At 44.8% G+C, this 142,282-nt stretch overlaps 1 protein-coding gene and 3 pseudogenes across 1 annotated transcript; all 4 read left to right on the top strand.

Moving 5' to 3' along the window:
• The first annotated feature begins 7,561 nt into the window (after positions 1–7,561).
• On the top strand, positions 7,562–8,530 carry LOC101387247 (sialic acid-binding Ig-like lectin 8). Its single transcript, XM_004439138.1, has 2 exons — positions 7,562–8,009; positions 8,211–8,530. Exons 1-2 carry the CDS (start codon positions 7,562–7,564, stop codon positions 8,528–8,530), a joined length of 768 nt encoding a protein of 255 aa, XP_004439195.1.
• Positions 8,531–23,393: 14,863 nt separating this feature from the next.
• LOC101409097 (myeloid cell surface antigen CD33-like) lies at positions 23,394–48,168 on the top strand (annotated as a pseudogene).
• A 3,084-nt stretch (positions 48,169–51,252) lies between these two features.
• Positions 51,253–66,183, top strand: LOC101408588 (sialic acid-binding Ig-like lectin 9; annotated as a pseudogene).
• Positions 66,184–97,830: 31,647 nt separating this feature from the next.
• LOC147912795 (sialic acid-binding Ig-like lectin 5) lies at positions 97,831–130,923 on the top strand (annotated as a pseudogene).
• Positions 130,924–142,282: the final 11,359 nt, after the last annotated feature.

Raw genomic sequence — 142,282 nt, forward strand, 5'->3', positions numbered from 1 at the left:
GGGATGGCTCCAGTTTAGGTAATTTCTATGGATTGATCTGAAAGTTTACTGATTCTTTCCTCAGTTTTGTCAAAAGTCTATTGAGTCTGTCAAAGGCGCTCTTCTTTTCTGTTATCATATTTAAAAAATTTTTACCATTTCCATTTATCTCTTTCTTATAATTTCTGTTTAAATTCTCCATATGATCATGACTTTTGCTCACTTTTTTCACTAGACCTTTTAACCATAATAATTATAGTTACATTCATGTTCCTGTCTGATAGTTCCAACATCTTTGTCATATTGGAATCTGTTGCTGTTGCTTGTTTTGTCTCTTGAAAGTTGGTTGCTATTTCTATTTGTGTGCATTTCATAACTTTTTATTGAATGTTAGACACCATGTGTAGAAAAGCAGAGACTGAGGGTAACAGAATTCATGCCTGGAAATAGGCTTGCCTCTTGTTTTGTTGGGGTGTTAATGTGCAGTTTGAACCAATCCCCTCATAATTGAGCTGGACTTTGGTTTTGTGGTTGGTGTAGTTACCTTCAGTCAGCAGAGTTTCAAATTCCTCTAGTGTTACTTACGATTATGGCTGGGTGGTAGAGGGGTTTTTCAATGTTTTTTTTTTTTTTCCACCTTTAGCTTTTGTCTTCCCACTGACCCTGTTTCTCAGAGAGGTTCTCTCTCCATGTTCTTGCCCCAGTAGATAGATTGTAGTACCAATCATTATCTAGACAGTGTTATTTTGTTGTAAAGGACCAAGAAGAGCGAAGAAATCATAAAAAAGAGAGAAGTTTTGGTATATTCATACCACAAGATATCAAGAACTATTATAAAAGCACAGTAATTAAGGTCACGTGAGACTGTTACTAGGATAGACCAATAGAACAGAGTAGAACATTCAGAACCAAACTTACACATATATAATTGCATGATTTATGACAAGAGCTATACTTCAACACAGTGGGGAAAATACTTTCTATGAATAGTGCTGGATCCATTGGATATGCATATGGGAAAAAATGAATCGTAACACCTATATAACACAATACATGAAAATCCACTACTAATGGTTTGGATACCAAAATATAAATAGTGAAAATTTAGATACTTTGGTAGAAAACCATATGTAAATTCTTGGGGCTATGCATAAATTTCTTAAATAAGGCAAACATTTGCTAATAATAAAGGAAAAGATTGATAAACTTGACTACATTAGAATTAAGAAACTCTTTATAAAACATGCAATGAAGAGGATATTTCCAATAAAAATATCCAGAAAAGGACTTGTTTGCAGAATATTTAAGTATCTGCTAAAAATTGATAAGATAAAGTTCGACAACCAAATAGAAAAATGGACAAATGACTTAAGCCCTTCACAAAAGAAGATATCCAAATTCCCCATAGGTATATGAGTTTCTCAATCACATTCGTCATAAAGGAAACGCAAATTAATCTCACAATGAAATTCCACTTATATTCAGGTTGGTTAAAATGAAAAAACAAAAGGGTCTGCCTGGTGGCGTAGCAGTTAAGTTCACATGATCCACTTCGGCAGTCCAGGGTTCACAGTTTGGATCCAGGGCGTGGACAGATGCACCGCTTGTCAAGCCATGCTGTGGCAGTGTCCCATATAAAATAGAGGAAGATGGGCACAGATGTTAGCCCAGGGCCAATTTTCCTCATCAAAAAGAAGAGGATTGGCAACAGATGTTAGCTCAGGACTAATCTTCCTCACAAAAAAAAAAAAAATGAAAAGAAAAGAAAAAACAAGAAAATGACTGGAACTACAAGTATTACCCAGAATTGAAACCACTGGGACTCTCATATACTCACAATTGGAATGTAAATTTTATAACCATTTTGGAAAACTGTTTGACAAACCTACTAAAACTGAATATGTACATAACCTATTACTGATAAATGCCACTCTAAGAAACATACCCAACAAAAGTGCATATACATACCATAAGACATGTGTATACTAGCACTCTTCATAATAGATCCAGACTAGAAATAACCCAAACAACCCTCAAAACTAGATGGGTTATAGAGCATATGGTATATACACACAATGGAATTCTTTCAGCAGTGAGAATGAATGAACTGCTGATGTGTGGGTAACTCTCACAAAAAAAGGTTGAGCATAAGAAACCAGACACAAAAGAACACATACTAGAAGATCTCAATTACATAAAAATCAAAAACAAATAAAACTAATCAATAATGACAGAAGTCATTACGGTGGTCACTTTTTTTTTTTTTTTGTAGGGGGTAGTAACTAAGAAAGGAGGTTGGTGATGCATCTTGATCTAGGTGGTTGTTCCAGGAATGCCATCACTATGAAAATTGACCAAGCATATCCTTATAATCTTAACTACTTTCTCTATGTATGTTTTCCTTCAATGTCTTTGCTTTAAATACAACATAAGAGGATATGTAACATAAATATATGCTAATTATATTTAAAATTTAGATGATATAGAAAAATTATAAGAAAAATATAATTTACTGAAACTACCTTAAGAAGAAATAAGAACCCAAAAATCTCTGTGTCCATAAAGGATTGATTCAGTGGGAAACATTGTTTTCCAGGGGAAAAACTATTCATTGGCAAGTTCTTCTGAATGTGTAAGAAAAATAGTTCCAATTTTTCATAAACCTTTCCGAGTATGAAAGTCACATCAGCCAGTATGATTTTTGGAAGTCTTTTGCTTTCTCTAGACCTATATTGAGTTCTGCATAGTAGGGAAGTGGTAATGGCTGATGTCCAAGAACCTCCGCATCTCTGGCAGCTGTGGGTCTGAAGTTGAACTTATGTGCACAGTTACTATCCTGATCAAAGTCACTGGCTTCCTGTTGCAGTTTACTCCTGTTTTTCCAAAATCATTCTTTTTATATTAAGGGATCCTAGTGACCAGACTGTCCCAGGGCAAATGCCTAGCGTTTATGGTTCAAGAGATATTTCTGCTCCTGATAGTGATGCTACAGTCCATGCTGTAGGAAGACAAGTGGACCAGGACCCAGAGGGGTCCAGGGTGGGGAATGTAGGGTGGAGTCTGAGACTCTGTTTCTCCAGGGGCTTTGTCTCGGGGTCCAGAACATGACTTTAAGGTGCAGGAGCTGGTGATAGTATAAGAAGGATTGTGTGTCCTTGTGCCCTGCACCATTTCCTATCCCAAGTATTACTGGAAGAATTCTGACCCAGCTCATGTCCACTAGTGCCAGGATGGGGCCACTCCCAGACAGGATCCCCCAGTGGCTACAAACAACCTCTTTTAAGAAGCACAGGAGAAGATCCAGGGATGATTATATGACCTTGGTGATCTCCAGACCTATAAATGCTCCCTGAGTGTCAGAGATGTACATAATGGGGACATGTGGGCTCACTTCTTTTGAGTCAAGAGAGGTTATTATATGAAATACAGTTACAAAAATAAGAAGCTGTTCCTGAGTGTGAGGGTTACGGTAAGTTCCAGAAAAGAAGCTTTTTCTCCTCATTCAAGGACTTGGGGGGCATCAAGGACCCCAGGAGGCTCTGGCACTGAGAGCGCCCCTCCAGAAACTGAGGTCAGCCCTTTGTTCTTCCCTAGGTTTGTCTTAAACACATGATATCTGCGTCCCAGGGATTCTGGAATCCTGTTACCCTGGAAATCAGGCCTGCACCACTTTTTGTTCTATTCAGGTCCTCAAAGGATTGGATACATAACTCATAAAACTAACAATAAAACTGGCCTGCAAAGCCAATGTTCAGCATTTACACACAGACAGACAGACGCACAGCTGGGCATTGGGAATTCCGAGTACTGAGACAGGCCGTTTCCTGCCCTTTGCACTCGGGAAGATGGGGCTTCCGTGAACAGGCAAATGGCCCTAGTTGTCAGGTCAAATAGATCCTGGGTCTTGTCTTAGTAGGAGAGAAATACAACAGATGCTTTTTTTTCTGGGATCTTTTGCATGTCACTGTAAATATATCTCTAGCCACCTGTGTCCATCTGTGTCACGAATACATGTACCAAGGCTTGATGGTCCTTGTCCCCTGAAGTCCAGCCAGTGGCTTTCCCCAACACCCTCCTTGCCTCCCGGCAGTCAAGCAGCTGTTATGTCCTCCCAGGGAAGTGAGCCAATGGGTCATCCATGATGTGCAAGAGCTGCAGTAACACCTGCCCCTCCACTGACCCTCAGAGCCTTGTGGCTGCTGCTTCAAATTCTCCCTTATCTTGTGGCCAACTTTAACCTGGAAGCAAATAGGGAAGAGGATTCTGGGAAATGTAGTTCCAGCCTGGCAAAGCCTCCACAGTTATCTTCACAGAAGATCTCAAATCAACGTTTGAAAGTCATCCTTTAAATAGTATCTGGAAAAATTCGTCAAGCAAGTAGACATCCAATTCTCCCTTTTCCCCATTAGCTATAATTTGTGTGGGATATTGTTTCATTTATCTCTTGCTGCACATCAAACCACCCTAAAACCCAGTGGCCCAAACATTTATTCTATCTCATCATTATGCAAATTGACCAGAACACAGCGGGACAGTTTCACTCCTAATTTTGGGGGGTTCTTCCAGGCAGTCATGTTCGGATGGTGTTGGTGACCGGGGCTGGACATCTGACTCCTCGGCGTTCCTCTACGTAGCATTTCTATTTCTCTCCATCAGAGTTCCCTGGATTGCTTACACAGATGCCCAGAAATCCATGAAGCAGGAGTGGAAGCTGCCAGGCCTTCTTAATATCTGAACCATTTAAGACTCAGAACATCTTGTTCTCCACATTCTATTGGTAAAAGCAGTCATGGGCCCAACCCATGTTCAAGAGGAGCAGGTAATAATAACAAACTCTATCTTGTAACACGAGAAGTGCCATGTTTGTATAAAGGAGGGGCAGGATTGCTTGGGGTTGTTTTTGGAGACTAGTTCCCAAAGCTACTCACCTGTCTGAGTATCATCTGCCTCCTCTGTCTGATGAAGGAGATCACCCCTCTCTGTCAGGGATGTTGGGGAAATGAAAGTGGAACAGATATGTAAAGGGGCAGTCCAGAGCCTTCACCTACTCAGCCCTTGGACCAGTGACAACAGCCTGGTATTGCTCACAGGACATTTCTGAGAGTGGACAGGACAAGGAGGAGATGCAGAGGTCTTCCCCCTCCCTAAGTCCTTCCTCCCAGATAGGATTGAGCCCTCCATAGAGCATCTACCATCTTGATCATCCTGACTCCAGACATTTAGTCCATGTGCTGTGTGATCAGGCCCCTCCACAGAGGTGCAGACATCTCCAAAGTCAGCACTCAGTTCTGATTCAGAACCATGGACAGCACACTTGCCCTTTCCCAGGGGGATCCTCAAGGGCCAAGTAAGTCCTGGACAGAGAGACAGCCCCCGATGGGCAAAGGCCTGACTCCTGCTGGAGGATGGTGGAGTTGATCACAAACAGAGCACAGAACTTGGTAGCTGGGGTAGGATCTCCAGCACAGTGGGGAAGTGAGTGGAACAGAAAACATAATACCTAAGAGTCCAGGAATTTCCAGGGTACTAGGATCACCTGTGGAATTCACATCCCTTGTGACTGACTGAGAGTCTCTACCATGTCTACTTGGCCCATTCCTCCCTGAGACTCATCTTCCAGTCCAGAAGAGCAAGAGCCCCACCCACCACAAGTGTGCTGCCCCCATCACAGCCACCTACCCTATCACACTGGAATTGTCAGATGACCTGTCTGTCTCCCAACCAGATGTTGCTCTCCTCAAATACAAGAGCTAGATCTGCCATATTCACCCCTTTACTGGAAACCTGAAGGCACAGTGTACATGTGTGTCGAATGAATGAATGAATGAATGAATGAGTGAATGAAATCTCCTCTTTCATCCCTTGGGAAGAGTTGGTATTCTCCCCTCTCAAATTAAGATGAGCTTCCAGTCTCCCAGCCCGACGAATCCTGGGAAGACAAAGATGGATGAAGTGGATTCCAGTGTAGACAATGGTATATGAGACAAAGCACCTGTGTGGTTCGGGTAATTCACTTGCACACTCTGGACCTCAGTGTCTTCTGCAAATTGGAGAAGTAGGGCTAGATGTCCCACAGCTCTGATGGCCTGTGGATATTAAGTTCCTCTTTTGCACACAGTTGTATTCTTGGTAGATTCTGCATGCCTGTCCTTCCCATTCTTCTGCTTTTCTTTGAAAATTGGATATCATGGGAAACAGACTGGGCATGGCCAAGCCCTTCTGACCACAGATGCTGCATCTATCCCTGCAGGGAGAGAGGGAGTGGCTAGCACAGGTGGGTCAGCAGGAGGATGGGGTGCAGGATGAGATTCCAGCTGAAAATGCAGGAAATGGTGATGATGTGGGAGTGCCTATGCATGCTCAATCCATACACTTCCCTTCCCTATGATCACAGCACTAACTCGACTCTGGGTTTTGGGTATTAGTTCTTGAAAGGAGATAATATGGGATTGGCAGGTTCATGAAGTTGAACAGAAGAAAACAGACTGTAATTTTTCTATGTATACGAAGTCTTAAAAAAAAACACGTGCAAACCTATAGTATTAAAAGAAGCATGATTGATGATAAAACTACAGAGAAAAGCAACAAATCAATTGGCATTACAGTGAGGCTGGGGCTCCCTGGGGGAGTGGGGTGTGGGGATAGAGAGCAGGACCAAGGGGGAGGTCCTGGGTGACCCCAAAGTTCTGTTTCTTGGAGGGTGTTCATTATGCCATGAGTCACTGAGCTGTTCTTGTGGCGGCACTTCTCTGTATGTGTCTTTTTTCCTCAAAACAATGTTTCAGGAAAACCCACATGGGTCTGAGGAAGCACCACCTCCCAGGACTCCCACCACTTCCTCCCAGTCCCCACCACACAGTTGAAAATAACCTCCTGTGAATTCAGGTGTACGTCTCTTCTCTCACGAAATCCTCACCCCTCAGGGGTGGACGACCCCCAGGCTGGTGTTCCTCCCTGTGTGTCTTCTGCATGTGTCTCCATGTCTTCATGTCACAGGTAGCTCAAGGTGCTGGGACAAGTCTTGTTCCCTGCTGGACGGTGACTCTCAGGGCAAGGTTCAGGGCTGCTGTGTGACCTCCTGAGCAGAGGGGTTATGCCCACCAAATGGATGCTGAGGGAGTGAGGACAGTCAGCCTCCCTCATCTCCTGGGTCCCTGAGTCCCTTCTCTGGCTGAACGGACGTCCACAGACATCTACAGCCTGAGAATCAGTAGGTTTGACCAGAAGGGATGTATTTCACTTTGCAGAAAATGACTCTCCAAGGGGAAGGGCATTGACAGGGAGACAAGAGATGGGGCTCTGGACATGCATGGGATTTGAAATTGGGTAAAGCACTCACCTTTCCTGGCCAGGGTACCCAGGAGTGGACACAGTAGCGGGTGAATGGTTGACTGACTCCAAGGGCTGTCCCAGCCCCGACAGTTTCTGAGTCTGAAGTTCCTCCTCTGAGGAGGGTCATTGTTGTGACCTCACCCTCATCTTCCTGTTGGAGCCTCCTCTAAATCTGCAACTTTTAATTCCTGAGAGTCAACCCTGAGAAACAGACTTTCCTTGGTGGAACTTGGGACTGCCCACCCCAGACATGCTTCTGCTGATGCTGCTGCCGGCCCTGCTCTGGTGGAGGGAGGGGGCTGAGGGCCAGAGGGAGCCCTGGAAAAATTACAAGGATTACCAACTGCAAGTGCAGAGGTTGGTTACGGTGCAGGAGGGTCTGTGTGTGCGGGTGCCCTGCTCCTTCTTCTACCCCCAGGACGGCTGGAATGACTCTACTCCAGTTCATGGCTACTGGTTCCGGGAAGGGGCTGATGTATTCAAGGATGCTCCAGTGGCAACAAATAACCCAGATAGAAAAGTGCAGGAGGAGACCCAGGGCCGATTCTACCTCTTCGGGGATCCCTGGACCTACAACTGCTCCCTCGACATCAGAGATGCCAGGAAGAGGGACAACAGAAAATACTTTTTTAAAGTGGAGAGGGGAAATACTGTGAGATATTCTTACATACGTAACCAGCTATCTGTACCTGTGACAGGTAAGGGCCTGGCTCCTGGAGTCATCACAGGGATTGGACATGGGGGCAGAGCTGGGATGGGACTCTCCCTCCTGGGAGAGGGTTTGTGAGTATGTTGTGTCAGGGCTCAGAGGGTGGAGCTGGACAAAGCCTGAGACTTCTCTCAGGACCACACCTCAGACTCTCCCTCCTGATTCCTGTGTCTCCCCCTCTTCTCACCAGCCCTGACCCACACACCTGACATCCTCATCCCGGGGACCCCGGAGTCTGGCTGCCCCAGGAATGTGACCTGCTCTGTGCCCTGGGCCTGTGAGCGGGGCACGCCCCCCATCTTCTCCTGGACATCAGCTGCCCTCACCTCCCTGGGTCCAAGGACCCACCTCTCCTCAGTGCTCACCCTCACCCCACAGCCCCAGGACCACCGCACCAACCTCACCTGTCAGGTGACGTTCCCTGCAGCTGGTGTGACCGTGGAAAGAACCATCCAGCTAAATGTCACCTGTGAGTGCTGGGCCAGGATTCCTGGGTCCCTGAGTGTGTGACAAGGCAAGAGAGCCAGGCTGGGGATGCTTCATGCTTTTGTCTGGGGTTCTGGCTGAGTAGGGGACCTAGAAGGACACAAGTCCTGTCCCTCTTGTTTTTCTGTGGATTTTGAGGGTGGGAGGAGAATGCCTACACTCCTCTCACCCCATCCCTCCCTCTGACTGAAAGGGAAATCCACTGTTCTCATCCTAGGTGCTCCAGAGAACCCAGCAATCGGTGTCTGTCTAGGGGATGACACAGGCAGGAAGGAGTTCCCTCCTGGGCTATAGGAAGCAGTGTCTCTTCCAGCTCATATCAGGGCCGGGTCCCTGCCAAACGCTGGACTCATCCTGGTGATCAGAGATCCCTTCTGAATGGACCCAGTGGTCCCCACCCCATCTTCAGCCCACATGGACTCTGTGAGCAGCTGTCCCCATTGTCCCTTCACTCCCCTCAGACTTCTCCACCCCTCCTTGTCTCCACAAGGAGAACAGGGCAACATTCACAGTACAGCCCACCTCTCAAGGCCAATTAACAGCCATCTCCTGACGATTCCTCCCACCTTGTCTTTTTATTTTTCCCTAATACCTTGTAATTTACATATTTTTGGACTGGCAGTATATTTTCACATGGCCAAAAATTCAAATACACTGCAGAGTCTGTCCTCAGATGCCCAGTCCCCTCCTGGGAAGTGACCAGTGTCCATAGGCTGCTCTGAGCCTTGGCTTGTTCACCTAAAGTTTCTCAGGGGTCATTTGATGTCAGAAGTACAGACCGTCTTCATTCTTCTCTGTGACGGTAGAGTATTCTATGGCCTGGATGGATTCTGATTCTGTACACATCTTCTACTAATGGAAAATCATGGCATTAAGTTTATTTTACCAGTAGAAATGCTGCAATCTGTAATCTTGTATCTGCTTTCACACGTTTGTGTATATTTATGACTGTGGGATAAGTTCCTAAAAGGAAAATCACTGGATCACTTGTTCTTCTATATTGAGAAACATGGCCAAGCTGCTCTCCATCAAGGGTGGACAAGTGTACCTTCCCAATATTGAGGGCTGAAAGTGTGTGTTTTCAGCAATCCAGTGTGGGGTGAACTCTTGTGATCTTTTCCAGTAGCAGATGAAAATCGGTATCTCCATGCAGTTTTTTAAATTTATATGCATTATTTTATTATGAGGAAAAAGTCATGAAAAATAAAATCACTATCTGAGCCATTTTCAAGTGTACAATAGGTGGCGTTTAGTACCTTCACAATATTGTGCAACAATCACCACTGTCTAATTCCATCCATCAACATTTTCATCACCCCCAAGAGAAACCCTGTGCCCATGAATCAGTCACTCTCCACACTCCCCTCCCCCAGCCCCTGCAACCACTAATCTGCTTTCTGTCTCTATGGATTTGCCTATTGTGGACATTTTGTGTAAGTGGAATCATACAAAACGTGGCCTTTTGTGTCTTGTTGCTTTCACTTCATAAAACGTTTTCAAGGTTGATCCACGTAGCATGTATCAGTAATTCTTTCTTCTTTGTTTGAGTAATATTCCATTGTATGGATGTGCCATATTTTGTTCATCCATTGATTAGTTGATGGACACGTGGATTGTTTCCACATTTTGCCTATTGTGAATAATGCTGCTATGAACATTGGTGTAAATGATTTTGTTCAAACCTGTGTCTTCAGTTGTCTGGGGCGTATGCCAAGGAGTGGAATTGTTGGGTCGAATAGTCATTTCTACGTTTAAGTTTTTGAGGAAATGCCGGACTGTTTTCCACAGTGGCAGCTCCAATTTACATTCCTACCGGCGATGTACGAGGGTTCCAATTTCTCCACATCCTTGCCAACCTTGTTTTCCTTTTTGTTAAAAAAAAAAAAAAACAATTATAGCCTACTAGTGGATGTGAAGAGCCAGCCCTGGTGGTCTAGTCGTTAAGATTCGGCACTCTCACCACCACAGCCTGGGTTCATTTCCCAGTCATGGAATCACACCACCCACCTGTCATTGTTGTACTGTGGTGGCTGTGTTTTGCTGATGCTGAAACCTCTGCTGCCGGTATTTCAAATACCAGCAGGGTCCCCATGGTGGACAGGTTTCAGCGGAGCTTCGTGTCTAGACAGACTAGGAAGAAGGACCTGGCCACCCACTTCTGAAAAACTTGTTCATGAAAACCTTTAGAATGTTAGCAGAACGTTGTCTGATATAGTATAGAAAAGGGAGAGGATGGTGCAAAAAGACTGGGCAGGGTTCTCTCTGTAGCTCACAGGGTTTCTAGGAGTCAGAATTGACTCCAGGGCACTAACAATAGGTGGGTGTGAAGGGGTATTTCATCGTGGTTTTGATTTGCAATTCTGTAATGACTAATGATGTTAATTTTTTTATGGACTTATTGTCGTTTGTATATCTTCTTTGGAGAATGTTTTTTTCAAATCCTTGGCCCATTCTTTAATTGAATTGTTTGTCGTTTTGTTGTTGAGTTGTAAAAGTTCTTTATATGTGCTTGATACTACACTCTTATCACATCTATGATTTGCAAACATTTTCTCCCATAAAATGGGTTGGCTTTTCACTTTGTTGATGGTGTCAATTGATGAACAAAAGTTTGTCATTTTCAAGAAATCCAACTTATATAAATTTTTCTGTGTTCACCTGCTGGAAGGTCAGAACATGGGGTGGGGTGAGGCCCCAAAACAGGTGGTCATGCATCCAGTGATGGAGGAAGGCCTGGAGACCCAACGTCCAGGGTCCTATTAGGAAACAAAGGACGCAGGACTGGGGAGGAGCAGGTGAATCCTTATCTCACTTTCCAACAGGGAGGTCAGGGCTCATGGCAGGGGTGGTTCTGGTGGCCATCGGGGAAGTGGCTCTGAAGACCCTGCTCCTCCTCCTCTGTCTCATCTTCCTCTTGTGAGTATTGTTCCCTGGGGAAGGGCAGGTGTGGGGAGGGCAGGGGGGACCTGACCAAGTCCAAGAACCAGTGCTGAAGGGTCCTGAAAGGGCCAAGGGGTGGGGCAGGCAAAAGGCTGATGGGGGCAGGGGGAGGAGAGAGGATCCGCACCTGCAGCCCTCACACCCTCCCACCGAGTGTCCAGGTGGGGAGATACCTGTGTGCTGAAGATGGTCTGTGGGACCAGATCCGCCCTCTCCCACCTCAGTCACCCCTCCAGCCTCTGTACAGGGAACAGGAAGGTTGAGTGTGCCGCCCGCTGCACTGTGATCTCACCAGACTGAAAGTCCCTGGTCTCTTCTCTCAGAATGAGGTCCCGCAGGAGGAAGGAAGAGAGGCCCACAGGGGGCATGGAGGATGCAATCATTATCCCAGGGAAATCCCTCAAGTGAGTGATGTGGGTGTCTAACCACCAAATATCCTTGCACCTCTCCCAGAACAGCCCCAGGATTGCTCTGCTCAGCATGCCAAAGTTGAGCTGTCGCCTTCCTCCCCAAACCCACTTCTCTGTTCAGTTCCCCATCACACTAAAAACACCATGGCCCCATCTCTAAGACCAAAATTGTATTGTAGCTCTCCTTTTTTGACCTCCCTCCCTTCTTTCTGATCCAATAAATCATGAAGTCTTGCCCATCCTTCCTCCTAATCAGAGCTTATATTGCTGCCCGTCTCCTGCCCATCCTGACCCTGATCATCCCTGCCCCCTCCTCTCTTCCCTGGGTCTCTAAACCCACCTCACCTCCTGCCTTCATCTCTCTCCTCAACACAGGCATCAAGACTGTGTTTCCAGAGGCCATCATCATCCATGTCCTGTACAGTGTGAACAGCTACATGTCCTCTCCACGGCCAGAGCCCGAGTTACAAACACCACAGGCTGGATTTGAAGACTTTGTGTGGTCTGTCCCCTGCTGGACCCTCTCTCCAGATCCCTCCCTCTCCCTGCAAATGGCAACGTCTCCACCCCCAGCCAGGCCAAGGCCTCTGTGACTCCGAGATTGTGGATGTGCAGTTCCTTCTCCTGAAATGCCCTTCCCTCCCCATTCCTTCCTCACCAAGTCCTGCTCATCCCTCAGGCTTAGTCTTAAATGTCACCCAGTGTGTGTGTGTGCAGGTGCACTCGCAAGTGTGTGTAATTCTTGTATTTCTGAGCAGAGTGACAGTCAGTCATTTATTTATAGACAGTGAGCAAGTATTTTTGAAGACCTACTATGTGCCAACATTATTGTAGGTGCCAGGCTTGCATCAGAGAACATAGCATCCAAAATCTCTGTCATCAAGAAACTGTCATTCTGGAGACAAGAAGGATAGAAATCAAAAGAAATAAATAAGGAATAACTTTCAAGCATGTTGGATGGTAATGTGTGCTTGGAGAAAAATCATGGAGGGAAAGGAGCACATGACATATTGGGGACAGTTTTCTACATCTGAGAGTATGAGGAGTGATATTGGAGCAAAGACTTAACATGGTAAGAGGGCGCATTCTGCGTTTCCCTGAGACAAAATTATCCAGGAAAAGGGAAGAGAGAGGACAGCGAGTGGAGCAGTCTGAGGCAGAAGCATGCCTGGTGTGTTGGGGAAACAGGAGGGAGAAGTCTGACAGCAGAGGGAGGCACAGGGAGGGGAGGAGCTGGGAGGATGGTGCAGACCCTGTGCTGGTGCAGAGCTTGTGAGGCCGTGCAGGAAATGCAAGAATCTGGATGCCTTGGAGAATACGACTGAACTTTCATTTTCACAGGAGCCCCATGGCTGCTCTGTTCAGAAAAGGCCAGAGTGGGTCCACAGAGCAACACAGAGATTGGGAAGGGACTCCTGAATTCTCCAGGCAGGAGGTGATAGCGACTTGAACCAGGGAGATGGTGGGGGAGAGTGAGGGTTTGTGTTTAGATGTATTATGAAGATGGAACTAGCAGGGTTTTCTAATGGACGTGGGGAGTGAGGAGAGAGAGGAGAAAGGATGATGCCCAAATGTTTCCCCTGATGAACTGGAGGGATGGAGTTGTGTTCCATGGAAGACGTCAGAGAGAAGGGTTTGGAAGGGGGATGTTCATTCTGAGAAGCCACTTGATATCCAACTGGGGATGTCAGCAAAAGAGGTGGATACGAATACCTGTAGGTCAGGAGAGGGGTTCAGGCTGGAGGTGTGAGGATGTAGAGCCATGTAAGTGATGACAACAAGTGAGCCAAAAGGGGGCTGACAGCACACAGAGAAAAGAAGGACACAAGGAAACACGTTTGTCCTTGGTAATCTCCACACAACAGGTTTAATGGAGAGGTGGAAAAGGGGCGCAGACTTGGTTGGAGCAAGTTCAGGAGAGAGTTGGAAGAGCAGAGATGGAAAGAGAAGGTGCAGACAACACTTGGAGGAATATAGCTGCAAAAAGGAGATGAGGAGTGGGTCTGTGAAGGATGGCTTTTCTCCACTATTCTCTGCAATCTCCTTTGAGACAGCATCTCTCTGATTTCCCACCTTTATTAGCTCTTGGGAAACTGTCACATATGACCACACACTTGGTGTATTAAAACACGAGGAATATATTGCCTCATAGTTCAGGAGGCCAGAAATCCATGGAGGGGAGGAAAAATATTTTCCATCTGTCCTTGTAAGTTCTTGGCTGAGATCTCTCTAATACAAGACAGATCAGACAGGAAACACAGACAGAGATATTTAATGTAAGTTTAATGTGGCATAGAAGCCTTACTAAGGAAATGAAGACGTGAATTATTGCCTAAACCTGAGTATTTTCCTGGTAGATTTGAGACAAAATGGAAAATCATGCAGAGATATGATAGGACAAAGAGTGTAACTAAGTGTAGGAAACTGGGAGAAACTCAACAAGGCCTGTTTCTTCAGATTCCTCTCTGTGTCCCTTGATCTTGGGAGATAAGATGCTCCTTTCCTCTGGGTACAGGGAGGGCGCCTCTCAGTGAGGGTTTATGAGCTGCTTCAGGAGAAGGTCAGAAAATCCTTCCTGCACGTATTGTTTCTCAAATTCCTCCAGCTTCAACTATTCAATATGCAAAGGTGGCACATCTTGGGGTAACGTGTCCTGAACCCCATCATCCAGTATCAGGTATGCTGGGCAGAAATCAAGTTGTTGGTAGGTCACACTCCCTCAGAGGCTGGAGGAGAGAATGCATCTCTTACTTCTCCCAGATGATTGTGCTGCCAGGATTCCTTGACTTGTGGCGACATCACTCTGTCTCTGTGGTCACATTGCTCATCCTCCTCTTCGTGTAGAACATCACCCTCTGCTTCTCTATTATAAGGACACTTGTGACTAGATTTAGGGACCAATACAGATAATTTAGGATCACCTACAGGTCAAGGTCCTTACCTTAGTCACATCTGGAAAGACCTTTTTCCCTTATAAGGTACCATTACAGTTTTCAGGCACTAAGACCCGAGTGTCTTTGGGTGTACCCAAAGTACCACAGACTGAGTGGCCTATACAATAGAAATTTATTTCCTTACAGTTCTGGAGACTAGAAGTCTAAGATCAAGGTGTCAGTGGGGTTAGTTCCTTCTGACAGCTCTCTGCTTGGCTTGCAGATGGACATCTTCACCCTGTGTCTTCACGTGATCTTCCCTCCGTATGTGTCTGTGTCCCAATCGCCTCTTATAATCACACCGGTTCTATTGGATTAGAGCTCATCCCAACAGCCTCATTTTAATTTAATCACGTTTTTAAAGGTCCTGACTGGGGATTAGGACTTCAATATACGAATTTTGTGGAGGAATGAAATTCAGTCCATAACGTTCCCCAGTAACTCAACCGTTTTTATTTCACTTCCCAATACACACACCTTCTACCAACCTTCACCTTAGCTTCCTGATGAGTAAGGAAGGATTGAGAGGAGAAGGAATTCTGAGATGCCCTCTCTTTCCCCTTCCTTCTATGTCATCATTTTCTGCATGAGTGGTTGGCCAATGCAGGGAAGTGACACGATAAGAAGGGATTTGATAGGATTCCTTGGTTGTTTATGTTTCTTGGAATGTCATTGCCTTCCTTCTGCAATCAAAACAAGTTCTGGTTCGAACAGAAAGTGTGGCCTTCCTTGGGGTCTTCAGCACCCCCACTGTCTCAGTCTTGTACAGAACACACTTACCTGCATTCACGTTGAATCTCGCCAAATCCCCACATTGTGGTCCCACCAGAATCCTGCACATGGGCCATCTTGGAAGTTATATACGAATGGAGCGGGAAAGAACAGGCGTCCGTGGTGGTGACAGGGGCCGCCCCCCCACCAGCTGTTTGTCTGTGTGAGCCTTTCAGAGCCCCGAGGATGGTGACTATGCACTGAGCAATCTGTGTATATGCTGCTCTCTCAAGTTAACACTCAACTTATTAAATGTATCCACCCTAAAACCTAGTTATTCTAAAACTTTAAAGTTCAATTTACAAATCCTGTATAGATCGAACAAACTTTAATACTCATAGGTGGATCAAACGAATGTGGACAGAATAAAAATTCTTTTAAAAACTCACTGACATTTAACAAACACGGTTAACAAAATTCCTGCAAACATTTTAAATTGCATTGATGGATTTAAAAAAAAAAAAAACACTTTGCAAAATATTTGCAGGTACTTAAATTACTCGATAAATCTAGTTAATTAAACATATCAATAGAGGGACTCGAGTTCTTTTAAACATCCTGATATTGTTTACTAACTTAATAAGACTCTCTCATGCCACTTGACATAAAGGTACAATTCACAAATGGCTGGTTCAGTTGCATGTTTTAAATTGTATTCATAAAGTAAATTGTGTCTCTAAAATGCCAAGTTGTGCTCATCACCAGTATTAGTTTCCTATTGCTGCTGTGACGAGTTCCCACACACTTCAGTGGCTTAAAACAACATGCATTTATTATTTTTCAGTTCTAGAAACCAGAAGCCTGAAATGGGTCTTATGAGGCTAAAATCAAGGTTTCAGCAGAGCTTGTGTCCTTATTACTAAGGGAAAAGGGGGAATGGACAACCCCAGGAGACCAGCAACCTCTGCCACAGAGAGCATCTGGTTGGGTCTACTTGGCAATGTTCAACATGGAGCATCCTTATAAGATAGAGCTTTGTGCCATGTCACTGCAGAAAAACGTCCCTCCCTTGTATCCAGACTGTCCATGGCCAATGATGCCTGGTCCAATCAATCAGGACCAATATGGCAGAACTGGTTTCACTCAGAGCCCGTGGCATGAATCTGAGCATTAATGTGATGAGACTCTTGTGAGGACCCTGCCCTCAGGAGGTGACTGCAGGCTCGGAACACACCTCAGGCTTCAGAGACTCACTCTCAAGCAGACCCCAGAGCTGGACCCGCCCCTTCCATCCTGGGTCCCCTATAACTTGGAACATTTCATCTGAAACCCTGTCTCTTTAGTCAGGAGTGGTGGGCTTCCTACATCGTCAGCCCTTGAAGAGCCATAAACTGAGAAGTCTGACAAGTGATGGGGAACAGATGCCCTCCAGAAAGACATGTCAATACCAGGTGTAGCACCCCTTAGCCGGCCCCAGTGCTCACCTGGGGCAGGTGGCAGCCTGGGGAGCAGTCTCAAGGAGCCCAGCTTTGTACCTTCTTATCAAGAGAGCAAAACGTCACAGCCCCTCCCAGGACAAGGTTCTGCCCAGTGCAGCCAGAGGAGACACTAATAAACACCCAATCCTCCATGTTTATCAGGCCTGGAGACCACAGGAATGTTAACTTGGGATCTTTGTGACGCCCCATCCTTATGGCCCTGTCTGGGCATACCCCACCGCCCCAAGTGCATCAGGCCACCAGGGAGAGCCATGAAGTTGTTAAACGCAGCAACATTTATCTTGGTCTACATCCTCATGGGGGTGTGGTAAGAAATGTATAGAGAGGGTAAGAGGCAGGAGCCCCATCACCTCCCCGAGAAGAAGGGAGTGGAACCAGAAAGTAATAATATTAGCATTAATGTTGTCAGTGATAACATTAATAATAATAACTGTTTCCTATTTATCATCCCCGTGTAGTGAGACTGTAAATCGTGAGATAGATTGGTCTCTGAGTCGGAGCCAGGGTCGGAGCCAGGCATCAGGAAGCAGATGGTGGTGAAAGAGGATGGACTGAAGGAGACAGATTGAGGGAGGAGACTGGTGCCGTGATCCCGGTATCTCTCTGGGCGAGCAGCAGAGGGTGCCCTAACCAGGGCCGGGAATGTTGAGATAGATGCACAACCGCCAGGGGGCGCCATGGGGCAGTGGGAGGTGCACAGACTCCAGTTTCTGAAGGAAAATTTCCTGATCTCTGTGGGCCTCGTGTCTTCACCTGCAAAGTGAACATCACAGCTCCCACATTTATGAATCTGAGAACGAAAACCAAGCTGAATAAAATCGGCAACAACAACACACACAAAAAAGCAAGGAGAGAGATGGTCCTTCCATCATAAGAACCCTGGAATCCAGCCGCATCTTAAGCCAGATCAAATTAGGTCCTGAACACAAAAAGGGACACAGGAGGCAGAGAGATATACAACAGGAGCCCAGACCTGGTGGACAAGCCTATACATACTCCAATCCACGTTTTGTCCCTCAGTGTATATATATATTTTTTTTTCTTTGTGAGCTTGGGGTTTTGGAGTATATAGTGAAAACAGATGCTCCAGAGACAGGAAGATGAGATTCAGATCCTGGCTCCAGCATGAGCTGGATCTGCTCTTTAAAGTGAGGTTATGAGCTGATGACAACTTAACTCCAGTCGCGTACAAAAACTCTACACCTTCCTCGTCTGACACTTTATGTTCTTGATGTCACGGTTTACACGTTTTTATATTGTGTTTCCATTAACAAATTGCTGTATCGATAGTTATTCTTAACACTTTTGTCTTTTAACTTTTATACTAAGGTTAAAAGTGATTTACACACCACGACAGTGTTACAGTATTCTCTACCTGTCGCTATATTTAATTTTTCCAGTGAGATTTATATTTCCATATGCTTTCATGTTGCTGTTTAACATCCTTTCAACCTGAAGAACTCTCTTAAGCATTTCTTGTAAGGCATTATACTAAGTGGACTAAGCCAGTCACAGAAGGACAAATACTTCATGATTTTTTTAAATGAAGTATCTAAAATAGTCAAATCCATAGAAGCAGAGAATAGAGGGGTCGCTGCCAGGGGCTGGAGGGAGGGGGATGGGGAGTTGTTGTTCAATGGGTATAAAGTTTCAGTTTTATGCAAAATGAATAAGTTGTAGAGATCTGCTGTACAACATAGTGCCTGTAGTTGACAATACTGTATTATGCACTTAAAACATTCATTGAGAAGGTAGATCTCATGTTAAGTTTTCTTACAACAAAAACAAATAAACAAAAAATGAAAAAACATGGAGGTGCAGGGAAATTTTGAGAGGTTATGGGTGTGTTTCTTACCTTGATTGTGGTCATGGAATTATTGGTGTTTGCATATGTCCAAACTCGTCAAATTGTATACACTAAATATGTGCTGTTCATCATATATCAATTATACCTTAGAAGGCTGTTCAAAAAAACAGAGAAAATGAGATCACATCTGTGAAGCTCATCATTACACTCGTACAATGGAAGATCATTACTGCCAAACTCAGTGGGTCCTCAAAAGGCTCAAAGGATCTATTGTCGGTAAAGCATTTAGAATAGCAGTTAATTGACATTAAATGCTTCACTCAATTAGCTGGACTGTTTCTGGCTAATCACACAAGTCTCAGATGAGCTTTCACCTGATTCCAATAGCTGTTTAGTTCAGGAGGACAAGAAATTGAAGAGTGTTTACTGCCATCTGGTGGCCAAAGCCTGAATTTCTGCCTCTGCAGATTCCCACAGGAAGGTGGTCTCCACGGTCAAGAACACTCACTCATCCTCTTCTGGTGTGCTGAGGTTTCACAGTAGGGTCTGTGTTGGCTTCCTCCTCATTGGATGGGAGGTTGATAAAAAGTAGCATTCCAGGACCCTCTGCAGAGACTGAAGGGCTTTTTGTTGCACTACACAGGAGATTTTGTAGCAAAACCTTACTGCACAGTGGTACAAACCATTTCCTGCATTGGTACCAAGCACACATTGCTCTTCCAACCACAGAACAGACATGACTGCATTCTGCTTGATGTCAGCCTGCTGTGGACGCACACGTTCAGGCTGCTCATGTCATGGACTAGGTGACTCGAGAAACTCAAAGGTGGATTTGGAAGCAATTAACTGTTTTTCCAAGTTGTTTCTTTTCCTTTGTATGTTAAGGAGATGTAACCAGCAGCCATCCTGAAACTGACCAAGCCTCCCCACAACAGCTATGCCCATGACCTTTGCCTTATTTTTAATGCAAAGATCTCTCCAGGAGGAGCCTAGGCCTCATTATGTGGAAGCATGTTCTCCAACTGAGCCTGTGCAAGCCAATACCCACCTCTCTGTTTTGAGTATTCATTCCCCAACCGAAATAAAAATACCTGCTTCTCTTTGTTCAGGGACGCCATGACTTTGGAAATGATTTCTTATGGTCTCTTATTTGCTGCAAATACACTTTACTTTGTGAGACAACTTCCATTGGTGTAGAGTCTTATTTAACTCACCAGGAGGTGAGCCCACTTGGTTCGGTAACAGTCGGAGCATGTGTAAAGCAAGAGAAACAGCCACACATGTGAGCCTTGACTGGAGGAGGTGCTGCCCGAAGCAAAAGCATGCATAAGAAAAAGACTGACGTGGGGTTTTTCACTGTGAATTAGGAGACTTTGAAACAGGCTTCATCCATTTATTCAATCATTCATTCATGGAGAGCTGTACTGAGTACATGTTCTGTGCCTAGCCCTGCCCTTGTGACTACTGGCCACAGAGACAAGCCTGGTCAGGATGCTCCAGTGGCCATGACCTCCCTAGACCAGATACTGCAGGTTGAGACTCAGAGACGATTCCACCTCCTCGGGGACCCTAGGAACAGAACCGTGCTTTGAGCATCATCCACACCAGGATGATGGAGAATGGGAAGAATTTCCTTCCGGTAGAAAGAGGAAATGCAGAATATAATTACTTCTGTGGCTTGCTTGCTTTGAAGGTGACAGATATGGAACTGCTTATGGACAGGAAGAGGATGGAATGTGGGGACCCCAGGGAACCTGAATGCTATGGACTGAATTGTATCCCCCTCAAAATCTTATGTTGAAATCTTAATGCCCAATGTTGATTGTGTTCGGACACAGGGCTTTTCAGAGATAAATGAGATTAAATGAAGTCATAAGGATGGAGTCCTAAGATTGGTGGCTTTATGAGAAGAGGAAGATAAAGATCTCTCTCTCTCTCGCTCCCCACATGTATGCAAATAGGAAAGGCCATGTGAGGACACAGGGAGAAGGCCTCCGTCTACAAGCCAGGAAGCGGGATCTCACCAGGAACCAAATCTGCTGACACCTTGTTCTTGGACTTCCCATCCTCCAGAAGTGTGAGAAATAAATTTCTGCTGTTTAAGCCACCCAGTCAATGACATTTTGTTACAGAAGCCGGAGCTGACAAGTTCCCTGTCAGCCTGTGGAATTACTCAAACAAGCTCATCAAATCCTCTTGCAGGATGCAGAGGTCCCCGCTCCCTCTTGTTGCTACAGAGCCTGCCTCCCACAGAACTGCTTGTTCACTCTGTTCCTGAGTGCAGCCTCATGGGCCTGCATGGTGTGGTGTCCTCCTTCCCTGGGCAGTGAGTCTATGTGACTAGTGAACAGCTGTTGATCCCATTTGCTCAGCCATGCCCATAACCCTCGGGTAGGACTCCCCCCTCACCCATGGGGTGAATAAGAGATGATCAATGCGTCCTGGAAGGCCATGCTCAGAGCCACTCCCAGCCCTAATATCCTCTCGGGTCCTGGAGCTGTCCTAGCTAAGGGCTAGAGACAGAGAGGATTCACCCGGTGGGCTCCCAGGTCTCTCTGCCTCTGTGTGCAGAGTGGGTTTCAGGAAGCTGGTCTCTGGGATGCTCCTGCTCGGCAGATATGAGAGAGGATGGTGGACGGGATGACCTGCAGCTCAGCTGGGATGAGACCCAACAGCTCACTTGTATTGTCAGGTTCAGCTTCAGGGATGCCCAGGGACTTGGACCAGCTCTGTCCTGCTGTTGCCAGGATGGGGGTGTCTGTGGGGCTTGTCCTGGGAATCCTGGGTCCTAGAGGTGAGGGGGCCTTGAGGGAAGGACCAGGGCCTGTCTGGGTTGTGGCTGGGGCACAGGGCCCCTGGGGATGAGAGACATGGGGAAGGGCGACATGGGGCATGAACAGGGCAGGACAGCAGCAGCTAAAGGTCCCCTTGTCTGTGCAGCCTCTGCTGACCCCTCCACAGGGAGGTTTTGAACACTCCCTGCACTGACCCCGTGACAGCCCAGCCGGGCAGGACTGGGGGCTCCCTGAGGTCAGAGTCTGTTCACCTCCCAGCCCAGCCCCAGCACGGGGCTGGGCTCACAAGCGGTGTCCAGTGAAGGCTGGTGGAATAATCCAGCTGGTCTCCCCATGTGGCAGGTCAGAGACCTGGTGGCATGTAGGGAGGTGCAGCCTCTGGAAGACGTCTAGGGGTCTGCACTGCCTGGAGCCCCCACCATCAGAGGGTGCAACGTGGCCGGCAGGGATGTCAGGTGATAACGTGGCAGGGCAGGAGAAAGGGAGGTGAGAAAGGAGGCAAGACCCAGAGGCCAGCTGAGGGCACCGAGAAGTGCCACATGTCACAGGAGCAGAGAGAACGCAGGGGAGGTGAGAAGAGCCCCTCCCCTGCTCTACCCCACAGTGATTCTGCCTCCTCATGGACCCTGGGCCCACAGCAGGGTCCTATAGCTGAGACTCTTCCTTCTTGTCCCCTGAGAGTCCAGGCCGTGTCCAGTCTGCTCACTCATGCCCAAGAGCAGCCGGCCCACAGAGCCTGCAGCCCCATAGCCCAGCTTGTGTTTCCATCCTCACGGCCTCTGCCTGGCAGGTGCTGTAGATCGTCCATCTCTCACTGGGAAGGGGAGCATCTCAAGGGCATGAATGAGGTCTGCTGTGTCTCCTCTGCCTCCAGCCCCAACACAGGGCTCACTCTGTGTTTGTTGAGTGAATGAGTGAGTGAGTGAATGAATGAGTGAATGGCTACCTCGTACACTTCACCTAAGACCCTTACTCGTCCTTTATACCCCAGACACCCACACAGACCCTCCACCATCCCACACCTGGAAGAACTGACTGCCTCTGGGGTCTAGACCCCAGTTTCTTAACCTCGGCCCCACTGACCATTGGGACTGGATGATTCTTGGTTGTTGGGGGCTGTCCTGTGCCTCGTAGGATGTTTAGATGCATCCCTGGCCTCTACCCACTAAATGCCAGTCCTACAGTCCTCTCAAGCCTTGAAAATCAAGTGTACCCAGACATTTCCAAATGTCCCCTGCAGGGGTGGGTATGGACAGGGCACAACACTCCTTGTTATGAACCAGAGGTCTAGACAACTCGGTGACTCTCTAGGGCTGGGCCAGGAAGTGGCCACTTCCCCAGCTGAGAGGTACCAACAGCACTTCAGCCTGGGCAGGAGGACTCAGAACACCCACACATTCATCTCTCATGCTATGGAGGTCTCAGAGGCCCCTGTTGCCCCCTCACAGGCCAGGATAGACCTCCACCAAGGTCCGGAGGCCTGGTGGGCGGGACCAATGTCCCTGGTCCAGGTTCTGGTGCTGCAGGGAGGCCCTCGAGATGGGGGCAGGACACAAGGTCTGCTCCTTGTCTGGTCCCCTCTGGGTGGGTCTCAGGGTCTCTGGGCCGTGCGGTGTCCACCTCTTCTGTGCAGAGGGGAGGCGATCTCCAGCCTGCAGTTCCTCTTCTGTGAAAGGCTGAGGTCAGGTGCTCCTCCCCATCTTTCTGTGGGTCTCCCCATGGCCTCCACTCCACTCATCTTCCTTTTCTCTTTCAGACACAGGACAGATGCCCAGAGCCCTCCATCTCAGAGATGCTGCAGCTGCTGCTGCCCCTGCTGTGGGCTGGTGAGTGTGGCGAGGAGAGGGGGAGGGGGTGGGGTGGGGCTGCAGCTGACCCTCATTTCCCCACAGGGTCCCTGGCTCAGGATGGGAGATTCTGGCTGTGAGTGCAGGGGTCTGTGACAGTGCAAGATGGCCTGTGCATCCACGTTCCCTGCATCTTCCCCTACATCCAGAATGGCTGGACTGAGTCTACTCCAGCTCATGGCTACTGGTTCCGGGAAGGGGCAAATCCATACCAGGATGTTTCTGTGGCCACAAACAACCCGGATTGTAAAGTGCAGGAGGAGACCCAGGGCCGAATCCACCTCCTTGGGGACCTCCGAACCTACAACTGCTCCCTGGACATCAGAGACGCCAGAAAGAGGGACAACAGAAGATACTTTTCTCAGGTGGAGAAAAGAAATATTGCAAGATATTCTTACACAGAAAACCAGCTCTCCATGAGTGTGCGATAAGGCTCTGGCTTGAGGAGACGCTACGGGAGAAGGCCACGGGGGCCCCAGGCAGGGCTGGGATGGACTCCCTTCCTGTAAGTGGTTTTGGGGTACAGTGTGTTGAGGCTCAGAGGGAGGGGCTGGACTAAAGTTTGAGGCTTCTATCAGGGTCTGTACCTCAGACCCTCTTTCCTGATCCCCATGTTTCCCCATCTCCTCACCAGCCCTGACCCACACAGCTGACATCCTCATCCCAGGGACCTTGGAGCCCAGCCACCCAGCTGCCTCAGGAACCTGACCTGTTCTTTGCTCTGGGGGGCACACCCCCCATCTTCTTCTGGACGTCAGATGCCCTCATCTCCCTGGGCCCCAGGGCTCATCTCTCCTCAGTGCTTACCCTCACCCCACGGCCCGAGGACCACGGCACCAACCTCCCTTGTCAGGCGAAGTTCCCTGCAGCTGGTGTGATAGTGGAGAGGACCATTCAGCTCAACATCACCTGTGAGTGCTGGGCCATGACACCTGGGTCCCTGAGGGTGTGAAAGGCAGAGGAACAGGCTAGGGATGCTTGGCACTTTTTTTCTTGGGACTTGGCTGAATACGGGACCTAGAAGGACAGAAGTCCTGTCCCTCCTGCATTTCTGTGGCTCCTAGGGGTGGAGGATGCCTATATTTCTCTCCCCACATCCCTTGCTCTCGCGAAAAGGGGAATGCCCTCTTCTCATCCCAGGTGCTCCAGAGAACTCAACAATTCTGTGTCTGTCTAGGGGACAGCACAGGTAGGAAGAGACCCCTCCTGGGCTGTAGGGAGCAGGGCCTCTTCCAGCTCAGGGCAGGGCCAGGGTCCCTACCTCACCCTGGACACACCCTGTTGACCAGAGACCCCCTTGTGGCTGAACCCAGTGTTCCCTCCCTTTCTCAGCCCCCATGGCCTCTGTGAGCAGCTGTCTGCATCAGCCCCTGACTCCCCTCAGACTTCTCCACCCGCCGCCTCAGCTCCACAAGGAGAACAGGGCAACATTCACAGGGCAGAGCCAAACTCTCAAGATCCATTATCACTAGTCTCCTGACAACTACTGCAGCCTTGAGCTTTTATTTTCCCCAACAATTGTTTATTTAAGTACTTCTGAACAGATAATTTATTCACATGGTCAAATATTCCAAATGCACAGCAGAGTCTGTCCTCAGATGCCCAGTCCCCTCCCAAGAAGTGACCAGTGTCCATATGCTGCTCTGAGCCTTGGTTTGTTCACTTAAAGTGTCTCAGGGGTCCTTTGACATCAATAGTACAGACTGTCCTCATTATCCTCTGTGACTTTGCAGTATTCCATGGCCTGGGTGGATTCTGCTTTTACGTGCATCTTCTACTAACGGAAAAATCATGGTGTAAGTTTATTCTACCAACAGAAATGATGCAATCAACAATCTTGTATCTGCTTTCACACGTGTGTTTGTATTTGTGACTGTGGGATAAATTCCTAAAAACAAAATAGCTGGATTATATGTTCTTTCTATATTGAGAAATATGGCCAAGTTGTTCTCCACTGAGAGTGAACAAGTCGCTTTCCCAGCATTGAGGGCTGAAGGTGTGTGTTTTCAGCAACCCAGTATGGGGTGAAACCTTTGATTTTTGCTAGTAGTAGGTGAAAATCGGTATCTCCATATAGTTTTTTAAAAATCTGTATGCATTATTTTATTATTGATAAAAAATTCACATAAAACTTAATCAATATTTGAGCCATTTCCAAGTGTACAGTAGGTGGCTTTTAGTACATTCACAATGTTGTGCAACCATCACCACCGTCTAATTCCACCCATCCAACATTTTCATCACCCCAAAGAGAAACCCTGTGCCCAGGAAGCAGTCACTCTCCATACTCCCCTCCCCCAGCCCCTGCAACCCCTAAGCTGCTTTGTGTCTCTATGGATTTGCCTGTTCTGGACATTTCATGTAAGTGGCATCAAACAAAATGTGGCCATTTGGGTCTGGCTTCTTTCACTTAACAAAACGTTTTCAAGGTTGATCCATATAGCATGTATGAGTAATTCCCTCTTTTTTATGAATAATATTCCATTGTATGGATGTAACACATTTTGTTCATCCATTGATCACTTGATGGACATTTGATTTTGTTTCCACATTTTGGCTATTGTGAACAATGCTGCTATAAATATTGGTGTACACACTTTTGTTTGAACATATGTTTTCAGTTTTCTGGGGTATATACCAAGGAGTAAAATTCCTCTGTCAAATGGTAGTTTCTATATTAAACTTTCTGAGGAAATGTCAGACTGCTTTCTATAGTGGCAACTTCATTTTACATTCCTACCAGCAATGTACGAAGGTTCCAATTTCTTTATATCCTTGCCGACGTTGTTATTTTTCTTTAAAAAAATATGTATGTATAGCCTACTAGTGGATGTGAAGAGCCAGCCCTGGTGGTCTAGTGGTTAAGACTTGGAGCTCTCCTCGCTGCCACCCAGGTTCATTTTTTGGTCAGGGGGACCACACCACCCATCTTTCAGTTGTCACACTGTGGTGGCTGCATGTTGCTGTGATGCTGAAAGATCTGTCACAGTATTTCAAATACCAACAGTGTCACCCATGATGGGTAGGTTTCAGAGGAGCTTCCAGAATAACACAGACTAGGAAGAAGGACCTGGTCACCCGCTTCCAAGAAACTTGACAGTGAAAACATTATGAATAGTAGCAGAGCATTGTCTGTTATAGTGCTGGAAGATGAGATGATGGCACCAAACACCAGGGAGGTTTTGACTTGCATTTATGTAATGACTAATATGACGATTGATGTTAATTTCTTCATGAACTTATTGGCCGTTTGTATATCTTCTTTGTAGAATTCTTTTCAAGTCCTTCGCCTATTATTTAATTGGTGGTTTGTCTTTTTGCTGTTGAGTTGTAAAAGTTATTTATATATATATATATGTGCTGGATACTATACTCTTATCAGATCTATGATGCCATTGACCTGAACAACTTGAAAAGGTTAAAATGGTAGTTTTCTCACGTATGTTTTACCATAATAATTTTTAAAAATCACCCTAATGTTTCTCTTGCCCGGTCAGATGTGGTGTTTGAAAAGATGTTGCTAAGACTGATGTCGAAGAGCGTACTGCCTATGTTTTCTTCTAGAACTTTCACAGTTTCAGGTCTTACATTCAAGTCTTTAATCCATTTGGAGTTAATTTTTGTGTATGGTGTAAGGTAAGAGTCTACTTTCATTTTTTTGCATATGGCTATCCAGTTTTCCCAACACCATTTGTTGAAGAGACTTTCTTTTCCCCATTGTATGTTCTTGGCTCCTTTGTCAAAGATTAGCTGTCCATAGATGTGTGGGTTTATTTCTGGGCTTTCGATTCTATTCCAAGGGACGAATGGATAAAAAAGCTGTGGTATATATACACAATGGAATACTACTCAGCCATAAGAAACGATGAAATCCAGCCATTTGTGACAACATGGATGGACATTGAGGGCATGATGCAAAGTGAAATAAGTCAGAGGGAGAAGGTCAAATACCGTATGATTTCCTTCATTAAGTAGTAGATAATAACAACAATAAACAAACACATAGGGACAGAGATTGGATTGGTGGTTACCAGAGGGGAGGGGGGGAGGGAGGAGGGTGAAAGGGATAATTGGGTACATGTGTGTGGTGATGGGTTGTAATTAGTATTTTGGTGGTGAACATGATGTAATCTATGCAGAAATAGAAGTACAATGATGTACACCTGAAATTTTTACAATGTTATAAACCAATGTTACTGCAATAAACAAAAAATTTAAAAAAAAAAAAATAAAAAAATAAAAAAAAAAAAAAAAAAAATCACCCTAAGATTTAATCAGCCACTTCACCAAAGACAAAAAATAGATGACAAATAAGCACATGGAAACATGCTCAACATCACTTGTCATTAGGAAGTTACAGACTAAAACCAGGATGAGATATACATCTATTAAAATAACTAAAAAAATAGAGAAAAAGAAAAAGAAAAAAAGAAATCCTGATAATAGCAAATGCTAGTGAGGGTGTGAAGTAGCCAGAACTCACACATGCTGCTGGTGGGAACACCACTAGTCCAGCCATTTTGAGGAACAGTTTGGAAATTTCATATGAAGTTAAACATACGCTTATCATAGGACTGAGCCATATGACTCCTAGGTGTTTACTCAAGAGAAATAAAAATGTGTGTTCCCTCCAAAACTGCATGTGAATCTTTATAGCAGCTTTATTCAGTCACTCAGAAACAACTCAAATGTTCTTCAGCCGGTAACTGTATACAAAGTCAGGTACATTGAAACAATGGAGCACCAGCCAGCAAATAAAAAGACAAAATTATTGATACACGCACCTAATAACATGGAAAGCCCTCAAATGCATTATGCAGGTGAATGAAGTCAGATCCGGAAGACCACGTTTTATCTGATTCCATTCCTACAACATTCTTTAAACAGCAAAAGAAGAGGGATGGAAAAGAGATCAGCATTTTTTCAGAGGTTATGGGTGGAGGGAGGATTTGGCTCCCCAGGGGCAGCATGAGGGAATGTCTTGGGTAATGCCTTTCTTTGGTATCTTGACTGTGGTTGTGGTTACATCTGTCAAACCTCATAGAATTTTATATAATAAAAAGTGAATCTCACTGTAGCTAAATTTAAAATAAATTGAAAAACACAGTGAAATAACACTACATTCCCACTAGAATCATTAAAATTTAAAAGACTGATAACACCAAGTGGTAAAGATGGTGTGAAGCATTAGAATTCTGGCACTTTACAGACAGGAGTGTAAAGGTTAAAACCATTCTGGACAACAATTTGGCAATTGCTACTAAAGTTAAAGATGTGGTTACTCCTTGATCTAACAAGTCTACTCCCTATGTGTACTCATGAGGGTGAAGATATGTCCATAAAAACACTTATTCCTTAATATTTATTGCCAAAATGGAAAAATCTCAAATATCTGTCGATATATGAATAAATAAAAGATTACAGTACAGTCACATAACAGAATACTACTCAGTAATCAGATGTTATGAACTACAGAAATGTGCAACTTGATCCACTTCAAAACCCTATGCTGAGTGAGAGAATCTAGACACAAATGAATACATTTCTAGGAAATTCTTCAATAGACAAAATTAATTCAAAGATAGAGAGTATATCAGAGGTTACCTGAGGTGGAGGTGGGAGTGATGAGCTGAAAAGAGGTGTGGGAAAACCTTTTGGGGTAGTGGAAACGTTCTATATCCTGATTGTGGAGCTCACAACTGGGATGTACACATTTCTCAAATGTCATAGAAATGTACATTTCAAATGGGTGCATTTTATTTTATGTAAATTATAGAGTTCATTATGGAAAAACAATGAGCACTCACAGAACTTTCCAGTCCATGAACATAGTATAACTTTCTTGACTGTGAAACCAATTGCGTTGGGGTTTCCATTATATGCCACATTCTCACTTTTTTAATAACCTAGAACTAGTATTATTTTACTTATTGAAGGCGGAATTGATTATATATCAAATGAGGGTGTAAAATATTTCTCTGTTATTAAGGTTGAAGGAATAGTTATCTAGATACTACTGTATTTGAAAGATTTTACAAATCGAGGGTGACAAAAACTATTATGTCACATGTATCAAGGATTTCCCAGAGACATATGACACAGAGTGAGATGCAAAACCACATGAGCTGAACCTAAAAATTTAATTGTAGCTGTATTTTCCACTCATGTTTTCTAGAAATATTATGCCTTGTGAGCAACCTGTAACAGTAAGAAGATGGTTTACATGATAGGAAATGCTGATCTATATGATGAGGACCTAAAACAATTCACTTCAGTCCACACAAACACTGAATATCAGCATTCAGGGAAAAGAACTTTCCTCTGCTCTGGCTCCTAGAACATGTGCTCTCCCTTTAGTTTTACATGAAGATGCTGCGTGGTTTTTTATTTTGTAGATGCCATTGTAACTTCATGAATCAGCATACAATAAGTAAAAAAGAAAATCCTATACTTATTTTTTAGAAAATACCCAGTATGTTTCCAGGACACAGAGCAAACTCACCAGTGACTGCAGCTCTAGAGCCTGACAGTACTGAGTGTTTGGGGAGGAAGTGACACCACTGGGTGGGGAGCATCTCACAGACATGGACAAGGTTGGTCGTCTCCGTTCTTGTCTCCAGCCTCTTCAACAGAGAGATGCTCACCAAGTGTTTGGGGAATGAATGAATGAATGAATGGCTGCTTCCCTCACTTCACCTAGGATCCCTTCTTTTCTTCTGCCCCAGAAGCTCACACAGACCCTAAAGTATCCTACACCTGGCAGGGCCAACCACGCGGGCTCTAGATGAGGCCATGACCATCCAGGGTCAGGCAGGAGCTGATCAATTCCGTGAGGAATTCAGAAAGACCTCAGATGAGAGGTCCTTAGAGACTGACTGAGTCCCACTCCTCAGATGTCCTCAGAGGTCCTAGTTCAAGCTCTCATGCTGGAGATAAGCCATGAGATGGGGGCAGGACACAGGCTCTGCTCTTTGTCTGCTCCCCTCTGGGAAGGTCAGGGTGTCTGGGCCATGGTGTGTCCTCTTGCTCTGTGCAGAGGGGGACAAACTCCAGCCTGCAACTCCTCTTTTGTGAAAGATTGAGTTTGCATGCTCCTCCCCAGCTTCCCGTGGGTCTCCTCCAGCCTCCCTTCCCCCTTGCCTTTCTATTATCTCTTCAGAAACAGGAGAGACATCCAGAATCCTCTGTCTCAGAGATGCAGCCCCTGCTGTTGCCCCTGCTATGAGCAGGTAAGTGGGCCCAGGTGAGAGGGAACAGGGTGCGGCAGGGGCTGTGCGTGACCCTACTTTCCCTACAAGGACCCAGGCTCAGGATGGGGGACTCTGGCTGCAAGTTCAGGGGTCTGTGACAGTGCAAAAAGGCCTTGGGTCTCTGTGGCCTGCACCTTCTCCTACCGCAGAGACTACTGGTCTGACTCTATCCCAGAGCATGGCTACTGGTTCTGAAGAAAACATAGAAATGGTTCATGTAAACACCAGGAGAGTGGATACTTTTAGGCGGGAATACACAGAGTGTTGTGATCAGAGAGACTTACAAAGGGAACATCTGGAGAGTGATCGTTAGTGTTTTATTATTTGATCTGTGTTGTGTTTGCACTAGTTTTTCTTCCTAACCATTTGGCTAATGTCACCCATTTGGTTATACACTTTTTTGTCTTTCTTTTTCTTTTTCTTTGATGAGGAAGATTTGCCCTGAGCTAACATCTGTTGCCAATCCTCCTCTTTTTTTGCTGAGGAAGATTGGACCTGGGCTAACATTCATTCCCATCTTCCTCTACTTTATATGTGTGATGCCTGCCACAGCATGGCTTAATAAGCGGTGTGTGGGTCCACGCCCGGGATCTGAACCTGTGAACCCCAGGCCACTGAAGCAGAGCATGCAAACTTAACCACTATGCCACCGGGCTGGCCGCATGGTTATACACTGTATGTGTGTGTGTGTGTGTGTGTGTGTGTGTGTGTGTGTCACAGTAAAAATAGTAGTAAAAATCTGGCAAGGTAAGAGAAGTTTGATGCTCTGACACTCAGTGTCCCTAAAATGGTGATGCTTTATGGTGCCCTTTCCCCTTGGAGCTCAGTATTCATAAATGAGGGAATAATTTTTTAAAAGTTCGAGAAATACTCAGCTTTATTGACCAGAGAAATAAAAGATGAAGTAGTACGATAGATTTGATTGCATCAAAATGAAGGTTCCCATCAAATGGAGGACAACTCAGACATATTTAATTGAGAAACGACAGAATAGGAGAAATCATTTCCTTCATTTAAGCTCACAAGAATTTCTCAACTAAAATGTACAAAAACTTCCACAAATCAACAAGAAAAAGGAAAACAAGCCAGAATAAAAATAAACAAAGGTGATGAATATTTATGTCTCAAATGTGGAAACACGAATGGAAAGCAAGTCCATGTTGAGATGGTCAAACTCTCTGGTAGTTCAAAAAAATCAACCAGAAACGAGATACTACTCCACACTCCTCAGACCAGAAAATCAAGAAGGCAGATGATAACAGCGAGTGTGGCAGAGATGTGAGGAAGTAGAACCTCAGGCTCCTATGGTGGGAGTGTAGACTGTTGAGGGGTTTTGGGAGCTGGCAAAACTCTGTTTCATGAACTGACTCTATTTGCTTTGTGATAAATCACTAAGCTGTACATTTAGCCTTTTCTATCTTCTTCTGTATGTTTAACACTTTAGAATAAAAAAAAAGTTTTAAAAGTATCCATAAAAAAAATGCATCCCCATAAGATGCCATTTACTTAAAAGTCAAAAATAGTAGATCCTAAACTTTTAAATTTAGGGATGTATATGTTGGTGGCAAAATGTATTAATCTCTAAGGTAAATAATAGGGATGAGATTAAAATCTTTAGAGAAGTTGATAAGGAAAACTCCACGGTCTCTCTGTATAAACCTTTGAATAGATAATTCACAAAGGATTACAGATAATAATAAAAAAAAATAGATGGGAAATGTTATTTATAATCAATCACATGGATGCAAAGTAATGAAAGAATGTATATAATACTATTTCTCTAATCTTAAATTAGCAAAAGTGAAAAAAGTCAGACATACCAGGCATTCCCATGTGCTGTTGGGAGGTTTAAATGAGTGGGGCACTTTTGGTAAATGTTGTGTTGGCTTCAAATGAAATTGGAGGAATCATCACCAATCCCCACATATTGCATCAATCAGAAATACATTTTGATCTGAGTTACAAAAAGGCTGACTTGCAAGAACTTTAACAGATAGGGCTTTGTTTTTAACACATAAAAAAAAGTCTAGAGATGGGCTGCTGCTGGCTTTAATTCAGCGGCTTGGCAGAGCCCACTGGACATTCCAAAGAAGGAGGAGGGGTACAGGGGAAGCCCAGCCCCCAGACTAGAAGGTCGGCCCCTCCCTGATTTTCTCCCTCCTGGCGGTTCATTACCTTTGAATCAGCTGCTTTCCTGACCAGAGGCCCAGATCCTGTTCCTGTCTATTTAGCCCTCTCCCCACAGCCCAGTTATTCCTAAACTCGGGACCTGATTCTGCTTCAGCACCACGGACAACACCACCCCTACTTTCTGGGGCTCCCCAAGGAAGAGACTGTGTCTTGGCTGAAAAGAGCGCCCCTCCCCCTGTGGGCTGACCCTGATGGGGGAACTGGGAGAGGCTTGGGGACTAGACAGGAACAGGGTAAGGGCCTCAAAATCTAGGTCAGCCCTTCTCAGACTGCTTGCCACCCTCAAGAAATAGGGCCTTAAATTCCAAGACAGGGACTTCTCACATGCCCTTGGTTTCTTGCCTCTCAGGGGAAACTCCCTCTCTAATCTCTTAAAAAATCCCTCCCTGTTTGGGGAAGGCCCCCATCCCCCCTCTTCCACCACTTACAGACAGGAAGGGCCTCTCTCCCCAACATGTTTATATCTCTGTCTCTCTGTCTGTCTCTCTCCCTCTCGCTCTCTCTCCTCCACCCTCTGCCTCTCTTCTCATTCTCTCACTCATTCTCTAGCTGGCACCCAAATGGAGATCTGGAGGACAGAAAACAAGACTCATGGTCCTTAACTGTCTCTAGCTCTGTGCCAAATCCTGAATGATTTTTAAAAAATATGCTTCAATGTATGTCAGATAAATGAAGGAATGAAACATCAGGAGGCTGACTGAAGCATTGTCTTTGGAAGTGATGGAAGACATTCAAAGTGTTTAGACACACGAGGGGGCTTGCTGAGATTGGGAAAAGAGTTCTGCGACATCAGAGATGGATTGCTGTCAATGGGAGACCTAGAGGCTACAAGAGGGAGATACATAAGGACAGAGGAATTAGGGGGTCACCCCGTTGAGGGGAATTGTGGAGGTTGGAGGAGCTGTGGTGAAGACAGGGAGAGGTATTCTGTATGTGTATATGCAGGGCTATATGCAGGGCTTACAGGAAATGTGAGGAGGAACAAAGACCCGGTCACAATTTCTGTCTCACCCTGAACCCAAACAGCTCACCAAAGTCTGGCACTGGAGTCAGGGCTCCAGGCTCAGTCCCAGCCTCTATCCATATGGTCTCTCCATGCAGATGAATTCAAGAGTTCACTCAATGCTTCTTGAGGCCTCTGGGGTACTCCAGCCCTGGAGTGGTTCCCACACAGAGAGGATTCAGTCCCAGGAGAGTTTTGGTCTCTCTCTCCTCTGTCCCCATGAGGAAGGCTTCAAGAATCCTATCTGGGGAAAGTAGACCCCAAACTCCACATCTCTCTTGACAGAAGTGGGCGTTAGTCTTCAGGAATTGAGAGGCAGGGTTTCAGGGTACAGGAGGGAAGATGGGTCCACCCTGCTGTGGTCCCAGGGGAGAAGAGCTCAGCTTTCACTTCCCCTGCAGTGACCCGAGGGAGAGAGGGGTATTCTAGTTGAAGGAGAACTTTGGGGCAGAAACCACACATTTCAATCAGAAAGAGCCCCCAGCTCACTGACCACCCCTCAGTATCCCCCACCTCCCAGCTGGGAGAGGCTCATCAGATGGTATCAGGGGAATCTAGACAATCCTCTGCAGCCCAGAGATGCTGCTGCCGCTGCAGCCACAACTGTGAGGGCAACAGGTCTGAGGAAGAGATTTCTGGGTGAAGCCGCAGTCAGAGACTCTGTTTCCTGCAGTGGGCCCTGGGGGATGGTGCAGGTACAGTCTGTAACCTTCAGTTAGCGACTATGAAGGAGATCCTGCCTGTGCATCCTATCCCATTCTCCAATCCAACCCATAGATTTTCTGGACTGACTTTAGCTCAGTCGACCCACCTTAAGATCCCAGAGGTGGCCAACAGATACCATAATCCCCCTCTGGCCACAGACCCTATCAAACCTGGAAGAGAGAATCTGGGGCTGACTCAACCCCCTCAAGACCCAAGGGCCCACAGTTGTTCTCTGAACATCAGGTTTTCCAAGATGTGGGAAAGTGGGAAGACTTTACGATAGAGAAATATTATGTGAAATATGACTCAATATATGGCACTGTCTCTGAAGGTGACAAGTAGCCAAGTGTCCCCAGGAGAGAACCCCAGAGACGGAAAAACACCTGCTCCTTCTCTAGAGGGTGGGGGTGGTGATCAGGACCATATGGCTGAGAGACGGGTGGCCGATGTGGAGGATACCCCAGGGATTAAACTCAGGGGTCTGAGTCTTTTTCTCCTCTCTAGCTTGTACCAGCTATCCCAAATCTATACCCCATTCACCTGAAGTGCAACCATCTTGGAGTCTAAACAGCACTATGCCAGTGGCTTGTGTAAGATGGTGCTTCTCTCCCTGCTGGTCCCCAAGCTGTCTCCCCTTTCCTAAGTCCTCACCCATATGTTAGAGTCCCAAGGTCATGACCCCAGCCCTACATGCCAGATGACCTTCCTAGGGGGTGGTAGGTCTACAGATAGAACCGTCGGAGGAGTTCAACCCATAGAAGAAAACCCGTGTGTGATTTTTCAGGCCTGATGATAGGCAAATAGAAAGGCTTTCCCTGGCTGTCCTCATGGGCAGCCGCCCTCCCCGCACTCTTCACTCAGGGAGCTGGCCAGGTGGGACCTGCTTCCCCAGTAGATACAACTGTGCATGAGTCCAAGAGGCAGGACTTGGGGGCTCTCGTCCTTCCTTGCTGCCTCACTTGGGCAAGCCCCTTGGCTGTCTGAGCTTCAGGGTTCACCTGCCACATGCAGAGATGGGCCTGGATGATCTCACAGGGGCAGTCACAGCTGACTCTGTGACTCTGAAGTTTCCTCTTCTGGGCGCCCTTTCTTCTTACCACTGGCTTCCTGTCTAAGCTTCCTCTGCCATTCCGTATCTGCAGCTTTCTCTTCTCTCTCAGAGGGACCCCAGAAGGCGGACCGTCCCAGAGCAAGAGGAGATAATGCCACTGCAGCTGCTTCTGCTGCTGCCTGTGCTGTGGGGAGGTGAGTGGTCGAGAGGAGAGGGGACCCCACTCTGGGGAGACACCAGAGCTCCAGGCTGAATTTCTCCCTCTCCCCAGTGCCCACGGCTCAGGATCAGAGCTACCATCTGGAACTACCGGAGTCCGTGACAGTGCAAGAGGGCACGTGTGTCCTCGTGCCCTGCAAATTTTCCTATCCCAGGACTCTCATTGGAACCCTCAACGTGTTTTGGTTCCGAAGAGGGCTGTATAGATACCGCGATGCTCTAGTAGCCACAAACAAACCAAAACAGAAGCTGCATGAGAACACCCAGGGCCGGTTCTTCCTCCTTGGAGACCCCGAGGCCCACAACTGCTCCCTGAGCATCAGAGACGTCAACATGGGGGACAGTGGGACGTACTTCTTTCACATGGAGAAATACTTCACGAAACACTCATATCTAGATAAGATGCTCTCTCTGCATGTGACAGGTATGGCAGAGCCCAAGGTAAGTCCCCAGGGAGTGGAGCATTGGAAATAGAAAAATGAAGGTTCTGTGACTCCTGAGGGTGGGGTGGGGTGAGGACAGTCATGAAAAGACCCTGGGGCAGGCTGAAATCACACCCAACCTCCTCTTTCTCTTCACCAGCCCTGACCCACAGGCCCAACATCCTTACTTCAGGGCCCCTGGAGTCTGGCCGCCCCAGGAACCTGACCTGCTCTGTGCCCTGGGCCTGTGAGCAAGGCACACCCCCCATCTTTTCCTGGACGTCAGCTGCCCTCACCTCCCTGGGCCCCAGGACCCACCTCTCCTCAGTGCTCACCCTCACCCCATGGCCCCAGGACCACGGCACCAACCTCACCTGTCAGGTGAATTTCCCTGAAACTGATGTGACTGTGGAAAGGACCATCCAGCTCAACGTCACCTGTGAGTGCTGGGCCCAGGTCCCCGAGGGTGTGGTGGGCAGGAAGGCCAGGCTGTGGAAACTTTTTCTTTTATCCTGGAGGCCTGGCTGAGTAGGGGACTTAGAAGGACACAAGACCTGTCCCTCCTGCATTTTTGTGACCCCTGGGGGTTGAGGGATGCCTACATTAATCTCATCCCCCCCTCCCACTGAAGGGGGAAATACCTTCTTCTCATCCTAGGTGCTCCAGAGAACCCAGCTATCAGTGTCTGCCTAGGGGATGGCACAGTTAGGAAAGAGGCCCCTCCTGGGATATAGGAAGCAGGACCTCTTCTGGCTCAGGACAGGCCTGGGTCCCAACGTGGTGACCAGAGATCCCCTTGTGGGTTAACACAGTGATCACTCCCATCCTCAGCCCCCATGGCCTCTGTGAGCAGCTGTCCCCAACGTCCCCTCACTCCCCTCAGGTTTCTCTACCTCCCTCTCAGCTCCACAAGGAGAATAGGGCAGCATTCACATGACAGAGCCTGCCTCTCCATATCACCAGTCTCCTGACGACCCCTCCAGCCTCGTCTTTTTATTTTCCACTAACAGTTTTTAAGTTACATACTTTTGGACAGGTAATATATTCACATGGCCAAAATTTCAAAATGCACAGCAGAGTCTGTCCTCAGATGCCCAGTCCCCTCCCAGGAAACGACCAGTGTCCATAGGCTGCTCTGGGCCTTGGTTTCTTCACCTAAAGGACCTCAGCGGTCATTTGACTGTCATTCTTCCCGGTGAGTGTGGAGTATTCCATGGCCTGGATGGATTCTGATTCTGTACACATCTTCTACTAGTGGAAAAATCATGGCATTAAGTTATTCTACAAACAGAAATGCTGCAATCAGTGATCTCGTATCTCCTTTCACACGTGTGTGTACATTTATGACTGTGGGACAAACTGCTAAAAGCAAAATGGCTGGATCATATATTCTTTCTATATTGAGAAACAAAGCCAAGTTGTTCTCCATCGAGAGTGGACAAGTTTACATTCCCAGAATCGAGGGCTGATGGAGTGTGTTTTCAGCAAACCAGTACAGGGTTAAACCTTTGGGTTTTTGCCAACAAGATGAAAATCATTAACTCCATATACTTTTTTTATTTATATGCGTTATTTTATCATTGAGGAAAAATTCGCTAAAAATATAATCACTACTTGAGCCATTTTCAAGTGTACAGTAGGTGGGTTTTAGCATCTTCACAGTGTTGCCCAGCCATCACCAGTATCTAATTCCATCCATCCAACATTTTCATCCCCCAAAGAGAAACCCTGTGCCCATGAAGCAGTCACTCCCCATGCTCCCCTCCCTCAGCCCCTGCAACCACTACTCTGCTTTCTGTCTCTATGGAGTTGCCTACTCTGGATATTTCATGTAAGTGGCATCATGCAAAATATGGTCTTTTGTGTCTTGCTTCTTTCACTTCACAAAATGTTTTCAACATTGATCCATATAACATGTATCAGTAATTCTTTCTTTTTTTGTCTGAATAATATTCTACTGTATTGATGTACCTCGTTTTGTTCATCCATTGACTACTTGATGGACATTTATGTTGTTTCCACTTTTTGGCTATTATGAATCATTCTGCAATAAACACTGGTGTACACACTTTTGTTCAAACATATGTTTTCAGTTTACTTTGGCATATACCTATCTAGGAGTGGAATTGCTAGGTCACATGGTAATTCGATGTTTAACTTTTTAAGGAAATGCCAGAATCTTTTCCTCAGTGGCAACACCATTTTACATTCCCACCAGCAATCTATGAGGGTTCCAATTTCTCCACATCCTTACCAACATCGTTATTTTCCTTTTTTAAAAAAAAGTGTAGCCTGCTAGTGGGTGTGAAGGGATATTTGATCCTGGGTTTGATTTTCATTTACGTAATGACTCATGATGTCATTAAATTTTTTTGTAGACTTATTGGCCATTTTTAGATCTTCTTTGAAGAATTTTTTTCAAGTTCTTCGCTAATTTTTCAATTGGGTAATTTGACTTTTTGTTGTTGAGTTGTAACAGTTCTTTATACATGCTAAATACTACAACCTTATCAAATCTATGATTTCCAAATATTTTCTATCATTAAATGGGTTGGATTTCACTTTCTCAGTACTGTCAATTGATGAGCAAAAGTTTTTCAATTTTTTATTGAGGTAATATTGGTTTATAATATTATATAAATTTCAAGTGTACATCGTCCTATTTCAGTTTCTGTGTAGATATCCTGTTCACCACCCAAAGACTAATTACCATCCGTCACCATACACATGTGCCCTATTACCCCTTTTGCCCTTCTCCCTCCCCCCTTTCCCTCCTGTAACCATCAATCTAATCTCCCTATCAATGTATTTGTTTGTTGTTGTTGTTGTTGTTGTTTTTTTCTTCCACTTATGAGTGAAATCATATGGTATTTGACTCTCTCAGTCTGACCTATTTCACTTAGCTTAATACTCTCAAGCTCCAACCATGTTGTCACAAATGGAAAGATTTCATCCTTTTTTATGGCTGAGCAGTAACCCATTGTGTATATATACCACATCTTCTTTATCCATTCATCCATTGATGGGCACTTAGTTTGTTTCCAAGTCTTGGCTATTGTGGATAATGCTGCAATGACCATAAGGGTGCATATATCTTTTCCAATTAGTGTTCTCATGTTCTTTGGATAAATACCCAGAAAAAGAATAGTGAAATCACGTGGTATTTCTATTTTTTTTTATTGATGTTTTAATGGTTTCTAACATTGTGAAATTTTGGGTTGTACATTTTTGTTTGTCCATCACCACATATATGACTCCCTTCACCCCTTGTGCCCACCCCCCCACCCCCACTGCCCTGGTAACCACAGTCCAGTTTTCTCTGTCCATGTGATGGTTTATATTCCACATATGAGTGAGATCATACAGTGTTTGTCTTTCTCTTTCTGGCTTATTTCACTTAACATAATACGCTCCAGGCCCATCCATGTTGTTGCAAATGGGACGATTTTGTCTTTTTTTATGGCTGAGTAGTATTCCATTGTATATATATACCACATTTTCTTAATCCAGTCGTCAGTCGAGGGACACTTAGGTTGCTTCCACTTCTTGGCTATGGTGAATAATGCTGCAATGAACGTAAGGGTGCATAAGCCTCTTTGGATTGTTGATTTCAGGTGCGTTGGATAGATTCCCAGTAGTGGGATGGCTGGATCATAGGGCATCTCTATTTTTAATTCTTTGAGGAATCTCCATACCGTTTTCCATAGAGGCTGCACCAATTTACATTCCCACCAGCTGTGTATGAGGGTTCCTGTTTCTCCACATCCTCTCCAACATTTGTTTTTTTTTGTCTTGGTGATTATAGCCATTCTAATGGGCATGAGGTGGTATCTTAGTGTTGTTTTGATTTGCATTTCCCTGATGATTAGTGATGTTGAGCATCTTTTCATGTGCCTATTGGCCATCTGTATATCTTCCTTGGAGAAGTGTCTGTTCATTTCCTCTGCCCATTTTTTGATCGGGTTGTTTGTTTTTTTGTTGTTCAATTGTGTGAGTTCTTTATATATTATGGAGATCAACCCCTTGTCAGATGTATGTTTTGCAAATATTCTCTCCCAGCTGGTTGGTTGTCTGTCCATCTTGATTCGGGTTTCATTTGTCTTATAAAAGCTCTTTAATCTGATAAAGTCCCACTTGTTTATTTTTTCTTTAGTTTCCCTAGTCTGGGTAGGCATGTCATCCGAAAAGATTCCTTTAAAACCAATGTCAAATAGTGTGTTGCCTATATTTTCTTCTATGAGTTTTATAGTTTCAGGTCTCACCTTCAGGTCTTTGATCCATTTTGAGTTAATTTTTGTGAATGGCGATAGCACATGGTCCACTTTCATTCTTTTGCATGTGGCTGTCCAGTTTTCCCAACACCATTTATTGAAGAGACTTTCCTTTCTCCATTGCATGTTCTTAGCACCTTTGTCGAAAATTAGCTGTCCGTATATGTGTGGTTTTATTTCTGGGCTTTCAATTCTGTTCCATTGATCTGTGTGTCTGTTTTTGTACCAGTACCATGCTGTTTTGATTACTATTGCTTTGTAGTATGTTTTGAAGTCAGGGATTGTGATGCCTCCTGCTTGGTTCTTTTTTCTTAGGATTTCTTTAGCTATTCGGGGTCTTTTGTTGCCCCATATAAATTTTAGTATTCTTTTTTCTATTTCTGTGAAGAATGTCATTGGGATTCTGATTGGGATTGCATTGAATCTGTAGATTGCTTTAGGTAATATAGACATTTTAACTATGTTTATTCTTCCAATCCACCTGCATGGGATATCTTTCCATTTCTTTATGTCATCGTGGATTTCTTTCAATAATGTTTTGTAGTTCTCATTGTATAGGTCCTTCACCTCCTTGGTAAGATTTATTCCTAGGTATTTTATTCTTTTTGATGCAATTGTAAATGGTATTGTCTTTTTGAGCTCTCTTTCTGTTAGTTCATTATTAGCATATAGAAATGCAACTGATTTTTGTAGATTGATTTTGTACCCTGCAACTTTGCTGTAGTTGTTGATTGTTTCTAATAGTTTTCCAACAGATTCTTTAGGGTTTTCTATATATACAATCATGTCATCTGCAAATAGTGAGAGTTTCACTTCTTCGTTACCTATTTGGATTCCTTTTATTCCTTTTTCTTGCCTAATTGCTCTGGCCAAAACCTCCAGTACTATGTTGAACAGGAGTGGTGAGAGTGGGCAGCCCTGCCTCATTCCTGTTCTCAGAGGAATGGCTTTCAGTCTTTCCCCGTTGAGTATGATGTTAGCTGTGGGTTTGTCATAATTGGCCTTTATTATGTTGAGGTACTTTCCTTCTATTCCCATTTTATTGAGAGTTTTTATCATAAATGGATGTTGTATCTTGTCAAATGCCTTCTCTGTGTCTATTGAGATGATCATGTGGTTTTTATTCTTTGTTTTGTTGATGTGATGTATCATGTTGATTGATTTGAGGATGTTGAACCATCCCTGCGTCCCTGGTATAAATCCCACTTGATCATGGTGTATGATCTTTTTAATGTATTGTTGTATTCGGTTTGCCAATATTTTGTTGAGGATTTTTGCATCAATGTTCATCAGCGATATTGGCCTGTAATTTTCTTTCTTTGTATTGTCTTTGTCTGGTTTTGGTATCAAGGTGATGTTGGCCTCATAGAATGATTTAGGAAGTGTTCCATCTTCCTCTATTTTTTGGAATAGTTTGAGGAGGATGGGTATTAAATCTTCTTTGAATGTTTGGTAAAATTCACTGGAGAAGCCATCTGGTCCTGGACTTTTATTTTTTGGGAGGTTTTTGATTACTATTTCAATCTCTTTACTTGTTATTGGTCTATTCAGATTCTCCATTTCTTCTTGGTTCAATTTTGGGAGGTTGTATAAGTCTAAGAATTTATCCATTTCTTCTAGATTGTCCAATTTGTTGGCATATAATTTCTCATAGTATTCTCTTATAATCCTCTGTATTTCCATGGTATCCGTTGTAATTTCTCCTCTTTCATTTCTAATTTTATTTACTTGAGCCTTTTCTCTTTTTTTCTTAGTAAGCCTGGCTAAGGGTTTGTCTATTTTGTTTATCTTCTCGAAGAACCAACTCTTTGTTTCATTAATCCGTTCTACTGTTTTTTTGGTCTCAATTTCATTTATTTCTGCTCTGATTTTTATTATTTCTCTCCTTCTGCTGGCTTTGGGCTTTGTTTGTTCTTCTTTTTCTAGTTCTGTTAGGTGTAATTTAAGGTTGCCTATTAGGGCTTTTTCTTGTTTGTTAAGGTGGGCTTGTATCGCTCTGAGTTTCCCTCTCAGGACCGCTTTTGCTGCATCCCATATGGTTTGATATGGCATGTTATCATTTTCGTTTGTTTCCAGATAGTTTTTGATTTCTCCTTTAATTTCATCAATGATCCATTGGTTGTTCAGTAGCATGTTGTTTAATCTCCACATTTCTGTCACTTTCCCAGTTTTTTTTTCCTGGTTCATTTCCAGTTTCATAGCCTTATGGTCTGAAAAGATGCTTGTTATGATTTCAATCTTCTTAAATTTATTGAGGTTTGCTTTGTTTCCCAACATATGGTCTAACCTAGAGAATGTTCCATGCGCACTTGAGAAGAATGTGTAGTCAGCTGTTTTTGGGTGGAGTGCTCTGTATATGTCTACTAGGTCCATCTCGTCCAGTTTTTCATTTAAGTCTAATATTTCTTTTTTTTTTTTTTTTTAAAGATTTTATTTATTTAATTTTTTCCCCCCAAAGCCCCAGTAGATAGTTGTATGTCATAGCTGCACATCCTTCTAGTTGCTGTATGTGGGACTCGGCCTCAGGATGGACGGAGAAGTGGTGCCTCAATGAACACCCGGGATCCGAACCCGGGCCACCAGCATTGCAGCGCGCGCACTTAACCACCAAGCCACAGGGCCGGCCCTAAGTCTAATATTTCTTTATTAACTTTTTGTCTGGATGATCTATCCATTGCTGTAAGTGGGGTGTTAAGATCCCCTACTATTATTGTGTTGTTGTTGATTTCTCCTTTTAGGTTTGTTAATAGTTGCTTTATGTACATTGCTGCTCCTATGTTGGGTGCATATATATTTATAAGTGATATGTCTTCTTGATGGAGTGTCCCTTTTATCATTATATATTTCCCTTCTTTGTCTTTCTTAACCTGTTTTATCTTGAAGTCTACTTTGTCTGATATGAGTATGGCAACACCTGCTTTCTTTTGTTTGCCATTAGCTTGGAGTATTGTCTTCCATCCTTTCACTCTGAGCCTGTGCTTGTCTTTAGTGCTAAGATGTGTTTCCTGAAGGCAGCATATTGTTGGGTCTTGCTTTTTAATCCATCCTGCCACTCTGTATCTTTTGATTGGAGAGTTCAATCCATTTACATTTAGGGTAATTATTGAAATATGAGGGCTGAATGTTGCTGTTTTGTCACTTATTTTCTGGTTCTTTTGCATTTCCTTTGTTTCTTGTCCCATTTGTTTTGGACTGCCAATTCAGTTTGGTTGTTCTGTCTTATGATTCTTCTAGTTTTCTCTTTGTTTATCATATGTGGTTTTGCTTTGATTATTTGTTTAGTGGTTACCTTGAGGTTTGGGCAAAAAATCTTGTGTATGAGATAGTTCATTATCTGATAGCCTCCTATTTCCTTATACTAAGTCAATTCAGTCACTTTCCTCTTCCCCTTCTAAGTTGTTCTTGTTATACCTTATTCTATCTTGTGTTGTGGCTGTGTGTTTACAGTGATGAGGTTGAATTTATTTTTGGTGAATTTCTTTCTTTGACCTTTGAGTTTAGTATTTAAGTGGTTGCTAACCTATTCCGGTAAAGATCTACTATTTCTCTGATTTTGTCTACCTACTTTTCTCCTTCCTCCAAGCTTTGTGTTCCCTTTCTCTTCTTTTTTTCAGACCTGAGGGCCTTCTTGAGTATTTCTTGTAGTGGGGGTCTCGTGGCCATGAACTCCCTTAACTTTTGTTTATCTGGGAGGGTTACTATTTCTCCGTCATATTTGAAGGATATTTTTGCTGGATAGAGTATTCTTGACTGAAAGTTTTTGTCTTTCAGTATTTTGAATATATCATTCCAGTCTCTTCTAGCCTGAAAAGTTTCTGTTGAGAAATCCGCTGAGAGCCTGATGGGAGTTCCTTTGTACGTTATTTTTTGTTTTTGTCTAGCTGCCCTTAATATTGTTTCTTTGTCGTTGACCCTGGCTAGCCTTACCACTAGGTGTCGTGGTGAAGGCCTTTGTCTGTTAATATATATAGGTGTCCTGTTGGCTTCGCTTACTGGTATTTCCTGCTCCTTCCCCAGATTTGGGAAATTTTCAGCTATTATTTCCTTGAATAGGCTCTCTGTTCCTCTTTCCCTCCCCTCTCCCTCAGGAATACCTATAATTCTTATGTTACATTTTCTAATAGAGTCAGATATTTCTCGGAGTCTTTCTTCATTTCTTTTTAGTCTTAGTTCTCTCTCTTCTTCCATCTGGAGTATATCTGTATTCCTATCCTCTAAAGTACTAATTCTTTCCTCCATATTGTCAGCTCTGTTCTTTAAAGATTCCAGATTCTCCTTTATCTCCTCCATTGTGTTCTTCATCTCCATCAGCAATGATTGGTTTTTCTTTATGATTTCAATCTCTTTTGTGAAGAAACTCCTAATCTCATTGAATTGTCTGTCTGTGTTGTCTCGTATTTCGTTGAGTGTTTTTATGATAGCTATTTTGAAATCTCTGTCATTTATTTTATGGATTTCTGTGTCTTCGGGTTTGATTTCTGGGTGCTTGTCATTTTGTTTCTGGTCTGGTGATTTCATATATTTTTGCATTGTGGTTCCTGTGTTGGTTTTGTTTTTCCTCATCCTGGAAGTCTCTGGTTGCAATTTCCACCTGCCGCCACTGTCTGGTGGTAAAGGGCTGTGTAGTCTAAGCCCCCTGCACTCTGCCCCGGTTTTTCTGCTGCGAGCCCCAGTTTTTTTTTTTTTCCCCCGCTGCGATCCACGGATCCAGTCCAGTTTGATCAGGTCTGTCAGGGATCGCTAGGTCTGGTCTGGTCGAGCTGCAGACTCCGGGTTGCAGGGAGGGGGGAGCTCTCTCTTTTGCCCTCTGGGTCACTGATGTGGGAGGCTTCTCGATTGCCCCTCTTTATCTGCTCTCTGGGGTACTCAGATGTTGATGGTAGCCCTGTGGCTCCTCTGAGTCCTCTGTGCGGGAGTTTCCCACTGGCTGAGAGAGTCCGGAGAGCCACGGTTTCCCCGCCCAGGGCCACTCCTCCCCCCTCTCTGGGAGCCGTGGGGACCGGGATCGCTGATCTGATGGGGAGGGAGCGGAGTTCTCCTTACCTCTCCTCACTTCCTCCGGGGGCCCAGCACGTTCCGCTCTCAGATGTGCGGCAGTGTGGATCCCTCCGCTCTAGGTTTTCACTGTCTGGGATTCCGTTGTTGGTCTGTGGCTGTTGCTTTTGTTGTATCTTGTGGGAGAAGAATTCACGGGAAAGCTCACTCCGCCATGATGCTGACGTCACTCTCTATTTTTTTTTTTATTGAGCTCATAAAGGTTTATAACATTGTGTAATTTCAGGTGTACATTATTGTTTATCAGTCTCTGTATGGACTGCATCGTGCTCACTACCAATAGTCTAATTTTTATCCATTACCATACATATGTGCCCCTTTATACCTTTCACCCAACCCCCAACCCCCTTCCCTTCTGATAACCACTAATCTGTTCTCTTGTCCATGTGTTTTTTTATCTTCCACATTTAAGTGATATCACACAGTGTTTGTCTTTCTCTATCTGGCTTATTTCACTTAACATTGTGGGAGATCAAGATTTGGCCACCCTGAAATTTATCTCTTTATTTTGGTTGTTTTTTTTAGGGACATTTGACTTCTCCCACTAACTGTCTAAAGAATTTGACATGGTGACTCTTTCTTGGAACAGATCTATCATGATGGCTGTAAAGATAACGTAGGGTAAATGTTATAATAGGAAAGGCACTAACAAGTCTCTCTTATTAGAAGTTTTGTTTTTTTGGCCACATTTTTTGGATGACCCTGTGAGGAGTTGTCAGACAATCATTTATATTTATAAGGGAAATCTCTATTTGTAAAGGTATCTCCCTCTCTGTTTTGAGAAGAGAGGGGGATGGCCTCATTTCTAGAGTCTTATCAATGTGGAAGGTAAGGCCTTAAATCTACATAATAACCTTACTCTTGTTTACTGTGCTTTAGTGGTAATCTCCTGTAACTGACTCCCCCCACCCCCAAAATCCTCCTTTGTCATTGGCTGAACGTGGTATTTAAGTTGAGAATTTCTGCTATTGTGTAGAGAAACACAGTGTCCCTGCTTTCTCCCATATATACATGTTATTAAACTTGGTATTATTTTCTCCTGCTAACCTGTCTTGTTAATTATTTGGCCAGCCATAAGAACCTTAAGGAAAAGGGCAGAGGGAGATTCTCCCTCTTCCCCTGACAACATCATACCCTCAAAGTACATCCATGTTGTCGCAAATGGGACAATTTTGTCTTTTTTAGTGGTGGAGTAGTATTCCATTGTATACATATACCACGTCTTCTTTATCCATTCATGAGTTGAAGGTCACTTGAGTTGCTTCCGTGTCTTAGCTAACGTGAACAATGCCACAATGAACATAGAGGTGCATAAATCTCTTTGAATTGTTGATTTCAAGTTCTTTGGATAAATACCCAGCAGTGGATAGCTGGATCGTACCATAGTTCTATTTTTAATTTTTTGAGGAATCTTCACACTCTTTTCCATAGTGGCTGCACCAGTTTGCACTCCCACAAGCAGTGTATGAGAGTTCCCTTTTCTCCTCACCGTCTCCAACACTTATTACTTCTTGTCTTGTCAAGTATAGCCATTCTGACAGGAATGAGGTGATATCTCATTGTAGTTTTGATTTTCATTTCTCTCATGATTGGTGATGTTGGACATCGTTTCACTTGCCTATTGGTCATCTGTTTATCTTCTTTGGAAAAATGCCTGTTCAGATCATTTTCCCATTTTTAATTGGGTTGTTTCTTTTTTTGTTGTTGAGTTATATAAGTTCTTTGTATATTTTGGATATTAACACCTTATCCGATAGATGATTTGCAAATATCTTCTCAATTGTTACGTTGCCTTTTCATGATCGTTTCTTTTTCTGTGCAGAAGCTTTTTAGTTTGATGTAGTCCCATTTGCTTATTTTTTCTTTTGTTTCCTATGCCTGGTGATACACGTTGTTCAAAAAGGTACTGCTAAGACCGATTTTGAAGAGCATATTGCCTATGTGTCCTCCTAGGGGTTTTATGGTTTCAGGTATTACATTCAAGTCTTGAATAGATTTTGAGTTCATTTTTGTGTATAGTGTAAGATAATGGTCTACTTCCATTCTTTTACATGTGGCTGTCCAATTGTCCTAACACCATTTATTGAAGAGACTTTTCTTTCTCTATTATATGTTCTTGGTTCCCTTGTCAAAAACTAGCTGTCTATAGATGTGTGGTTTATATCTGGGTCTTGATTCTGTTCCATTGATCTGTGTGCCTATTTTGGTGCCATATCATGTTGTTTTGACTATTATAAAGAAGCTTTTAAAGTTGATAATGTCCAACTTACACCTTTTTTTCTCTGTCAAACTGCTGGAACGTCAGAGCATGGAGTGGGGTGAGACCCAGCATAGGTGGTCCCACATCCGGTAATGCAGGAGGGCCTGGAGAACCAATGTCCAGAGTCCTACAGGGAGCAGAAGGACACAGGATTGTGGTGGGGCAGGTAAATCTGTCTTTGTCCACTTTCCTGCAGTGAGATCAGGGCCTGTGGCAGAGGTGGTTCTGGTGGCCATCGGGGAAGTGGCTGTGAAGACCCTGCTTCTCCTCTTCTGCCTCATCTTCCTCGTGTGAGCATTGTCCCGGGGCAAGGGGAGTTGTTGGGAGGGCGGAGAGAATGTGGCTGAGTCCCAGAACCAGTGGTGGAGGGGCCCAAAGTGTCAGGGGTCAGAGCAGGCAGGAGGCTGATGGGAGTGGGGTGGGGGTGAGGGAACCACAAGGATAACCATCGTGCCCGTTGGCTGAGTGTCCAGGACGGGAGGTACCTGTGTCCTCAAGACACAGACACTGTGGAGCCAGACATGCCCTCTTCCACCTCAGTGACCCCTCCAGCCCCTGAATAGGGAGGAAAGGGTGAGCTGCTGCCCCCTGCAACATTATCCCAACAGACTGAAAGATGCTGGTCTCTTTTCTCAGAAAGAGTTTCCACAAGAGGAAGGCAGCAAGGCCCACACAAGGCATGGAGGATGCAAACACCATCCTGGATTAATCTCTCAGGTAAGCGACACCGGTGTCTCACCACCCAAATTCCTACCGCACACCTCCCCCAGCATGGCCTCCAGGATTGCTCCACTCAGCATGCCAAATCTGAGCTTCCATCTTCCTCCCCAAATCTACTTCTCTGCTGAGTTCCCTGTCACAGCAATGACACTGCTGCCCCCATCTCTAAGGCCAGAACTGGGGTAGAATTCTCCACTTTACTTCCCTCCTTCCTTCCAATCCAAAAAATCAAGAACTCTTGTCCATCCTCCTCGCTGATCACAGCTCATCCTCCTGCCCATCTCCTCCTCTTCTTTTCCTGGTCATTCCTGGGGCCTCATCTCTCCCCCAGGTCTCTGAACCCACCTCACCTCCCGCCTCCATCTCTCTCCTCAACACAGGCCTCCAGACTGTGTTTCCAGAGATCATCATTGTCCACGTCCCGCATGATAGCAACAGCTGTGTGTCGTCTCCATAGCCAGAGAGCGAGCTACAAACACCACAGGCTGGATTTGAAGGCCTGGGATGGTCTGCCCTGTACTAGACTTTCCCCCAGATTTCTCCCTCTCTCTGAGTCTGGCAATATCCCCCCAGCCATGCCATGGCCTCTGTGACTCTGAGACTTTGAATGTGCAGTTCTTTCTCCTGAAACACCCTTCCCTCCCCATTCCTACCTCTCCAAGTCCTACTCATCCCTCAGGCTCAGTCTTAAATGCCACCCAGGTGTGTGTGCATGTGTGTATCATTATATGGCTCTGAGCAGAGTGACATTCAGTCTTTTATTCATACACTCATTTAACAAGTGTTATTGCACACCTATGACGTGCCAGTATTGTCATGGGGGCCATCGGTGAACACAACTTCAAAACTCACTGTCATCCAAACGATTGGGAAGGAATCGATGTCAGCAACATGGTGGAGTGAGCTGTTCCCTTTTTCTCTCCTCCTTTGAACCACAACTAAATGGACATTCATTGATCAGCAGAGGATCCCCACACAGCACATCAGGATGCCTGAGAGACCTGTACAGCTGTATATCTGAATGGGGATGGACTACCCCCCAGGGAGGTGGTGGAGATAGGTGAGCACCCTCTGGCCCCCAAGCAGCCCACTACATGTGCACAACTGCTCTCCCTGCTGGAGCACTCATAGCACTTCTGCGACCCCAAGGGTGGGAGTATGCCTCAGCATGTCCACGAGAACAGGTGATGGCAGCCCTGAACCCCTGTGTGATTGCTTTCCCGTCTGGTGAGAGAGCCTGCAGTTCTGCCACCATCCTAGGGAGTGGCTCAGGCTCAGAGTCAGTGGGGAGGCCCCACCCACCAAGCACAACAGCTGGTGCAACCTAGGAGGAGATGGTTGCAGAGCTGTGCACCTGAGTAAATGAGTTCCTGGCTGCTGTGAATCCCCACAGTACTGCTGTGGCCCCGAAGAGGGGAGTACATCTCAGCAGGGCTGTGGGAGCAGGTGGCAACAGCCCTGAGCCCCTGTGTGATTGCTTTCCCATTCAGTGGGAGAGCTCACATCGCCACTGTGGTCCTAAAGAATGGCCCAGACTGGGACAGGCACTTCTGACAGGGATCATGGTGGGCTCAGAATACACAGTTCCTGCCAACACCCCAGTTGCAGCAGGTAGAATCTGCGATCAGATACTATCACTATGCAAATGCACAAATCCATCCCATCAAATAGTAGGAAGAAGTATATTAATACTCCACACCAGAAGGAAAAAGAACAACACCCAGAAATCAATCCTGAAGGCACAGAAATCTACAATATAAATGGCAGAGAATTCAAAATAGTTATCATAAAAATGCTCAAGGATTTACAAGAGAACTCAGAAAGACACTTTAATGAAATCAGGAACAAAATTAACAAACAGAGCGAATTCTTCACAAAAGAGATTGAAACCCTAAAGAAAAAGCAACCAGAAGTGTGGGAGATGGGGATTTGTTGCGTAACTGCAGAGTTACCGTTTGGGATGATGGAAGAGATCAGGAAAGAGACAGAGGGGATGGTTGCACAACATTGTGAGTGTACTTAGTGTCACTGAATTGTACCCTGTAAAATGTTAAAAATGGCAAGATTTGTATTCTGGATATTTTATCATAATAAAATAAAGGGAACAAGAAGCACTTCTGTCATCAAGATACTGTCATTATGGAGACAAGAATAAAGAATAAACAAAATTAGAGCATTTCAGGTATCGATACATGTTTGGGGGAAATCCCTCAGGGAAAGGAGCCTGTGACATAATGCAGTGGGTTTTCTATATTGAGAATGTGATGTGATGGAGGTGATATTTGAACAAAGATTTGAAGGCAGGGAGGAAGCAGGCTCTGTGATTCCCTAAGTGAAAAGTAGTCCAGGAAGATGGAAACAGGGGAGGAGTGAGTGCCACGGTGCTGAGGCAGAAGCAGGCGTGGTGTGTGGTGGAGACAAGAGGCTGATGTGTAACAGCACAAGGAGGATGGTGCAGATCCTGTGGAAGACCATCGCAGGTCAGTGTACGATTCTGGAAGCCTTTGAGGAGAGCAGACACATGACTAGATCCTCAAGTTAGCAGGATCCCAATGGCTGCTATGTTCAGATTGGCCAGAGTGGGTCCAGGGCATCAAAAAACAGATGTGGCACGTCACTCCTGGGTACTCCAGGCAGAAGGTTAAGTTTCCCTGGACCATGGACGTCATGTAAGTAGGGAAGATATATTTGGGAAACATTTGGAAGGTCAAGCTGACTGAATTTTCTAATGGATGTGGTAAGTAGGGGAGAGAGAGGGGCAAGGATGGTGCTGAAATCTTTCCTCTGAGCAACTGGAAGGATGGAGTTGTGCTCCATGGAAGGTGACAGAGAGTAGGGTTTTGAAGGGTGCTGATCATTCTAAGAAGCCACTCGATAGCCCACTGGGGGTGTCAGTGAGAGAGCTGGATATGAATGTCTAGAGAGCAGGAGAGAAGTCCAGACTGGAGATGTTAACATGTATAGCCAGTGTAAGGTGATGACAACAGATGAGGGGGAAAAAAAAAAAAAGAGTGGGATGATAAGAAGATGGAAGATCCTCAAAAAATTAAAAATAGAATTACTATATGATCCTGAAGTTCTGCATCTAGGTATTTATCCAAAAGAATAGAGAGCAGGGACTCAGATATATTTGTACAACCATGCTCACAGCGGCATGTTCACAATAGCCAAAAGGTGGAAGCAATCCAAGCATCCTTCAGTGGGTGGATGGATAAACACAATGTGGTGTATACCTACCATGGAATGTTATTCAGTCTTAACAAGGAGGGAATTCTGACACATGTTACCACATAAGTAAAACTCAAGGACATTACGGTAAGTGAAATAAACCAGGCATAATAAAGGTAACCAGTATTTGATTCCACTAACATGAAGTATCTAAAGAAGTCAAATTCCAAGACACAGAAAATGGGATGGTGTTGCCCATGGCTGGGACGTGGAAGGAAGTGGGAAGATTTTGTTTAATGGGAATAGAGTCTCAAGTTGTGCAAGTTGAAAAGTTTTTTGGTATTTTTGACTACATGTCAAATCTAGAAATGCAGAACACACCAGTATGCTACCAGGACACCTGGCAGATTCACCAGTGACTGCAGCTCTAAAGCCCAAGAGTACTGAGTGTTTGGGGATGAAGTAACTCCACTGGGTGGGGAGCATCTCACAGGCATGGACCAGGTGGGTCGTCTCCATTCTTGTCTCCAGCCTCCCCAACACATGGATGCTCATTCATTGTTTGGGGAATGAATGAATGAATGAATGAATGGCTGCTACCTTCACCTCACCTAGGACCCCCTTCTTTTCTTCTGCCCCAGATGCTCACACAGACCCTAATGAACCTACACCTGGCAGCATCACTGACATCTAGATGCGGCTGTGACCTCCCATGGTCCAGCAGGAACTGACTAGCACCCTGCTGTAGACAACAGGGCTCAGAAATGCACCTCAGATGGGAGGCCCTTAGAGATTCACCATATCTCACTCCTCAGATGTCCTCAGAGGTCCTGGTCCAGCCTCTGGTTCTGAAGGGAAGTCCCCAAATGAGGGCAGGAAATGGTGTCTGCTCATGGTCTGCTCCCCTCTGGGAGGGTCTCTAGGTCTCTGGGCCATGGCCTGTCCTCTTGCTCTGTGCAGAAGCTGACAGGCTCCAGCCCGCAGTTCCTCTTCTGTTAATTGCTTGCCAAGGTTGCAAGCTCGTCCCCAGCTTCCCATTTGCCTTCCGCTTCTCTTGTCAGACACAGCACTGACGTAAAGAACCCTCCATCTCAGAGATGCTGCCACTGCTGCTGCCCCTGCTGTGGGCAGGTGAGTTAGCCTATGGGGCACGGGGCTGGTGGGGCAGGGGCTGAGGCTGACCCTCGTTTCCGCACTGGGTTCCAGCTCAGAATGACAAATAGCTTTTGGGAATGCAGCAGTCTGTGACCCTGCAGGATGTTCTGTGCATCTCCGTGCCCTGCACCTTCTCCCATCCCTGGAACTACTGGACTAACTCTGTCTCAGCTCATGGCTACTGGTTCCAGTAAGGGGCCAGTACAGACCAGGATGCTCCTGTGGCCACAAACAACCCAGATCATAAAGTGCAGGAAGACACCCAGGGCCGAATCTGCCTCCTCGGGAACCCCCGGACCTACGACTGTTCCCTGGACATCAGAGATGCCAGGAGAAGGGACAATCGAAAATACTTTCTTCGGGTGGAGAGAGGAAGGTCAAAATGGACATACAAATCTAACCATCTCTCTGTCCATGTGACAGGTAAGGAATGGACTTCAGGACAAACCACAAGGGAAGTACATGGGGGTCCCAGGGCAGGGCTGGGTTGCAACTGCCCTCCTTGGACGGCATTAGGGGTACAGTGTGTCAGAGCTCAGAGGGAGGAGCTGGACCAAAGCCCGAGGCTTCCCTTAAGGCCACACCTCATAATCTCCATCCTGATCTCTGTGTCTACCCATCTCCTCACCAGCCCTGAGCCACATACCCCACATCCTCATCCCAGGGACCCTGGAGTAGGGCCGCCTCAGGAACCTGACCTGCTCTTTCCCCTGGGCCTGTCAGTGGGGCATGTTCCCCATCTTCTCCTGGATATCAGATGCCCTCAAGTCCCTGGGCCCCAGAACCCAACTCTCCTGGGTGCTCATGCTCACCCCATGGCCCCAGTGCAACGGCACCAACCTCACCTGTCAGGTGAATTTTCCTGCAGCTGGTGTGACTGTGGACAGGACAATCCAGCTCAATGTCACCTGTAAGTGCTGGGGGGTGGGGGTGGGCAGGAGGGCTGGGCTGGGGACTATGCAACCCGAAGAACCCAGTCTGGAAGCACTAGCAGTGCAAGGAACAGAAGAAGATTCCTTTCAGGTGTTTACAGTACAGAAGAACTTAATAAGACCAAATTTTGACTCATGATAGCTCAATAAAAATATGAATAATTCTTAAATCTAGGTGATGGGTTTATTATTTATTGTCTCTTTGGTACTTTTCTAAAAAATAAAAAAAGTTAAATAAAAATTTGATGTTCTCCCAGTGCCCTTACTGAAACTTTTTGTTTCAGTTTGGGTAATTTCTTTTTTTTTTTCCCTAAAGCCCTAAAACATAGTTGTGTATTTTACTTATGAGTCCTTCTAGTTCTTCTATGGTAGCTACCAACTAAGCGTGGCTACTGACAGAGGAGTGGTGTGGTTCCATGCCCGGGAACCGAACCTGGGCTGCCGAAGTGGAGCTTGTGGAACTTGAACCACTAGGCCATCAGGGATGGCTCCAGTTTGAGTAATTTCTATGGATTGATCTGAAAGTTTACTTATTCTTTCCTCAGTTTTGTCAAGACTATTGAGTCCGTCAAAGTCATTCTTCATTTCTGTTATCATATTTAAAAATTTTCTACAATTTCCATTTATCTCTTCCTCATAATTTTCATCTTTATGTTTAAATTCCCCCATATGATCATGCATTTTGCCCGCCTTTTAACATAATAATTATAGTTATGTTCATGTTCCTGTCTGTTCCTTTCATGTTCCAACATCTTGGTCATGCTGGAGTCTGCTGCTGTTGATTGTTTTGTCTCTTGAAAATTTGTTGCTCTTTCTATTTTTGTGTATTTCATAACTTTTTATTGAATGTTGGACATCATGTGTAGAAAAGCAGAGACTGAGGGTAACAGAGTTTGTGCCTGGAAGTGGGCATGCCTCTTGTTCTGTTGTGATGTTAATGTGCGAGTTTGAATCACTCCCCTCATAATTCAGCTGGATTTTGGTTTTGTGGTTGGTGTAGTTACCTTCTGTCAGCAGAGCTTCCAATTCCTCTAGTGTTACTTACAATTATGGCTGGGTGGTAGAAAGGATTTTCCAAAGTTTTTTTTCCGCCTTTAGTTTTTGTCTTCCCTATGACCATGTTTCTCAGAGAAGTTATCTCTCCCTGTTCTTGCCCAGGAGATTGAATGTGATACCAATCATTATCTAGACAGTGATATTTTGTTGGAAAGGATCAACAAGAGTGAAGAAATCATAAAAAAGAGAGAAGTTTTGGTATATTCATACCACAAGATATCAATAACTATTATAAAACTGCAGCAATTAAGGTAACGTGGGAGTGTTACTAAGATAGACTAACAGAACAGAGTGGAATGCTCAGAATCAAACCTGCACATACACAATTACTTGATTTATGACAAGAACTATACTTCAATGCAGTAGGGAAAATATGTCACTTTCTATGAATAGCCCTGGATCCATTGGATATGCATAGGGGAAAAAATAAATCGTAACGCCAGCATAACACCATACGTGAAAATCCACTACTAATGGTTTGGAGACCTTAATATAAATAGTGAAAATGTAGATATTTTGGTAGAAGACCACATGTATATTCCTGGGGCTATGCATAGATTTCTTAAATAGGGCAAACATTTACTAATAACGAAGGAAAAGATTGATAAACTTGACTACATTAGAACTAAGAAACTCTTTATAAAAGATGCAATGAAGGAGATATTTCCAATAAAAATATCCAGGAAAGAACTTGTTTGCAGAATATTTAAGTATCTGTTAAAAACTGACAAGAAAAATATCAGCAACAAAATAGAGAAATGGACAAATGATTTAACCCCTTCACAAAAGAAGATATTCAAATTCACCATAGGTATGTGAGTTTCTCAATCTCATTAGTCATCATAAGCCCACAATGACATTCCACTTATATCCAGGATGGTTAAAATGAAAAAATGAACAAATACTGAAATTACAAGTATTGCCCAGAATTGAAACAACTGGGACTCTCATATACTCACAATTGGAATGTAAATGTTATAACCACTTTGGAAAACTCTTTGACAAACCTACTAAAACTGAATATGCACATAATCTATTACTGAGAAATGCCACTCTAAAAAATATACCCAACAAAAGTGCGTATATATACCCAAAGACATCTTTATAGCAGCACTCTTCATAACAGATCCAGACTAGAAATTACCTAAACAGCCCTCAAAAGTACACGGGTTATAGAGCACGTGGAATGTACACTCAATGGAATTCTTTCAGCAGTAAGAATGAATGAATTGGTGACCTGTGGGTAACTCTCACAAGAAAAGTTTGAGCACAAGAAGTCAGACACAAAAGAACACACATTGGAAGATCCCAATTACATAAAAATCAAAATCAAATAAAACTAATCAATGATGATAGAAGTCATTACCGTGGTCACTTTTTGGGGGGTGGGGAGGGAAGTTACTAGGAATGGACCTTGGTGATGCTTCTTGACCTAGGTGGCTGTTCCAGGAATGAAAATTGATCAAGTGTATCCTTATAATCTGAACTGCTTTCTCTATGTATGTTTTCCTTCAATGTCTTTTGCTTTAAATACAGTATAAGAGGATACTTAACAGAAATATATGCTAATTATTTTTAAAGTTTAGATGATACCTAAACATTATAACAAACATATAATGTATTGAAACTATCTCAAGAAAAATAAAAACCCAAATAGCCTTGTGTCCATGAAGGATTGAATCAATGGGAAACATTATTTTCTAGGGGAAAAACTATTCATTGGCAAGTTCATCCAAAAGTGTAAGAAAAATAATCCCAACTTTTAATAAACCCTTCCAACTATGAAATTTACACCACTCAGCATGACTTTTGGAAGTCTTTTGCTTTCTATAGACCTATATTGAGCTCTAGAGAGTAGGGAAGTGGTGATGGCTGATCTCCAAGAACCTCCTCATGTCTGTCAGCTGTGTGTCTGAAGACGCGCTTATGTGCACAATTATTATTCTGTTCATATTCGCTGGCTTCCTGTTGCAGTTTACTCTTGTTTTTCTAAAACCATTCTTTTTATACCAAGGGACACTAGTGACCAGACTGTCCCAGGGAAGTGCCTGGCATTTATGGTTCAAGAGATACTTCTGCTGGTGATAGTGCTGCTACAGTCCATGCTGTAGGAAGGTGAGAGGACCAGGAGCCAGAGGGGTCCAGGGTGGGGAGTGAGGGTGGAATTTGAGTCTCTCTCTTCAGCAACTTTGGCTCATGTCCAGAGTATGACCTTGAGATGCAGGAGCTGGCGACAGTGCAGGAGGAATTGTGTGTCCTTAAGACCTGAACCACTTCCTACCCAAAATATTACCAGATTAATTCTGACCCAACTCATGGCTAGTGGTGCCAGGGTGGAACCACTCCTGGATAGGATGTCCCAGGGGCTACAGATAAACCCAACCAAGAAGTGCTGGAGAAGATGCAGGGACGATTCCACCTCTTTGGTGATCTCCAGACCTACAACTGCTCCCTGAGCATCAGAGATGTACATAATGGGGACATGTGGGCTCACTTCTTTTAAGTGGAGAGAAGTTATTACATTAAATACAAATGTAAAGATAAGAAGCTGTTCCTGAATGTGACAGATATGGTAAGTCCCAGAAAAGAAGCCTTTTCTCCTCATCCATGGTCATGGGAGGCATTCAAGGACTCTGAGAGACTCCAGCACAGGTGGTTTCCCTCCAGAAACTGAAGCCAGAATTCTTCTCTTCCTTAGCCTTGACCCAAACACCTGAGATCCATGTCCCAGGGATGCTGGAATCCAGGCACCCTGGAAATCTGCCTGCACTTCTTTTTGTTCTATTCAGGCCCTCAACAGATTGGATGATGCCACCCCCATTGGGGAGGGAAATCTGTTTACTGAGTTCACCATTTTTAGTGCCAATCTTATCTGGAAGCACCTTCACACACAGGCCCACAAACAATATTTAATTTGCGCATACCATGACCCAGTGAAGTTGACACAGAAAATTAACCATCACCCTGGCCTGGGAGGCCAAAATTCAGCATCTGTACACAGGCGGACAGACAGACGGACACGCAGTTTGGCATTGGGCATTCTGAATACTGAGATGGGCCATTTCTTGCCCTTTGTCCTGGGGAAGATGTGGCTTGTATGCATAAGCAAATGGCCCTAGTTGTCAGGGCCTGGGACAGAGTCTCAGTAGGAGAGAAATATTAGAGATGCTCTTTTCTCGGATTTTTGCATGTCACTGTAAATGTCTCTCTGGGCCACCTGTGTCCTCTGGGTCACCAATCTACACACTGATTGATGGTTCTTGTTCCCTGAGGTCCAGCTGATGGCTTCCCCCACCATTCTCCTTGCTTCCCAGCAGTTGAGCAGCTGTTATGACACACCAGCAAGATGAGCCAATAGATCAGCAATGATGTGTGGGGACTGCAATAACTCTTGCTCCTCCACAGACCCTCAGAGCCTGGTGGCTACTTCACCTTCTCCCTTCTCTTGGGGCCAATTTTAACCTGGAAGCAAAAGAGAAGGGGATTCTGGGAAATGCAGTTTCATCCTGGCAAACCTCTCTGGTTATCTTCACCAAAGGCTTCAAATTACCATTTAAATGTCATCCTTTAAATACAGTACGTGAAAAAATGCAACAGGCGAGTAAACCTCCAACTTTATCTTTTCCCTATTAGCTGTTATTTCTGTGGGCTACTGTTTCATTTATCTTTTGCTTCACATCAGATAAATCTAACACTCCATGGGCTCAAACAGTCGTTTTATTCTATCTTGTGGTTCTGTAAATTGGCCAGAGCCCAGCTGGGAAGTTTCATTCCCAGTTTTGCTTTGGGCTCTTTAAAGTAGTCGTGTTGGGATGGTGGTGGTGACTGGGGCTGAACGTTGACCCCTCAGGGTTCCTCTATGTAGCATCTCTCTCTATCAGAGTCCCCTGGATTGCTTACACAGATGCCCAGAAATCCACACGGCTGGAGTGGAAGCTGCCAGGCCTTCTTCATACCTGAGCCATATGAGTCTCAGAACATGTTGTTCTTCATATTCTATTCATCAAAGCAGTCAGGCACCCAATCCAGGTTCAAGAGGAGGAGATAATAATAACAAACTCCATCTAGTAACAAGAGGAGCATCATGTTTGTATAAAGGAGGGGCAGGATTGTTTGGAGTTGCCTTTGGAGACTTTCCTACAGCTACTCACCTGTCTGAGTGTCAACACCTTCCTCCATATGATGAGGAGAATTAACCCCCCTCTGTCAAGGATGTTGGTAAAATGAAACGGGATCAGATATGTAAAGGGGCAGCACAGAGCCTTCACCCTCCCTGTGCTTGGACCTGTGACAACAGCGTGGCATTGTCAATAGGACATTTCTTAGGGTGGACAGGACAAGGAAGATAAGCAGAGGTCTTCCCCACCCTGAATCCCTCCTCCCAAATAGAATTGAGCCCTCTCCAGCACATCTGACATGACCCTCCTGACTCCAGACTAAGGTCCCTGTGCTGCGTGATCAGGCCCCTCCACAGAGCTGCAGACATCTCTAAAGTCAGCACTCAGCTCTGAATCAACACCACGGACAGCACCATCATCCTTCCTGGGGATCCCGAGGAGCCAGATAAGTCCTGGGCAGATGGAGCAACTCCTACAGGCGGTGGCCTGACCCTTCCTGGAACACAGGTGGGGTTGGTCAAAAACAGGACACAGAAATTGATAACTGGTAAAGAATCTACAGCACAGTAGGGGAGTGAGTGGGATTGACAACATGATACCTGAAAGTCCAGGAATTCCCAGGGTACCAAAATCACCTGTGGAATTCACATCCATTGTAACTGCCTGAGAGTCCCTACCATGTCCACTTGGCTCATTCCTCCCTGAGACTCACCTTCCAGTCCAGAGGAGCAAGAGCCCCATGCACTCCAGCCTGTGCTTCCCCATCACAGCCACCTACCCTATGTCATTGGAATTGTCAGGTAACCTGTCTGTCTCCCAAAGAGATGTTGGTCTCTTCAAATGCAAGGGTTAGATCTGTCATATTCACCCCTTTACAGGAAACATGAAGGCACAGTGTACATCGTTGTTGAATGAATGAGTTACTAAACGAATGAAATGTCCTCCCTCACCTCAGGGGAACTGTTGACAATTCTTCTCTCTCAGACTAACATCAGCTTCTCTTCTCCCAGCCCAATGAATCCTGGGCAGATAAAGATTGATGAAGTGGCTCTCAGCGCAGAAAATGGTGCATAAATCAAGGCACCTATATGATTTCGGCAATTCTCTTTCCCACTCTGGACCTTGGTGTCTTCTTCTGCAAATTGATGAACTGGGACTAGAAGGTCCCCCAGCTCTGATGGACTGAGAGTCATAGTTTCTCTTTCACACACAGTTAGATTCTCAGTGGCTTCCCCCTGTCTCACTTTCCCATTCTTCTGCTTTTCTTTGCAAACTGGGGACCACAAGACACAGACTGAGCATGGCCCAACTCTTCTGACCACAGAAGCTGCAATTTCCCTGGCAGGAAGAGAGGGAGTCACCAGGATGGGGGGCCCAGCAAGAGGATGGGGCTGCAGGATAAGATTCCAGCTGAAAATGCAGGAAATGGTGATGGCATGGGAGAGCCTATGCATGGTCAAACCCCTCACCTTCCTTCTCCATGATCACAGCACTGACTCTACTCCAGGTTTTGGGTATTAGTTCTGGGAGGAGGGTAATATGGTGTGGACAGATTCATTAACTTGAAAGAGAAAAAAACAGAATTTTTTCTGGGTATACCAAGTCTTAAGGGAAGCATGTGCAAAGCCATAGTATTAAAGGCAGCATTCTTGATGATAAAACTACAGAGAAAAGCAGAGATTGAATTGGCATTACAGTGAGGCTGGGGCTCCTTGGGGGAGTGGGGTGTGAGGATAGGGAGGGGGACCGAGAGGGAGTCCTGGGTGCTCCAAACATTCTACTTCTTGGAGGGTGTTCATTTTGTGATGAATCTCTGAGCTGTTCTTGTGGGGGCATTTCTCTGCATGTGTCCCACGTTTCCCAAAAAATGTCTCAAGAAAATGAACATGGGTCTGAGGAGGCACCACCTCCCAGGATCCCACCACTTCCTCCCAGCCCCCCCACCACACAGTTAACAGTAACCTTCTGTGAATTCAGATGCATGTCTCCTCTCTCACAAAATCCTCACCAGCCCTGATGGAGGATGACTCCAGGCTGGTGTTCCTTGCTCTGTGTCTCCTGCACATGTCTTCATGTGCTCCCATTACAGGGAGCTCCAGGTGCTGGGACACCTACTGTCTCCACACCGGACAGTGACTCTCAGGGCAGTGCCCATGGCTGGTGTGTGACTTCGTGAGAAGAGAGGGGATGCCCACCACATGGATGCTCAGGGCAGGAGGACAGTCGACCTCCTTCATCTCCACGTCTTTGGGTTGCATTCCTGGCTTGATTGACCTCCACGTACATCTAAGGCAGTGACTCAGGAGGTCTGACCAGAAAAGACCCATTTTCACTCTGCAGAAAATGACCCCCCAATGGGAAGGGCATTGACAAGGAGGCAGGAGATGGGGTTCTATCCCTGCATGGGGTGTGAACTTGAGTGTGGCTCTCACCATCCCTGGCCCAGGGTCCCCAGGAGTGGACCTGGCTTGGGGATGGTTGACTCCAAGTGCTGTCCCAGCCCTGACAGTGTTTGGGTGTGAAGTTCCTCCTCTGAGGAGGGTCACTGTTCTGACCTCACCCTCATCTTCCTGTTAAAGTCTCCTCTAAATCTACAACTTTTAGTTCCTGAGAGAGAACCCTGAGAAAAAGACTTTCCCAGAGAATCTGGCACAGCCAACCCTAGACATGCTACTGCTGCTGCTGCTGCTGCTGCTGCTGGCCCTGCTGTGGTGGAGGGAGGGGGCAGAGGGACAGAGGGAGCCAGAGGAGGATTACTGGCTACTAGTGCAGGGATTGGTGACAGTGCAGGAAGGCCTCTGTGTGTTTGTGCCCTGCTTCTTCTCCTACCCCTGGAGTATCTGGGATGTCTTCAGTGTTGCTCAAGGCTACTGGTTCCAGGAAGGGGCCAATACAGACCAGCATGCTCCAGTGGCTACGAACAACCCAGATAGTGAACTGCAGAATGAGACCCAGGGCCGATTCCACCTCATCGGGGACCCCTGGACCTACAACTGCTCCCTGGACATCAGAGATGCCAGGAGGATGGACAATGGTTCATATTTTTTTCAGGTGGAGAGAGGAAGTACAAAACGGAGTTACATATCTAACCATCTCTCCGTGCATGTGACGGGTAAGGAATGGGCTCTAGTAGAGGCCATGAGGGAAGGTCACGGGGGTCCCAGGGAAGAACTAGGATGGGACTCTCCTTCCTGAGAGGGGGTTGGGAGTATAGCATGTCAGGCTCAGACAGAGGAGCAGGAACAAAGTCTGAGGCTTCTCTCAGGGCTGAACCTCGAACCCTCCCTCCTGATCCCTGTATCTCCCTCTCTTTCCACACCAGCTTTGACCCACATGTCCAACATTCTCATACCAGGGACCCTGGAGGCTGGTCGCCCCAGGAACATCACCTGCGCTGTGCCCTGGGCCTGTGAGCGGGGCACACCCCCACGTTCTCCTGGATGGGGACCTCCATCTCCTCCCATGACCCCACGATTGCTCACTCCTCAGTGCTCACCCTCATCCCGCAGCCCCAGGACCACGGCACCAGCCTCACCTGTCAGGTGACCTTGCCTGGGGCTGGAGTGACCATGACAAAGACCATCCACCTCAACGTGTCCTGTGAGTGCTAGGCCAGGACACCTGGGTCCCTGGTGGGGTCCTGAGGGCAGTAGGGGTGGGAGTCAGGGCCTCGCACACAGGTGTGGGGTCCCAGAATCCAGACTGGAAGGGTCAAGAGGACACCCATTTCCACCCTTCCCCCATTTATGCAGCTCCTGGGGACAAGGATCCATGTCCACCCAGCCCTCACCACTGATGTGGGTACACCATGTCTTTCTGTCCTAGCCTCTCCACAGAACTTGACTGTAACTGTCTTCCAAGGAAGCAGCACAGGTAGGAACAAGCCATCTCCTGGGCACTAGGGAGCAAGACCTCTTCCAGTTCAGATCACGGCCGGGTCCCTGCCTCATCCAGGACTCATCCCAGTGACAAGAGACCCCTTGTAGGTAAACCGAGTGGACCCTCCCATGATTAGCCCCCATGGCCACAGTGAGCAGCTGTCCCCATCGACCCCTCACTCTGCCCAGACTTCTCCACCCTCCTCAGCTGCACAGGGAGAACAGGGCAACATTCACACGGCAGAGCCCGCCTCTCAAGGCCCCTTATCATCTGTCTCTCCATGACTCCTCAAGCCTTGTCTTTTTATTTTCCCTAACAATTGTTTCTTTAAGTACTTTTGCACAGGCAATAAATTCGCATGGTCAAAAATTCAAAATGCACAACAGAATCTGTCCTCAGATGCCCAGTCCCCTCCCAGGAGGTGACCAGTGTCCATAGGCTGCTCTGAGCCTTAGTTTATTCACCTAAAGGATCTTCGGGGTCCTGTGACATCAGTAGTACAGACTGTCCTCGTTCTTCTCCATGACCGTGCAGTATTCCATGGCCTGGGTGGATTCTGATTCTGTACACATCTTCTCCTAGTGCAAGACCATGGCATTCATTTTATTCTGCCAACAGAAACACTGCAATGAACAGTCTCGTGTCTCCTTTCTCACATGTGTGTGTGTGTGTGTGTGTGTGTGTGTGTTTCTTTGGGATAAATTCCTAAAAGTTAAAGAGCTGGGTCCCGAGTTCTTTCAATTTTTTATTGAGCTATAATTGATATCTGACATATAGTAGTTTCAAGCGTAGAACATCACGATTCATTTGCATACATTGTGAAATTATCACCAGAATTAGTCTAGTTAACATCCATCACTGTACATAGCTACAGAAATTTTTATCCTTGTGAAGAGAACTTTTAACATCTACTCTCTTAGCAACTTTAAAATATGCAATACAGCATTGTTGACTATAATCACCATGCTGTACCTTACGTCCCCAGGACTTAATAACTGGAAGCTTTTACACCCTACCCCCTGCCTCTGGCAACCACCAATCTGTTCTCTGTATCCATGAGCTTCTCCTTTTTTTTTTTCTTTTTTAGTTTCCACATATCAATGAGATCATTCAGTATTTATCTTTCTCTGTCTGACTTATTACACTTAGCGTAATGTCCTCAAGGTTCATCCACGTTGTCACACATGACAAGACTTCATTCTTTTTTATGGCTGAGTAGTATTCCATTATATATACATATCTTTTACCCATTCATCTGTTGATGGACACTTAGGTTGTTTCCAAGTCTTGGCTATTGTGGATAACGCTGCAGTGAAGTTACATCTTTTTGAATTAGTGTTTTCATTTTCTTCCAATATATACCTAGAAGTGGAATTTCTGGATCATATTGTATTTCCATTTTTAATTTTTTGAGGACCCTCTATACCATTTCCCACAGCGGCTTGACCAGTTCACATTCCCACCAACAGTGCACAAAGGTTCCTTTTCTCCACATCCTCTCTTTTAAGAAATGTGGCTAAATTGTTCTCCATTGAGAGTGGACAAGCTGACATCCCCTCCAGTGATGGGTGACATGTAGGTGTTGTCCCAGCCTCACCAAACATGGGGGCAGGGGAACTTTTAGGTCTTTGACCATATCAGGTGAACATTAGAATTTCCCTGTAGTTTTAGCTGGCGTTTCTCTTGTTATGTATGATGTTGCACATGATTTTATCTGATGAAGAGTCATTTGTGTTTCTTTTATTCTGTGAACTGTCTCTTCATAGTCTCTGCTTGTTTTCTACTGAGTTGACTTTTTATTACTCAATCTTCGGAACATTTTTCAAGTGCGAGGAATTACCTGTTGTTCTGTCATAGGAGTTGTGAGCACTTTACTCAGTGTGCTGTTACCTTTTTCTTGCTGGTCAGTAATTGTTACTATGCTTATGGATCTATTTTTGTCTGTGGTCACATTTACCAATCTCTTCTCCATGACTTCTGCTTTTCTCATTTTGAGTTCATAAAAACAACTCCCCACTTTTCCTCCTGTGGCCTCATCTCTGACGGGCCACACCCACCCCCACCCACTTTCACCTCAACTATGCAGGTCTATTGGCTCTTCCCTGGACATGCACAGGCCTTGGTCCTCTTTGCACTCTCTGTTCCTCCTTCCTGCAATGCCCTTCCACCCCATCAGCATCATCTTGCTGCCCCTGCCTACCTCTGGCACTTGACTCAGACTCTGCCTCCTCCAGGAAGCCCTCCTGGCTCTGCTAGTCTTATTTACATTGCTATCCTCAGAGCCCTTGCAGCCCAGTGTCACCGCCATCACATGTGTCATGTGGTGTGAGCACCTGTTCCCGGGTCCCTACTCCCCACAGACTGTGAGTTTCTAAGAGTGAGCCCCCTCAGAGACACCTTTTGTTAAATCAGTAAACTGGTGCCAAGTGAAAGCATAAATGAAGGAAAAGGGTTTTCAGGGTCAAGCTGGGTTCTGAGCAAAGGGGACGAGGGATCCAGGGCAGGGCTGACAACTTGTATGACATCTTATAAAGCCCAGGACCCTCCCTCTGTGCCTCCTGGGGCCTGAGTCCAGCCAGACAGCCCATCAGGACAGAGATGAATCTACATCACTGAGTGCAGAGAAAGATGGGGCCTGAGCAGTGATCTGGGCCCCTACAGACCCTCTCTCTGGGTCCCTCTCGCAGAGTCTGGGTCTCTCTCAGTCTCTGTCTGAGTGTCTGAGTCGGTCCCTCTCAGCTGATCTCCATCTGTATCCCTCCTCTTTCTCTGGACCTCTGTGTGTCTCTGATTGTCTGTCTCTTTTTCTCCAGCACTCACAGTCCTGGAGAATGGCTGGTCTCTTTCAGTCCTGGACATCCAGTCCTTGCTCCTGGTCTGTGCTGTCAACAGCAACCCACCTGCCAGGCTGAGCTGGGCCCGGGGGAGCCTGACCCTCAGCCCCTCAGAGCCCTCGAACCCTGGGGTGCTGGAGCTGCCTCAAGTACACGTTGGAGTTGAAGGGGAATTCACCTGCTGAGCTCAGAACCCTCAGAACCTGACCTGCTCTGTGCCCTGGGCCTGTGAGCGGGGCACACCACCAATCTTCTCCTGGATGGCAACTGCCTTCACCTTTCTAGGCCCCAGGACCCTCCTCTCTTCAGTGCTCACGCTCACCCTCACCCCATTTCACTGAAGCTGGTGTGACTGTGGAAAGGACCATCCAGCTCAACGTCACCTGTGAGTGCTGGGCCAGGACGCCTGGGTCCCTGAAGGTGTGGGGAGTAGGAGGACCAGGATGAGGGCCAAGCTTGTTTCTTTTGTCCTCGAGGCCTGGCTGAGTATGAGACCTAGAAAGACACAAGCCTGTCCCTTCTGCATTTCTGTGGCTCCTGGGGGTGGGGGGATGCCTACATTTATCTCACCCCACGCTCCCCACTGACGAGGGAAACCTTTTTCTCATCCTAGGTGCTCCAGAGAACCCTAGCAGTCAGTGTTTTCCTACGGGATGGCACAAGTAGGAAGGAGCCCTCTCATGGGGCATTGACTGTGGTGGTCTTTGCCAAGCCGGGTCAGAGCTGGACTTTCAGAGTTCAGATGGTGGGTCTGGGGTGGGGGGCTGCAGTTAGACACGGGAAGCACCCATAAGGCCTCCTCCCCCAAGATCCTTCAACTCTGATCTTGCCAGGATGACCCACGACCTACTGCTGCCCATCCTAAATGTGCTCTTAGTCTTCCTCCAGTGACTGAAGGCCTTGGGGGAATTTTTTAGTAGATTTTATTTTTTAGAGTCATTTTACGTTCAAAGCAAACTTGAGAGGAAGTTGGAGAGATTTCCCCTATACCTACTGCACTTTCCCACACATGCACAGCCTCCCCACTATCAACATCTCCCACCAGAGGGGACATTTGTTACAACCCATGAATCTACATTAACATGTCATTATCACCAAAAGTCTGTCGTTGACACTAGGGTTCACCCTTGGTGTTGTACATTGTTTGGGTTTGGACAAATGTATAATGACATATATTCATCATTATAGTATCATACAGAGTGGTTTCAGTGTCCCCATAATCTCCTTGGGTTATTTTTCGACTGTCAGCACTCCACTCTCACCATGATTTTCTCTAGAGCCCAGCTCTCCCCCACTGCTCTGTTCCCATGGGTAATGATGTCTGACCCATCACCAGACAGTGAGTTTCATTGGGGGTCTCTCAGTGGTGCACATCAAACTGTTGGCAGGTGATGCCCAGGCACACCTCCCTCACCTTGGGTGTTGGGTTCCTAGGAGGCATGGCCAGGCAGGGCTGGGAGAGCTGTCTGGTGACCTGAAGGTCTGAGAAATCTCCCGCTTCCACCCCCTTCCAGAGGCATGAAAGACCACCTTTGACCTTGAGTGACGGGACCAGTGGAGGACAAGAGAGGAGATTCAGACACCCTCCCTGGGAGGAAGGAAGGACAAGGCCTTTCAGCCTCCCGTAGGGTTCTGAATGTGTATGTGTGTCTCTCTCTCTGGACTGTCCATGGAGCCCAGAGCCTCAGGCCCCTGCTGCAGCCATGTCTGCAGGCTGTTGCTGAGAGACCACGAATGGAGAAGAAGCTGGGTCCCAGAAGAGATGGAGTTTGCTGGAGAGGATTGGGGGCCTGGATAGGTGGTGTCACATGGACCCTGTCCTTCTGAAGAGTGCTGAGATCCTATGACAGGTGGGACAATCTGGGTGCTGAACCATGGATGGGGTGTGAGGTGCCCCTCTCTACATACTGGAGAAGAAGGGGACATAAGTCTGTTCATCAAGATTGGAGTTCACCCCAAGTCTCTCTTGTCTGCAGGGGAACCAGGGACCAGGGCGGGAGTCATCCAGGGGGCCACTGGGGGATCTAGTATCACTGCATTGCTCACTCTCTGCCTCTGCCTCATCTTCTTCATGTGAGCTGGGCTGGGTGTGGGTCAAGTCGTGGTGAAGAGGGACCTGGAGGACATGTGAGGGCCCAATGCAAGAGCGGAGGGTACAGTGGTGGTGAGAATCCAGCTGGTAGCCCCTGAGCCAGGCATGAGTGTGTTCCCAGCCCTGGTTCAAGACTTCCAGGAGTGAGGGGACCTTGTTACAGAGTCTTGTTATGAAGGGCCTCAGCTCACCCCACCGTCTACCTGCCTTAGTCACTTATTCTAGCCTCAAATGAGTGACCCTGTGTCAAAGACCCTGGTTCTCCCATCAGAGTGAAGACTCTCAGGAAGAAAGCAGCCAGGACTGCAGTAGGTGTGCATGACATTCACTCTGCCGTTGGGCCAGCTTCCCTAGTGAGTGATATGGGCATCATGTCATGCAGTCTTCCCTCCACATCTCCCTGGGGTGGCCCACAGTCATGCTCCATTAGGCATGTACAGAAATAAGCTCATCACCTTCCTGTTTGTTTGAAAATGTAGGTTTTATCGTTACAGACGTGCACCACATAATGATGTTTCAGTCAACAATGGACTGCATATATGACAGTACTGCCATAAGATTAGTACAATACAGCCTAGGTGTGTACTGGGCTATACCACCTAGGTTTTTTTGTTTTTTTACAGACATGTACTGACACTCATTTTAATGAGATCACTCTGGATGCTGTGTTGAGAAATCCTGTAGCAGGATAGGGTAGAAGAGAGTAGACTAGATAAGCATGACGCTAAAATAATCCAGGCAGGAGATGATGCAGACTGTATTAGTTTGCTGGGGCTGCCATAACAAGATACCATCAACTGTTTTGGTTAAACTACAGACATTTCTTTCTCGCAGCTCTGAAGGCTGGAAGTCCAAGATCAAGGTGCCAGCAGGGTTGATTTCTCCCGAAAACTCTCTTTGCTTATAGATGGCCACCTTCTCACTATGTCCTCACATGGTCTTTTCTCTGCACACATGCACCCCTAGTATGTCTTCTTCTACTTATAAGGACATAAGTCATTTTGGACCTTGCCTTAATGCCCTCCTTTAAACTTTATTACCTCTATAAAGGCCCTATCTCCAAATTCAGTGACATCAGGTGTTAGAGCTTCAACATATGACTTTGAGAGGACACAATTCAGTCTATAAGACAGACATAGGACGGGGTAACAGTGATGCATATAGTGTGAAGACGTTAAATTCTGGATACATTTTAAAGGTGGAGCCAACAGGATTTGTTAAGGGAGTGATAGAGTACATGTGGATTATGATCAAGGATAACTCACTACCTTTATCTCATCGGTGTCATAAAAGTCAAAGATGACTCCATAGACGTCCATAGATGTCATAGACATCCACAGAGGTTATAGATGTCCATAGATGTCAAACATGACTCCATAGATATCATAGGTGTCCATAGATGTAATAGATGACACCAAATATGACATAGATATTCACAGACATCATAGATGTCCATACATGTCACAGATATTCATAGACATTAAGATGACCATAGGTATCATAGATGTCTGTAGATGTCAAAGATGACTCCATAGATGTCCACTGATGTCAAATATGACTCCGTAGATGTCTACAGATGTTATAGATTTCCATAGTGGGCAAACATGACTTCAAAGATGTCCATAGATAGCCATAGATGTCCATAAATGTCCGTAGATACCAAAGATGACTCTAATGTGGTTACCCTGAACAACTTGAAGAATTGAATTGCCAATTCCTGAAATTGCCAACTCCACAGGAGGAGTACATTTTCAAGAGGGAATCAAATTTTATTTTGGTTACTAAAAGTTTGAGGTGTCTCTGAGATGTCCAGGTGAAAAAGACAAGTAGATGGCAAGAGTTTGGAGCTCAGGAGAGGGGTCCAGGTGCAAGACACAGAGGTTTGAGAGTCCTCCGCATCAAGGTCTGATAGTGGATGAAACCACAAAGAAGAAAAGTGGTCCAAGGGAAGAGCCCTGGGATCCTGCAGCAATTAGAGTCAGAGAGATAGGGTTGAAACAGCAAGAATACCACTGAGAAAAAATAAATGACCAAGAAGGTGTAGGGCTGGGTCGTGGTGAGTTGGAGAGAAGGGGAGATGGAGCTTCAAGGAGGAGGGAGTGCTCATTTGTTTCGAACGTTAATAAGTCTAGTTAGATACAGTCTGAGAAATGAGCATTTAAATTTAGCTAAGTGGTATCACAGCTGATCTTGACCAAAGTAGATCTGGTAGACTGGTAGAGGCAGATATCTTGATTGGAGTGAACGAGAGGAGAGGAAGTGGCAAGATTCTTTTGAGAAATGTTGCAGTCAATCTAGAGCTGAGAAATGAGTCTGCAGCAGAAAATGGTTGTACTCCTAAACCCCTTGGCATCCTGGGTGAGAGCACTGTCTTTTGTTTTAATGTGGTGACTTTTTGTGGGATCCTGGATGGGGATCTTCATCCCTGACTCTTTTCTCCAGAGACTGGAGAGAGGCTGGAAATGTGATTAATAACTGATCATGCCTGAGTGAGGGAGCCTTCATGAAAATCTCAAAAGTACGGAGTTCTGGGAGCTTCCAAGTTGAAGATGTGGAGGTGGTGAGAGCATGGTATACTCAGAGAGAGCATGGAAGCTCCACGCCCTTTCCCAACTACGTTGCCCTATTCATCTTTTCCATCTAGATGTTCATTTGTGTCCTGTTATAATAAGCTGGTACACAGTAGGTAAACTGTTTTCCTGCATTCTCTGAGCCATTCTATCAAATTAATTGACTCCAAGGAGCGGGCCATGGTGATCTCCAATTCATAGTGAGTTGGTCAGAAGCACAGGTAACAATGTGGATTTGAGATTGGCATTGGAAGTGGCAGCGGGGGGCCCCCTTGTAGGACTGAGCCTTTAACCTATGGGGTCTGACGCTATACCTAGTAGATAGTGTCAGAATTGAGTCCAACTGTAGGTCACCCAGCTGGTGTCACAGAGAATTCCTTGTGGGGGAAAAAACTCCCACAATCTGGTGTAAGAAGGGAGGTGAGTGTGATAGTAGTGTGAGAGGAAAGGAGACACACACAGGACGAGAAATAGTTTTTCATAAACACCTTCCTGTGTATCCAGTGCCCAGTACATAGGATACCTCAAAGAGAACATTATCAGTAGATGTGTGACCTTGGGAAGCACCTAACCTCTCTGAGAATTGGTTTCTTTGTCTGTAAAATATGAGTATTTTCCACATAGGTCTGTGTGAGTGTTCAGTAGAATTGGAAAGCAACCAATAGGTGCTATATTTGTTGGATAATTATATAAATGGGACCTTAAGATATGTTTGAAGAATAGAAGAATGAATAAATGTTCTGTCAGAAACAATTCACTTCATGGACCCTCTCTGCCTTCTCCATGCCGCTCCCCCAACTCTTCTGCTCTTGCCCCCTTCTTTGATCTCCTGACATGGTCACCAGGAGGAGTCCAAGTTAGACAGCCCCTCTGACCCCACAAGCTCTGCAGGGACCACCTCTGCCTTGGGGATGGCATGAGCGTTGCATTACACCTCCCTCAGCTTTAACAGTGTGAATCTTCAGGAGGTCACCTACAGGACCCAGTGAGGAACAAACCAGAGCATCAGTCTCAGCTGGAGTGTCCATACCCTCTACGAGAAATGAGAGACAAAGGCTGATTCTTGGAGACATAACAGCCCCATAGACATTGGGTTTATATACTATTGTATATGATTTTCCTGCTATACTGGAACTATATTAAGCTTTTCAATCAGAGAGACATGGGATAAAATCCATGCTCTCTTATTTATTAAGAGGATGACATCACGCAAGCCACCATACCCTTCCATGTCTCGATTTCCTGCTTTGTGAAATGGCTGTAAGAAGTCCTACCTAACAGGATTGCTGTGAGGATTGAACAAAAGTACATATGGAAAACCTACAGCAGAAGTTCTGGTACAATGTGAGAGCTGAATGCATCCTGATTCCTTCTCCCTTGAACAGAAAGGCCTTAGTGACACTTCACCCAGAGTCTGGGTGTGTTCTGTCCCAGACACTACATCAGCAACATGTCAGTTCACTCTCTACTCAAAGCCCTCTCATGGATCCCTGCCCTGACTTGGCCTTCAGCATCATCTCTCTCCACTCTGGAATCTTCCTTTTCCATCCAGCCTGCTCCTACTAGTCCTGCTATAGAAAAAAAACAGACATTAACATTTAGAAAATTTCTAGAAACTCAAAACAGACCATAGTCAAAAATTCTTTTATCTCCTCAGTCCAAAAGAATAATTTACAAGCTTCACAACTTGACATTCTAAGTCAGGGATCAGAAAACCTTTTTTGGATAGGGCCACATAGCAAATATTTCAGGCTTGCAAGCTATATGGTCGCTGTTGCAATATTCAATTCCATGTTTATAACACGAAAGCAGCCATAGAAACTGCAAATGAATTAATGTGGCCGTGTTTCAACAAAATTTTGTTTACAAAATCAGGCAGCACATGGGTTGTTATTTTCTGATCTCTATTCTAGGTTGTTCTTCATCTCACCCTGTCTACCTCTCCATCGCCATATCCTAACCCATCAATCCCTCAAGTCATTCTGTAAGTACCCCATTCTGATGCACTCCTCATTGACTCTGTGCATATACGTACCACCTCCAAGAAAGCACATCATCATGTCATCATCCGGCTAACACCAGCTTATCCTTCAAAATGAGCTCAGAAACATACGTCTGGATTGAGAAGGTGGAGGGAACCAGGAGCTCATATCTTCCTCCTAAAAATACTTAATTTTTTAATTTTAATAAAAATAAGTTTAAACAAAAATAGCCTAAAATTCACCCACACCACCCAGATCATGACAGGAAGAAAGCATTATGCCATAAGTTCATAAAGTGACTCAAATAAACAAATGGAAGATTCAGGTGTGGTGTAAAAAATTCTACCTAACCTCCCACTGCCCTACATCCAGAAGGGGCAGTTGAGTCAGACTTCTGTTTATGATAATGTCAGGGTGGATCATGTGGGTCATCCGACCTGAGGAAAACGTTAAAAACTGACGGTTAGACTTGCAATTCAGACAACATGGCATCGACCCATTGTTCTCTGCTTCTCCTCTCTATTCACAACTATGCACCCTGTAAATGGTGCAAGAGACAACCAAAGCAGAATTCTGGAAGATAGTAAGAAGAAGATGAGCTGGTTTAGGACCACAGGACTGGAGGAGGAATACCGAAGCAGGACATCTTGGTACCCCCAACACCCAACAGAGAAAGGACTCTCAGACTCACCGTTTCTCAAATCCTGACCAAGAAACTCAAGGCAGCCAGGCAGACTGATTCCTCTCCTGGATGGAAGTAGAGCCCCTCTGACAATATCAGGAGAGTCCTATACCACCAGCAAGGGAGATCGATTAGAGCCAGAAATAAGTGTCCAGGAAGTGCTTACCTTCCCCATCAGGCATGAGACCATCCTCTCCTGCCCAGAGGCACTGGGGCAGGTGGACAGAATGGGAGGAAGGGATCCAGGCATAGTGTCTGATATTCCTGATCCTGACACTCAGTTTTCTCTTTTGTCAAATGTGAAGAATAGCCTCCTCACTTTCAGAGTTTTCATTTGTTTTGTTTGGTGAGGCTGGCATGAACCAAGCTTTTTAAAGGAGCAGCACAGAGGCCAGTAAACAGAAAGTCTTAGCAAGAACACCCCCTTTCCCTGTGGCTCAGCCAGGTGGGGCAGACAGACATCGTCCACAGAAGGGACAACGCCTGAGAGTGAACAGGAGAGGCGAAGGAAGGAACAGAGAGACATCAGCACCACCCAGGCCTGAATGTCTGTTCCTCCTCTGGCTCCATCCATCCCCACCTCTTTATCCTCCTGGCCCCAAACTGGTACCATCAGCCTCTGCTCAGGTCCTTCTACAGAGCTGGGAGTTACCTGAGCACAAATCCTGACCCTGTTTCAGCACCACGGACAGCACCAGCTCCTCCAGCCTTGGTCTCCCCAGTAGCCAGAGTGTCTCCTGGTGGATGGAGCCCCCTGGGGGGCCAACCATTTACCAGCCCCCAGTGCAGAGTGGGACGAGCCTGGGGAAGGGTCTGGTGACATCCTAGGTCAAAGATGCTGGTGAAGGATCTCCAGAACCTGCCAGGGTGTGCCTCCATCCTTGGACTTGTGTTCTTCATCTCCTCCAGGTGTTAACTAGGTATTGGGTGCTGTAATGAGGTGAGGATGGTTTAGCTAGGGCTGTCCCCAGTAAGTAGATGGAATAACAAAGCCAGTCTCTGGTCATCATTGGTAAGACAGCATTAATCTCTTAAGGGGAGAGTCCTTATGTCATTTTACAGCTGTTGTAAGACCTTGGGAAAAATAAACTTTCCTTTTAATTTTGTAGCTGTCCCCCACCCACCCTGAACCCCATGTATCTCTGCAGAAATGCTTTCTGTCTTTTTCCATCTGAGCTGATTTTCACTTTCAACCTGGGAGATGTTTTTCCTCTTTCCTGGTTTTCTCACATTTCTGCTTGGAGCCTTCTGGTCTCTGGCTAGGTGGTCTCAACCACTCCGGGGCTCCCACCCCAACTCTGCCCAGACACTTCTTGCAGTTACTAGCCCAGGCTGTCCTGAGCTCCAGAGTCATGAAGTGGCAGGAAGTCTGGGTACTGCTAGGGCTGGAAACAGGAACTTCACATCCTCCCAACACTCCCCTACCTGTGCCCCACTGTGGGTCCTCATCCTGCTCAGGAGTGCCCAGTAGGGGCTGGATTCCTCCTCCCCTTTGGCCTTTCCAGGATCTACTATATTAGGCAATTGGTGACCTCCCCAGGTAACCCCTTATCTGATTCCCCCAAACACCAGAACAGAGTTCAATAGCTGGTCACCATCTATCTGATTCCCCCAAACACCAGAACAGAGTTCAATAGCTGGTCACTCTCAGAGCCAGCATTCTACAGGCGGGAGGGAGGGGTGAAAGGGTTCCAGAGGTGGTGTTGAGCTGGGGTGGAGGGTAGTGCTGTCCGCGGTGCTGAAATAGGGTCAGGATTTGAGCTCAGGTACCTCCCAACTCTGCAGAAAGGCCTGAGGGTAGTTTGGAGCCAGGAGGGCAAAGAGGTGGGGATGGATGGAACCAGGGGAGGAGCAGACAATCAGGAGTGGGTGGCATTGGCCTCCTCTCTCTGTCCCTTCTCCCACCTCCCCTGTTCACTCTCAGGAGTCGTCCCTCCTGTGGACGATGTCTGTCTTCCTCACCTGATTGAGCCACAGGGTAAATGCATTCTGACCTTGCTCTTGTTTTCCCTGGCAGGGTTGGGGGGCCTCTAGAAAAGGAACGATGAGAAAAAATTGAGCTCCTTTGCCCCTCAGGACAAGAGAAGGTCCTGGACATGAAAGCCCAGATGAAAGGCCAGACATGGGGACACCATGATCATCGTCTCCCATACCTCGCTCCACACACCCAACGCATCTCTTCACTTTAGGCAAGCACTTTGCTGAGTTGGCCCTGCACCTACATAGAAAAACAAACAAACTTGTTTTTCTTTCAATTATTTTATTGAAGTCATAATGGTATATAACATGGTGTAATTTCAGGTGTACATTGTTATTCATCAGTTTCTGTATAGACTGCATCATGCTCATCACTCATAGTCTAATTTTTTCCGTCACCATACATATGTGCTCCTTTAACCCTTTTGCCCACACCCCAGCCCGCTTCCCCTCAGGTAAACACTAATCTGTTCTCTGTATCGATGTGTTTGTTTATCTTCTACATATGAGTGAAATCATGCAATATTTGTCTTTCTCCATTTGGCGTATTTCACTTAACATCATACCCTAAAGGTCCATCCATGTTGTTGCAAATGAGATGATTTTGTCTTTTATTATGGCTGAGTAGGATTCCATTGTATATATATACCACATCTTCTTTATCCATTCATCCACAGAAGGGCACATGGGTTGCTTCCATATCTTGGCTTTTGTGACTAATACTGCAAAGAACATAGGGGTGAATAAATATTTTGGATTGCTGATTTCAAGTTCTTTGGATAAATACCCAGTAGTGGGATAGCTGGACCATATGGCATTCCTACTTTTAACTTTTTTAGAAATCTCCACACTGTTTTCCGTAGTGGCTGCACCAGTTTGCATTCCCACCAGCAGTGTATGAGGGTTTCCTTTTCTCCTCAACCTCTCCAACATTTGTTAGTTTTTGTCTTGGTAATTATAGCCATCCTGACATTTTTAAGGTGATATCTTATTGTAGTTTTGATTTGCATTTCCCTAGTAATTAGTGATGTTGAACATCTTTTCATACGTCTGTTGACCATCTGTATATCTTCTTTGGAAAAATGTTTGTTCATATCCTCTGCCCATTTTATGATCAGGTTGATTTTTTTTGGTGCATGAGTTGTTTACATTTTTTGGAAATTAACCCCTTTTCTGAAACATGATTTGCAAATATTTTCTCCCAGTTGGTGGGTTGTCTTTTCCTTTTGTTCATGGTTTCCTTTGTCTTGCAGAAGATTTTTAGTTTGAGGTAGCCCCATTTGTTATTTTTTTCTTTTGTTTCTCTTGCCTGAGTAGACATGGTATTTGAAAAGATGCTGCTAAGACTGATGTCAAAAAGTGCACTGCTTATATTTCTTTTTTTTTATAATTTTATTTATTTATTTATTTTTCCCCCAAAGCCCCAGTAGATAGTTGTATGTCATAGGTGCACATCCTTCTAGTTGCTGTATGTGGGACGCGGCCTCAGCATGGCTGGACAAGCGGTGCGTCGGTGCGCCACTGGGATCCAAACCCGGGCCGCCAGCAGCGGAGCGTGCACACTTAACCGCTAAGCCACGGGGCCGGCCCAGCTTATATTTCCTTCTAGAAGTTTTATGTTTTCAGGTCTTACATTCAAGTCTTTAACCAATTTTTAGTTAATTTCTGCGTATGGTGCAAGATAATGGTCTTCTTTCATTCTTTTGCAAGTGGCTGTCCAGTTTTCCCATGCCTCCAGCTTTGTTCTTTTTTTCCTCAGGATACTTTGTCTATTCAAAGTCTTTTGTTGTTCCATATAAATTTTAGGACTCTTTGTTCTATTTCCATGAAGAATGTCGTTGGGATTCTGATTGGAATTGCTTTGAATCTGTGGATTGCTTTAGGCAATATGGACATTTTTATCTATGTTTATTCTTCTAATCCATGAGCATGAAATATCTTTCCCTGTCGTTTTATCTTCTTCAGTGTCTTTCAATGATGTCTTACAGTTTTCAATGGATAGGTCTTTCACCTCTTTGGTTAAATTGATTCCTAGATATTTTACTGTTTTAGTTGCAATTGTAAATGGGATTGTATTCTTGACTTATCTTTCCTCTAGTTCGTTATTAGTGTTAAAAAATGCAACTGATTTTTGTAAGTAGATTTTGTACCCTATAACTTTGCTGTAGTTGTTGATTATTTCTAATAGTTTTCTGGTTGATTATTTAGGGCTTTCTGTGTGGAGAATAATGTCATCTGCAAACAGAGAGAGTTTCATTTAATCCTTTCCAATTTGGATTCCACTTATTTCTCTTTTTTTGCCTAATTGTTCCGGCCAAAACTTCCAGTACTGTGTTGAATAGGAGTGGTGAGAGTGGGCACATTTGTCTTGTTCCTGTTCTCAGAGGGATGGCTTTAGCTTTTTCATCATTAAGTATGATGTTGGCTGTGGGTTTGCCATATATGGCCTTTATTATGTTCAGATACTTTCCTTCTATACCCATTTTATTGAGAGTTTTTGTCATAAATGAATGTTGGATCTTGTCAAATGCTTTCTCTGCATCTATAGAGATAATCATGTGATTTTTATTCCTCATCTTGTTAATGTGGTGAATCACAATGATAGATTTGTGGATGTTGAAAAATCCCTGTGTCCCTGGTGGTCGTGGTGTATATTCCTTTTAATGTACTGCTGTATTTGGTTTTCAATATTTTGTTGAGGATTTTAGCATCTATGTTCATCAACATTATTGGCCTGTAATTTTCCTTCTTTTTGCTGTCCTTGTCTGGTTTTCGTATCAGGGTAATGTTGGCCTCATAGAATGAGTTAGGAATTGTCCATATTCTTCATTTTTTGGAATAGTTTGAGAAGGATAAGTATTAAATCTTCTTTGAATGTTTGGTAGAATTCTCCAGAGAAGCCATCTGCTGTTGGACTTTTGGTTTTTGGGAGAATTTGATTACTGTTTCAATCTCTTGACTTGTGATTGGTCTATTCAGATTCTCTACTTCTTCTTGATTCAGCTTTGGGAGGTTGTATGAGTCTAAGAATTTATCCATTTCCTCTGGGTTATCAAATTTGTTGGCACATATTTTTTTATAGTACTCTCCTATAATCCTTTGTATTTCTGTGGTATCTATTGTAATTTCTCTTCTTTCATTTCTAATTTGAATTATTTGAGCTTTCTTTCTTTTTTCATTAGTGAGTCTGGGTAAGGATTTGTCAATTTTGTTTATCTTCTCTAAGAGCCAGCACTTAGTTTCATTGATCCTTTGTACTGTATTTTTAGACTCTATTTCATTTATTTCTGCTCCAATTTATATTATTTCCCTCTTTGTGCTGACTTTGGGCTTTGTTTGCTCTTCTTTTTCTAGTATTGTGAGGTGAAGTTTAAGATTACTTAATTGATATTTTTCTCATTTGTTGAGGTGGGCCTGTATTGCTATGATTTTCCCTGTTATAAATGCTTTTGCTGCATCCCATCAGAGTTGGTATGTTATAATTTCATTTTCATTTGTCTCCAGGTATTTTTTAATTTCTCCTTTGGTTTCTTCATTCATCCAATGGTTGTTCAGTAGCATGTTGTTTAATGTCCAGATATCTGTGCCTTTCCCAGCTTTTTTCTTATAGTTGATTTCTAGTTTCATAGCATTGTGGTCAGAAAAGATGCTTAACGTGATTTCAAACTTCTTAAATTTATTGAGCCTTGCATTGTTTCTCAACATATGGTCTATCTTTGAGAATGTTCCATGTGCACTTGAGAAGAATGTGTATTCTACCGGTTTTGGATGGAATGTTCTGTATATATCTGTTAAGTCCATCTGGTCTAGTGTTTCATTTAAGGCCACTGTTTCCTTGTTGACATCCTCTCTGAGTGATCTATCCATTGATGTAAGTGGAGTGCTGAGGTCTCCTACCATTATTCTGTTGCTGTAAATATCTCCCTTTAGGTCTGTTAGTAGTTGCTTTATATACTTTGGTGCTTCTGTTTTAGGTGCATATATATTCGTAAATGTTATTTCCTCTTGTTGGAATGTCCCTTTTATCATTATATACTGCCCCTCTTTGTCTCTCATTGACTTTTTAATCTTGAAGTCTGCTTTGTATGATGAAAGTGTGACAACACCTGCTTTCTTTTGCTTGCCATTTGCTTGGAGTATAGTCTTCCATTCCTTTACTCTGAGCCTATGTTTGTCTTTGGAGCCGAGATGTGTTTCCTCGAGGCAGTATATTGTTGGGTCTCGTGTTTTAATCCATTCAGCCTCTGTGTCTTTTGATTGGAGACTTCAATCTATTTACATTTAGGGTGATTATTGATATATGAGGGCTTAATACTGCCATTTTGTTTCTTGTTTTTGGAGTGTTCTATATTTCCATTGTTTCTTTTCCCTTGTATTTCTGACTTCCATTTCAGTTTGGTAGTTTTCTCTTCATCTATGATTTGTGGCTCTGCTCTGATTTTTTGTGTAGTAGTTACCATGAGGTTTGTATAAAAGATCTCCTTGATGAGATAGTCAATTTTCTGATAGCCTCTTATCTCTATTAGCATAAGCAGGTTCCATCCCTTTCTCCTTCCCCTTCTCAGTTATTGTCATCAAATTTGTTCTTTTTATGTTGTGAGATTGTGGACACATTGCAGTGTTTATAATTATTTTTAATGCTTTCATTTCCCTTATCTTTTACATTATAATTAAGTGTTTGCTAACCTGTTCTGATAGAGAGCTATGATTTTCTGATTTTGTCTGACTTTTTATCTCTTTATGCAAAGGTTTGTAAACCTTTGCCTTTCGTTACAGGTAGGAGGGCTTCCTTCATCATTTCTTGAAGAGGACATCTAGTGGTGACGAACTCCCTCAGCTTTTGTTTATCTGGGAAAGTGTTTATTTCTCCATCATATCTGAAGGACAGTTTCACTGGATAGAGTATTCTTGGCTGAAAATTTTTGTCTTTCAGTATTTTAAATATATCATTCTATTCTCTACTAGCCTGTAAATTTTCTGGTGAGAAATCCACTGAAAGCCTGATAGGCGTTCCTTTGTAGGTTATTTTCTTCTGCCTTGCTACCCTTAGTATTTTTTCTTTGTCATTGACTATTTTTTTTTAATTTTTTGTTTATTGCAGTAACATTGGTTTATAACATTGTAAAAATTTCAGGTGTACATCATTGTACTTCTATTTCTGCATAGATTACATCATGTTCACCACCCAAATACTAATTACAACCCATCACCACACACATGTACCAAATTATCCCTTTCACCCTCCTCCCTCCTCCTTTCCCCTCTGGTAACCACCAATCCAATCTCTGTCCCTATGTGTTTGTTTATTGTTGTTATTATCTACTACTTAATGAAGGAAATCATGCGGTATTTGACCTTCTCCCTCTGACTTATTTCACTTTGCATTATACCCTCAATGTCCATCCATGATGTCACAAATGGCTGGATTTCATCATTTCTTATGACTGAGTAGTATTCCATTGTGTACATATACCACAGATTCTTTATCCATTCGTCCCTTGATGGGCACTTAGGTTGCTTCCAAGTCTTGGCTATTGTGAATAGCGCTGCAATGAACACATGGGTGCATGTACCTTTACAAATTGGTGTTTTCAAGTTCTTTGGGTAAATACCCAGCAGTGGGATGGCTGGATCATATGGTAGTTCTATCCTTGATTTTTTGAGGAATCTCCATACTGTTTTCCATAGTGGCTGCACCAGTTTGCACTCCCACCAGCAGTGTATGAGAGTTCCCTTCTCTCCACATCCTCTCCAACACTTGTTGTTTCCTGTCTTGTTAATTATAGCCATTCTGACGGGCGTGAGGTGATATCTCATTGTAGTTTTGATTTGCATTTCCCTGATAGTTAATGATTTTGAACATCTTTTCATGTGTCTGTTGGACATCTGTATATCTTCTTTGGAGAAATGTCTGTTCAGGTCTTTTGCCCATTTTTTAATTGGGTTGGTAGATTTTTTGTTGGTAAGATGCATGAGTTCTTTATATATTTTGGAGATTAAGCCCTTATCAGAAGTATGGTTTGCAAATATCTTCTCCCAATTGTTAGGTTGTCTTTTCGTTTTGTTGATGGTTTCCTTTGCTGTGCAGAAGCTTTTTAGTTTGATGTAGTCCCATTTGTTTATTTTTTCTATTGTTTCTCTTGCCCGGTCAGACGTGGTGTTTGAGAAGATGTTGCTAAGACTGATGTCGAAGAGCGTACTGCCTATGTTTTCTTCTAGAAGTTTCACAGTTTCAGGTCTTACATTCAAGTCTTTAATCCATTTGGAGTTAATTTTTGTATATGGTGTAAGGTAAGGGTCTACTTTCATTTTTTTGCATGTGGCTATCCAGTTTTCCCAACACCATTTGTTGAAGAGACTTTCTTTTCCCCATTGTATGTGCTTGGCTCCTTTGTCAAAGATTAGCTGTCCATAGATGTGTGGGTTTATTTCTGGGCTTTCGATTCTATTCCATTGATCTGTGTGTCTGTTTTTGTGCCAGTACCATGCTGTTTTGGTTACTACAGCTTTGTAGTATATTTTGAAATCAGGGAGTGAGATACCTCCAGCTTTGTTCTTTTTTCTTAGGATTCCTTTAGCTATTCGAGGTCTTTTGTTGTTCAATATAAATTTTAGGATTCTTTGTTCTATTTCTGTGAAAAATGTTGTTGGAACTTTGATAGGGATTGCATTGAATCTATAGATGGCTTTAGGAAGTATGGACATCTTAACTATGTTAATTCTTCCAATCCAAGAACACGGAATATCTTTCCATTTCTTTGTGTCTTCTTCAATTTCTTTCAGAAATGTTTTATAGTTTTCTGTGTACAGATCTTTCACCTCTTTGGTTAAGTTTATTCCTAGTTATTTTATTCTTTTTGTTGCAATTGTAAATGGGATGGTATTCTTAATTTCTCTTTCTGCTACTTCGTTGTTAGTGTACAGAAATGCAACTGATTTTTGTATGTTGATTTTGTATCCTGCAACTTTACCATACTCGTTTATTACTTCTAAAAGTTTTCTGGTGGATTCTTTGGGGTTTTCTATATATAAAATCATGTCATCTGCAAATAGTGACAGTTTCACTTCTTCCTTTCCAATTTGGATCCCTTTTATTTCTTTCTCTTGCCTGATTGCTCTGGCTAGGACTTCCAGTACTATGTTAAATAGGAGTGGTGACAGTGGGCATCCTTGTCTGGTTCCTGTTCTTAGAGGGATGGCTTTCAGTTTTTCACCATTGAGGATGATATTAGCTGTGGGTTTCTCATATATGGTCTTTATTATGTTGAGGTACTTTCCTTCTATACCCATTTTATTCAGAGTTTTTATCATAAATGGATGCTGTATCTTGTCAAATGCTTTCTCTGTATCTATTGAGGTGACTGTGTGTTTTTTATTCTTCATTTTATTAATGTGGTGTATTACGTTGATTGATTTGCGAATGTTAAACCATCCCTGCATCTCTGGAATAAATCCCACTTGATCATGGTGTATAATCTTTTTAACGTATTGTTGTATGCGATTTGCTAGTATTTTATTGAGGATTTTTGCATCAATCTTCATCAGTGATATTGGCCTGTAATTTTCTTTTTCTGTGTTGTCCTTGTCTGGTTTTGGTATCAGGGTAATGTCAGCTATGTAGAATGAGTTAGGGAGCTTCCCCCCTCCTCAATTTTTTGGAAGAGTTTGAGAAGGATAGGTATTAAGTCTTCTTTGAATGTTTGGTAGAATTCACCAGGGAAGCCGTCTGGTCCTGGACTTTTATTTTTGGGGAGGTTTTTGATTACTGTTTTGATCTCCTTACTGGTGATTGGTCTATTCAAATTCTCTACTTCTTCTTGATCCAGTTTTGGAAGGTTGCATGATTCTAAGAATTTATCCATTTCTTCCAGATTGTCGAATTGGTTGGCATATAGCTTTTCATAGTATTGTCTTATAGTCTTTTGTATTTCTGAGGTGTCTGTTGTAACCTCTCCTCTTTCATTTCTGATTTTACTTATTTGTGCCTTTTCTCTTTTTTTCTTGGTGAGTCTAGCTAAAGGTTTGTCAATTTTGTTGATCTTTTCAAAGAACCAGCTCTTGGTTTTATTAATTTTTTCTATTGTTTTTTTTGGTTTCTATTTCATTAATTTCTGCTCTGATTTTTATGATTTCCCTTCTTCTACTGATTTTGGGCTTTGTTTGTTCTTCTTTTTCCAGTTCCTTCAGGTGCATTGTTAGATTGTTTATTTGAGATTTTTCTTGTTTGTTGAGATAGGCCTGTATCGCTATAAACTTCCCTCTTAGAACTGCTTTTGCTGTATCCCATAAATTCTGGCATGTCGTATTTTCATTTTCATTTGTCTCCAGGTACTTTTTGATTTCTTCTTTGATTTCTTCGTTAACCCAGTCGTTGTTCAGTAGCATTTTGTTTAATCTCCACGTATTTGTGGCTTTTCTGATTTTCTGCCTATAGTTGATTTCTAGTTTCATACCGTTGTGGTCAGAAAAGATGCTTGGTATTATTTCAATCTTCTTAAATTTATGGAGACTTGTTTTGTGGCCTAATATGTGATCAATCCTGGAGAATGTTCCATGTGCCTTTGAAAAGAACGTGTATTCTTGGGTTTTTGGATGGAATGCTCTGTATATATCTACTAGGTCCATCTGTTGTAGTGTGTCGTTTAAGGCCAATGTTTCCTTATTGATCTTCTGTTTGGATGATCTATCCGTTGGTGTAAGTGGAGTGTTAAAGTCCCCTACTATTATTGTGTTACTGTCTATTTCTGTTTTTATGTCTGTTAATAATTGCTTTATATATTTAGGTGCACCTACATTGGGTGCGTAGATATTTACAAGTGTTATATCCTCTTGTTGGATTGTTCCCTTGATCATTATGTAATGCCCTCCTTTGTCTCTTTTTACAGTTTTTGTTTTAAAGTCTATTTTGTCTGATATGAGTACTGCTATCCCAGCTTTCTTTTCATTGCCATTTGCGTGGAGTATCTTTTTCCATCCCTTCACTTTCAGTTTGTGAGTGTCTTTAGGTCTGAAATGTGTCTCTTGTATGCAGCATATATACGGGTCTTGTTTTTTTATCCAGTCAGCCACCCTATGCCTTTTAATTGGAGCATTTAGTCCATTGACGTTTAAAGTAGCTATTGATAAGTATGTACTTACTGCCATTTTTTAACTTTCTTTTTTTCTCAGTGTTTTAGTAGTCCTTCTCTGTTCCTTTCTTCTTCTATACAGAATTAATGGTCACTTTAGTTTGACCTCTGTCTGAAAGCTGTACTCTTTAACTCCCCTCCTCCCTCATGTTTTTGATATCATATCTAACCTCTTTGTTGTGCATTTGTATCCATTACATTCTAATCATGGAAATAGATAATTTTTCCTATTTGTGGTCTTTTCTTTTCCCCTTAAATCAGTCCCTTTAACATTTCTTGTAGCACTGGTTTCTTGGTGACAAACTCCTTTAATTTTTGCTTATCTGGGAAAATTTTGATCTCTCCTTCCATTTTGAATGATAACCTTGCTGGGTAGAGTATTCTTGGCTGTAAGTTTTTTCCTTTTAGCACTTTAAATATATCGTGCCATTCTCTTCTAGCCTGTAAGGTTTCTGCAGAGAAGTCAGCTGATAGCCTTATGGGGTTTCCTTTGTAAGTAACTTGACATTCTCTTGCGGCTTTTAGGATTCTCTCTTTATCTTTAATTCTGGACATTTTGATTATGATGTGTCTTGGTATGGGCCTCTTTGGGTTTATCTTGTTTGGGGCTCTCTGTGCTTCCTGTACCTGGATGTGTGTTTCCTTCCTTAGGTTAGGGAAGTTTTCATCTATTATTTCTTGAAATAGATTCTCTGACCCCTTGTCTCTCTCTTCTCCTTCTGGGACACCTATAACACGGATGTTAGTGCGCTTGATGTTGCCCCAGAGGTCCCTTAGACTGTCCTCACTCTTTTTAATTCTTTTCTCTTTTACCTGTTCACCTCGGGTAATTTCTTCTAATCTTTCTTCCAGCTCACAGATCCGTTCTTCTGTATCCTCTACTCTGCTTTTGAGTCCCTCTAATGAATTTTTCATTTCCAGTATTGTATTCTTCATTTCTGATTGGTTCTTTTTTATATCTTCCATTTCTTTGTTGATATTCTCACTGAGTTCATCTATTCTTCTCCCCAGATCAGTGAGCATCCTTAACACTCTTAGTTTGAACTCTCTGTCGGGTAGGTTGCTCATTTCTGTTTCACTTAGTTCCTTTTCTGGGGTTTTGTCCTGTTCCCTTACTTGTAATGTATTCTTTTGCCTCTTCATTTTGCCTCTTTCCCTGTGCTTGTGTCTACGTATTAGGTAGGTCAGCTACGTCTCCTGCACTTGGATAGGTGACTTTATGTAACTGATGGCTTAGGAGGCTTCCAGTGTGCTTCCCTCAGTTCTCAATGTTCCAGGGGGACCCCTATGTGGGCTACGTGTATCCTTTTGTTGTGGCCTGTTTGCTCTCCCTGTAGGCGCCCAGGGAGGCTGAGTTATGCTCCTGGCCAGCTGTTGTAATGCTCAGCTGCTTGTAGTTGTTGTGGGCCCTTCAGTCTCTTTATCAGGTGTGGGGATCCCCAGAACAGTTGGCTGCAAGTTCTAATAGCACATTTGTGTTGCAGTATTTCTTTTAAGTGAGTAGGCCCCCACCGTGGCAGGTTGTTAGGCTCAGGGCCTTACAATTGCTGTAAGCCTCTAGCCTATTAGGTCTCTTGTCAGCTCTCTGAGGATTGCAGCTGGGTGGGGCTGGCCTCAGGCACAGGAGCACCCAATTGTTTCCGGTTTTGGAAGGTGGAGCAAACCTCCTATGTGGGTCTTTGAGAAGTACAAGTCTTCTGTGGCTGAGAAGCCCTGCCGCCCACAGGTCCACACACACAGTCAACACAGTCCTGCCCCGTGTGAGTGTCCCGACCTCCCCAAGCGGACCCAGTCTCTCCATGGCAGGAGCCCCACACACTCTGCCACCACCCCACACTCTCCACCCGCTCCTTGTACCCACCCTGCCCTGCTCAAGTCGGCTCAGTTGCCAGGCTGCAGAGAATCCAGTCACCAATCTATGCAGGCCCACAAGTTGCCTGAGGGATTGTTGTTGGGTGGGGCCAGTCTCTAGGGTGGGCTGCCTGCCTTGGCTGAGCTGGATTAAATTGGTGCTCTAGCGGGTGGAGCAGACCCTGGGCTAGCAGGCCTCAGGGAGAACTCCAATGGTGTCTGTGTCAGCAAGCCCACACCAGGCCACAACAATGGCCACTGCCAATGTCCCAGTCCCTGGAGAGGTCTCACCCCTCACCGAGATGCACTCAGGGCCTATTAGGTGAGTCTCTTGTCACCAAAGCACTGTACACCTTTCTTTCTGGTGATTTTAGGGTGCTTCCTGAAACGGGTGAGTTTGCGCACGGGCCCTTTAAGAGCCAGTTTTAGTTTCTTTGTGAACCGGGTTTTCTAGGGGTACTCCCCAGTGTTTTAGTAGCAGGCAAAGTCAGATATTATGCCGCTGGTCTCGATTGTGCTGGGTCCACAAAATGCACACAGCGGGGGCGCTCCCCAGCTCAGGGCCCCGCGCCTCCAGGGAGGCTGCGTACCTGTGAGCTGCTCCGGGCGGCCGTGAAGCTGGCGGCTTGTGAAGGTGGCATTTTTCTCTCCAGAAGGGAGTCTCTGCCTCTTCCACCTCAGTTAGGATTGTCCGTTGTTGCAGGAGTTCCTCTCATCCAGTTTTCAGTTCTGTCTCAGGGGTAATTTTTCCACGAGTAGTTTTTTTTTTTTTTTTTTTTAAAGATTCTATTTATTCATTTTTTTTCCCCCCAAAGCCCCAGTAGATAGTTGTATGTCATAGGTTCACATCCTTCTAGTTGCTGTACGTGGGTCTCGGCCTCGCGTTGGACGGAGAAGTGGTGCCTTGGGGCGTGCCCGGGATCCGAACCCAGGCCGCCAGCATCAGAGCGCACGCACTTAACCACTAAGCCATGGAGCCGGCCCACGAGTAGTTGTAAATTGGCTGTGTCCACGGGAGGAGGTGAGTTCCGAGTCTGCTTACGCCGCCATCTTGACTCCTCTCTTTGTCATTGACTTTTGCCAGTTCTAGTATTATATGCCTTGAAGAAGGTGTTTTTGCATTGATGTAATTAGGAATTCAATTGGCTTGATGTATTTGTAAGTCCAGGTTTTTTGTTTTTTATTTTTTTTGCCCAGATGTGGTAAGTTCTGAGGTATTATTTCTTTGAACAATCTCTCTGCTCCTTTCTCCCTCTCCTCTCCCTCTGGAATACGTATAATCCTTATATTGCTTTTCCTGATTGAATTAGATATTTCTTGAAGAATTTCTTCATTTTTTTAAAGTCTTGGTTCTATCTCCTCCTCTACCTGAAGCATTTCTATATTTGTCTCCTCTAATTAACTAATTCTGTCCTCCATAATATCAGCTCTACTTTTCATGATTTTTAGATTATTTTTTATCTCATTAATTGTTTTCTTCATATCCAGAATTTGTTTGGTTTCTTTTTAGAGTTTCAGTATCTTTGGTGAAGTATTCCTTCCGTTCATTAATTTTATTACTGAGCTTATGGAACTGTTTTTCTGAGTTTTCTTGTAACTCATTGAAGTTCTTTATGACAAACATTTTGAATTCTCTTTCACTTAGATTGTAAACTTCTGTGACTTCAGGATTGGTTTCTGTAGATTTTTCATTTCTTTCTCGTCTGAAGTGTTTCTATAGTTCTTCAGCGTGTTTCATGAGTTGATCTTTTCTTAGTGCACTTGTGGTGGTATCAGGCTGCAGATTCCACCTGACACTGCTGGGAGCGCGGGGACAGGAACTATATTTTCTGATTCCACCCCATCTGCTGGTAGTTGTGCCAGTAGGGCCACTCTGAGTTTGCAAGGGCTGGCCACAGGTGGTCTTTAAGTTGTGCTCACATGGGTAGGGTCTTTGCACTTGTCACATGGGTCGTGCACTGCAGGCAGGGCCTCTGTGCTTGGCAGGTTACTGGTTGAGCTGCAGCATTAGGTGAGAGGGGTGCCTATGTGGGGGTTGAGCTGCTGCCATTTGGTGCAGAACATTCCCATGGGCAGTGCTGCTGTGGCACAGCCAGGTTACCACTCTGATAGCTCACATGTTGTTCAGGCTGCCCCCACCTCTTCTTCTTGTTGCACTTGCCACTGTGTTAGGATTCACAACCTGGCTCACTGATGCTGGGGAGAGAGAGAGGCGTGTGGATACCTAGTTCAACAGCTTCCCAGGGATGCAATCCACCCCCCACAGATGTATGGCTGTGTGGATCTCTCAGGAGTCCTCTTGTGCTGTGTAGGGAATCCTCTGTTGGTTAATGAGTGTTCATATAGTTGTAACTTAATGGGGAGAGACAAAGGGAACAACTCACTCCACCATGATGTTGACATCACTCCCAGTTTATAATAGTTTATAAATTTTGGGTGTACCTCATTATATTTAGAATACATCGTGTTTGCCACCCCAACTAACTATCATCTTCACCATACACATATACACATGCGCCCTGTCACCCCTTTCACCCTCCTCCCTTTCCCTTCCCCTCTGGTAACCATCTATCTAATCTCTGTATCTATCTTTTTCTTGTTGTTGTTGTTTTTACCTTCCACTTATCAGTGAAATCTTATGGTATTTGACTCCCTTAGTTTGACCTATGTAACTTAGCATAATACCCTCAAGGTCCATCCCTGTTGTTGAAACGGCAAGATTTCATCTGTTTTTATGACTGGGCAGTAACCCATTATGTACATATACCACATCTTCTTTATCAGTTCATCCATTAATGGGCACTTATGTGGATTTCAAGTCTTCGGTATTGTGGATAATGCTGCAATGAATATGGGGGTGCATATATTGTTTGAATTAATGTTTTTATATTCTTTGGATAAATACCCAAAAGTGGAATAGCTGGATCACGTGGTATTTCTGTTTTTAATTTTTTGAGAATTATCCATACTGTTTTCCGTGGTGGCTTACCAGTTTGCATTCCCACCAGCAGTGTATCAGTGTTCCCTTTTTTCCACATCCTCTCCAACACTTGTTATTTCTTGTCTTGTTAATTATAGCCATTCTGAGGGGTGTGAGGTGATATCTCATTGTAGTTTTGAATTCCCTAATAGTGATGCTGAACATCTTTTCATGTGCCTGTTGGCCATCAGCATATCTTCTTTGAAAAAATATCTGTTCAGATCCTTTGCCCATTTTTTAACTGAGTTGTTTGTTTTTACGTTGTTGAATTGTATGAATTCTTTATGTATTTTGGATATTAACCCCTTATCAGATATACGATTTGCAAATATCTTCTTCCAGTTGTTAGGTTTTCTTTCATATTGTTGATGGTTTCCATTGCTGTGTAGAAGTTTTTTAGTTTCATGTAGTCTCATTTGTTTATTTTTTTCTTTTCTTTCCCTTGTCTAGTGAGACGTGGTATTCAAAAACATACTACTACGACTGATTTCGATGACTATACTGCCTACGTGTTCTCCTAGGAGTTGCATGGTTTCAGGTATTACATTCAAGACTGTAAAAGACTTTGAATTAATTTTTGTGGATGATGCAAGATAGTGGTCTACTTTTATTCTTTTATCCCGTGGCTATCCAGTTTTCCCAACACCATTTATTGAAGAAACTATTCTTTCTCCATTGAACGTTCTTGGCTTCCTTGTCAAAAATTAGCTGTCCACAGATGTATGGGTTTATTTCTAGGGTCTCAATTCTGTGCCTATTCTTGTCGCAGTACCATGCTGTTTTGATTATTATAAAACATATTTTTCTTTTGATGAAGTCCAAACTATACAATTTTTTCTCTGTCCAACTGCTGGAAGGTCAGAGTGTGGAGTGGGGTGAGGCTCAGGCACAGGTGATCACACATCCAGCAATGCAGGAGGGCCTGGAGGACCAATGTCCAGAGTTCTATTGGAAGCACAAGGACACAGGGTTGTGATACAGCAGGTGAATCTGTTCTTGTCCCATTTCCCAGCAGGGAGATCAGGGTCTGTGGCAGAGGTGGTTCTGGTGGCCATTGGGGAATCTGTTGTGAAGACCCTGTTCCTGATCCTCTGCCTCACCTTCCTCATGTGAGCATTGTCCCAAGGGGAAGGGGAGGGGTGGGAAGGGCTGGGAACCAGTGACTGAGTCCTAGAGCCAGTGCTTGCAAGGCCCAAATGGGTCAGGGCACAAGGCAGGCAGAAGGCTGATGGAATGGTGGTGGAGAATCCACTAGGACAGTCGTGGTTCCCCGCCCACTGAGTGTCCAGGATAGGAGGTCCCTCTGTGCTCAAGATAGTCTGTGAAGCCACACCTGCCCCCTCCCACCTCAGTCACCACTCCAGTCCCTGAAGAGGGAAGAAGGGGTGAGTCTGTTGCCCACAGAACAGTAAACTGAGTAGACAGAAAGACCCTGGTCTCCTTTCTCAGAATGAGGTCCTGCAGGAGGAAGATGATGAGGCCCACAGGAGGTGTGAAGGATGCAAACACCAGTCCAGGTTAATTCCTCAGGTAAGGGACATCAGTGTCTCACCAACCAATATCCCACCGCACCCCTCCCTCTGGGTGGCCCCTAGGATTGCTCTGCTCAGCACGGCCAAAGATGAGCTGCCATCTTTCTCTTCAAATGAACTTCTTTGCTGGGTTCCTTCTCACACTGATTGTTCCATGGCCCCCATATCTAAGGCCAGAAGTGCAATGTGATAATGCACATAGCCTTACTGCCTTTCTCCAGAATCCAATAAATCACATTTTGTCCATTCTTGTCCTAATCACAGATCATCTTGCTGCCTGTCTCCTCCTCTGCCTCTGGTTGTTCCTGTGGCCTCATCTCTTCCCCAGATCTCTGAACCCACCTCACCTCCTGCCTCCATCTCTCCTCTCAACACAGGCCTCCAGACTGTTTCTGGAGACCGTTATCATCCACCTCTTGCACAGTATGAACAGCTATGTCTCCTCTCCATGGCCAGAGACTGAGCTGCAAACACCACAGGCTGGAATTGAAGGTCTGGCATGATCTGTCCCCTGCTGGACTCTCCCCCTAGATTCCTGCCTCTCCCTGCATCTGGCAATGTCTCCACCCACAGCTGGGCCAATACCTCCGTGACTATGAGACTTTGCATAAGTAGTTCCTTCTCATGAAATGCCCTTTCCTATCCATTCTAGCCTCTTCAAGTTCTGCTCCTCCCTCAGGCTCAGTCTTAAATGTCATCCAGTGTGTGTGTGTGTGTGTGTGTGTGTGTGTGTGTGTATGCATGATCCTTGCATGGTTCTGAGCACAGTAGCATTCCACAATTTATTTATAAACTCTTGAGCGAGTATTATGCAAGACCTACTATGTGCCAAGATTGTTGTAGGCACCAAAGGTGCATCGGTGAACACAGCATCCAAAATCTCTGTCATCACAAGCCTGTCATTCTGGAGACAAGAAAGACATAAAACAAAAAGAAATAAATAATAAACAACATTAAAGTACGTTGGATGGTGATGTGTGTTTGTAGAAAAATCATGCAGAGAAAGGAGCACACGACATCTTGGAGACAATGTTCTACATCTGAGGATGTGAGGGGTGATGTTGGAACAACGACATAATATGGTAAGAAAGGAGGTTCTGCGTTTGCCTGAGGGAAAATTATCCCAGGAAAGGGGAAAGGAAAGGACAGCGAGTGGAATAGTCTGAGGCAACAGCACACCTGGTGTGTTGAGGAAAGAGGAGGAAGAAGTTTGACAGCAGAGGGAGACACAGGGAGGGGAGGAGCTGGGAGGATGGTGCAGACTCTGTCTTGGTGCAGAGCTTTTGAGGCCTTGTAGGAAATGCAAAAATCTGGACACCTTGGAGTATATGATTGAACTTTCATTTTCCCACGATCTGCGTGGCTGCTCTGTCCAGAAAAGGCCAAAGCCAGCCCTAATGGCCTAGTGGTTAAAGTTCTGTGCTCACCTCTTCAGTGGCCCAGGTTTACTTCCCAGTCACAGAACCACACCACCTGTCTGTTGGTTGCCATGGTGTGGTAGCAGCTCACATAGAAAAACTAGAACAACTTACAACTAGGGTATACAACCACACACTGTGGCTTTGGGGAGGAAAAAAAAGGAAAGGAGACAGTGTGTCGACAGCAGCAACACAGAGATTGGGAAGGGACTGCTGAATTCTCCAGGCAGGAGGTGATGGTGACTTGAACCAGGGAGGTGGGGTGGAGACTGAGAGTTTGTGTTTAAATGTATTATGAAGATGGAACTAACAGGGTTTTCTAATGGATGGCAGACTGAGGGAGAGAGAAGAGCAAGGATGATGCCCAAATGTTTCCCCTGAGCTACTGGATGGATGGAGTTGTGTTCCATGGAGAATGTCAGAGAGTGGGGTTTGGAAAGGTGGTGTTCATTCTGAGAAGGCACTTGACATCCAACTGAGGATGTCAGCAAGAGAGCTAGATATGAATGTCTGGAGATCAGGATAGGGATCCAGGCTGGATATGTGAGCACATAGAGCCATGTAAGTGATGAAAGCAGATGAAGCAAACAGGGGCTGATGCACTTAGAGAAGAGAAGGGCACAAGGAAACACGTTTCTCCTTGGTGATCCCGACACAGCAGTTTTAATGAAGAGTCAAGGAAGGGGTGCAGACTTGCTTGGAGCAAGTTCAGGAGAGAATTGGAGGAGGGGAGATGTGAAGAGTGGGTACAGACAACACTTTGAGGAGTTTGGCTGTGAAGAGGAGCAGAGGAATGGTTCTGTGAAGGAAGGCTTTTCTCCATTATTCTCTGCATTCTCCCTGGAGATGGCATCTTTCTTATTTTCCCCAAGTGTTAGATTCCTGGGGCCACTGTCACAAATATCTACATACTCGGCATCTAAAACAAAAGAAACTTATTCTGTCAAAGTGCTGGAGTTCAGAAATCCATGGAGAGGAGGAAAAATATTTTCCCTCTGTCCTTGCAAGTTCTCAACTGGGCTCCTGTAACACAAGACAGATTAACAATGGAAAAGGAAACATATGTATTGAGTATAACTTTAATGTGGCACAGGATCCTTCATAAAGAATGAAGACCGGAATCAATGGTTCAACCTGAGTATTTTCCTGCTAGATTTGATAGAAAGTGGAAAATGGTGGAGAGATATAATAAAACAAAGAGTGTGAGCTAAGTGCAGTAAACTGGGAGAAACTTAGCAAGGTCTGTTCCTTCAGATTCCTCTCCGTGTCATTGATCTTAGGAGATAAGATGCTCCTTTCCTCCAGTATATGGAGGGCACCCCTCAGTGATAGTTTATGACCCACTTCACAAGAAAGTCAGAGAGTCCTTCCTGCACATGTCAATTCTCTAGTTCCTCCAGCTTGAAATATTCACTATGCAAAGGTTCCACAACTTGTGGTAACGTGTCCTGAACACCATCATCCACAATCTCTTATGCTGGTCAGAAAACAAGTTGATGGTAGGTCACACTTCCTCAGAGGCTCGAGGAGAGAATCCATCTCTTACTTCTCCCAGATGATTGTGCTGCCAGCATTCCTTTTCTTGTGGCCACATCACTCTGTCTCTGTGGTCACATTGCTCATCCTACCCTGTGTGTAGAACATCACCCTCTGCTTCTCTCTGCGAAGGACACTTGAGACTAGATTTAGGGACCAATGCAGATAATCTAGGATCATCTCCTCAGGTCAACATCCTTAGATTAATCAAATCTGCAAAGACCCTTTTTCCTTATAAGGGACCATTTACAGGATACAGAGATTAAGACCTGGGTATATTTGGGTGGCCATGATTCAGCCCATTGCACTTCTCACATGATCTTTGCACCCTGAATGTCCCCATGGGGCCTCCAGACCTTCTCCCCTTAATCTTCTTTGCTCTGCTCTTCCACCTCCTGACACATCTGTGGGTCACCTCATGGGGGACACATGTCCTTAGGGAACGGGGGCCTGCCACTCCAAAAAAGCCATTATGAAGAGAGCTAAGAGTTACACACTGGAAGAATATATCTGCAAATATATATATGATGGATGACTCATATATAGACTATATCAAGGACTCTCAAAACAAGACATCAGTAAATAAACAAACAAAAAAATCTGATTTTATTTGTATTTAAACAACCAGCTACTCAGCAACAAAAAACAAGCATGCTTAAGTAAAAATTGGCCAAAGATTTGAATAGACATTTCTCCAAAGATATGAAAATCCACACTAAACACTGAAAACATGACAAACATTACTAATATTAGGAAAATGCAAATTTAACCACAAAGGGAGGTACCCCTTCACACCCATTAGGGTAGGTATTCAAAAAAAGAAAGAAAGGAGAAATACATATTGATGAGGATGTGGAGAAAGTGGAACACTTGTGCTTTGCTTTTGAGATTGTAAAATTGTGCATCTGCTGTGGAAAACACTCTGGAAGTTCCTCAAAAAATTAAAAATAGTATAACTATATGATCCAGTTATTTCACTTATGGATGTGTACCCAAAGAATCAAAAGCAGGAACTTGAATAGATATCTGTGCACCCATGTTCTTAGCAGCACTATTCACAATAACGAAAAAGTGGAAGCAACCCAAGGGTCCATCAATAGAGGAATGGATTAACTAAATATGGAAAACACACACAGTGGAATATTATTCAGCATTTAAAATAAAGGAAATACTGATACACGCCTCAATGTGGATTGGAGACATTAGGCTAAGTGAAATAAACCAGTCACAAGAGAGCAAATACTGTAGATTCCATTTCAATGAAGTATCTAGAGTAGGCAAACTCATAGACACACAGAAAATAGAATAGTGGCTGCCAGGGTCTTGGGCAGGGGAAATGGAGAGTTATTGATGGAACGGGCACAATTTCAGTTTGGGAAGATTAAAAAAGTTTTGGAGATGGATGGTAGTGATTGTTGTCAACAATGTGAGTTCACTTAATGCCACTGACCTGAACAATTAAAAAGGTTAAATGGTAGTTTTGTTACTTAAATATTTTATGATAATAGTAAAAAAAAAAAGTCACAGATTTAATCAGCCACTTCATCAAAGAAGAAAAACGGATGACAAGTAAGCACATGAAAACATGTTCAACATTGTTTGTCATTAGGAAATCACAGACTAAAACCAAGATGAGATACACACCTACTAGAATAAATACAAAACTAGAGAAAAAGAAAAAGAAGAAAACAAATTCTGATAATAGCAAATGATAATTAAGATGTAATAAACAAACACATAGGGACAGAGATTGGATTGGTGGTTACCAGAGGGGAAGGGGGGAGGGAGGATGGTGAAAGGGATAATTGGGTACATGTGTGTGGTGATGGGTTGTAATTAGTATTTTGGTGGTGAACATGATGTAATCTATGCAGAAATAGAGGTACAATGATGTACACCTGAAATTTTTACAATGTTATAAACCAATGTTACTGCAATAAACAAAAAATTTAAAGAAAAGTAATAGAGACACCTCCGGTACAAGGAAAGTTTAGAAAAAAAAAAAAAAAAAAAAAAAGATGTGGAGCCGCCAGATCTCACACACACTGCTGGTGGGAACATCAATGTACAGCCACATTGGAGAACAGTTTGCAATTTCACATAAAGTTAAGCTTACACTTATAGAATTGAGAAATCTGACTCCTAGGTGTTTACCTAATAGAAATAAAAACCTGTGTTCCCATAAGACCTGCATGTGAATCTTTATTGCAATTTTATTCATAGTCACTCCAAAACCTGGAAACAATCCAAATGTTCTTCAGCTGGTTATTGTATACAAAACAGGGTACATTGAAACAATGGAGTACCAGAAACAAATTATTGATACATACAGCCAATAACAGAGAGAACCCTCAAATGCTTTATGATAGGTGGATGAAGCGAGATTTTGAAGACTACGTTTTACCTGATTCCATTCCTATGACATTCTTAAAGAGCAAAACAAGAGGTATGGAGAAAAGATCAGCTTTTTTTCAGGGATTATGGATGGAGGGAGAATTTGGCTTCCCAGCTACTGCACGAGAGAATATATTGGGTAATAGTTATCTTCAGTATCTTGACTGTGGTCGTGGTTATATAGGATATATATCTGTGAAACCTCATAGAATTGTATAAAATAAACAGTGAATCTCATTGTATCTAAATATAAAATAAATTAAAATTAAAAACACAATGAGATAACACTAAACTCCCACTAGAATTGTTAAAATTTAAAAGACTGACAATCCCAAGTGTTAACGAGGATGTGAAGCACTAGAATTCTAGTACTTTACAGACAAGAGGAAAGGTTAAAACCACCTGGACAACAATTTGACAATTTCTACTAAAGTTAAACATGTGGTTACTCTTTGATCTAACAATTCCACTCCTTGTGTGTACTCACAAGGATGAAAATATGTTCATAGAAAGACGTACCCCTTAATATTTATTGCCAACAACTCAAAAGTCTCAAATGTCTGTCAATAGGTGAATAAACAAAAGATTACAGTATACCCACATAATGGAATACAACTCACTTAACCTTCCAGTCCATGAATATGGTATAACTTTCTTGAATGTGAAGTCAATTGTATTGGGGTTTCTATTATGTGCCACATTCCCACTGTTTTAATAACCTAAAACTAGTATTGTTTTACTTATTGGAGACTCAACTCCTTATATCTCAAATGATGGTGTATAATCTCTCTGTTTTAGTAAGGTTGAAGGAATAGTTATCTAGATACTATTGTATTTGAAAGGTTTTATAAATTGACGGTGGCAAATGCTATTATGTCACAAGTGTCAAGGATTTCCCAGACACATACGGCACAGAGTGAGAGGCAAACCATATGAGCTGAACCTACAATTTTAATTGTAGCTGTAGATTCCACTCATGTTTTTGGAAATATTTTGTCTTGTGAGCCACATGTAACTGTGAGAAAAGATGTCTTACGTGACAGGAAATGCTAATCTGTATAACGAAAATCTAAAAAATTGGCTCCAGTCCACACAACACTGAACAGCAGCATTCAAGGAAAAGAAGTTTCCTCTGCAGTGGCTCCTAGAATACGTGCTCTCCCTTATGTTTTACAGGAAGATGCTACGTGGTCTTTATTTTGGAGATTCCATCGAAACTTCATGAATCAGCAAACAGTAAGTTAAAAAAAAACATACTTATATTTTAGAAAATACATAGTAATTTTCCAGGACACACAGCACATTCATCGGTGACTGCAGCTCTAAAACACGACAGTACAGAGTGTTTGGGGAGGAAGTGACACCACTGGGTGGGGAGCATCTCACGGGCATGGACAAGTTGGGTCATTTCCCTTTGCGTTTCCAGCTTGCACAATACATGGATACTCACTAAGTGTTTGGGGAATGAATGAATGAATGGCTACTGCCTTCACCTCACCTGGACTTTCTTCTTTTTCTCTACCCTAGAATGTTCACACAGACCCTATGGAAACCAACACCTGGCAGGATTTGCTCCCTGGTGTAGACACCAGTGATCAGTAAAGCACCTCAGATGGGAGGCCTTTAGAGATTGACCATGTCCCACACCTCAGATGTTCTCGGAGATCCTAGTCCACGCTCCAGTGTTAGTGGAAAGCCCGTATTGGGGCAGAACACAGGATCTTATCCTTCTCTGCTCCTGTCTGGGTGGGTCTTGGGGTGTCTGAGCTGTGGGCTGTCCACCAGCTCTGTGGAGCAGGGGACGAGCCCTGGTCTGCAGTTCCTCTTCTGTGAACGGCCAGGGCTGTGGGCTCCTCCCATTTCCCCTGGGTCTCCCAACAGCATCCCCTCCCACTTGCCTTCAGGTTCTCTTTTCAGACACGCAAGGGACATCCAGAACCCTCCACACAGAGATGCTGCTGCTGCTGCCCCTGCTGTGGTCAGGTGAGTGGGCCAAGGGGAGAGGGGGCGGGTGGGCTTAGGACTCTGTCTGACTCTCATTTCCCTGCAGGGTCCCTGGCTCAGAGTGAAATAGTCAGGCTGCAAGTGCAGGAATCACTGACAGTGCAGGAGGGTCTGTGCGTCCAAGTGCCCTGCACTGTCGTCTACCCCCATGGCTGGAATGACTCTACCCCAGCTCATGGCTACTGGTTCCAGGAAGGAGCAAATCCATCCCAGTACACTCTTGTGGCCACAAACAACCCAGGTTGTAAAGTGCAGGGGGAGATCAAGGGCAGATTCCACTTCCTTGGGGAACCTTGGACCTACAATTGCTCCCTGGACATCAGAGATGCCAAGATGATGGACAATGGAAGATACTTTTTTTGGGTGGACACAAGAAGAACAAAATGGAATTATGACTCTAACCCTCTCTCTGTGCATGTAACCAGTAAAGAGTGGGCTCCAAGTCATGCGACAGGGGAGGGACATGGGGGACATGGAGCAGGGCTGGGATGGGACACTGTTCATGGCAGGATTTGGGGTTATGGTGTGTCAGGGCTAAGAGAGAGGAGCTGAACCAAAGCCTGAGGATTCTATGAGGGCCACACCCAGGACTCTCTCTCCTTATCCCTGTGTCTCACCATCTCCTTACCAGCCCTGACTCAGATGCCCCACATCCTCATCATGGGGACCCTGGAGTCTGGCCGCTCCAGGAACCTGAACTTCTCTCTTCCATGGGCCTCTGAATGGGGCATGCTCCCATCTTCTCCTGGACCTCAGCTGCCTTCACTTTGTGGGCCCCAGGACCCACCTCTCCTTGGTGCTCACCCTCACCCCATGGCCCCTGGACCATGTCACCAATCTCATCTGTCAGGTGAAGTTCCCTGCTGCTGGTGTGACCATGGAAAGAACCATCCAGCTCAACGTCACCTGTGAGTGCTGGGCCAGGATTCTGGGGTCTCTGAGGGTGTGTTCCTGGGGTCAGGAAGGCCCAGCTGGGGATGCTTGCTGCTTTGTCCTGGGTGCCTGGCTGTAGGGGACCTAGAAAGACACAATCCCTGTCCCTCCTGCATTTCTGTGGCTTCAGGGTAGTGGGGATGCCTAGACTCATCTCACCTCATTCCTCCCTCCCACTGAAAGGGGAATCCCCTCTTCTCATCGCTGGTGATACAGAGAACCCAGCAATTGGTGTCTGCCTAGGGGATAGCACAGGTAGGAAGGAGCCTCTTCCCAGGCTGTAGGGAGATGGGCCTCTTCCAGCTCAGGGCAGGGCTGGCTCCCTGCCTCACCCTGGACTCACCCAGGTGACCAGAGAGGCCACTGTGGGTGAACCCAGTGGTCTCTCCCATCCTCAGCTCCAATGGCCTCTGTGAGCAGCTGTCCCCATTGTCCCCTCACTCCCCTTTGACTTCTTCACCACCCTCAGATACACAAGGAGAACAGGGCAACATTCACAGGGCAGAGGCCACATCTCGAGGCCTCTTGTCACCAGTCTCCTGACAACTCTCCAGCCTCATCTTCTGATTTTCCCCTAATAGTGTATAGGTTACGTATTTTTGGACAGGTAATATATTCACCTGGCCAACAATTCAAAATGCACAGCAGAGTCTGTCCTCAGATGCCCAGTCCCCTCCTGGGAAGTGACAAGTGTCCATAGGCTGCTCTGAGCCTTGGTTTGTTCACCTAAAGGATCTTAGGGGTCCTTTGAGATCAGTAGTACAGACTGTCTTCATTCTTCTCTGTGATAGTGCAGTATTCCATGGCCTGGATGGATTCTCACTCTGTACACATCTTCTACCAATGGAAAAACACGGGTTTAATTGTATTCTACCAACAGAAATGCTGCTATCGGTAATCTCATATCTCCTTTCACATATGTGTGTATTTATGACTGTGGAATAAGTTCCTAAAAGGAAGATAGCTGGATCACTTTGTTCTTCTATGCTGAGGAATATGGCCAAGGTGTTCTCCATCGAGGGTGGACAAGCTTACATTCTCAGAATCAAGGGCTGAAACTGTCTGTTTTCAGCAAACCAGTACGGGGTGAAACTTTCTCATCTTTGGAAAAAACTAGAATCTCCATATAGTTGTTTTTTTTTAATTTATATGTATTATTTTTATTGAGGAAAAATTCACGTAAAATAAAATCACTACTTGAGCCATTTTCAAGTGTACAATAGTTGGCTTTTAGTACATTTACAGTGTTGCCCAACCATCACCACCATCTAATTCCATCCATCCAACATTTTCATCACCCCAAAGAGAAACCCTGTGCCCGTGAAGCAGTGACTCTACATACTCCCCTCTCCCAGCCCCTGGCAATCTCTAATCTGCTTCCTGTCTCTGGATTTGTCTACTGTGGACATTTCATGTAAGTAGATTCATAAAAAATGTGGCCTTTTGTGTCTAACCTCTTTTACTTAAGAAAACGTTTTCAAGGTTGATCCATGTATCATGTGTGAGTAATTCTCTCTTTTTTGCCTGAATAACATTCTATTGTAGGGATGTACCATGTTTTGTTCATCCATTGACTAGTTGATGGACATTTGGGTTGTTTCCACTTTTGGGATATTGTGTATAATGCTGCTATAAACTTTCGTGTACATGCTTTTGTTCAAACATATGTTCGGTTTTCTGGGGTTTATACCTATGTAGGAGTGGAATTCCTGGGTCAAAGGGTAATTTCTGAGTTTAACTTTTTGAGGAAAAGCTACACTCTTTTCCACAGTGGCAGCTGCATTTTATATTCCTGCCAGCAACATACAAGAGTTCCGATTTCTCCACATCCTGTCTCATATTATTTTATTTAAAAAAAAATTATACCCCAGCAGTGGATGTGAAGAGCCAGCCCTGGTGGTCTAGTGGTTAAGATTCAGCACTCTCACAGTTGCATCCAGCGTTCATTTCCCAGTCAGGGAACCACAACATCCCTCTGTCATTGTCATAATGTGATGACTGTGTGTTACTGCGATGCTGAAAACTATGCCACCAGTACTTCAAATACCAGCAGGGTCACCCATGGTGGACAGGCTTCAGTGGAGCTTCCAGACTAAGACAGACTAGGAAGAAGGAACTGGCCACCAACTTCTGAGAAAATTTTCCATAGAAACCCTATGAAGGGCAGTGTAGCATGGTCTGATATAGTGCTGGAAGGTGAGAGGATGGCTCAGAAAGACTGGGCAGGGTTTGCTCGGCTGTACACAGAGCTGCTAGGAGTCAGAATCTACTCCATGGTACTAACAATAAGTGGGTGTGATGAGAGATTTCATCATGGTTTTGATTTGCAATTATGTAATGACTAATGATGCTGCTAATTTTTTCATGGACTTACTGGCCATTTGTATATCTTCTTTGAAGAATTATTTTTTAAGTCCTTCGCTCATTATTTGATGGGTTATTTCTCTTTTTGTTTTTTAGTTGTAAATGTTCTTTCCATATGCTGGATATTACACCCTTCTCAGATCTATGATTTGCAAATATTTTCTCCCACGAAATGGGTTGGCTTTTCACTTTTGCAATAGTGTCAATTGACAAACAAAAGTTGGTCATTTTGATGAAGTCTAGCTTACGCAATTTTTCTCTTTCCAATGTTGGACAGGCAGAACGTGGTGTGGAGTGAGGCCCGGGCACATGTGGTCCCACATCCAGTGATGGAGGAGGGCCTGGAGAACCATTGGCCAGAGTCCTATTGAGAACAGAAGGGGATTGTGGTGGACCAGGTGGATCCATCCTCATCCCACTTTGCTGCAGGGAGACCAGGGCCCATGGCAGAGGTGGTTCTGGTGGCCATCGGGGAAATGGCTGTGAAGACCTTGCTCCTCCTCCTCTGCCTCATCTTCCTCATTTGAACGTTGTCGCAGGAGGAAGAGTGGGTGTGGGGAGGACAGGGGGCACGGAGTTGAGTGCCAGAACCAGTATTGGAGGGACACTGATGGGTCAGAGGGTAGGGTGGGAGTGGGGGATCCAGAGGGTGCAGCCGCCATGCCCTGGCTACCAAGTGTCCAAGATGGGAGATACCTGTGTGTCCAAGACGGTCTATGGAGGCAGAGCTGCCCTCACCCACCTCAGTCACCCCTCCAGCCCCTGAGCAGGGAAGAAGAGGTGAGTCTGCTGCCCACTGTACCACTATATGACTAGACTAAAAGGCCCTGCTCTCTTCTTTCAGAATGAGGTCCTGTGGGAAGAAGGTGGTGAGGCCTACTGGGGGCATGGAGGATGTAAACACCATCCCAGCTTAATCTCTCAGGTGAGTGACTCAGGTGTATCACCACCCAACATCCCATCGTACACCTCCCCCAGGTTGGCCCCCGGATTGCTACTCAGCATGGCCAAAGTGGAGCTCTCACCTGCCTCCCAAAAACAATTTCTCTGCTGGATTCTCTGACACGTGATGACACTGTGCCCCCATCTTTAAGACCAGAACCTGGCTGTGGTTCACTTCGCCTCCCTCCCTTCTCCCTGATCCATCCATCCACATGTCGTGATCATCTTTTCTCCTACAGAGCTCATCTTGCTGCCCATCTCCTCCCCATTCCGATCTGGTCATTTCTGGGGCCTCATCTCTTCCCTGGGTCTCTGAATCCACTTCACCTCCTGTCTCCATCTCTTTATTCGACACAGGTCTCCAGACTGTTTCCAGAGACCATCATCGTCCACGTCCTGCACAGTATGAAGAGCTATGTGTCCTCTCCATGGTCAGAGACCAAAACCACAGGCTGGATTTGAAGGCCTGGCATGATCTGTCCCCTGCTGGACTCTCTCCAAGATTCCTCCCTCTCCCTGCATCTGGCAATGTCTCCATCCCCACCCAGGCCCAGGCCTATGTGACTCTAAGACGTTGCATGTGCAGTTCCTTCTCCTGAAATGCCCTTCCCTCCCCATTCCTGCCTCTCCAAGTCCTGTTCATCCCTTGAGCTCTAGTCCTAAATGTCACCGAGTGTGTGTGTGTAAATCTTGTATAGTTCTGAGCAGAGTGCCATTCAGTCATTGATTTATAGTCTCTTGAGCAACTATCAGTGAAGACCTACTATGTGCCAGCATTGTTGTAGGTGCATCAGTGAATGCACCCCTACAGCATCCAAAATTTCTGTGGTCAAGACTCTGTCATTGTGGAGACAAGAATGATAGAAATCAAAAGAAATAAATAAGAAATAATGCCAGAGCATGTTGGATGGCAAAGTGTGTTTAGAGAAAAATGTAGGGAAAGGAGCACACGACACATTGGGGACAATTTTCTACATCTGAGAGTGTGAGGGCTGAGGTTGGAGCAAAGACTTAAGATGGTAAGAAAACAGGGCATTGGCCTGAGGGAAAATTATCCCAGGAAAAGGGAAAAGAGAGGACAGTATGTGGAATAGTCTGAGGCAGAGGCACACCTCATGTGCTGGGGAGACAGGAGGAAGAAGTTTGACAGCAGAGGTACAAAGGGAGGGGAGAAGCTGAAAGGATGGTGCAGGAAATGCAAGAATCTGGAAGCCTTGGAGGATATGATTAAACCTTCTTTTTCACAGGATGTCCATGGCTGCTCTGTTCAGAAAAGGCCAGAGTGGGTCCACAGCAGCAACACAGAGATTGGGAAGAGACTGCTGAATTCTCCAGGCAGGAGGTGATGGTAACTTGAACCAGGGAGGTGGGGTGGAGAGTGAGAGTTTGTGTTTAGATGAAATATGAAGATTGAACTAACAGAGTTTTCTAGTGGATGGGGGAGTGACGGAGAGAGATCAGCATGGGTAATGCCCAAATGTTTCCCCTGATGAACTGGAAGGAAGGAGTTGTGTTCCATGGAAGACGTCAAGGATAGGGTTTGGAAGGGGGATGCTCATTCTGAAAAGCTGCTTGACATGCAACTGGAGACTTCAGGAAGGCAGGAGAATATGAATGTCTGAAGATCAGGAGAGGGGTTCAGGCTGGAGGTGTGAAGACATAAAGCCTTGTAAAGTGATGGTAGTAGATGAGGCAGAAAGGGGTTGATGCACACCGAGAAAAGAAGGGCACAAGGAAACACATTTCTCCTTGGTGATCCCAACACAGAAGTTTTAATGGAGAGGTGGGAAAGGGGTACAGACTTGGTTGTAGCAAGTTCAGGGGAGAATTGGAGATGGGGAGATGGAAAGAGTGGGTACATATAGCATTTTGAGGAGTTTGCCTGAAAAAAAGGAACAGAGGAAAGGGTCCATAAAGGAAAGCTTTTCTCTGTTATTCTCTGCATTCTCCCTGGAGATGGGATGTCTCTGATTTCCTATCTCTATTAGCTTCCTGGGGCCACTGTCACAAATGACTACATACTCAGTATCTAAAACAAGAATAGTTTATTGTCTAACAGTGCTGGAGGCCAGAAATCCATGGCAGGGAGGAAAAATATTTTCCCTCTGCCCTTGTAAGTTCGTGATTGAGACCCTATAGCACAAGACAGATTGATAAGAGATATTCATACAAATATATTTAATATAAGTTTTATGTGGCACAACAGCCTTAGCAAGGAGTTGAAGACCTGAAAAATTATTAAGCCTGAGTATTTTTGTGCTACATTTGGTGCAAAATGGAAAATCATGGACAGATATGATAGGACAAAGAGTGTGAGCTAAATGCAGTAAACTGGGAGAAACTTAGCAAGACCTGTTCCTTCAGATTCCTCTCTGTGTCCCATGATCTTGGGAGATAAGATGCTCCTTTCCTCCAGGTACAAGGAGGGCACCTCTCAGTGAGGGTTTACGACCTGTTTCAAGAGAAAGTCAGTGAGATCTTCCTGTATGGGCTGTTTCTCAAATCATTCTGGCTTGAAATATTCACTATGCAAAGGTACAACAACTTAGAGCAACATGTCCTGAACCCCATCATCCAAAATCAGTCATGCTGGGCAGAAATCAGGTTGTTGGTAGGTCGCACTTCCTCAGAGGCTTGAGGAGAGACTCCATCTCTTACTTCTCCCAGATGATTGTACTGCCGTCATTCCTTGACTTGTGGTCACATCACTCTGTCTCTGTGGTCACATTGCTCATCCTCCTCTGTGTGTACAACATCACCCTCTGCTTCTCTCTTCAAAGGACACATGTGACTAGATTTAGGGACCAATGCAGATAATCTAGGATCATCTCTACAGGTCAAGATCCTTCATCACACCTGCAAAGATCCTTTTTCTTTATAGGGGAACACTTACAGTTTCCGGAGTTTAAATCGCATGTTTCTTTGGGTGGCTGCAAGTCTCACATGACCTTTGCACCCCTGAATGACCCCATCTGGCCTCGAGACCTTCCCTCTTTTGATCTTCTTTGCTCTGCTCTTCCACATCCTGACACACCTGTGGGTCACCTCATGGCGGACACATGTCTTGGGGAACAGGGGCCTGCTGTTCTCTAAAAGCCACCATGGAGAGACTAAAATTTACAGACTGAGAGAATACATCTGTTAATATATATCTGATGGATGACTTATATCTGGAATATATCAAGGACTCTCAAAACAAAACATCAGTAAACAAATAAACAAAAGAACCCTGTTTTTTATGTATTGAAAAAACCATCTACCCAAGAACAAGAAGCCCAACACTCCTATATAAAATTGGCCGCAGATTTGAATAGACATTTCTCCAAAGATTTACAAATGCCCACTAAATGCATGAAAACATGATCAACATTACTAATATTGGCAAAGTGCAAATTATAACCACACAGTGAGATACACTTTCACACTCATTAGGGTGGCTATTTAAAAAAAGAAAGAAAGGGTCTCTCTGTCTCTGTCTCTCTCATCTGCCCCCTTAACCTGTCTCCCCTACTCTTTCTCATCTAACATGAGGATCAAAGGAAAAGATTCTGGGATGATGCCAGCATCTGGTATGGCTCAAGCAGGAATGTTCTCAGTTATGGAGGCATTTAAAAATGAAAACACTGCCAGAAAAATGGCAGAAGTGGATTGTCAGAAAGCCAGGATTGAAACCGAGAAGTCAAGATGGCGGTGTAGGCAGACTCTGAACTCACCTCCTCCCGCGGACACAGCCAATTTACAACTACTCGTGGAAAAATTACCCCTGAGACAGAACTGAAAACTGGATAAGAGGAACTCCTGCAACAAACGACAATCCTAATTGAGGTGGAAGAGGCAGAAACTCCCTTCTGGAGATGAAAAACGCCACTTTCACAAGCCGCCAGCTTCACGGCCTCCCGGGAGCAGCCCACAGGTATGCAGCCTTCACTGGAGGCACGGGGTCCTGAGCCGGGGAGTGCATCCGCTGTGGGCATTTTGTGGACCCAGCACAATTGAGACGAGTGGCATAATATCTGACATTGCCTGCTACTAAAACACTGGGGAGTACCCAAAGAAAAGCTGGTTCACGAAGAAATTAAAACTGGCTCTTAAAGGGTCCACACGCAAACTCATCCATTTCAGAAAGCATCCTAAAATCACCAGAAAGAAAGATGTATAGTGCTTTGGTGAAAAGAGACTCACCTGATAGGCCCTGAGTGCATCTCAGTGAAAAGTGAGACCTCTCCAGGGATTGGGACATTGGCGGCGGCCATTGTTGTTGCCTGGTGTGGGCGTGCTGACACAGACGCCATTGGAGTTCTCCCTGGGGCCAGCTAGCCCAGGGCTGCCCCACCCACTAGAGCACCAATTTAATTCAGCTCAGCCAGGGCGGGCAGCACACCCTAGAGACTGGCCCCACTCAACAACAAGCCCTCAGGCAACTTGTGGGCCTGCATAGATTGGTGACTGGATTCTCTGCAGCCTGGCAACTGAGCCAACTTCAGTGGGTCAGGGTGTGCACAAGGAGCTGGTGGAGAGTGTGGGGCAGTGGTGGAGTGTGTGTGGCTCCCGCCATGGAGAGACTGGGTCCGCTTCGGGAGGTCAGGGCGCACACACGGGGCAGGACTGTGTTGACCGTGTGTGTGGACCCATGGGTGGCAGGGCTTGTCAGCTGCAGAAGACTTGTGCTTCTCAAAGACCCACATAGGGGGTTTGCCCTATCTTCCAAAGTCTGAAGCAACTGGGTGCTCCTGTGCCTGAGGCAAGCCCCACACAGCTGCAAGCCTCAAAGAGCTGATAAGACACCTAAAGGCTGGAGGCTTATAGCAATTGTAAGGCCCTGAACGTAACAACCTGCCACGCTGGGGGCCTACTCACTTAAAAGAAATACTGCAACACAAATGTGGTATTAGAACTTGCAGCCAACTGTGTTGGGGCTCCCCACACCTGATAAAGAGACTGAAGGGACCACAACAACTACAAACAGCTGAGCATTACAACAGCTGACCAGGAGCATAACTAGGCCTACCTGGGTGCCTACAGGCAGAGCAAACAGGCCACAACAGAAGGACACATGTGGCCCACATAGGGGTCACCCCTGGAATATTGAGAACTGAGGGAAGCACACTGCAGGACTCCTAAGGCATCACTTGTATAAGGTCACCTATCCAAGAGCAGGAGACGTAGCTGACCTACCTAATACGTAGACACAAGCACAGGGAAAGAGGCAAAATGATGAGGCAAAGGAATGCATTCCAAGTAAGGGAACAGGACAAAACCCCAGAAAAGGAACTAAGTGAAACAGAAATGAGCAACCTACCTGACAGACAGTTCAAACTAAGAGTGTTAAGGACGTTTACTGATCTGGGGAGAAGAATAGATGAACTCAGTGAGAATGTCAACAAAGAAATGGAAGATATAAAAAAGAACCAATCAGAAATGAAGAATACAATACTGGAAATGAAAAATTCGCTAGAGGGACTCAAAAGCAGACTAGAGGATACAGAAGAACAGATCTGCAAGCTGGATGAAAGACTAGAAGAAATTACCCAAGCTGAACAGGTAAAAGAGAAAAGAATTAAAAAGAGTGAGGACAGTCTAAGGGACCTCTGGGACAACATCAAGTGCACTAACATCCGTGTTATAGGTATCCTGGAAGGAGAAGAGCGAGACACAGGGGCAGAGAATCTATTTCAAGAAATAATAGATGAAAACTTCCCAAACCTAAGGAAGGAAACACACATCCAGGTACAGGAATCACAGAGAGCCCCAAACAAGATAAACCCAAAGAGGCCCACACCAAGACACATCATAATCAAAATGTCTAGAATTAAAGAGAGAATCCTAAAAGCTGCCAGAGAAAGTCAAGTTACATACAAAGGAAACCCCATAAGGCTATCAGCTGACTTCTCAGCAGAAACCTTACAGGCTAGAAGAGAGTGGCACGATATATTTAAAGTGCTAAAAGGAAAAAACTTACAGCCAAGAATACTCTACACAGCAAGATTATCATTCAAAATGGAAGGAGAGATCAAAAATTTCCCAGACAAAAATTAAAGGAGTTTGTCACCAAGAAACCAGTGCTACAAAAAATGTTAAAGGGACTGATTTAAGGGGAAAAGAGAAGACCACAAATGGGAAAAATTATCTATTTCCATAAGAGGGCAATGGATACAAATGCACAAAATAGAGGTCAGATATGATATCAGAAACATAAAATGAGGGAGGAGGGGAGTTAAAGAGTAGAGCTTTCAGACAGAGGTCAAACTAAAGAGACCATCAATTCTGTATAGAAGGAGAAAGGAACAGAGAAGGACTACTAAAACACTGAGAAAAAAAGTTAAAAAATGGCAGTAAGTACATACTTATCAATAGCTACTTTAAACGTCAATGGACTAAATGCCCCAATTAAAAGGCATAGGGTGGCTGACTGGATAAAACACCAAGATCCATATATATACTGCATACAAGAGACACACTTCAGACCTAAAGACACTCACAAACTGAAAGTGAAGGGTTAGAAAAAGATACTCCACGCAAATGGCAATGAAAAGAAAGCTGGGGTAGCAGTACTCATATCAGACAAAATAGACTTTAAAACAAAAACTGTAAAAAGAGACAAAGAAGGGCATTACATAATGATCAAGGGAACAATCCAACAAGAGGATATAACACTTGTAAATATCTACGCACCCAATGTAGGTGCACCTAAATATATAAAGCAATTATTAACAGACATAAAAACAGAAATAGACAGTAACACAATAAATGTAGGGGACTTTAACACTCCACTTACACCAATGGATAGATCATCCAAACAGAAGATAAATAAGGAAACATTGGCCTTAAATGACACACTAGAAAAGATGGACCTAGTAGATATATACAGAGCATTCCATCCAAAAACTGAAGAATACACGTTCTTTTCAAATGCACATGGAACATTCTCCAGGATTGATCACATATTAGGCCACAAAATGAGTCTCCATAAATTTAAGAAGATTGAAATAATACCAAGCATCTTTTCTGACCACAACAGTATGAAACTGGAAATCAACTATAAGAATAAAATCAGAAAAGCCACAAATAAGTGGAGATTAAACAAAATGCTACTGAACAACGACTGGGTCACCGAGGAAATCAAAGAAGAAATCAAAAAATACCTGGAGACAAATGAAAATGAAAATACGACATGCCAGAATTTATGGGATACAGCAAAAGAGCTTCTAAGAGAGAAGTTTATAGCAGTACAGGCCTATCTCAACAAACAAGAAAAATCTCAAATAAACAATCTAACAATGCACCTAAGGGAACTGGAAAAAGAAGAACAAACAAATCCCCAAATCAGTAGAAGAAGGGAAATAATAAAAATCAGAGTAGAAATGTACACTTTATTTTTTACAGCAGATTTAGGTTCACAACAAAACTGAGAGGAAGTTAGAGAGATTCCCCATTTACCTGTTGCATTTTCCCACACATGCACAGCCTCCCCGCTATGAACATCCCCCATTAGAAGGTACATTTTTTACAACCCATGAATTTACATTAACATGTCATTGTCACCCAAAGTCCATGGTTGACATTAGTGTTCACTCTTGGTGTTGTACGTTGTATGCACAACAACGTTAGACAAATATGTAATGACATGTATCCATCATGTATCCATCCATAGTATCATACAGAGTAGTTTCATTGCCCCGAAAATCTCTTTGGAAGTTTTTTTGACTTTCAATCTCCCCCCTCACCCTGAACTCTCTCTGGAGCGTAGCTCCCCCCGGGCCTCTATTCCCATGGGTAATGGCATCTGGTCTCCTCGCTGGACAGTGAGTCCCATTGCGAATTTCTCGGCAGTGCCCATCAAACTGCTGACAATTGATGCCCAGAGACACATCCTTCACTCTGGATGTTGGGTTCCCAGAACGCATGGCCAGGCAGGGCCAGGAGAGCTGTCTAGGTCTGACGTGAAGGTCTGAAACTCTCAGTTGCCACCCATTCTGTAGGCATGAAAGATCACCTTTGACCCTTAAGGTCAGGGTCAGTGGAGGACAGGAGAGGAGATTCAGACACCCTCCCCAGAAGGAAGGAAGGACAAAGCCTTTCAGCATCCCATAGGGCTCTCTGGATTGTGTTGCTCTCTCTCTCTGAAATGCCCATAGACCCCAGAGCCTCATGCTCATGCTGTGGGAAGCTCTGTTGGCTGTAGCAGAGACCCTGGATGGTGAAGAACTTGAGTCCTGGAAGAGATGAATTTTGTTGGACAGGTTGTGGGCGCTGGGTAGGAGATGTTCCATGGACCATGTCCTTCTGGAGATGGCTTAGGTCCTATGGTGGGTAGAGAGACCGAGATGCTGAACCCTGAATAAGAGGGGTAGGGTGCCCTTCACTATGTACTGAAGAGGAGAAGACACGTGCCTCTTCATCAAGATTGGAGTTCACCCAAAGTGTCTCTTGTCTGCCAGGGAACCAGGGACTGGGACAAGAGTGACTCAGGGGGCCATCGGGGGAGCTGCTGTCGCTACACTGCTCACTCTCTGCCTATGCATCATCTTCTTCATTTGAGCTGTGTTGGGAGTGGGCCAAGAATTAGAGAAAAGGGACCTGGAGGGGTTGTGAGAGCCTGGAGCCAGAGCAGGGTAATGGTGGTGGTGAGAATCCAGCTGGTAGCCCCTGAGTCAGGCATGTGTGTGTTCCAAGCCCTGCTTCCAGACCTCCTGGAGTGTGAGTACCTTGTTACAAAGTCTTGTTATGAAGGGTCCTGGGATCATCCCACCCTAGACCTGCCTTTGTTACTCACTCCAGCCTCAAAGGAGTGACCTGTGTCAGAGATCCTGGTGTCTCCCATCAGAGTGAAGACCTGCAGGAAGAAAGCAGCCAGGACAGCAGTGGGCATGGATGACATCCACCATGTCAACGGACCAGCTTCCCTGGTGAGTGACGTGGGCATCCTGGCATGCAGTCTGCCCACCACATCTCCCCGGGGTGGCCCACAGTCATGCTCCAGCAATGATGAACCTGGTGTCAGAAGTTAGATTCGAGATATATTTTGCAGGTGGAGCCAACAGGATTTGTTAATGGAGTGATAGAGTACATGTGGAGTGTAATCAAAGATAGCTCACTGCCTCTACCTCATAGGTGTCATAGATGTCAAAGATGACTCCTTAGATGTCAACAGAAGTAATAGATGTCCATAGATGTTACACATGTCCATAGTTATCAAAGATGATTTTATAGATGTCACTGAGGTCCGTAGATGTCAAAGATGACTCCATAGATGCCATAGATGTCAATAGATGTGATAGGTGTCCATAGATAGCAAAGATGACTCCATAGATGTCATAGATTTCATAAATGTTAATAGAAGTCATAAATGAACATATAAGTGAAAGATAGCTCTATAGATGTCTATGGATAGCTACAGATAGCTATAGATGCCCATAAATGTCCATAGATAGCAAAGAGGACTCCAACGTGGTTGCCTTGAGCAACTTAAAGAATTGAATTGTCAATTCCTGAAATTACCAACTCTACAGGAGGAGTATATTTTCAAGAGGGCACCAAAATTTATTTTGGTTACTGTAAGTTTGAGGTACCTCTAAGACATCCAAGTGAAGATGACAAGTAGTTGACAAAAGTTTGGAGCTCCAGAGAGGGGTCCAGGTGGGACACTCAGAGGTTGTGTGTCCTCCACGTCAAGGTCTGATAGTGGATGAAACCACAAAGAAGAGCAGAGGTCTGCAGACAGAGTCCTGGGACCCTCCAGCATTTAGAGTCAGGGAGATAAGATGGAAACAGCAAGAAGACCACTGAGGAAGAATAAATGACCAGGAGAGTGTAGGGTTGGGTCCTGGTGGCCAAGGGGAGTTGGAGCTTCAGAGGAGAGAGGACTCATTTGTTTCAAATGCTAATAAGTCCAGGAGAATAGGGTCTGAGAAATGACCATTTAAATTTAGCTAAGTAGTATCACAGCTGATCTTAACAAAAGCAGATCTGGTAGCCTGGTAGAGGCAGGTATCCTGATTGGCGTGACATCAAGAGAGAATGGGAGGAGAGGAAGTAGAAAGACTCTTGAGAAATGTTGCAGTAAGTCTAGAACTGAGAAATGTGTCTGCAGCAGAAAACGGTTGTCCTCCTAAACCCCTTGGAACTTCCTGAGTGAAAGCACTGTCTTTTGTTTTAATGAGGTCACACTTGGTGGGTTATTGGAAAGGGACTTTCATGCCTGACTTCTTTCTCCAGAGACTGGAGAGGGGTTGGGAATGCAGTTAATAATTGATCATGCTTTGTTAGCTCAGAGTTGATCTTCCTTACAAAAAGAAAAAAAACTTGATCATGCCTATGTGGGGAAGCTCCATAAAAATCCCAAAAGCATGGGGTTTGGGGAGCTTCCAAGTTGGTGAACATGTGGAGATGCTGGTAGGGTGGTGCAATCAGAGAGAACATGGGAGCTCCTTGCCCCTTTCCACCTACCTTCCCCTATGCATCTCTTCCATCTGGATGTACATCTGTATCCTTTATCATTTCCTTTTATAATAAGCTGGTACATAGCAGGTAAACTGTTTTCGTGAATACTGTGAGCCACTCTAGCAAATTAATTGAACCCACGGAAGGGACCATGGGAACCTCCAATTTGTAGTAGCTTGGTCAGAAAAGCACAGGTGACAACCTTGAGTTGAGATTCGGGTTTCAAGGGAGGGAATCTGGTGGGCCTGAGCTCTTAACCTGTGGATTCCTATGCTATCTCCAAGTAGAGAGTGTCAGAATTGAGTTCAATTGTAGGACACCCAGCTGGTGTCACAGAGAATTGCTTGTTGTGGGGAAAAATAACCCCACACATCTAGTGTCAGAAAAGTTGTGAGTGTGATAGTAGTGTGAGAGTAAAGGAGACACACAGGAGGAGAAATAGATTTTAATAAACACTTTCTTGTAACCCAGTGTCCAGCACAAAGGAGACCTCAGAGAGACCATGATCAGTAGCTGTGTGACCTTAGGAAGTACCTAACCTCTCTGAAACTGAGCTTCTTTCTCTGTAAAGTAATAGTGTTTTCCACATAGGTCTGTGTGAGTGTTCAGTAGAATTGGAAAGAAACCAGTAAGTGCTATATTTGTTGGATAATTGAATAAGTTGGAACTTAAGAAATGTTTGAAAAAAGGATGAATAAATGTCTGGTTGGAATCAATTCACTGCAGGAACCCTCTCAGCCTTCTCCCGCCCCTCCTCCCACTGTTCTCCTCGACCCCCTTCTTTGCTCTCCATGCAGAAGCACGAGAAGGAATCCAGGTTAGTCAGCCATCTGCACCCCACAAGCTCTGCAGGGCCTGCCTCAGCCTTGGGGATGAAGCAGGAGATGCATTACAGCTCCCTCAGCTTTGACAGGGTGAACCCTCAGGAGGACACCTACAGGACCCAGTAAGGAGCTAACCAGAGCGTCAGTCTCAGCCTGAGCGTCTATATCCTCTGCAGGAAGGGGGACCCAAAGGTTGATTCTTGGAGACTTAACATCCCCATAGGCAATGAGTTTATAAACTATTGTATGTGAGCTTCATGCTATATTGGAACTATATTAGGCTTTGCAATCAGAGAGACATGGGATCAAATCCACGTTCTTTTATTTAGTAAGAGGATGACATCAGACAAGCCACCTTACTGTTTCATGTCTCGGTTTCCTGGTCTGTGAAATGGATGTAAGAAGTCCTACCTCACAGGGTTGCTGTGAGGATTGAATAAAATTACATATGGAAACACCCAGCAGAAGTCCTGATACACCGTGAGAGTTGGTGCATCCTGGTTCCTTCTCCCTTGAACAGAAAGGCCTTAGTGACACTTCATCCAGAGACTGGGTGTGTTCTGTCCCAGGCACCACATCACCAAAATGTCAGTTCACTCTCTACTCAAAGCCCTCCTGTGGATACCTGCCCTGACTTGGCCTCCAGTATCATCTCTCTCCACTCCTGAATCTTCCCTTTCCATCCCGCCTCCCTGATACTAGTCCTGATATAGTAAAAATCAGATAGAAAATTTCCTAAATCTCAGAGCTGACAGTAGTCAAAATATTTCTCCATCTCTTCAGCCCAAAAGAATAATTTACAAGCTTCTCAACTTGACATTCTAAGCCAAGGGTCAGGAAACTTTTTTGTAAAGGGCCAAATAGCACATATTTTCGGTTTTGCAAGCTGTATGGTCTCTGCTGCAACAATTCAACTCCATGTTTGGAGCATAAAAGTAGCCATAGACCACATGAAAAGAAGTTCAACATCACTAACAATCAGGGAAATGCAAATCAAAACAACACTAAGATATCACCTCACGCCCGTTAGAATAGTTCTAATCACCAAGACAAAAAACAACAAATGTTGGAGAGGATGTGGAGAAATAGGAACCCTCATACACAGCTGGTGGGAAAGCAAAATGGTGCAGCTTCTACAGAACATGGTATGGAGATTCCTCAAAGAATTAAAAATAGAAATACCCTATGATCCAGCTATCCCATTACTGGGAATCTATCCAATGAACCTGAAATCAACAATCCAAAGAGGCTTATGCACCCCTATGTTCATTGAAGCATTATTCACTATAGCCAAGAAATGGAAGCAACCTAAGTGTCCCTCGACTGATGATTGGATCAAGTAGATGTGGCATACATATACAATGGAATAATACTCAGCCATAAAAAAGACAAAATCTTGCCATTTGCAACAACATGGATGGGCCTGGAGGGTATTATGTTAAGTAAAATAAGCCAGAAAGAGAAAGACAAACACTGTATGATCTCACTCATATGTGGAATATAAACCAACACATGGACAGAGAAAACTGTATTGTGGTTACCAGGGGCAATGGGGGTAGGGGGTGGGCACAAGGGTAAAGGGAGACATTTATATGGTGATGGACAAACAAAAATATACAACCCAAAAATTCATAATGTTATAAACTATTAAAACATCAATAAAAAAAGTAGCCATAGACAATCTGAAAATGAATTAACCTGGCTGTGTTCCAACAAAATTTTATTTACAAAATCAGGCAGCACATGAGCTGCTGTTTTCTGACCTCTAATCTAGGTCGTTCTTCATCTCACCCTGTCTACTTCTCCATCACCGTATCCTAACCCATCAATCCCACAAGTCATTCTCTAAGTGCCCCCATTCTTATGCACTCCTCATTGTCTCTGTGCATCCACGTCCCTCGTCCAGAAAGGCCCATCACCACATCATCATCTGGCGTGGTGTAAAAAAAGTCTGACACCTGATCTCCCCCTGCCCTACATGCAGAAGGGACAATTGAGTCAGACTTCTGTTTATGATGTCAGAGTGGGTCATATGGGTCAACCTGTCTGTTGAAAACATTAAAAATTGACAGTTAGACTTAAAATCCAGACCAGATGGTATTGACCCATTGTTCCCTGCTTCTCCCCTCTGTTCACAACTATAAGTCCTGTAAATGGTGCAAGAGACAACCAAAGCAGAATTCTGGGAGGTGGTATGAAGAAAATGAACTTGTTTAGGACCCCAGGACTGGAGGAACAATACAGACGCAGGGCATCTCGGTCCCCCACCCAAAAGAGTAAGGACATTCAGACCCACCATTTCCCAAATCTTGGAAGCAGGAGGCAGCCAGGTAGGCTCATCTCTCTCCTGGATGGAATGGGAGCCCCTCTGACAATATCAAGTGAGTCCAACACCACCAGCATGGTGGACTTATTGGACCCAGAAATAAGTGTCTGGGAAGCTCTTACTTTCACCCTCAGGCCTGAGACTACCTTCTCCTTCCACAAGGCACTGGGGCAGGTGGACAAAATGGGAGAAAGGGCTCCAGGTATAGTGTCTGATATTCCTGACCCTGACACTCAGTTTTCTCCTTTGTCAAATGTGAAGACTAGCCTCTTCAGTTTAGGAGGTTTTGTTTGCTTGTTTGTTTTTTATTGTGAAGCTGGAGTGAAGCAAGTTATTTAAAGGAGCAGTACAGAGGCCAGTAAACAGAAAACCTCAGCAATAACATCCCGTTGCCCCTGCGGCTCAGGCAAGTGGGGCAGACAGACATGGTCGACAGAAGGAACAATGCCTGAGAGTGAACAGGAGAGGTGGGAGAAGGAACAGAGAGAAGAGAACAGCACCACCCACTCCTGATTGTCTGCTCCTCCCATGGAGCAGACATCCATCCCCACCTCTTTGAGCTCCTGACCCCAAACTGGGACCTTAAGCCTCAGCTCAGACTATTCTGCAGAAGTAGGAGGTACCTGGGCTACAAGCCTGATCTTTTTCAGCACGACGGACAGCAAAAGCACCCCAGTTTGGGTCTCCCCAGGGGTCACAGTGCCTCCTGGTGGATGGAGCCCTCTGGGAAGCCAAATATTTACCAATCATCAATGCAGAGTGGGAGGAGCCTGGAGAAGGACTGGTAACATCCTAGGTCAATGATACTGGTCAGGGGTATCCAGGACCTTCCAGGATGTGCCACAATCTTCAGATTTGTGCTCTTCATCCCCTAGAAGTGTTAACTAGGGATTGAGTGCTGTCCTGAGGCGAGGATAGTTTATCCAGCGGTGTCCCCAGTAATTAGATGGAATAACAAAGCCCATCTCGGGGCGTCACTGATAAGAAAGCATTAATCACTCAAAGAAGGATTTACTATGGTATTATACAGTTGTTGGAGGACCTTAAGAGAAATACACATTCCTTTTAATTTTGTAGCTGTCCCCCACCCAGCCTGAACAACAGCAGGAATGTTTTCTGTCTTTCTCCATGTGAGCTGATATTCACTTTCAGTTTTGGACAGGATTTTCCTCTTTCCGAGTTTTCTCACATTTCTGTCTGGAGCCTTCTGGTCTCTTGCTTCGTGGTCTCAGCCACCCCATGGCTCCCACCCCAACTCTACCCAGACACTTCCTGCAGTTACTAGCCCAGGCTGTTCTGAGCCCCAGAGTTGTGAAGTGGCAGGAAGTGTGGGTCCTGCTAGGGCTGGAAACAGGAACTTCACGTCATCCAGAAATTCCCCTAAGGTGTGCCCCTCTCTCAGTCCTCACCCTCCTCAGGAGTGCCCCCTGGGGGCTGGCTTTCTCCTCCCCTAGGGCCTCTCCAGGATCTTCTACATCAGGCAATCAGAGTCCTCCCCAGGTAACCCCTGATCTGAGTCCCCCAAACACCAGAACATTGTTCACCAGCTCATCACCCCCAGAACCAGAATTCTACAGGACTCTGACCTCACCTCTGTTTTTCCTGGCAGAGGTTGGGGCCTCTGAAAACAAGGGATGAGAAAAACTTGAGCTCCTTCATCCCTCTGGACAGGGGAAGATCCTGGATACAGAAGCAAGAAAGAAAGGGCCAGACACTGAGACACCATGATCATTGTCTCCCAAACCTCTCTCCCTACCCCCAACCCACATCTTCACATCAGGAAAGCACTTTGCTGAATTGGACCTGCCCCTACACAGAAAAACAAACACCCAAACTTGTTCACCTCTCACTTCTGGGCTCCCAAACTATTCACGATATTTGTGAGTGAGTAGGTGGAAGGAGAGGAACGATATGTATATGCAATTTTATTTACCAAAATTAAAGCAATACTTTATGCAAGAATCTGCTACTTTTGTATTTACCTGTATGTAGATTTGGGAAGCCTGTCATTGGCACATATCCATCACCTACTATGTAATTTGTCATCACAATGTGCAAAGCAAGTCTACAGCGCTTGTGGGAGACGCACATTCCTGCCTCCGAGGACTGCCTTTCTACAGTGGGAACTTAAATACACAGTTAGGGAAACTCATCTTCTCCCTGCTCTCTGCCCACCTCCAATCTGTCCTCCACAGAGAAGCCAGAGTGAATTCTAAAAAAACCGATGGTGTCCCTTTTCTACTTCTAACCCTTCAGTGGTTCCCAGTTGCCCAAGTGGGAACAGCCAAAATCCTTTAAGATGAGATCAAGGTGTTACATGGGCCATCATATTTGTCCCAGAGGGACCCATTTCTAATGTGTAGAACACACCACAAACCAAAAAACCAACAAATGCACAGAGGTAGACACAAATTAGTTCATTTATTCTATCAAAGGATAATTTTTTAAAAAAGTAAAATCATGACTCTCATATGGATATAAAATGAATATGGGTTAAAGATTTTTTTTTATTGTGGTAAAAGAACACACAACCTGAGATCTACCCTCTTCATCAAGTTTTAAGTGTACAGCATTATTAACTATAGGCACTCTGTTGTACAGCAGACCTGTAGAACTTTTTCCTCTTGCATGACTGAAATTTATATCTATTTATCAGCAACTCCATGTTTTCTTTAACTAATGAGACAACAAGGCAAAAGTAGAAGAACCACAAATTTATATGGAGGAAAGGGATGTTGAAATGAAATTTGTGAATGCATCAGAAACTGGATTGGTGGGGTTATTCAAGTGACTGCCCCAGTGGACAGAATGTGTATGTCTGTGGACATGAACTATTTGCATTGCTATTAATTATCTACAATTATAGCACTGTAAAATAGTTCAAAGGCAATAAAATGCTAAAATCATTACTCTGTAAGGGTGTGCTTTAAAGAATGCATAGTTTTCCATTGGAGACAGCCATTCATCTCATTTTGCTTATTCCAAATATCCTTACAATTCATAAAGCAAATATTTATTGATCACCTAATATATGCCAAACATGTTCTAGGCAGAGTGGATTCAGCAGTAAATGGAAGAGATACAAGATCCTTTGTGAAGCTTCCATTTTAAAGGCAGGAGAGACAGGCAAAGAATAATTAAGTAGATTATATATTTATTATATTGAGTGGTGAGAACGGGTTTGGAGAAAAGTGAAACAGGAGAGATATACAGGGAATAGATGATGGACTATACACTTCAATATGTTGTCCATGGACATTACCACTGAGAAACTGACATTTGAGTATGCACACATATGCACACACACAATAGGCACTCACATAGACACACATACACAGCTCAGACATGCACACAAAGACCAGAGACACACATACAGACACATACACACTTCAAATATACACACAGACACAAATAACTCAGACACACACACAAGAACCACTAACACGCACAGACATACACCCAGACCAAAGAAACACACACCACAGATACGCACATAGATTACAGACACAAACACATACGCATATACACAGACACACATGCCACAGACACACTCACACCACAGACACACAGAACAAGGCATCAGCCATTGGCTCTATGGGAAGACTGGGGCCCTGGTTCTCAGGCCAGCTAGACCCAATGTCCCAGCAGGGGACAAAGGTCAGGAATGCCCTGTGACTCTGGGCCACTTTCTGTCATTTGGGAGACCTTCTCATTCTCAGAACCCAACTCCCCTGCCTACTGACATCAATATCCGCTGGTCCCGGCTGCCCACAGTCCAGCAGACCCTGCAGCGTCACCACCCTGGTTGCTGACCAGTGACTGGAACAGTAGTTGGGTCCACACTCAGACTGACCATCAGGGAATGGACAGGGAAGGTGGGATCTCGGACTTGGAAAGACTGAGACATGAAGCTGGGACAGGTAAGAAGGGAAGTGGACACACCTGAGAGGAGTGGGGTCAAAGAAGAGTGGGCTCTGGGGTCACAGCCAGTGTGGGGGCCCAGGGGCTAAGTGGCTTCTGTCCCTGGAGCTTCCCCTTGGTCCTGCTGTGAGGATCCCATGGGGCTGTGAGTGGAGTTCGTGGGACATACTGGGAGGCCCTCCGAGGTGTCTGGAAAGTTCTTCCCATGCTCCTAGGCTCGTTACAGCCAAAATGGGACATCCCTTTGGATAATCCAGCTCCTGAACAGACCCTATACTCCCTGAGGAAGCTCCTGAGATTTCTTCTTGGAAACATGTATGTTGATGAAGAGAAATGTGCAAGAGGGAACCAGGGTCCCCTGCATGGGACAGCAAGGAGCAACACTAGCTTCAGAGCTCATCAGGTGGCTCAGTTACCATCCTCTTCCTTAGAAGAGAAGAAGGAGGAAGAGGATGAGGAGGAGATGTGTTGGAGGAGTTCAGACTCAGATTTCCTTGGACCCTGGAGCTGAGAGGCTGAAGAGCTGACTGAGGCAAAAACACCGGCCGGGGGCTGCAGGGGGAGCTGCAGGGGCTCCCTGTCTGCTCACACCCGCGTCCTTGGCTCTGGGCCTGCTCTCTGGAGGATGAACTTACCTCCCAGACAGCCTTGCTCACCTTCAATCTCCCAGCTCACCTGTCCCATCCTCCAGGCAGCTGTCCCCTCCTCGAGCTCTCACAGCCTGGTCCTCCCTGATGGGTCAGCCCTGACCACACCAGGCTGTGAATGTGTCTCTGCTCCCCACTCTTTGCCATGGCTGGTTCTCATCCAGGGTCAGCCTCACCCCAGCCCAGTCTGCCCAGGACACTCTTCTTGACAGATGGGAGACAGGCGCCCAAGGTACAGGAGTAGAGATGAGCACAGCCAGCGGAGGGTCCAGACCCAACAGAGGCCCATGGGGCCTGTCCTGTCCTGGGGAGAGGAGGGGAAGGGTGGCCAGGGTGAAGTAAGAGCCCTGCAGAGTTCAGAGCTGGTGCCCGGAGGAGCAGCAGAGGTTTCCTCCAGTTACCAATCCGTTCCCTTCCCTTTTCTCCTCCCCTCCTCAGCGTGGCCCCATCCTGCAGACTGGCCACGGGCCACTGTGTGGACTGTGCCCATTGTGGACCAGACCACACTGCTCAGAGTGCTTTTCTTGCACAAACACATTAGATCTTTTTGGTGACCCCATGTATTAGTTTCCTGAGGCTGCCATAACAATCTATCACTGACTAGGTGGCATAAATAACAGAAATTCATTTTCTCACAGTTCTGGAGGCTGGAAATCTGACATCAAGGTGTTGGAAGGGCTGAGTCCTTCTGAGGCCTCTTTCCCGGGCATGCAGATGGTCGCCTTCTCCTCTCTGTGTCTTCACTTGGTCTTCCCTTTTTGTCCTAATCTCCTTTTCTTATAGATACCAGTCCTATTGGATTAGGGCCCACTGTAATGACTTCATTCTACTTAATTACCTGTTCCAAGGCCCTATCTCCAAAGACCGTCACCTTCAGAGGTACGAGGGGTTAGGGCTTCAACATATGAAACTCGAGGGTGACACAATTCAGCCCATAACACCCCATGTGCATAGGCACCCGACTACTCATGGAGTTGGTAAGCCCCTTCCCAAGGCAGCACAGTAAGCATTAGGGAGCCAGTCTCGAGCCCAGGGTCATCTGGCTGCAAAGTCCATGCCCCTGACGACCTCGTTGGAGGCCTCAAATGAGGAAGCCCCAGAGCAGAGCTTCCTGCTGAGGGTGAGACTCAAAATGACCACTGAGGAATGGGCAGGCCACCTGCATGGTGTACACACCTGAGTCTGCAGAAAATGCCCAACTCTGTCCTCATATTAGATTCTCCCACAGACGAGGGCTGAAAGTTGGGATCCTTCCAGAGGACAGATTAGGAAACTGAGGCTTGGAGGGGAGAAAGGCCAGGTCCCTTGCCTCCAAAGCCGGGGCTTACCCCCAAAAGTCGCGCTGTGCTGTGACCTTGCTCCAAATGCCCAGGTCTCATGCCTGGCCTGTGCAGTCAACACCGGGGATGCCTGGAGCAGGGGGCTGTGAGCAGATCAGGAAGCTCCAGGACCACTCATGTGGGTCACCTTGTGACCCTCTTGGAATCCTGATCCCGTTCACTCTGCCATTTCTACCTGGGAGCTCATCTTCTGGCTGCACAGGGCAATCAGGTTCCTACAAACCCCTGCCTGTGCTTCCACCATCACACACTGTGCCAACAGGAGCTGGAAGGGCCTGGGGTTTCTCTGCCTCCTCAGGTGTTAGAGAAGTTCTCAAAGACACAGACAAAGTCTGTCACATTGTCCCCTGTGACTCCACTCCCCAGAAAGGAGTAGATAATCAAGATGCAGTTATCATGTTCATTCATTCATTAATCACCACCTCCCTCAACCGGGAATGGGGGACCCTTCCCCATCTGTCTTGTCTCGATGTTCCCTCACCAGCCCCTCCTGAGTCCACACCTGGCAATACTGACCCTCCCGGGCATCTAGAAGCTGTGATTGGCCAGGCAGTGCCTGCTCTTCTGGTGTGGACAGTGGTGCGGGTGGGACAGGTCATGGAGAGGGATCCAGGAGCAACAGGTGGCATCCTCCTTGCTGTTGTGTGACCCTCATTGGGACCACATCTGGAAAGTAGAAGTGGTTATTCCCCTAGGACCACACCAGCTCCTACAGCATGTGGGTTTCAAATTCTTCTTCTGTGAGTCACGTTTCTGACCTCAGCCTGGGCTTCCTGATGGGGCTTCCTCTCAGTCCTGTTACACCAAGGCCCTGTGGCTCTTACCCCATAGATGTCACAGCTGCTGCTGCTGCTGTTGCTGTTGCCCCTGCTGTGGGCAAGTGCAGGGGTCTATGGGACAAGGAGTGGGTGGGTCACAGGTTGCAGCTGACTCTTGTTTCCCCACAGGGTCCCTGGATCAGGATAGCAGATTCCAGCTGCAAGTGCAGGGATCTTTGATGGTGCAGGAGGGGCTGTGCCTCCATGTGCCCTGTGCTGTCGCCTACCACCAGGATGGCTGGAATGACTCTACCCCTGCACTGGCTACTGGTTCCAGAAAAGGGGATATCAATACCAGGATACACTTGTGGCCCCAAACAACCACAAGTGTAGGAGGAGACGCAGGGCCAATTCCACCTCCTTGGAGACCCCCGGACCAATGACTGCTCCTTGGACATCAGAGACGCCAGGAGGAGGGACAATGGGAAATACTACTTCAGGGTAGAAAGAGGGTCTTATGTGAAATATAATTACAAAGAGAACCTAATCTCAGTGTGCATGAAAGGTAAAGAATAGGGTCAAGGACGGGACACATGAATGGGTTCTGAGGGCCCCTGTGGTAGGGCCAGGAGGGGATCCCCTGCTTCTCATCCTTGGAGGGATTCAGGTGGACCCAGGAGGACAGGAAGCTAAGACTGGTTGGGGAGGAGACACCTGGACTGAGGCAGAGGTTGCTCTTAAGGTCACAATAGGGGTCCCACCCACTAGGCCTGGGTCTCTGTCTCTCTCCTCCTCAGCTCTGACACAGACACCTGATGTCCACATCCATGGGACCCTAGAATCTGGCCACCCCAAGAACATTAGCTGTAGAGTGCCATGGACCTGTGAGAGGGGCACGCCCCCCACCTTCTCCTAGATTGGCGTGGCCCTCACCTACCTGGGCCCCAAGATTCCCCACTCCTCAGTGCTCACCCTCACCCCAGGGCTCCAGGACCATGGCACCAACCTCACCTGTCTAGTGACCTTCCCTGGAGCTGGTGTAAGAATAGAGAGGACCATCCAGCTCAGCGTGTTTTGTGAGTGCTAGGCCAGGCTGGCTTGGTCCGTGGGAGTAGTGGGTGTGAGGGAGGACAAGAGGGGCAGGGCCTGAGATACTGGGTGCTGGGTCCTGCAGGCTGGCTCTGAGGAGGAAGGGAAGAGGACACCCAACTCCAAACCCCTCCTGTTTCTAAAGTTCTGGAGGAAAAGGGCTGACACTCAACTTCCTGCCACTGAAGAGGGAACGATTATGTCTGTCTGTCCAGATGCACCCCAGAAGCTGACCATGAGTATGTTCCAGAAAGAAGGCACAAGTAGGGCCCAACGGCTCCTCTCTGGGGGGTGTGGTGGAAGCAGGGTCTGTCTCCTCCCTTCAGAGCAGAGCTGGGCTTCAGAACTCAGATGAGAGAAAGACTCAAGCAATGTGTGGGCACAGCAGAAGTGAGAAGCCCCCCATTGGATTCTCAGCTTACAATCTGGCCTTCCCCTGACCCCTGACCCTGCTCTCAGGGGGTTTGCCTGGCCTTTTCCACGTCCAATGGATGTGCTGTCCACATGTCTGCGGCATACCCTTGTCCCAAATCCAGCCCTCATCCTCCTTAGGATCTGGACCCCACCTACTCCTCCAGCCTCCTTTGATCACTTTAATGTTATTGTTTAAAATAGGAAGCATAAAATGTGCCTTAGTCTGCTCGGGCTACCATAACAAAATACCACAGACTAGGTGCTTAAACAACAGGAATTTATTCCCCACAGTTCTGAAGGCTGGAAGTCCAAGATCAAGGTGCCAGCCTTTGGGTTCCTGGTGAGGGCTCTCTTCCTGCCTTGTAGACTGCCGCCTTCTGGCTGTGTCCTCACAGGACTGAGAGAGAGCCAGCTCTCTGGTATCTCTTCTTATAAGGACACCAATGTCATCATGAAAGCCCCATTCTCATGACTTCATATGACCCTAATCACGTCCCAAAGGCGCATCCAGATACCTCCAAACTCTATCACATTTGGGGCTAGGGCTTCGACATATAAGGGGAGAACACAGTTCTGTCCCTAGAAAAATTCAGTAGGAGTAAAACGGTATTCAGAATCTTGTGTACCTCCATCTTGGTTATCTTCCCAAACATAACCTATACACAGACATTTAAAAACACACACATATATACACCTCATACTATACACTCTGCTCTGCATCTTTATTATTTTTAAGAAACTTTTCTTTCAAGTAATTTTAGATTTGCATGATAGAGAGAGTTTCCATAATCTCTCATCCAGCTTCCTTCCTCATTAAAATCTCCCATCATCTTGGCAGATTTATCACAACTAAAGGAAGTGACATTGGTACATTTCTGTGAACTAAATTTTCCTTTATCCCAAGCTCAGTCTATCTTGGAGATCCTTCTGTATCAGTACATAGGAAACCTTCTTCATTCTTATTGAATAATTCCATGGTTTTCCACTTGGAAGTATATTAGACTATAAAGTACTTAATTGGTCCATTGTTGGTGGAAAACTATGGTGTTTCCAGTCTTCTGGGTCGACAAATAATAGTGCCTTGAATAACTTGTATGAACATTCCCCATGTGTATGCATGTCTCTGTCAGATAATTTTCTAGAGAAGAAAGTCCTCAATCAAAGGGTATGTTTGTAACTTATACAGATGTTGCCAAATCCCACTGCACAGAGGTAGTTCTGTTTATCCTCCCACCTGCAATGTGCCTCCTTTCCTGCTGAGCATGTTCATCCTTGCTGATCTTAAGTGAATTCACTGTCATGTTAATTTGCAGTGTCATTTTGTGACTAGGATGAGATCTTTCATTATATTTAAGAAGCATTTTTATTTCTTTGTGGATTTTTTCTTGATGATTTAAATAAGCTCTGTTCATGTAAAGGACATCAGCTATGTGTTAGTTGAGAAGATTTATTTCCAATCTATTGGCTCCCATTTAACTTAGCTTATGGTGATTTTTCCAGGCAAAAATAGCCAATTTTTCTTCTGAGTCACATTGAGTGGTGTACTGGTGTTGGCTCTGACTGGTTGGCAACGGTCAATTGTGTCCATCTTTCCCAAGTCTGGGTTCAGTGACTTCAAATTGGGTGCTTGAAACTGGGCAAGTTAGGAGTATTTACAAGAGTGAAATAGGCAAGTATCACAAATCAGGGCTTTTTTTTTCTGTCTCCTGTGAGCTGGTTGTTAAATGTTTGCTAGTAAACCACAGGTTGCATTTATCAATATTTTCTTTCATGTCTATGACTTTCCATATTCTAATATTATATTTTAAATCTCTGATAATTTCTTCCTATAGCCTCATATGTAAACACTCCCAAACATGCCCATTCATACAAACATCACAAAACTATTTCCTTTTCCCTGAGCATGCAGGGTTGTTTCACACCTCAGCTGTAGTTGTACCTCTTGTACCTATGTCCCATGAGGTCCTTCCATCAGCAGCATCCTCTAGTCAGCTCTGACCATTCTCAGGCTCTGCTTAAGCCTTTTTCCTCCTCCAGGAAACCTGCCCTATCCTGACTGTCTCAATGCACTCCTGTCCTCAAAGCTCCTTCAGCCCTATTTGCCCCCGTCACAAAACATGTCATACTGCTGTGTGAGTACCTGCATTTGAGTATCTCACCCACGAGACTGTGAGCTCTCAGACACAGCTAAATTAGACAGGTCTTAGTGAAGCATTATTGAAAGACAAAATGGCAAGGATCATAGAGGCAAATCTGGGATATGCATTAGCACAGATGACCAAGACAGGAGGCATGGGACCAAGGAGCTTCAGACGAATGCATTCATGTCCCTTGGAAAGGCTGCAGTGACTACTCCTAGCCCTGTCCCCTTGGGGCTGATCCCAGTTGATATGAGCCCTTCAGGCAATGGAAGAGAAGAAACAAACCTACATGATGAAAGAAAAAATAGAGAGAGAGAACCCCTAATGATGGTCTGGGCTCAGCTTTCTCTCTCTCTCTTAGCTTTCCTGCCAGGACCCAAACCTCTGGACAACGGCTCATCTGTTCCTGTCCAGGAGGGCCCGTCCCTGCAACTGGTCTGTGTTGCCGAAAGCAACCCTCCTGCCACCATGAGCTGGACCTGGGGAAGCCTGCTCCTAAATCCATCCTCACCCTCAAACCCTGGGGTCCTGAATCTGCCCTGGATGGAGCTGGGGCACCACAGGAAATACGTCTTCCAAGCTCAGCACCTGTTGGGCTCCCTGGAAAGCTCCCTGAGCCTCTTTGTGACCAGTGAGCAGGACACACCTGGGGAGGGACACCTGTGTCCTCAAGAGGAGAGAGGCTCCTCTGATTCCTCTCCTCTCTCCCCCCAGAGCCCCCACAGCTGTTCGGTCCCTCCTGCTCCTGAAGGACGAAGGTCTGCACTGCAGCTGCTCTGCTAGAGCCCAGCCAGCTGCCTCCCTTTACTGGCATCTGGGGGAAGAACTGGTAGCAGGGAACCACAGCAATGTCTCCTTCATGGTCACTTCCAGCTCCACTGGGCCTTGGGCCAACAGCTCCCTGAGCCTCAGTGGGGGGCCCTACTCCAGCCTCAGACTCAGCTGTGAGACCAGAAATGCCCACAGGAAAGAGAGCACCACTGTCCTGCTGCTGCCAGGTCCAGGGCCATGAAGGGTGATGCCCAGGGAAAGGGGATGCACAAGCCTGGATCCTAGAAGACACTGAGACGGAGAGAAATCAGTCTTATTCAGGGCGAAGGGGGACTAGAGTTCAGAGTCCTGTGTCAGTTGGCTGGGGAGGAGGCTGGGGAATCAGGAGGCTGCAATCATATAGAGGGGTGGGGGACAAAGGAGCGAGTCCTGGTTAGAAGAGAGAACACACATGGGTCATGGATTCAAGAAAGTTGGATACTCAGGTGCCTGCTTAGGGAGACTACAGTTTACCCCAGATCTCTCTTTTCTGCAGGGAGACCAGGACTAAGGACAGGTGCCATTATGGGGTCCATCGGGGGAGCTGGTGTCACAACCCTGCTCGCTCTCTGCCTCTGCCTCATCTTTTTGTGTGCGGTGGCCCTGGTGTGGGTACAGGCCTCCTGAGGTGGTGGTGTGGGAGCGTGGAGGGATTCAATGAACCTCAAAACTCAAAACCCAGAGCTGAGGGACCCAGAGAGGTAACGAAGCCAGGGAGGAGTGAAATTGGTTGAAGTGGCATCAGGAATTTAGCCTCCTGACATCTTGGCCAAGTGTATGGTTTCAGCTGTCTGGCAGGAGGGAACATGTGTTCTCATCCTGGTCTCTGCAGTAAGACAGTGGCCTCCACACCCTGCCTCAGTCAGCCCCTCTAGGCTCTCAACAGCAAGGGAACCAGACTGAAAGGTCCTAGTCTCTCTTCTCAGAGTGAAGATCTACAGGAAGAAATCAGCAGAGAAGGCAGTGAGCAGGGACGGTATCCATCCTGCATCAAGTACCATCTCTTGGGTGAGTGATGTGGGCATCGTTCTGTCCAATGTCCCAGCTGGACACCTCTCCACGGGTGGGGTAGACATTTTGACAGACAGTTTACTCAGCATGTCAAAAATGCGTTCCTCATCTGCTCCCCAAATTTGTTCCTCCCCCCTGGATTTCCTGCTGCACTCAACTCAGAAACCTGAGAATCATCCTCTCGTCTTTCCTCTCCTTCACCTCCCAGAGCCAATCATTGACGATGTCCTGTCCATTTTCCCTTTAGCAAAGCTTTTCTCCATTGGGCCCTTTTCTGTTGAGCCCTCACTGTCTCTCCTGGGTCACTGACCCCATCTCTTCTCCCCATACAAGCTTTGGGCAAGAAATTCCCCAAACCTCTGAAATGCAGTCACCTTCTGCTTACTCCCCAACTCTGCTTACTCCCTGCTGCCTAGGTCAACAGAGTCCAACAGAAATATCATGTGAGCCACATATAACTTACCACTTAGCCACGTTAAAAAGGTACAAAGAAACGTGAGATCAATTTTAGTGTAATATTTTATTTACCCCAACATATCCAAAATAGGATCATTTCAACAACATATCATCAGTAATCAATACATGAATTTTTAATGGAATACTTTACATTCATTTTCCTTTTTTCTTTTTGGTACAAAGTCTTTGAAATCCAGTGTTTGTTGTAAACTCACAGCTCATCTCTGCTCTGACCCACCACATTTCACATGTTCGATAGCCACGTGTGTCCAGGGGCTACAGTATTGGACAGCACAGGCCTGTTATTGACCAAAAAGGGGGTTCGTCTGCCCGCCGCAAGACATGCCAATAGTCAAGAGGCAAGGCGGTAGGAGAAAAAGGACTTTTTATTACAGCTTGCTAGCAAGAGGGAAGATGGCTGACTCATGTCAAAAAGAACCATCTTAAGGGGCACAAAATCTTACAGCAGTTATATAGGCTGGTGGGTTATAGAGGAGGGGGTTAGGAATGTTGACCTTCTTGTGTTACAGACTGGGAGTGCCACACTAGATCTTTCAGTTTTCATTGATGATGGCTATCAGTATAGACTCTCTGTTCGGGGGTCATCACATTCTTAAGGAACTCAAAAGAGCAAAGTTATCATCTTATTGCAGCTGGGAGGTACACGCACAAACAGGGGTCGTAAAATCTACAGAGCAGTTAGATCTCCTGGGAGGTGTATATCCAGCTGGGTTAGTAAGTCAGAGGTCATTCAAAGTTACAGTTGGCTTTCTTTTCTGCAACATGGATTACCTCATGTCAACCTTGTCTTGAGCTGGTATCAGGCCAAGGGAATCAAGGCCAGATTCTTCAGCCTGACATTCTGTAATATATCCCAGGCCACGTGCTCCAGTAGGCTTCCTGTCCCTCCCCACAAAATGAGCTTATTGTATACTGTGATATTGTGATTTATAGTAAGAAATATATATTTGTTCTTCATCCCTGTTCCTAGCATTGAGACCCTAGAACCCTTGGAATTTCCTGTGATGGGAGCGATAAAGGTGTCTTTTGTTCCATTAAATAGGTGACTTTGGGAAAGCACCTAAGGAGGGGGTGGGCTGGTTGCCAGGGGAACCAACCAGGTAACTACAGGGGTGGAACATTCGGTCTCAACCCCTGACCTCCAGGGAGGGGAGAGGTGCTGGAGGTTGAACCAATCACCAATAGTCAATGTTTTAATCAGCCCTGCCTATGTAAGGAAGCCTCCATAAAACCCAAAAGGACAAGGTTTGGAGAGCTTCTGGGTTGGTTAACAGATGGAGGTCTGTGGAGAGTGGCACAATTGGAGAATGTAGAAGCTATGTGTCCCTTTCCCATACCTCACCCTATGCATCTCTTCCATCTGGCTCATTCTGAACTATATGCTTTTATAAAAAACTGGCGATCTAGTAAGTAAAGTGTTTCTCTGAGATCTGTGTGCTGCTCTAGCAAATTAATCCAACCCGAGGAGGGGGTTGCAGGAAACTCTGATCTATAGCCATTTGATCAGAAGCACAGGGGACAACCTGGACTTGCAATTAGCATCTGGAGTTGGGGAGGACAGTCTTGTGGGACTGAGCCCTTAACCTGTGGGATCTGACGCTATCTCCAGGCAGAGAGTGTCAGAATGGAGTTTAATTGTAGGGCACCCAGCTGGTACTGGAGACTTGCTTGTTGGTGTGGAACCCACTTCCAACATTGTAATTGGTTCCAGAATCCTTCTATCTCCAAGCAGGGCTTGCTCTTCTGCCCCTTTGTGTCCTTGCTAGGGTGATTCTCTCTGTCCCTCCCCTGTGCACTGGTCAGACCCTCGTCTTTCATGCTCCAGTTTAAATATTCCCCTGCCCTATGCCAGGCAGACTGTCATCCTTCATCCTGGTAATAATCACAGGCCTTTCCCCACCACACTATGAGCCCCTTGATGGCAGGGGCAGGTCTACTTCAGGCCCCTGTTATCCTCACCCACAGCACCCTGCTTCTGTTCATCAGACCACAATGTGCAATTTGATAAGTTTCTCTGTGCATGTGTGTGTGTGTGTGTGTGTGTGTGTGTGTGTGTGACAATCTGATACTGTCTCCTTGCCCTGATAGACTGTCTGAGATCAGGGATCTTGTCTGCTGAACAGTTACTTGACCTTGCTCACTCAGTCTGTTTTCATATCTGTAAAATGGGAATAATAGTTATATCATCCATGGAGGGAGATTGTAAGGATTCAGTGAGATTAGTAATAAGTAGAGACTATTATGGTTAAAATTTGTTAAAAGTATGAATGAATAAATGAATGAATGAGTGAGTAAATGAATGTGTGAATCCTCAGGAAATGGGTGTGAAATGGATAAATGAGTCAATGCCCCCTCAAGCCCCAAGTTCCCTTCTCCAGACCCCAAAGCCCAGCTCTGACACCCTTCTCTAATCCCCTTCAGGGTCACCTGAATAAATACAAGTCAGACAGCCCCTCAGACCACCCGACCCCAGTTGCCCCCGCCTCCACCTCACAGGAGGAGCAGGAACTCCATTATGACTCCCTCAGTTTCCAGAGGATGACATCACGCAACTTTCAGGAGCAGGAGGCCACGGAGTACTCAGAAATCAAGGTCGGGAAATGACGACCCTCTCCTCAACCACCCTCAGCTGAATGGAGCCCAGAAAAGGCATCTCTGAGGATGATGTGTGTCAGGCACCAATTCTTGAAGAGTTGACAGCCCTCTTAGCCAAAGCTTATATATGGGAATGTGAGGCTCCTTGGAGTGGCTGAAGGTCACAGAGATTCCCAGGTTCAAACCCAGGCTCAGCTACTTGCTAAGGGTGTTAGATTGGGCAGTCACTTTACCTCTCTGTGCCTTAGTTTGCTCCTCTGTAAAGCGGGGGATAATATTCATGAGGTACATTGTTAAATGAGAAAAAATGCACCACCGGCATCATTAAGTACATCATGTGTTACATTTCCCTCAGGATGGAGGGAGATGGAGAGCTTGTGGCTCTACCACCTACCTCTATTTTGCTTGACTATTTTTAGGAGCAAGTATTATTTTTTGTTTGTTTGTTTTTCCTTTTTTTAGCTTAGGAAACGTATTATTTTCAAAATTAAATCTATTTCTAAATGTAACTCTCAGGCAGGAGAAGATATTTCCCAATGCATGCATCTAACCAAGGATTCGTCCAGAGTATATAAAGAATATATAAAGATCTTCCACAAATCAATAAGTAAATGTCAGACAACCCTATAGAAAAACAGGATATTCAAAGAGCCAATAAACATATAGAAATTGTTCGAGTTCAGTAGCTGTCAAGGAAATGCAAATAAAAATCACAATGTTGTGCCACTGCACAGCCACCAAGTTGGCTAAAATAAGAAAAATAATATCAAGAATATCAAGTGTTGAGGACATTATGCTAAGCGAAATGAGCCAGACACAAAAAGACAAATACTACATGATTCCCCTTATATGAAGAATCTAAAATAACAAAACTCTTAGAAACAGAAGGTAGAGCAGGCTCAGGGGAGCGGGAAATAGGAAGTTGCTATTCAATAGGTATAGAGTTTCAGTTTTGCAAGATGAGAACGTTCTAGAGATCTGATGGACAGCAATGTGCATATACTTAATTGTACTGAACACTTAAAAATGGTTACAATGGTAAATTTTATGGTATTTTATTTCCATGATAAAAAAAGTAATATATAGTGGATATACAGGGGCTGGGGATTGGGGGAGTGAGTGGGAAGTTAGTGTTTATTAGGTACAAAATTTCAATTTAGAGGGGCCGGCCCCGTGGCTTAGCGGTTAAGTACACACGCTCCACTGCTGGCGGCCCGGGTTCGGATCCCGGCGCGCACCGATGCACCGCTTCTCCAGCCATGCTGAGGCCATGTCCCACATACAACAACTAGAAGGATATGCAACTATGGCATACAACTATCTACTGGGGCTTTGGGGGGAAAAATAAATAAATAAAATTTAAAAAAAGTTCAATTTAGAATGATGAAAAAGTTCTAGAGATAGATGGCAGTGATAGCTGCAAAATGTAAATGCACTTAATGCCACTAAATTACACATTTAAAAAATGGTTAAAACGTATCCTTCTCAAAGTCTTCCAAAAAATTGAAGAGGAAGGGAATCTTCCTAACTCATTCTATGAAACCAATATTACCCTGATACTAAAACCAGACAAGGATAACACAAAAAAAGAAAATTACAGGTCAATATCACTGATGAACATTGAAACAAAAAGCCTCAACAAAATATTAGCAAATCAAATACAACAATACATTAAAAAGATTATACACCATGATCAAGTGGGATTTATTCCAGGGATGTAGGGATGGTTCAACATCCACAAATCAATGAACGTGATACACCACATTAACAAAATGAAGAATAAAAATCACATGATCATCTCAATAGATGCAGAGAAAGCATTTGACAAGATAAGGCATCCATTTATGATAAAAAAAACTCTGAATAAAATGTGTATAGAAGGAAAGTAGCTCAACATAATAAAGGCCATATATGACAAACCCACAGCTAATATTATTCTTAATGGAGAAAATCTGAAAGCTATCCCTCTAAGAGCAGGAGCCAGACAAGGATGTCCACTTTCACCACCCTTTTAGTGGTGAAATAGTAGTATTGGAAGTCCTAGCTGGAGCAATCAGGCAAGAAAAAGAAATAAAAGGGATCCAAATTGGAAAGAAAGAAGTGAAACTGTCACTATTTGCAAATGACATGATTTTATATATAGAAAACCCTAAAGAATCCACAAAAAACTTTTAGAAATAATAATCAAATACAGTCAAGTTTCAGGATACAAAATCAACATACAAAAATCAGTTGTATAAGCAAACAACAAAGTAGCAGAAAATGAAATTAAGAATACAATCCCATTTAAAATTGCAACAAAAAGAATAAAATACCTAGGAATAAACTTAACCAAAGAGGTGAAAGACATGTACACTGAAAACTATAAAACTGTTGAATGAAATAGAAGACACAAACAATTAGAAAGATATTCCATGCTCTTGGATTGGAAGAATTAACACAGTTAAGATGTCCACACTTCCTAAAGCAATCTACAGATTCAGTGCAATCCCTGTCAATGTTCCAACAACATTTTACACAGAAATAGAACAAAGAATCCTAAAATTTATAATGAACAACAAAATACCCTGAATAGTCAAAAGAATCCTGAGAAAACAGAGCAAAGCTGGAGGTATCACACTCCGTGACTTCAAAATATACTACAAAGCTATAGTAATCAAAACAGCATCATACTGGCACAAAAACAGACGCACAGATCATTGTAACAGAATCGAGAGCCCAGAAACAAACAAACACATCTCTGGACAGCTGATTTTAGACAAGGGAGCCAAGAACATACACTAGAGAAAGAGAAATCTCTTCAATAAATAGTGTTGGGAATAGTGGACAGCCACATGCAAAAGAATGAAAGTAGTCCATTATCTTACACCATACACAAAAATTAACTCAAAATGGATTAGACTTGAATGTAAGACATGAAACAGCTAGAAGAAAACATAAACAGTATGCTCTTCAACATCAGTCTTAGCAGCATATTTTCAAGTACCATGTTTGACCAGGCAAGGGAAGCAATAGGAAAAATAAACAAATTGGACTACATCAAACTAAAAACATCTGCATAGCAAAGGAAATCATCAACAATACAAAAAGACAACCTAAAAGTGGGAGAAGACATTTGCAAACCATATATCCGATAAGGAGTTAATATCCAAAATATATAAAGAACTCATGCATCTCAACAACAAAAAAACGAACAACCCAATTAAAAATGGGAAAAACATCTGAACAGACATTTCCCTAAAGAAGATATACAGATGGGCAACAGACACATGCAAAGGTGTTCAATATCACTAGTTATCAGGGAAATGCAAATCAAAACTACAATGAGATATCACCTCTCACCTGTCAGAATGGCTATAATTAACAAGACAGGAAACAACAAGTTTTGGAGGGGATGTGGAGAGAAGGTAACTCTCATACACTGCTGACAAGAGTGCAAACTGGTGCAGCCACCATGGAAAACAATATGGAAATTCCTCAAATATTTAGAATAGAACTACTATATGATCCAGCTATTCCACTGCTGAGTATTTATCCAAAGAATGTGAAAACACGAATGCGTAAAGATATATGCACCCGTATATTTATTGCAGGATAATTCATAATAGCCAAGACTTGGAAGCTACCTAGGTGCCCGTTAAAGCAAGGTAAGATAAAGAAGACGTGGTATATATACACAATGGAATACTACACAGCCATAGAAAAGGATGAAACCCAGCCATTTGTGACAACATGGATGGACTTTAAGGATATTACACTAAGTGAAATAAGTCAGAGGGAGATAGTCAAATACCATATCACACACAAATAGAAGAAAAAACTAAAACAAACAAACCCATAGAGACAGATATTGGATTGGTGGTTACCAGAGGGGAAGGAGGGAGGGAGGAGGGTGACAGGGGTGATTAGGCACATGTGTATGGTGATGGATTGTAATTAGTCTTTGGGTGGTGCTCACGATGTAATCTACTCTGAAATTGAAATATAATGATGTACAACTGAAATTTATAAAATGTTATAAACCAATGTAACCACAATAAAAATAATAATTAAATAAATAAAAAAAAGATAGTGGGGTGTGGACAGAATAGAGTTCATAAATAGACCCACACATTATACATGGTCCACTGGACAGCATCCAGTCTGTTCAGTCAGGAAAGGAAAGACTTCTTAACTAATGTGGTAGATCAAGTGGATCAAGGTTTGTAAAAAATGAACTTAAAAATTTAATAATTGGTTTATATAATTGGAATCATGCAGTGTGTGCTCATGTGGCTTTTTCACTCAGTATTGTGTTTTTTGAGATTCATCCATGTTGTGTGTATCAGTATTTTGTTCCTTTATTGCTGAGAAGGTTTCCAGTGTATCACACTTTGTTTACCTACTTTTCTGTTGATGCACATTTGGTTTGTTTTCAGTTTTTTGGTGATTATGAATAAAGCTGCTGTGAACATATTTGTTCAAGACTGTCCAGGTGTATTTTCATTTCTCTCAAGGGTTGGGGGGCAGGCCTGAGAGGGAGACAATAAAGTCAGAGTCACATGTTGGGAGCTCGAGGGTCTCTGGGACTCCCCATGGAGACCAGCATCCAGCCGGCAGCTAGAGAGATGTACGGTCTGGAGCTCAGGAGGAAGGTAGAGACTGAAGATGGATCAGGGGGTCCAATAATTCTGATAATGAATGCCTGTTGTTGTGGGTTGAATTGTCTCCCCCCAAAAGATACATTCAAGTCCTCACCCATGGTACCTGAGAATGTAATTTTATTTGGAAATAGGGTCATTGCAGGTGTAATCAAGTTAATATGACATCAAACTGGATGAGGGGCCCTAAATCCAGTGACTGATGTGTTTATACAAAGAGGGAAATTTGGACACAGACACACTCAAGGAAGAAGGTCGTGTGACAATGGAGGCAGAGACTGGAATTATGAGGCCACAAGGCAAGGAATGCCAAGAGTTGCTGGCAACCACCAGAAGTTAGAAGAGACAAGGAAGGATTCTTCCCTCGAGCCTTCTGAGGAGCATGGCCCTGCTGAAGCCTTGATTTTTGTCTTCCAGCTCCACCACAGTGAGAGAATAAATTTCTGCCATTTTAAGCCACCCAGTTTGTGTAATTTGTCACATAAGCACTAGGTGACCAACACATTCATTCAGCACCTTCTGGGCATCAATTTCGCACATGTCCTTTCTCGTTCTATTCTCGGAGTGACTCCTGAGGGTCATCCCAGTCCCCATGTCACAGAGGATGCTCACATAAGCTGCTCATATCCACACAGGCCAGAAAGTTTAAAGCGACTAGAAAAATCAAGATAGATGACTCCAGTGGCGGAAATGGTCTTAATCAGTGTGCCCTGGGGGTTTGCCTTGTGTCCAGGCACTGTTCTAACTTATTGGTGAACATTCAGACAGTCAAGCAGTTCCTAGGAGCAGTGATGACCACAGCTGCTAGCCTGGCCATCCGTATGTCCATAGATTCATTCAGGAAGGAGTCTCTCTCTCACTCGCTTCTCCTTCTTGATCCCTCCATCCCTCTTTTTTCTTTCCTTTTTTCATTCCTTTTTTTCTTTTCTTTCTACCTCCCATCCTTCCCAGACTTGTCCTGGAGAAGAGAGAAACAGACATCCCAGCATTGCCCTTTCTTCTTTATCTGTCTGTGCCCAACTCTGAGGCCCTGCCTGGACAATGTTTCCTGGCTGCCCATTCCAAAGGGCAAGTCCATGCCTGACCTGTGATACTGGGAGAAGGAATATTTGTCTATTTGCTTCACGAAGAACAATGCTTGACACACAAAAAGCTCTCAATAAGTATTTTAGAAATTAACAAAGGAAAAGATGCTGTTGCTTGCAAAAACTCTGTCTCCAGCCCAGGACTTTTCTTCTGACCTCAGCACTTTTGTAACTGTCCTGATGTTGTCTAAAATGGCATCTTCAATACTTCCCATCCAGCTAGATGGGGAAGCAATGGGGACAAGGGTTAGACTGTTTTGATTCCCGGAGCTGTTCAGAAAATTTTACTGATAAGTGAAGTCCCAGAGAAAGCCCTGAGTCAGGTTGATAGGTCCCCAGGAGGCAAAGACAAACAAATTCAGAATCTACCACTTTCAGAGCAAGCAGTAAGAGGGCCTGCCCATTGTCCTGGAGGGATACGTGATCTCATCCCTCAAGGTTGCTCCCTGCAAACACAGCCCTAAGAACTTCACCACGTAAGGAGCAGTCACAGCACCATGTTTTGGGCAGAACCCAACAAGATGTGTAGGAATAAGAGTGACTCAGAAGGACCGTCTTTCCCAACAGGTGGTTTTGCTCTTCTTTAATGATGTGAAGACCTCAGAGTCTTTTCATAAAATTCTCCTTTGCTATGATAGATTAAGACTTCTGTCGCTCATGGTCAACATATTACTATATAAGCCTGGAGCATTTTGCTAGTTCCCATCAGAAAACCAGAAGGATGTAGTTAATAGAGAAACCTCAATACTGACATTTCACAACTCTGATATCTCTCTTCATGTTTTGTTTGAGGAAGTTGAAAAGGAGATGACTGGAAAGGAAGTGACACTATGGGAAAATAAAGCTTCTTTTTTTGGCCACAAATCCATTGCACTTTCTTCCTTCTAACAACAGCCAGACTTCCCTCAACTCCTCCTTGTGCCTCAAAGGACCTGGACTCCATAGTGTGGGATTCTTGTGTTAGCTTCATCAGTTTAGGTCATTCAGGTGGGAAATTGGCTGGGCAAAGCTGTTGTAGAGAAATGAGGGGATGGGCCACTGAAAAGTTCTAATCAGGTGTGTGAGCTCTATTGATATTTGTTCTTGCAAGTTTATTGCAATTGCGAGACGAGAAACAACTGGAAAAACTGATAATCTCCAAAAGTGGTGATGTGATAGCACTTTCAGTCAAAGTGGAAACAAAATATATGCTCAACTTCATTTGAGATATTTATTAAATATACCACATCTCCTCTTAATGAAATCAGTGAGAATGAAATTTAAAAGACTAGAAATTATACAGAAAAATAAATAAAATAGAACAACATAAAATCAAACTTCCTATAGAACCAAAATGAGAGGAAAAAAACAGATGTCCTGAAAAAAAAGAAGGCAGTATACCAAGATGGTCATCAAATATTGTGGGCTCTGGGGAGCAGGACCTTGTGTTGATGATGTTATAGAATGTACCACGGGAAACACGTAACCACACATGTGAGATGGTGCTTGACAGAGTAGACATTGAATCAATATTCAAGAATGAGTGAAAGTCAGCTGGTTTCTCCAAGTTCTATATCAAAATATTCTGTATAGTGGGTATATATTATACCTAGCAAGGTCTTCTGAGAAAACATGTTTTTAAAATTTTCCTCAAACATAATAGTAAATTATGGCATTATTAGCGCCATCAAGTTGATTCCAACTTCTAGGAACCCTTGTAAAACAGAGAAGAACACTTCTCGGTCTTTTTTGTGCCATCCTCTCATTCTTTACCACTGCATCAGATAATGCTTTATTGCTGTTCGTAAGGTTTTCGTGGCCAACTTTTTCCTAGGTGGTTGGCCAGTTCCTTATTCCTAGTTGGTGTTAGTCTGGAAGTTCCACTGGAAACTGTCCACCATGGGTGACCCTGCTGGTATTTGAAATACCGGGGGCATAGCTTTCAGCACCACAGCAACATGCAGCTGCCACAATGTGACAACCGACAGACGTTTGATGTGATTTCCTGACCAGGAAACAAACCTGGGCTGTGGCGGTGAGAGCACTGAATCTTAACCACTAGACCACCAAGGCTGGCAGTCAGTAATTAAGTGTTATAAACACTTCTCACTATTATAATAATTTTTGAAACTGATGGCCCATTTCCCGTGAATTCCTGTTACTCCATTTCTCAACCTCTGTACATCAGACCCAATACTCTCTTGGAATTTTTCTCTTCAGGTCCCCCTTGGTCTCTTCAATCTTAGGCCCAATGGTCTTTCTTATAGTCTTGCTGTCCTTAGGCAATTAGGGAATCCAGACATATAGAAGAGTCTTTAAGGGTGAACTAGGAAGCACAGAGAAGCATAAGAGAACCCCAACCCACTGACGAGAGGGTCTTCTTATCTCCAAACCAGTTTCTTGTAGGTAGACAATAACTTCTCACCACCCCAGGTTATATGGCTGCCTTCATGGCCTGAGGCGTGGATCCCTTGCTTGAGGGATCAAACCCCTCTCAGACTGGGCAACTTGGGAGCTAAGACCCAAGCCCTAGTTCAGCACTGCGGACAGCACCATCCAGTTGCCTGGAGCTCACGAGGTCTGCAGTCTGTCTTGGGAGGACAGGCATCCCCTTGTGTGCTGAGACACCTTCATTACATCCCAGACAAATTAGTTCAAGATAAGGCTGGAGGGAGGGATGTGTTCACTATATCACAATAAATGAAGGATCTGTACACACACCTCATTTTTAGGTCATCAGTCCATAATCTTGGGTATTGGTATCAACTACCCTGATGTACAGTGTTTCCTGGGGCTTGTCCAACCATAGAAACCATTCAGATCAATGTCTCCTATGAGTGTGGGGCCAGGACTCCCAGCACCCTGAGTGCAGTAGGGTGTCCAAGGAGAGTTCAGGGCTTGGGATACTCAGTGCCTGGCTCCTGGGGGCCAGACAGAGGAGAAGGACAAGAGAGATTCCAGAACTCAGCTTCCTTGCAGTTTTTTGGGTCTAGGAGGGGGGAGGGCCAAAACTCATTCCACCCTTCACCACTGAAGAGGGAACTATTATGTTTCACTCTAAACATTCCATTCCTGTGGACATCACTGCCTTTCAAGAACATAGTAGAGGTAAGAAAGAATCTTTTCTCTGGGACTAGTTGGGAGTGGGGTCTCAGCCACCTCATAGCAGAGCTGGATCCCCAAGTTCACAAGATGGCAAGGATGAGGTCATATGTGGGATGTCCTCACTCCCCCACAGTCAGATTTCTGTCCACAAACCTTCTAGATCAAACCATAATGAACTCAAGAGCTCCACTGAAATTCCCTCAGATATCACAGCATGAAGGCCTGGGGGCCAAGGGATGGGAACATCAGCACAAAGTATTCAAAAGACGGAAGACAGATATGTCCTGGAACTCAGAGCTTCTCTGGGAATGGGAGACTCCAAGCACTGACTCTTACGGAGTAAATGTCTCTCTAGGCAATGGAATATAAACGGTTTCATAGGAATTCTTTGCCCCAGGGAAAATACAGCAGCTTTAAAATAGGAGAAACTTGAAGTTAATTTTGGTTTCTTCACTTACTAAGAGGGTGACAATTGGAAAGCATGCCACTCTACCTCTCTGTGCCTTAGTTTCCTGCTCTGTAAAGTGGAAAAATAAGAAGCCCCATCTCACAACGATGTTGAGACACACATAAAGTAGTGTATACAGGTCCTGGTATGAAGTGTGTGTTCATTGTGTGTTGCTTCCTTATCCCTTGAAAACGCAAGTCCTGCTGACAGCTTAGCCTGATGCTATGAGTGCCAAGTCTCATCATGTATTAAATGAACACAGGATATTGCAGTAAAAGGAACTAAAATTTCACCAGCAAAATCCAAACCAGGAAATGAATAAAACATCACAGCATACACTTCTACATGGGCTCAGGTGGAAATAATTAGAAGTCTATAGTATGACACTGAATATTTCCTGACTCTGAAGAGTGATCTCTTCTCTGGAAGCAGGAATATAGGAGGAAAAGTTGGGCAGCTTCACTCCTACTTTTGCTTTGGGCTCTTTCAGGCAGATGTGTTGGGCTAGTGGTGGTGACTGGGACTGGACATCCTGACCTATTAGGGATCCTCTATGTAGCATCTGTCTCCCTCAGAGTCCCCTGGATTACTTACTCAGAAGCCCAGGGATCCACAAAGTAGGAGTGGAAGCTGTCAGGCCTTCTTAGTGTCTGAGCTGTATAAGCCTCAGAACATCTTGTCCCCAACAGTCTATGCGTCAAAGGAGGCATATGGCTAATATAAGTTCAAGAGGAGGAGATGATAATAATAAACTGCATCTTGTAATGAGAGGAGGGCCATGTTTGTATAAAGGAGGGGCAGGATTGTTTGGGGTTGTCGTTGGAAACTTGTTTCTACAGCTACTCACCTCTATCTGATGAGGGGATTACCCCTCTTTGTCAAGGATGTTGTGAAAATGAAATGGGAACAGTTATATAAAGGGGCAGCACAGAGCCTTCACCTTCCTGCCCTGGACTGGTGACAACAGCCTCACATTGTCCATAGGACATTCCTGAGGGTGGACAGAAGGACTCAGAGGAGAAATGTAGGTCTTTTCTTCCCCGAGTCCCTCCTCTCAGGTAGACCAAAACTCTCCCCCGAACATCTGACATCTTGACCCTCCTGACTCCAGACATAAGGTCCCTGTGCTGTGTGATCAGGCCCCTCCACAGAGCTGCAGACATCTCCAAAGTCAGTAGTCAGCTCTGAATCAGCACCACGGACAGCGCAATCGCCCTTTCCTGGGGATCCTCAAGAGCCAGGTAGTGCTGGACTGATGGGGCACCCTCTGTGTGCAATGGTCTGACCATAGCTGGGGCAAAGATGGGGCTGGTCACAGTCAGAGCACAGAACTTGGTAGCTGGCGGATGATATCCAGCACAGTGGGGGGGTGAGTGGGATTGAGAACATGATAGTTGAGAGTCCAGGAATTCCCAGGATACCAGGATCACCTGTGGAATTCACATCTTTTGTGACTGCCTGAGAGTCCCTACCATGTCTACTTGGTCCATTCCTCCCTGAGACTCACCTTCCAGTCCAGAGGAGCAAGAACACCTCCCTCCCCAGCCTGTTCTTTCCCATCGTAGCCACCTACACTATGGTGCTTTGTTAGGTAACCTGTTTATCTCTCAACCAGATGTTGCTCTCCTCAAAGACATGAGCTAGATCTGTCATATTCACCCCTTTCCTGGAAACCTGAAGGCACAGTGAACATGGTTGTTGAATGAATGAATGAATGACTGACAAAATGAATGAAATGTCCTCCCTCACCTCATGGGAACAGTTGAGCATTCTTCCCTCTCAGATTAGCATAAGCTTCCATCTCCCAGCCAGTGAAACCTGAGCAGAAAACCATTGAAGAAGTGGGTCTCGGTTCAGATAATAGTGCATAAGACAGGGCACCTATGTGCTTTGGCCAATTCACTTGACCACTCTTGACCTCAGTGTCTTCTTCTTCAAATTGGAGAAGTGGTGTTAGAAGGCCCCCCAGCTCTGATGGTCTATTGATCATAGTTCTTCTTTTGCACACAGTTATGTTCTCTACAGCTTCCCCCATCTTTCCTTCCTATTCTTCTGTTTTTCATGGCAAACTGGGACTGTGACAAACAGGCTGGGCATAGACAAACCCTTCT

The sequence above is a fragment of the Ceratotherium simum genome, chromosome 33 (assembly GCF_057802395.1).
Source record: "Ceratotherium simum simum isolate JZ-2026a chromosome 33, ASM5780239v1, whole genome shotgun sequence".
NCBI classification, from domain to species: Eukaryota; Metazoa; Chordata; class Mammalia; order Perissodactyla; family Rhinocerotidae; genus Ceratotherium; species Ceratotherium simum.

Coding starts and splice junctions, on each gene's coding strand:
- LOC101387247 (XM_004439138.1), top strand. CDS start 7,562: ATGCTTCTGCTGATGCTGCTGCCGGCCCTGCTCTGGTGGAGGGAGGGG. Junction 8,010..8,210: donor GCTATCTGTACCTGTGACAG/GTAAGGGCCTGG, acceptor TCTTCTCACCAG/CCCTGACCCACACACCTGAC.